This window comes from Macaca fascicularis, chromosome 19 (assembly GCF_037993035.2).
Source record: "Macaca fascicularis isolate 582-1 chromosome 19, T2T-MFA8v1.1".
Taxonomy (NCBI): Eukaryota; Metazoa; Chordata; class Mammalia; order Primates; family Cercopithecidae; genus Macaca; species Macaca fascicularis.
Window position 1 is genome coordinate 17,671,575 of NC_088393.1, and position 123,788 is coordinate 17,795,362.

A 123,788-nucleotide genomic window follows, 5' to 3' on the forward strand; every position below is an offset into this window, starting at 1 on the left:
CACCCAACTAGAGGAGACCCAGGCCTGATTTTATTTACAGGGTTCCTGGCAATATGTCATTATTTGTTCATTTCCTTGCTTGTTCAACCAAATCAACAAATTGGGGCTGGAGGGGCGGTGGCCAGAGTGGAAAGGGTCACACCATGAACTGAGTCCACGGATGTTACTATTGCCCCCATCAGGAAACCAAACCGATGCCCAGAGAAGAAAAGCAATAACGTGGATCTGCGGGTGAGGGGTGGGCTCCAAGTGGGGAGGGTCCTGAAGGCTCCCAGGAGGGGTGAGCTGGGCCTGTGTCTGGATAGGGCTGGAGATGCTCTTTGGACAGGATGCTGGGGCCCCGCCTGCCTTCCCCAGGGCCCTGGCACACAGCTGGCCTGAGGTCCTTGGCCACAATCCCTTTTTTCCAAGAAGGGTGAGGTGGTTTGTGGGAAGCAGCCATGGGGGTTATTTATAGAGGCTGCAGGAAATCCCCAAAGAGTCTGAGACTCGCCAGGCAGTTGGACCTCAGGGTCAGGAAGGGGGCCTGATCCGCCAATTGCTCGACCCCCACCCCTGTATTCAGCCGCCACCCGGTTCCTGAGGAACCACCAGCCTGGGACAGTCAGAGCTTTAAGGTCAGGGCTGGAAAGAGGTAGGGATAAGGCTGGAGGGGGGGTTTCCAAAAGGGGAAGCAAGGGCTATACCTGGGGCATCAAGAAAGGCTGCCTGGAGGAGTGGGTCTCTGGAGCTGGGCTTCTGAAGAAGAAGGGTTCATTAGACATGAAAACGGCTTTCTAATCCAAGGGCACAGCACGAATTAACGCATGTTGAGTCTTTTTCAGAGAATTAAAAAGTCCAGGATAACAGGAGGCAAAAGGGGAGTCACAGACGTGCTAAGGAGTTAGACTTTGTTCTAAGGGTAATAGGGAGCCGTGGAGTGTGAGCAGGAGAGGGACTTGGACAGAGTCTGTAATGGAAAGACTCCTCTGGACCAGCACAGGAGCCATACCAGTGGCAGCGGCTGAGGTGCAAGTGTGCAGGGGCTGGGCCAGAGCCAGGTCACTGGGTTCGGTTAGAGGGATGATGGCTCCTGGAATGCTCTGAAAGGCAAAACGGACAAAGGACCGGAGGCCTGTGCCCATGTGTCTGGAGACTTTAGAATTACTACTATTATTATTTTAGAGATAGGGTCTTGCCCTGTCGCCCCGGCTGGAGTATAGTGGCACAGTCCTAGCTCACTGCAGCCTCCAACTCCTGGACTTTAGTGATTCTCCTGCCTCAGCCCCCCAAGTAGCTGGGACTAAAGGTGCATACCACTATGCCCAGCTAATTTTTAAATTTTTGGTAGACATAGGGTCTTGCTAAATTTCCCAGGTTGATCTCAAACTCCTGGGCTCAAGCGATCCTATCTCAACCCCCCAGAGCACTGAGATAATAGGCATGAGCCACTGTACCCACCCCTAATACAACTTTATTTACAAAAACAATGCCTGGCCTTAGAATTATTATTACATCCAATGCTTGGATGAGAACGTGGAGGCTGGGACTGACTGAGCCAAGATTCAAATCCGGGGATGTTTGGCTCTAAAATCCTAAATCAGGTCTTCTGGAGTGGCTAGGACTGACTGGCATCAATGTCTCCCCGTAAGGACTCTGGGCTGTCTGGGCAGTAGGCTTAGGGGCAGGGACGTCCCCACTTCCTTGGGGCCTCCAGCTCAGCCTGTCTGGGCGGTCTGGCCAGGCTGACCCCCTTGCTCTGTCTTGGCAGAGCCCCAGCTGAGCGCTTCCTGCGGTGACCATCTCTCGCCCTTGTTTCCGTATCCCGGAAATATCGCTCCTTTGTCCCTCCAGACTAGCCTGCCCTAAGCGTGGCGCTGCCAGCTCCCAGGTCCTTGTGACTCATCCGTCCCAGTCCAGGACCCCAGGCTGGGAGGGAATTGAGTGATTGAGAGGATGGGAGGTGTGGGGGGAGGAGACAAGCTGAGATCCTAGCCAGTGGATTTTTTTTTTTTTTTTTTTTCGAGATGGAGTCTCGCTTTGTCGTCCAGGCTGGAGTGCAATGGCACAGTCTTGGTTCACTGCAACCTCCACCTCCTGGGTTCAAGTGATTCTCCTGCTTCAGCCTCCTGAGTAGCTGGGACTACAGGCATGCGCCACCACGCCTGGCTAATTTTTTTGTATTTTTAGTAGAGATGGGACTTCACCATGTTGGTCAGACTGGTCTCAAACTCCTGATCTCAAATGATCTGCCCACCTCGGCCTCCTGAAGTGCTGGGATTACAGGCATGAGCAACCGTGCCTGGCCCTAGACAGCGATTTTAAGCCTGTTTTTCCTGATAGCCATTGGCTTTGTGTCCTGAAGTTTTTACTTGTTAGAGATAAAGCCCCAGGGATGGGGTTGCTGAGTCAAAGGTTTGTGCATTTGTGCATTTGAGACAGGGTCTTGCTCTGTCACTCAGGTTGGTGCACAGTGGTGGAATCAGAGCCCACTGCAGCCTTCAACTCCTGGCTCAAGCAATTCTCCCACCTCAGCCTCCCAAGTAGCTGGCACTACAGGAGCGCACTATCACACGCCTGGTTTTCTTTCTTTTTCTTTCTTTCTTTCTTTTTTTTTTTTTATTGAGACGGAGTCTTGCTCTGTCACCCAGGCTGGAGTGCAGTGGCGTGATCTCGGCTCGCTGCAAGCTCTCCATCCTGGGTTCACGCCATTCTCCTGCCTCAGCCTCCTGAATAGCTGGGACTACAGGCACCCACCACCATGCCCGGCTAATTTTTTGTATTTTTAGTAGAGACGGAGTTTCACCGTGTTAGCCAGGATGGTCTCGATCTCCTGACTTCGTGATCCACCCGCCTATGGCCTTCCAAAGTGCTGGGATTACAGGCGTGAGCCACCGCGCCCGGCCCACACCTGGTTTTCTTTAAATTTTTCACAGAGACGAGGTCTCGCTATGTTGCCCAGGCTGACCTCGAATTCTGGAGCTCAAGCAATCCTCCTACTTAGGGCTCCCAAAGTTCTGAGATTACAGGCATGTGCCACCACACCCAGCCTGATTTTATTACGTTTCACTAAACTAGTTTCTGGAAGGGCCATTACAGGACTTGAATTTCTACTAGTCTTGTAGGAAAAGGCCCTTTTTTTCTACACCTTTAGTAGGTGTTACGTGTTATGGCCTTAAAAAGACATTTTCCCAGTCTGCTGGGTGCAATGTGATTTCCCTGTGTTCTTTTGATTTGCTTTTCCCTGACTGCTGGCTAATTTAGTGATATCAGTGAGCCAAAGTGTCTTTAAACTGGACACTGGTACCTTTTCTGGAGAATTCTTTGCAAACCTAGAACTTTCTTTCTCTTTTTTCTTTTTTTCTGAGACAGGGTCTTGCTCTGTTGCCCAGGCTGGAGTGCAGTGGCATGATCTCGGCTCCCTGCAACCTCTGACTCCCAGGGTTCAAGAGGTTCTCATGCCTCAGTCTCCCAAGTAGCTGGGATTACAGGCACGCACCACCACACCTCGCTTTGTGTTTTTTGTAGAGATGGGGTTTCTCATGTTGGTCAAGTTGGTCTCAAACTCCTGGCCTCAAGTGATCCTCCCTCCTTGGCCTCCCAAAGTGTTGGGATTACAGGCCTGAGCCACCTTGCCCAGAAACCATGTGGTACCTTTAAAAGCAGAAATCGCACTTCTGGAGTCTTTGAAGGATTCACTAATATTTATTAAGTGCCACCAACGGGCCACAGGCAGGGCTGGGAGTGGGCGGAGAAGGAATGGCTCCCCTCCCGACAGCAGGTGACCCTCACCCCCGGATCAGGGCCCCAAGCGGGGGCTGGAAGCACTCACACTCAAGAAGCGGAGGTGAATAGCTTCCTGTTCTCACCTCCGGGTACAGGCACTGGGGGTGAGGAAGTGGCTGGGAGGCAAGGAAGCTGGAGGAGGGGAGGTGCTGGGGCCCAGGGCTGTGCGGGTGGGGGTGGGATGCTGTGGATACCTTGGCCCGTGTGCCAGGGTCGGGGGGACGTGACACTAGGTGAGAATTGGGTAGAAAGAGTGTGTGAAAGGACATGCGGGCATGTGATGTTGGTGCCATATCTATAGGTGACGTTGTGACGGTGTGTGTTGTCACTGTGTCTGTGTATGACATCATCACCATCTGTGTGATGCCATCGCCGCCTCTATGTGACATTGACATGACGTGCGACGTCAACGTGGCCCGTGACGTCATTGCTGCATCTTATTGTGACGTCATGCCACGCCCCCCATGTCTGTGTGCGACCTGCGCATCTGCGCGACGCCATCGCTAAATCTCTTCATGACCTCTACATGGCCGCGTGACATCTACATGGCCACGTGACACCATCACCACGGTGATATGTGACGTCAGCGCCGGGTCTTGCGTGACGTCATCTCCGCGGCTGTGTGTTCTGGGCGAGGGATCTTGAGGCGCGGGTGCGAGTGTGAGAGAGTACTAGGGGTTTGCATGCAGGGAGTTGTCTGATGGTGGCCCTGGGTGGTTGGGGGCGGCGGGAGGGGGTAGTGTCCGGCGCTGTGAGCATCTCACTGCATCCTCCGCAAACCGCCGAGTCGGGCCATCCCTTGGTCCTCAGGCCTGGAACCTCCTCAGCCACTAGGGCAGGAAGGGGATGGTAACACAACAGAGTGTCAGACAGAGGGAAGGGCAAACCTCGCCGGGCCCTGGAGGCTCGTCCTCAGTGGGGGCACAACATCCTGGGGACCCCGGCCCTGCCTCCTCCCACCCTGGGCCCCTACTTGTTCCTCAGGACCCCAGTGCTCCTTCGGGTTTAGCCTCGCCATGAAAGTCGCATGTGTTGAACCTCCCCAGGATGGTGAGACTGCGGTGTGTTCCTCCCCATTATACAGATGAAGATACTTAGGTTCAGAGTGGCCACTTCCAAGCCCCAAGCCTCTGCTACAGCTTGTTTGACTCTCCCCAGTGCCTCCCAACATTCTGGGGATACTGAGAATTTACCCCAAAGCCTCCGCTCCCCCAGACACCTACGCTGGTTGCCAAGGCAAGGCTTCAGTCTCCCTCTTTTGCCTGCTCCTGCTCACATGTCCTCCGTGGCTCCCCAGTGCCCTCAGGACAAAGTCCAAGCCTTACAACACGGCATTCAGGGCTCCACCCCTCTGCCCCTCCCAGGCATCCCCATCAGGGACTCCTACTATGCCAAAGACCCAACAATTCCAAGGGCCATCACACTGCTTCCGCACCCCCAGTCCCGCTGCCTTTGCACGAGCGGAGTTGTCTTGCTATCCGGGATGCCCTCCCCCCTCCTGGGCCTGGCAGAGGTTCCTGTGAGGGGTCAGGGGTTGGCTTAGAGGCTGTTTCCTGCTGGGGGAGGAGGGGGCTGTGGCCAAGTCCCGCTTCCGCTGGTCCTCTCCCTTCCTTCCCCGGCTCTTCCCTGGGGCCCAAGCGGCCTCACGTTCCTTGGTTGGCTCTGGTCCCTGGCCCTGGCCCCAGACTCCATCCTCAACCACCATTTACCCAGCTCTGGTCCCTGCTGCCAGCCTGCAAGGCTCCATCTTTCAGAGACGGAGGCATCGAAGCCCCCATCATTGTTTGAACTAGTGCAACCGCCTCTGTCCTGGTCCCCAGCTCCTTGTCCCCCAGTCTGTTCCCCAACAGTGACCAGAGGAACCTGTGGATGCTTGAACTGGGTCATGCACATCCCCCGTCTGCTCAGGTCCTCACAGCAGCCACAGACAGGGCTTGATCAGCTCCCATCACTTCCTTGCCCTTACCTCCTCCTCCTGTTCCCCTCAATCACTCCGCTCCAGCCACACTGGCCTCCTCCCCTCAAACACACATGGCACGGTCCCACCTTGGGGCCTTTGCCCTGGCTGTGTCCTCTGTCTGGCGCACCCTTCCCGGAATCCCTCCATGGCTCCTCCCTCACCTCCTTTGGGTCTCTGCTTCAATATCACCTCCTCGGTGTAGCCTGCCCTGTCTCTGGTAGAAAGTTCCAACCTTCTGACGCTTCCTGCCCCTTCCTCTGTCTCCCCATCACCAAAGGTCCCTCGAGTGACCCATTCATCTGATTTGTCATCCATTTCTCCCACTAGACTGTGAGCCCCTTGAGGGCAGCGGTTTCTGTGCCTTGTTCCCAGCACCTAATACCATGCCCAGTTTCCCAGCAGCTGCTCAATAAATACGGCTCGAATGGACAAACAAATTATGAGAGTCGTAACAGGAACTTGAACAACATTAACCATGTGCCCGGCTCAGAGCCAGGCCTGGACTCCCATCTTAAGCCCATATGGCCAGGCGCAGTGGCTCACGCCTGTAATCCCAGCACTTTGGGAGGCCGAGGCGGACGGATCATTTGAAGCTAGGAATTCAAAACCAGCCTGGCCAATGTGGTGAAACTGCATCTCTACTAAAAATACAAAAGTTAGCCGGGCGTGGTGGTGCATGCCTATAATCCCAGCTACTTGGGAGGCTGAAGCATGAGAATCACTTGAACCTGGGAGGTGGAGGTTGCAGTGAGCTGAGATCACACCACCACACTGTGGCCTGGACAAGAGAGCAAGACTCTCTCAAAAAATAAAAAAGATAAAAAAAAAAAAAAAAAAAAAAAAAAAAAAAAAAAAAGGCCGGGCGCGGTGGTGGCTCATACCCGTAATCCTAGTACTTTGGGAAGCTGAGGCGGGCAGATCACCTGAGGTCAGGAATTTGAGACCAGCCTGGCCAACATGGAGAAACCCTGTCTTTACTAAAAATACAAAAATTAACCAGGTGTGGTGGCTTATGCCTGTAATCTCAGCTACTTGGGAGGCTGAAGTAGGAGAATCACTTGAACCTGGGAGGCAGAAGTTGCAGTGAGCCGAGATTGCACCATTGCACTCCAGCCTGGAACACAGAGCGAGACTCTGTCTCCAAAAAAAAAAAAAATTACATTAAAATAAAATAAAATAAAAATAAAATCTTGGCCAGGTGTGGTGGCCCACACCCATAATCCTAGCACTTTAGGAGGCTGAGGCGGGCAGATCACCTGAGATCAGGAGTTCAAGACCGGCCTAGTAAACGTGGGGAAACCCCATCTCTACTAAAAATACAAAAAAATTAGCCAGGCGTAGTGGCGGGCACCTATAATCCCAGCTACTCAAGAGACTAAGGCAGGAGAATCGCTTGAACCTGGGAGGTGGAGGTCATGGTGAGCTGAGATCACACCACTGTACTCCAGTCTGGGTGGCAGAGTGAGACTCCATCTCAAAATAATAATAATAATAAAATAAATAATACAATCTTTTTTTAAAAAAGCTCTTCCCATTGCAATTTTTGCCATATTCAGCCACATTGCTCCTGGACCAAGATTTACTTAATATTTGCCCTTTAAAAAACGTTTTAGAGGCCGGGCGCGGTGGCTCAAGCCTGTAATCCCAGCACTTTGGGAGGCCGAGACGGGCGAATCACGAGGTCAGGAGATCGAGACCATCCTGGCTAACACGGTGAAACCCCATCTCTACTAAAAAATACAAACAACTAGCCGGGCGAGGTGGCGGCGCCTGTAGTCCCAGCTACTCGGGAGGCTGAGGCAGGAGAATGGCGTGAACCCGGGAGGCGGAGCTTGCAGTGAGCTGAGATCCGGCCACTGCACTCCAGCCTGGGCGACAGAGCGAGACTCCGTCTCAAAAAAAAAAAAAAAAAAAAAAAAACGTTTTAGAGGCAGGGTCTTCCTCTGTCACCCAGGTTGGAGTGCAATGGCGTGATCATAGCTCACTGCAGCTTTGACCTCCTCGGCTAAAGCAATCCTCCTGCCTCAGCCTCCCAAGTAGCTGGGACTACAGGTGCATGCCATCAGTTCTGGGGAATTTTTTTTTTTGAGACGGAATCTCGCTCTGTAGCCCAGGCTGGAGTGCAGTGGTGTGATCTCAGCTCGCTGCAACCTCCACCTCCCAGGTCCTGGTTCAAGCAATTCTCCTGCCTCAGCCTCCCGAGTAGCTGGGATTACAGGCACGCTCCACCATGCCCAGCTAATTTTTTGTATTTTTAGTAGAGACAGGGTTTGACCGTATTGGCCATGCTGGTCTTGAAATCCTGACCTCGTGATCCACCTGCCTCAGCCTCCCAAAGTTCTGGGATTACAGGTGTGAGCCAACATACCCAGCCATTATTGTCTTTATATCGTGTTTAAAGAAACTTACATTGATTTCCAAAGACACTCAGTCTCTACTTCTTCTTTTTTGTTTTTTCTGTTTGTTTGTTTTTCCTCTGCCTCATGTGATCTTCAGGAAGGGACACTCAGTCTCATCAAGTAAAGGAAAGCTGGTGCACATACCACCAACAGAAAATGACTAAAATTTTCCATAGGCTGGGCACCATGGCTCATGCCTGTAATCCCAACACTTTGGGAGGCCAAGGCAGGTGGATTGCCTGAGGTCAGGAGTTCGAGACCAGCCTGGTTAACGTGGTGAAACCCTGTCTCTACTAAAAAATACAAAAAATAACCGGGCATGCTGGCATGTGCCTGTAATCCCAGCTACTCGGGAGGCTGAGGCACGAGAATCGCTTGAACCCGGGAGACACAGGTTGCAGTGATCAGAGATTGCGCCACTGCACTCTAGCTTGGTGACAAAGCGAGACTCCATCTCAAAAGAAAAATAAATATTTTTTTTCCATAAGAGCAAGACCTCGTGCTGAATCCCAGCTGAAGCGGGGTCCTGCGTCGGCCATCGATTTGGGAACATGGGAGACGCGCAAGTGTCTGGAAGCTGTTAGAGCAAGTAAATACCAGCTGAGGCTTTGTCTATTTTATTTTTTTAAACTAAACACTATACTATATTGATGAGGATTTTATTTTTTCTCTCTTAGAGACGAGGACTTGCTATGTTGCCCAGGCTGGCCTTGAACTCCTAGACTCAAGCGATTTGCCCTCCTCAGCCTCCCAAAGTGCTAGGATTACAGGCATGAGCCACTGCGTCCCGCTAAAATGAGATTTATCAAGGCTTAGAAGGAATAAGAGTGGGCCAGGTGTGGTGGCTCACGCCTATAATCCCAACACTTTGGGAGGCCAAGGTGGGCGGATCACCTGAGGTCAGGAGTTCGAGACCAACCTGACCAACATGGAGAAACCCTGTCTCTATTAAAAATACAAAATTAGCCAGGCATGGTGGCGCATGCCTGTAATCCCAGCTGCTTGAAAAGCTGAGGCAGGAGAATCGCTTGAACCTGGGAGGTGGAGGTTGCGGTGAGCCGAGATCGGGCCATTGCACTCCAGCCTGGGCAGCAAGAGCGAAACTCCGTCTCAAAAACAAAAAACAAAACAAAACAAGAAAGAATAAGAGTGGAGGCCAGAGGGGGTGGCTTATACCTGTAATCCCAGCACTTCGGGAGGCCGAGGAGGGCAGATTGCTTGAGGCCAGGAGTTTGAGACCAGCCTGGCCAACATGGTGAAACCCCACAATTTTTACAAATTTTGTAAAAAAAAGATACAAAAATTTGGTGTGATGTGTACACTCCTGTAATCCCAGCTACTCAGGAGGCTGAGGCAGGAGAATTGCTTGAACCTAGGAGACAGAGGTTGCAGTGAGCTGTGACTGCACCACTGCACTTCAGCCTAGGGGACAGAGTGAGACTCCATCTCAAAAAAAAAAAAAAAAAAAAAAAACACACACAAGGCCGGGCGTGGTGGCTCACACCTGTAATCCCAGCACTTTGGGAGACCGAGGCGGGCAGATCACAAGGTTGGGAGATCAAGACCATCCTGGCTAACACGGTGAAACCCCGTCTCTACTAAAAATACAAAAAATTAGCCGGGCGTGGTGGCGGGTGCCTGTAGTCCCAGCTACTCGGGAGGCTGAGGCAGGAGAATGGCGTGAACCCGGGAGGCGGAGCTTGTAGTGAGCCGAGATTGTGCCATCGTACTCCAGCCTGGGCAACAGAGCAAGACTCTGTCTCAAAAAAAAAAAAAAAAAAAAGGAGTGGAAAAGGAAAAATCAACTCTCCTGATGCATGAGGAGGGTGATTTAATGCTGAGTCTTGTCCCAGCACCTCATTAGGTGCATCTAAAATTCTAGTGACTCAGCTACTTGGGAGGCCGAGGCAGGAAGATCACTTGAGGCCAGGCATTCGAGTCCAGCCTGGGCAACATAGCAAAACCCCTGTCTCTACAAAAAAATAACAATTTAGCTGGGCAAGGTGGAGTGTACCTATAGGCTCAACCACTGTGGAGGCTGAGGCAGGAGGATTGTTTGAGCCCAGGAGTTCAAGGCTGCAGTGAGCTATGATCATGCCACTGCACTCCAGCCTGGGTGACAGAACAAGACTCTGTCTCAAAAAAAAGAAATAATGATTTAAAAAAATAAAATTGCCAGGCGCGGTGGCTCACGCCTGTAATCCCAGCACTTTGGGAGGCCAAGGCGGGCGGATCACAAGGTCAGGAGATCAAGACCACGGTGAAACCCTCTCTCTACTAAAAATACAAAAAATTAGCCGGGCGCGGTGGCGGGCGCCTGTAGTCCCAGCTACTCGGGAGGCTGAGGCAGGAGAATGGCATGAACCCCGGAGGCGGAGCTTGCAGTGAGCCGAGATTGTGCCATTGCACTCCAGCTTGGGGGACAGAGCGAGACTCCGTCTCAAAAAAAATATAAATAAATAAATAAATAAATAAATAAAATTCCAGTGACTCTCCCCAAGTTGCCCAGTGAACCCAGAGCAGACAACCCCAGCCCACTTGCCCCCAGCGTCTCTCAGGGGAGGGGGAGTCAAAGGCAGAAGCCAGCAGGCCAGAGGCCCTTCCTGCAACCGTGAGGAGAGGAGGTGGCGAGATTCAGGCTTAAGCACACATTGTTTTCTCAGCAGATGGACGTCATTTTGGGGTAAACAATGTCAAGAGCTTCCCCGGTTCTCAGCCGAGGCCCTGACAGTCCTGGGCTGGGAGCCCGGGCCTGGCCCTGATTCTCCACCGTGTGACCCCGGGCTGCTCACTTCCCTGGGGCCTCAGTTTCCTCCTCTGAGAAGTGGGGATAATAATAGAACCTCCTTCCTTGCCATGAGGGCTTTGGGCCAAGATGGAGAGAGGAAAATTGTGTTTGCTTGGAGTGGGGAATCTCCTCCTCACCTTTTTGTTTCCCTCCCTGTGGGCTGCTCAGGGCTGAGAACTGAGCCATCTAGAGCAAAGGGGCTGAGAGACAGCCTGGCAAGGGAGTGAGCTCCCTGTTGGAGAGGGTATGCAAGAAGGAAAAACAAAAAACAAAAAAAAGAAGAGGTGGAAATGGAGCTGGACATGCTGCATCCTGGGGAGTTGGCGGCAAAGCTTTCGGAAATCTACTTGGCCAGAAATCCCGTATTATCCCTCTGAGGCTGCAATAGACCCAGATTGACAATAGCCCCGTGGCAAAATGGTCATTGGCACAGTGTTTGGGGTCAAAGGGATCTGACTTAAAGTCCTGGTGCCTTCCTGAGCCTCGGGTCCTAAACTGCAAATGGCAGTGCCAGCCCTGACTCCGTCAGTGGTGCAGCAGGACCCCAGGGAGAGCACAGGCAGTTCTTGGGGCGGTGGCCTGAGTCACCATCCCTGTGACGCACAGGCCGCCCTCTGAGAAGTGACTGACTCTGGGAGGAGGCCGGGGGCACAGTCCTCAAGCCATGACGTGAGCATGTGCCAGGAGCCCTTGCTGCTTCCTACAGAGGCCCCTAGCCCCTTGCTCTGGCCATTTTTGGATGGCACCTTGCAATTAGCAAAGCATTTCCAGGCCCTTGACTCCAGACACTGTCTTTTTCTTTTTTTTTCCCAAGATAGGGTCTCACTCTGTCTCCCAGGCTGGAGTGCAGGGATGCGATCTTTGCTTTCTGCAGCCTCCACCTCCTGGGCTCAGGTGATCCTCCCACCTCAGCCTCCTGAGTAGCTCAGACTACAGGTGCCCACCACCACACCTGGCTAATTTTTGTATTTTTTTTCCTTTTTTTTTTTTTTTTTTTTTTTAGTAGAGACAGGGTTTCACCATGTTGGTCAAGCTAGTTTTGAACTCCTGAGCTCAGGTGATCCACCTGCTTTGGCCTCTCAAAGTGCTGGGATTACAGGCGTGAGCCACTGTAACTGGATTTTTTTTTTTTTTTTTTTTGAGATGGAATCTCACTCTGTTGCTGGGCTGGAGTGCAATGGCGTGATATTGGCTCACTGCAATCTCTGCCTCCCGGGTTCAAGTGATTCTCCTACCTCAGTCTCCAGAGTAGCTGGGACTACAAGCGCCCGCCACCATGCCCAGCTACTTTTTGTATTTTTAGTAGAGACGGGGTTTCACCGTGTTGGCCAGATGCTCTTGATCTCTTGACCTTGCGATCCGCCCGCCTCGGCCTGGGATTACAGGCGTGAGCCACTGCACCTGGCCTCTTTTTTTTTTTTTTTTTTTTTTTCTGAGACAGAGTCTCACTCTGTTGTCCAGGCTGGAGTGCAGTGGCATGATCTCGGCTCATTGCAACCTCCGCCTCCCAGGTTCAAGCGATTCTCATGCCTCTGCCTCCTGAGTAGCTGGGATTCCAGGCATGAGCCACCATGCCCAGCTGAGACTCATTTTCTAGAAATTAAAGGTCAGGAATCACTCCTGGATGCCACTCCCCCCTCTCTCCGTTTGCTCATTACCTTCCCTCACCCCTATCCAGCTTCCAGGCCTTTGACCTGGCTGTTCCTGCTGCCTGGAACACTGTTCCCCCTGCTTTCCCTAAGGCCAGCTCCGCATGCTCCAGCTCCTCCTCACCAAGGCTCTCTCTTGCCTGTTTGGGGTCCGATGGCCTGGGTTCGTGTCCCAGTTGTGCTGTGCTCCCTGGGGTACAATGCATGCCCTCTCTGTGCCTCACTCTCCTCATCTGCAAAGTGGGTAGAATAGTGGTTTGCCCTACTATTGTTGTTTAGTTGTGAAGATTACATGAATTAATCTTGCAAAGTACTTAGAACTGCGTGGGGCTCACAGTAGGTGCCTAATACTTGTAGGCTCCTTGGTAGTCCCATCATGACACTGTCTCACCCACTATTCAGGGAGTTTCATGAGGACAGAACTGGGTGTGTCTTGGATACTACTGTGTCCCTCACGCCCAACCATACATGTATACAGCAGGTGCTCAATTAAGGAAGAAGCAAGTATGAGATCAGCCTCCCTCCACCCTCAGTCCTGTCCTAGCTTTGCCCACAGCCCTAAGACTGAACAACTGCAGCCTGCCCAGTGCCTTACCTGGATGGGGCTACAGGGATGCCTGCAGGGGGCCTCTGGGACTCCAGGATCTTCCTCTTGAACTCCTCCAGGCTAGCTGGGTCTGTGGAGGGAGGGAGAGGTGAGGCTTGACCTACAGCTTCAGTAGCCCCTGCCCCTGGGCTAGGGATGGGCTGGCAGCCCAGGGGAGTGGGAGAGTGAGGCTGGGGTGGGGTTCGAGGTGGAAAGGGGCCCCTCCCCTACTTGGCTCTGTCTTTTGTCACTCACCGATGGTCTGGGGGTTGGGGACAGGGCCCATGGGCCGTGGCACTGGTATAATCGGCTGCGACTGTGAAAGAAAGATGGAGGGAGGTTGGTAGAAGCCAGGGCTTCCCAGACAGGCTTCTGCCTTTTTTTTTTTTGAGATGGAGTTTCGCTTTGTTGCACAGGCTGGAGTGCAGTGGCATGATCTTGGCTCACTGCAAACTCGGCCTCCCAGGTTCAAGTGATTCTCCTGCCTCAGCCTCCCGGGTAGCTGGGACTACAGGCACGCGCCACCATGCCTGGCTAATTTTTTGTATTTTTAATAGAGGTGGGGTTTCACTATGTTGGCCAGGCTGGTCTCGAACTCCTGACCTCAGGTGATCCGCCTGCCTCGGCCTCCCAAAGTGCTGGGATTACAGGCATGAACCACTGTGCCCGGCCGGGTTCTGCCCTTTCATGCCCTTCAAGACCAGTGTCTCTAAAGTCCTTCCAGGGCAGCGTAACAGACCCCATGTAGAAAGACACACATGGTCATGAACATAGAATCACCTGCACCCACCACAAGACTTCAGATGGCTTGGGGACTTGTGGGACTGCTCACCTCAGCAGTCCCGAGGCCCCATGCTGCACAGCTGGTCTACCCTTATCTCCATCAGAGCCTCAGGGTGAATCCAGGTCCAACCCATGACCCCATCGGAGTCTACTCACCCACCACAGCCCCCTTCAGGCTGAAGTCAGCCTACCCTGTAGACCAGCTGGACCCCGATCCTAAATGCCACCCCTGGAATATCCCTGAGCCAATCCCCCAAAACCTGAAATCCAAGGCCAATTCTGAACTCAATCACCTAAAATCTGATCCCAACATGAAAAGTCAATCTCAGAATCAAGCCCCAACCTAAACCCAGTCCTAATTATAAACTGGATCTGACCATATCTTCAGATCTCATTCTGACTCCAACCATTCTCTTGACCCAACCACTATGAAAATACCGATTTCCAGCAGGGCGTGCTGGCTCACGCCCGTCATCCCAGCACTTTGGGAAGCCGAGGAGGGCGGATCCCCTGAGGTCAGGAGTTCGAGACCAGCCCGGCCAACATGGCGAAACCCCGTCTCTACTAAAAATACAAAAAAAAAAAAATCAACCAGGCGTGGTGGCAGGCACCTGCAATCACAGCTACTCGGGGAGGCTGAGGCAGGAGAATTACTTGAACCTGGGAGGTGGAGGTGGCAGTGAGCTGAGATTGTACCACTGCACTCCAGCCTGGGCGACAGAGCGAAACTCTGTCTCAAAAAAAAGGAGAGAAAATATCCATTGCCCCAGCCCCAGCCCTGGCCTCCACCATGCCCTCCTACAATTACTTGTGCAATGTCATGCTCAGCACCCACTCAACCCCAGATCCCAGCCTCTACCTAGCTCCCATCCTAAATCCACACTCAGTTCCAATCCCAATCCAAACTTCACCCTAATCCTAAGGCCCTATCGAGCCCCTGATATTAACCGGAAACCGTCCTAAGCTGGTCAGTTACCCCAAATCCACCTCAACCCAGTTCCACGCCAAGATTGGCATCTACCCCAGATTTTACTCTCAACCCAGCCCTGATCGTCACTCAACCCCAATGTCTCCCCAGCCATAACCCAGGGTCACCCAATCCTTCAACTCAACTGCAAGCCCACTCAGCCTTCCACCAGTCACCCTAAACCAACCCGAGCTCAACTCCTAACCCATTGTCAATACCAATCCCTATGTCAATGCCAGTGAAATCTGAAATTCACCCTTGGCTGCAACCTCTAAGCATTTCTAGATGCACCAGTCACCTCCAACTACCAGAGCCTCAAATCCGACTTCAGTGCTTCAACTCAGTCCCAAAGCAAATGAGATCCTAGATCATTCTTCACCCAACCTCACCCCCTACAAGCATCCCTGACTCAATTTGCAAGCTTTTCTCACCATCCAAATTCCAAATTCAACCCCCTTCTAAAATCAACGAAATCCTAAGTGAAATCCTGACTTTAACTCAAGTCAACTCTAGACACAGCAGTGACCAAAAACTCATCTCAGCCCAACTTAAACACGAGTTCAACCTTCACATCAACTCTTCCTCTAGGCATCCTCACCCCAGTATCACTCCCAACGCTAAACCAACTCCCCTGGTTCCTCAACTCAACTCAAATACATGATTTTAACTCTGACCCTAACCCCAATCCCAATCCCAACAGTAGAATAACCCACCAGCTCCCTACACTCAAACCCAGCCTCAATTCTTTCACTTTTCTCTTTTAGGATTTGGAGCAGATTTTATTTTATTTTAGATTTAGTGGGGATGTGTGCAGGTTTGTTACACTGGGTATATTGCATGATGCAGAGGTTTGGGTTTCTTTTTTTTTGAGACGGAGTCTTGCTGTGTCACACAGGCTAGAGTGCAGTGGCGCGATCTGGACTCACTGCAACCTCTGCCTCCTGGGTTCAAGTGATTCTCATGCCTCAGCCTTCCAAGCAGCTGGGATTACAGGCGTCTGCCACCAAGCCTGGCTAAGTTTTTTTTTTTTTTTTTTTTTTTTTTTTTTTGAGACGGAGTCTCGCTCTGTCACCCCGGCTGGAGTGCAGTGGCCGAATCTCAGCTCACTGCAAGCTCCACCTCCCGCGTTCACGCCATTCTCTTGCCTCAGCCTCCCGAGTAGTTGGGACTACAGGCGCCCGCCACTGCGCCCGGCTAGTTTTTTGTATTTTTTAGTAGAGACGGGGTTTCACCGTGTTAGCCAGGATGGTCTCGATCTCCTGACCTCGTGATTCGCCCATCTCGGCCTCCCAAAGTGCTGGGATTACAGGCTTGAGCCACCACGCCCGGCCCTAAGTTTTGTATTATTAGTAGAGACAGGGTTTCACCATGTTGGCCAGGCTGGTCTCGAACTCCTGACCTCAGGTCATCCACCCACCTTGGCCTCCCAAAGTGCTGGGATTACAGGTGTGGGACACCGCACCCGATCATAGAAGTCTGAGTTTCCAATGGTCTCATTGAACAAGCAATGAACTCAGTCCCCAAAATGTAAGTTTTTAACCTTTTCCCCCCTCCCTCCCTCCCTTTCCCATTTTGGAACCCCAGTGTCTGTTGTTCCCATCCTTGTTTGTACCTAATATTTTGCTCCTACTTATTTTTTTTTTTTTTTTTTTGAGACGGAGTCTCGCTCTGTCGCCCAGGCTGGAGTGCAGTGGCCGGATCTCAGCTCACTGCAAGCTCCGCCTCCCGGGTTCGGGCCATTCTCCTGTCTCAGCCTCCTGAGTAGCTGGGACTACAGGCGCCCGCCACCTCGCCCGGCTAGTTTTTTGTATTTTTTTAGTAGAGACGGGGTTTCACCGTGTTAGCCAGGATGGTCTCGATCTCCTGACCTAGTGATCCGCCCGTCTCGGCCTCCCAAAGTGCTGGGATTACAGGCTTGAGCCACCGCGCCCGGCCTTGCTCCTACTTATAAGTGACAGCATATGGTATTTGATTTTCTGTTTCTGCATTAATTCTCTTAGGATAATGACCTCCAGCTGCATCCGTACTGCTGAAAAGGACATGATTTCCTTTTTTTTTTTTTTTTTAATGCCAGCCTCAATTCTTTCCTTTTCCTTTTTTTTTTTTTAAGATAAGGTCTTGGTCTTTCACTCAAGCTGTAGTGCAGTGGTGCAATTCCGGCTCACTGCAGCCTCAACCTCCTGGGCTCAAGCAATCCTCCCACTTCTCAGCCTCCCAAGTAGCCAGGATTACAGGTGTGTGCTGCCACACCTGGCTTCTTCTTTTTTTTTTTTTTTGAGACAGACTCTTGCTCTGTCGCCCAGGCTGAAGTGCAGTGGCATGATCTTGGCTGACGGGTTCACACCATTCTCCTGCCTCAGCCTCCTGAGTAGCTGGGACTACAGGCACCTGCCACCACACCTGGCTAATTTTTTTTGTATTTTTAGTAGAGATGGGATTTTACCACGTTAGCCAGGATGGCCTCAATCTCCTGACCTCGTGATCCACCCATTCCGGCCTCCCAAAGTGCTGGGATTACAGGCGTGAGCCACTGCATCTGGCCTAATTTTTGTATTTTTTTTTTTTTTTTTTTTGTAGGGATGGGGTTTTGTGTTTTGTTTGTTTGTTTGAGACGGAGTTTTGCTCTGTCACCCAGGCTGGAGTGCAATGGTGTGATCTTGACTCACTGCAACCTCTGCCTCCTGGGTTCAAGAGATTCTCCTATCTCAGCCTCCCGAGTAGCTGGAATTACAGACACACGCTGCCATGGCCAGCTAATTTTTTGTATTTTAGTAGAGGCGAGGTTTCACCGTGTTGCCCAGGCTGATCTCAAACTCTGAGCTCAGGCAATCCACCTACCTCGGCCTCCCAAAGTGCTAGGATTACAGGCGTGAGCCACCACACCCAGCCTGGGGTGGGGGTCTTGCTGTGTTGCCCAGGCTAGTCTGAACTCCTGAGTTTAAGCTATCCTCCCACCTCAGCCTCCCAAAGTGCTGGGATTACAAGTGTGAGCCACCACGCCCAGCCAGCCTCAATTCTTAATCCTTCCTCAATGTCATTCCTAATTCCAAACTCTACCCCAATCCTAATGCCAACAAACTTCTCCATCCACATGACTACAATCCTATAACCATCCGTAGAGTGGATAGCCACCAACAGGTCATCCCAGCATCCATCCTAAATCCGCCCTCCGTGCCTCAACTCAACCCAAACCCAAAGGCAACAGAAATTCTGGATCCACCCCCTCACCCAACCCTAGACCCGATATCCACCCTACCTCTAATTCCAGGTTTTGTTTTGTTTTGTTTTGTTTTGTTTGAGATAGAGTCCTGAGTAGCTGGGATTACAGGCACCTGCCACCACGCCCTGCTAATTTTTGTATTTTTAGTAAAGAAGGGGTTTCGCTGGCCGGGCGCGGTGGCTCAAGCCTGTAATCCCAGCACTTTGGGAGGCTGAGACGGGTGGATCAAGAGGTCAGGAGATCAAGACCATCCTGGCTAACACAGTGAAACCCCGTCTCTAGGCCGGGCGCGGTGGCTCAAGCCTGTAATCCCAGCACTTTGGGAGGCCGAGACGGGCGGATCACTAGGTCAGGAGATCGAGACCATCCTGGCTAACACGGTGAAACCCCGTCTCTACTAAAAAATACAAAAAAAAAACTAGCCGGGCGAGGTGGCGGGCGCCTGTAGTCCCGGCTACTCGGGAGGCTGAGGCAGGAGAATGGCGGGAACCCGGGAGGCAGAGCTTGCAGTGAGCTGAGATCCGGCCACAGCACTCCAGCCTGGGTGACAGAGCGAGACTCCGTCTCAAAAAAAAAAAAAAAAGAAACCCCGTCTCTACTAAAAAATACAAAAAACTAGCCGGGTGAGTTGGCGGGTGCCTGTAGTCCCAGCTACTCGGGAGGCTGAGGCAGGAGAATGGCGTAAACCCGGGAGGCGGAGCTTGTAGTGAGCTGAGATCCGGCCACTGCACTCCAGCCCGGGTGACAGAGCGAGACTCCGTCTCAAAAAAAAAAAAAAAAAAAAAAAAGAAGGGGTTTCGCCATGTTGGCCAGGCTGGTTTCGAACTCCTGACCTCAGGCGATCCACCCGCCTTGGCCTTCCAAAGTGTTGGGATTGCTGGCATGAGCCACTGCGCCCGGCACTCTAATTCCATTCTTAACCCTACACTCTTCGCAATGCCCATCCCCATTCCAAGCTCTATCCTGATCTTAATGCCTGATCCTAGAGAGTCGTAATTCACCCAACCTAGAACAGGAAGCCATCCTCAAAGCCAACTCCAAGTTCAACGTCACCACCACCCCCTTGGCATCTGGACCTAACTCCACTGCAGCCTCCCTCTGGGGCCCGCATGCCCACCTTGGCCTTGATGCAGGTGTCCAGGGCCGAATTTCTGATGGCCAGCTCCATCCTGAGCTGCTCCGCCTCCCTCTTCTTCTCTTCCAGCTCCTTGGCCAGGTTGTCTCGTTCCTTCCGCAGCACCGCCTTCTCCTCCAGCGCTAGCTGAGTCTGCCGGGAGCATTCGGCTTGGAGCTTGGCCTCCCGGGCCTGAGCCTCCTTCTCCACTTTCTGTTTCGCCTCCTGACTAGCCTGCAGGCCCTGCTGGGCTTCCAGCTTCTGGCGTTGGAGGTCCGAGTTCTCGCGGGCCACGCGTTCGATATCCATCCGCAGGCTCCGGGCCAGCTCCTCCACCTTGGAGGTCATGAGGCTGGGCATGTGGTCGCAGGCTCTGCGGATGGAGGCCAATTCCGAGCCCAGGGGATGGTAGAGGTTGTAACCCAGGTTGTCCAGGCTGCGTGGGATAATGGAGTCCCTCCACAGGTTACGAAGATCCATCTCAAACTTGTCCTTGTCGAGGGGCAGGCAGAGGGCTTGAACCTTTCGCAGTTGCTCCTCGGCCAGCTGGCGCTCTTGATGCTGCAGCGCCCGGGTTTTCACACATTCAGCCAGCTGTTCCTCCACCATGCGTTTGTTCAGCAGCACGCTTTCCTTATCCTTAGTGCAAACGGCCTTCTCCTTGATTATCTCCACCTCCAGCGTCTTCACTTTCTGATTCAGCATGAGGAGCAAGGCTAAGGAAACAGGACCAGGAGACCCAGGAAGATTAGGGGCTGCCGCGAGCACTGGGCGGGGTGTCCACCACCCCGGCTCCCTGCGGCCTTAGGACTCACCATCGCAGCTCTTGTTCATGTCTTTGAATTGTTCTCTGCATTGTTTCTCGCTCAAGATGATGGCAGCCATGTACCGCTGATTGTTCGTGTAGATGACCTGCCCGGAAGGGAGGGGAAGGGCGCAGGACAGAGCTTAGTGTCTTGCCCCCGGGACTGCCTGGGCCCAGATCGAGCACCCTAGTGGCCGGAGTGAGCTGAATTCACAAGGGCACGGTCCCTTTATTGAGGGGATGTTGGAAGCCAGGTGTGGCAGCTCACACCTGTCGTCCCGATTACTCAGGAGGCTGAGGTGGGAGGATCACTCGAGCCCAGAAGTTTGAGACCAGCCTGGGCAATATAGCGAGATCCCATCTCAATAAAACAAACAAACAAAAATAAATAAATAAAAATATAGTGGATGTTTGTCTGATTTTCAAAAGCTTTTACAGTTACTACTATCTAGAAATAAAAAGACACAAAGTATAAATATATGCTACAACATGGATGAACTTTAAAAATATTACATCCACATTTATGGTCAACTGAATTTTTTTTTTTTTTTTTTTTTTTTTTGAGACGGAGTTTCATTCTTGTTGCTGTTGCCCAGGCTGGAGTGCAGTGGTGCAATCTCGGCTCAACACAACCTCCGCCTCCCATGTTCAAGCAATTCTCCTTTCTCAGCCTCCCAAGCAGCTGGGATGACAGGGGCCTGCCACCATGACTTGCTAATTTTTTTGTGTGTTTTTGGTAGAGACAGGGTTTCATCATGTTGGCCTGGCTGGTCTTGAACTCCTGATCTCAGGTGATCTGCCCGCCTCAGCCTCCCAAAGTCCTGAGATTACAGGCTTGAGCCACCGTGCCCAGCTCGTTTTTGTTTTTGTTTTTGTTTTTAGACAAAGTCTCACTTTGTCACCCAGGCTGGAGTGCAGTGGCCCTATCTCAGCTCACTCTGCAACCTTGACCTCCCAGGCTCAAGCAATCCTCCTCCATCAGTCTCCCGAGGAGCTGAGACTACAAGTATGCGCCACCACTCCTGGCCAATTTTTTGTATTTTCCTTACAGATGGCGGTTTTACCATGTTGTCCAGGCTGGTATGGAACTCCTGAGCTCAAAGGATCCATCCGAGCCCTGAATGTTTTTTGTTTTTGTTTTTGTTTTTTTTTTTTTGAGACGGAGTCTGGCTCTGTCGCCCAGGCTGGAGTGCAGTGGCCAGATCTCAGCTCACTGCAAGCTCCGCCTCCCGGGTTCACGCCATTCTCCTGCCTCAGCCTCCCAAGTAGCTGGGACTACAGGCGCCTGCCACCTTGCCCGGCTAGTTTTTTGTATTTTTTTAAGTAGAGATGGGGTTTCACCGTGTTAGGCAGGATGGTCTCGATCTCCTGACCTCGTGATCCGCCCGTCTGGGCCTCCTAAAGTGCTGGGATTACAGGCTTGAGCCACCGCGCCTGGCCTTTTTTTTTTTTTTTTTTTTTAAAGAAACGGGGTCTCACTCTGTTGCCCAGGCTAGTATACAGTGGAGTGATCACAGCTCATTGCAGACTCCAACTCCTGGGTTCCAGTGATTCTCCTGCCTCAGCCTCTCCAGTAGCTGGGACTACAGGCCTGTGCCACCACACCTGGCTAATTTTGTATGTTTCAGTAGAGACAGGGTTTCTCCATGTTGGCCAGGCTGGTCTCAAACTCCCGTCCTCAGGTGATCCGCCCGCCTCAGCCTCCCAAAGTGCTAGGATTACAGGTGTGAGCCACTGCGCCTGGCCAAACTAAGTTTTGCATTTTTAGTAGAGACGGGGTTTCACCATGTTGGCCAGGCTGGTTTCAAACTCCTGACCTCAGGTGATCCGCCCCCCTCGGCCTCCCAAAGTGCTGGGATTATAGTCGTGAGCCACCTCTCCTGGCAGAAGTAGGGTCTTCAGAGAGGTAATTAAGTTAAGGTGAGGTTCTTAGGGTGGGCTCTAATCCAACATGGCTGATGTCCTTATAAAGAGAAGAGATTTGGACACAGAGACACGGACAGAAGGAAGACCAAGAGCAGACACAGGGAGAAGATGCCACCTGCAAGCCCAGTTAGAAAGACCTGGAACAGGCCAGCTGCGGTGGCTTACGCCTGTAATCCCAGCACTTTGGGAGGCTGAGGCGGGTGGATCAAAAGGTGGAGAGTTCAAGAGTAACCTGACCAAGATGGTGAAACTCCGTCTCTACTGAAAATACAAAAAAATTAGCTGTGGCTGGGCACGGTGGCTCAAGCCTGTAATCCTAGCACTTTGGGAGGCCGAGGCGGGTGGATCACGAGGTCAGGAGATCGACACTATCCTGGCTAACACGGTGAAACCCCGTCTCTACTAAAAAAATACAAAAAACTAGCCGGGTGTGGTGGCGGGCGCCTGTAGTCCCAGCTACTTGGGAGGCTGAGGCAGGAGAACGGCGTGAACCCGGGAGGCGGAGCTTGCAGTGAGCCGAGATCACGCCACTGCACTCCAGCCTGGGAGACACAGCGAGACTCCGTCTCAAAAAAAAAAAAAAAAAAAATTAGCTGAGCGTGTTGGTGGGTGCCTGTAATCTCAGCTACTCGGGGGGCTGAGGCAGAGAACTGATTGAACTCGGGGAGGTGGAGGCTGCAGTGAGCCGAGATCACGTCTCTGCACTCCAGTCCAGCCTGGGTGGTGATGGAGTAAGACTCAGTCTCAAAAAAAAAAAAAAAAAGACCAGGAACAGATCCTTCCCTCACAGCCTCAGAAGGAAGCAACACTGCTAACACTTTGATCTTGGTACCACCCAGTCTGTAATACCTTGTCATGGAAGCCCTAGCAAATTAATACAAATGCTAACACCATCTCATGAGGCAAATAAGAGTCTTTTAAAAAAAAATCTTCGGCCGGGCGCGGTGGCTCAAACCTGTAATCCCAGCACTTTGGGAGGCCGAGACGGGCGGATCACGAGGTCAGGAGATCGAGACCATCCTGGCTAACACAATGAAACCCCGTCTCCACTAAAAATACAAAAAAATTAGCCGGGCGTGGTGGCGGCGCCTGTAGTCCCAGCTACTCGGGAGGCTGAGGCAGGAGAATGGCGGGAACCCGGGAGGCGGAGCTTGCAGTGAGCCGAGATCGCGCCACTGCACTCCAGCCTGGGCGACGGAGCGAGACTCCGCCTCAAAAAAAAAAAAAAAAAAAAAAAATCTTCTTTTTTTTTTTTTATCGAGACAGGGTCTCGCTCCGTCACCCAGCCTGGAGTGCAGTGGCACGATCTTGGCACACTGTAACCTCCGCCTCCCAGGTTCAAGTGATTCCCCAGCCTCAGCCTCTTGAGTAGCTGGGATTACAGGTGTGCACCACTATATCTGGCTAATTTTTGTATTTTTAGTAGAGAGGGTTTCACCATGTTGGTCAGGCTGGTCTCGAACTCCTGACCTCAAGTGATCTGCCCACCACCAGCCTGGCCAATATGGCGAAACCCCATCTTTGCTAAAATTACAAAAATGAGCTGGGCATGGTGGCGCACGCCTGTAGTCCCAGCTATTCAGGAGGCTGAGCCAGAAGACTCGCTTGAATCCGGGAGGCAGAGGTTGCAGTGAGGAGAGATTGTGCCACTGCCCTCCAGCCTGGGGAACAGAGTGAGACTCTGTTTCAAAAAAAAAAAAAATTAAAATTAAAAATAAAGAAGATATGCAAATGACCAATAAGTATATCAAAAGATACTCAAAATCATTAGCCATTACGGAAATGCAAATCAAAACCACAGTGAGATGCCACTTCACACCCACGAGAGTGGCTATTTTAAAAACCCATAAAACCCCAAAATGAACAGTAACAGGTGTTGATGAGGATATGCGGAAATCAGAATTCTCAGACAGTACTAATGAGAATGTACAATGTTGCAACTGCTTTGGAAAGTCTGGCAGTTCCTCAAAATGTTAAACATAGTTACCACGTGACCCAGCAATTCTACTTCTCAGCATATACCCAGAGCAATGGAAACATATTCTCACATAAACTTGCCAGTAACGTCCACAGCAGCTCAATTCACAGTAGCCAAAAGGTGGAAAGAACCCAAATGCCTGTCAGCAGATGAATCGAGGCACAAAATGTGTCCTTCCATACATAGAACATGATTCAGCCATAAAAAGGAAAGAAGCACTGATCCATGTTGCAATGTGTGTGAACCCCCAAATCATGATGTGCAAGTGAGAGAAGCCAGACACAAAAGGCCACATTGTGCGACATTCCATTGACATGAAATGCCCAGAACAGGGCAAATTCATAGAGACAGGAAGCAGGTTGGTGGCTGCCAGGGGTTGGGGGAGGGGAATGGGGAGTGACTGCTGATGGGGACGTGGGTTTTCTTCTGGGAAGGTGAAAATGTTCTAAAATAATGTTCTAAAATGGATCATGGTGATGAATGTACAACTCTGTGAATGTACAAAAAATCATGAAATTGGCCGGGCGCAGTGGCTCATGCCTGTAATCCCAGCACTTTGGGAGGCTGAGGCAGGTGGATCACAAGGTCAGGAGATCAAGACCATCCTGGCCAATACGGTGAAACTCCATCTCTACTAAAAATACAAAAATTAGCCAGGCGTGGTGGCGGGCGCCTGTAGTCCCAGCTACTTGGGAGGCTGAGGCAGGAGAATGGCGTGAACCCGGGAGGTGAAGCTTGCAGTGAGCTGAGATCGTGCCACTGCACTCCAGCCTGGGCGACAGAGCAAGACTCCATCTAAAAAAAAAAAAAAAAATCAACAAATTGTACACTTATATATCAATAAAGATGTTTGTTTTTTTTTTTTTTTGAGACGGAGTCTCGCTCTGCCGCCCAGGCTGGAGTGCAGTGGCCGGATCTCAGCTCAATGCAAGCTCCGCCTCCCAGGTTCACGCCATTCTCCTGCCTCAGCCTCCCGAGTAGCTGGGATTACAGGCGCCCGCCACCTCGCCCGGCTAGTTTTTTGTATTTTTTAGTAGAGACGGGGTTTCACCATGTCAGCCAGGATGGTCTCGATCTCCTGACCTTGTGATCCGCCCGTCTCGGCCTCCCAAAGTGCTGGGATTACAGGCTTGAGCCACCGCGCCCGGCCTAATAAAGCTGTTTTTAAAAATTATTTATTATTATTATTGAGCTGGAGTCTCGCTCTGTTGCCCAGGCTAGAGTGCAATGGCGTGATGTCAGCTCACTGCAACCTCTGCTTCCCAGGTTCAAGCGACTCTGATGCCTCAGCCTCCCAAGTAGCTGGGAATACAGGGGTGCACCATCATGCCCAGCTAATTTTTGTATTTTAGTAGAGATGGGGTTTCATCATGTTGGCCAGATTGGTTTCGAACTCCTGACCTCAAGTGATCCACTGGCCTCAGCTACCTGCCTTGTCCTCCCAAAGTGCTGGGATTACAGGCGTGAGCCACCACGCCCAGCCAGCTGTTTTTATTTTAATTTAATTTTATATTTTTTGAGACATGGTCTCACTCTGCCACACAGGCTGGAGTGCAGTGGTGCCATGACAGCTCACTGCACCCTCAACCTCCCCAGGCTCAGGCAATCCTCCCACCTCAGCCTCTCAAGTAGCTGGTATTACAGGCGCATGCCATCACTCCTGGCTAATTTTTGTACTTTTTATAGAGATGGGATCTCACTATGTTGCCCAGACTGGTCTTAAACTGCTGAGCTCAAGCAATCCACCCACCCTGGCCTCCCAAAATGTTGGGATTACAGGTGTGAACCACCACGCCTGGCCAGCAAGGCTGTTTTTAAAGAAAGTGTTCACCTTTGGGAGGCCGAGGCGGGCGGATCACGAGGTCAGGAGATCGAGACCATCCTGGCTAACACGGTGAAACCCCGTCTCTACTAAAATACAAAAAATTAGCCGGGCGCGGTGGCGGGCGCCTGTAGTCCCAGCTACTCGGGAGGCTGAGGCAGGAGAATGGCGCGAACCCGGGAGGCGGAGCTTGCAGTGAGCCGAGATGGTGCCACTGCACTCCAGCCTGGGCGACAGAGTGAAGACTCCGCCTCAAAAAAAAAAAAAAAAAAAAAAAAAGGAAGTGTTCACAATTCAACAAACTAAAGCTGTGCCTTTCAAACTTTGGACGAGAACCCTCTGCAGAAATATCATAAGATATGAAGAATGAGGAGAGTTTGTCTTTCTGCAACTCTCTGTCCTTCGTCCTTTTGAAGCTGGCCCTGGATGAATGTCCTGGGGGGACATGGGGAATGCCTTCTGTTCTCAAAAGCCTTAGTCACTGGGAGGCGGAGGTGGGAACATTGCTTGAGGCTGCTTGAGCCTGGGCAACGTAATGCGACCATGTCTCTAAAAAAAAAAAAAAAAAAAAAAAAAAAAAAAAAAAATGGCCGGGTGCAGTGGCTCAAGCCTGTAGTCCCAGCACTTTGGGAGGCCGAGACAGGCGGATCACGAGGTCAGGAGATCGAGACCATCCTGGCTAACCCAGTGAAACCCCGTCTCTACTAAAAAATACAAAAAACTAGCCGGGCGAGGTGGCGGGCGTCTGTAGTCCCAGCTACTCGGGAGGCTGAGGCAGGAGAATGGCGTGAACCCGGGAGGCGGAGCTTGCAGTGAGCTGAGATCCGGCCACTGCACTCCAGCCTGGGCGACAGAGCGAGACTCCATCTCAAAAAAAAAAAAAAAAAAAAAAAAAATTAGCTGAGCATGGTGATATGTGCCTGTGGTCCCAGCTACCTGGGAGGCTGAGGTGAGAGGATCACTTCAGCCCAGGAGTTTGAGGCTGTGGTGAGCTATCATCGTGCCACCACACTCCTGCCTGGGTGACAGAGTGAGACTTTGTCTCTAAAAAAAAAAAAGGCTGTAATTTTTTAGTTTCTTATTTTTAATTTTTTTTTTTTTTTTTTATAGAGAAGTGTCTTGGGAGGCTGAGGCAGGTAGATCACCTGAGGTCAGGAGTTCCAGACCAGCCTGGCCAACATGATGAAGCCCTATCTCTACTAAAAATACAAAAAATTAGCTGGGTTTGGTGGCGGGTGCCTGTAATCCCAGCTACTCAGGAGGTTGAAATAGGAGAATCACTTGAACCCGGGAGGCAGAGGTTGTAGGGAGCTGAGATCGTGCCACTGCAATCCAGCCTGGGCGACAGAGTGAAACTCTGTGTCAATAATAATAATAATAATACTATAATTAAATAAATATTTTTTTTTTTTTTAAGACGGAGTCTCGCTCTGTCTCCCAGGCTGGAGTGCAGTGGCTCGATCTCCGCTCACTGCAAGCTCCGCCTCCCGGGTTCATGCCATTCTCCTGCCTCAGCCTCCCGAGTAGCTGGGACTACAGGCGTCCGCCACCACACCTGGCTAATTTTTAATATTTTTAGTAGAGACGGGGTTTCACCATGTCAGCCAGGATGGTCTCGACCTCCTGAACTCGTGATCCGCCCGCCTCGGCCTCCCAAAGTGCTGGGATTACAGGCGTGAGCCACCGCGCCCGGCCTAAATAAATAAATTTTTTTAAATGAAAAGACAGGTCGGGTGCGGTGGCTCACGCCTGTAATCCCAGCATTTTGGGAGGCCAAGGCGGGCGGCTCATGAAGTCAGGAGATTGAGACCATTCTGGCTGACATGGTGAAACCCTGTCTCTACTAAAAATACAAAAAAAAAAAAAAAAAAAATTATCAGGGCGCATTGGCAGGCGCCTGTAGTCCCAGCGACTCGGGAGGCTGAGGCAGGGGAATTGCTTGAACCCAGGAGGTGGAGGTTGCAGTGAGCGGAGACCGTGCCATTGCACTCCAGCCTGGCAACAGAGCTAGACTCCGTCTCAAAAAAAAAAAAAAAAAAAAAAAGGAAAAGAAAAAAGAAAAGACACCAGTTAGCCAGGTTCTGGTCTGAGAGGGGAGGCAGGGCTCTCCTCTGAGGATCTGAGGGGGCAGGCAGGACCCTATTATGAGAGTCTGAGGGAAGGGGCACAGTTGTGCCCTGGGGACTGAGGGGTGTTCCACCCCATCTTGGGGGGCTGAGGTGAGAACCACCATACTCTGGGCATCTGGGGAGACAGTGCTTTGCCCTGGGGTTTTGGGGATGGAGACAGGGCCCTACCTCCGGGGCTCTGAGCAAGGGGGTTGTGGTGCAAGTATGGCCCTGCCATTAGGGGTCTGAGGTGAGGAGACTGAGTTCTGCCTTGCGCAGGTCTGAGGGGCTGAGCTTACCTTCCTGCCCAGTGCGGAGGGCTGGGCGGTCTGAGGTCCTATGGGAGGCCTGTCTTTGCCACTGCCTTGGCCCTGGCCAGCCAGGTCACCTCCTTGGAAGACCTCGAAGCTGCCTCTTCAGCCTTTCCTCACCCCACCCTCCCATCTCTCACCCACCTCACCCTTAAGGAGAGAGCCCCGCACCTGCTCCCCACAATGTCTCAGGGCAGGCAGGACACCCCCGGGACGAAGTTGTGTCTGAGAACATGGGGATAATTGTCTAGTGTGTTTGACACAAGCTAGGGTGCGGGAGTGGCGCAAAGGTCTCCAGGAGACCCCAGATTTGCATCTGTGACTGTGCCCAGGGAGCCCGCCTGTTTCTGACGCTTCAAGAAAGTCAACTCCCCTCTCATGCCTTCACTTTCCTGCCTGCAAAGGGTTTAAAGCTTCTGCTGGCCGGGCACAATGGCTCACTCCTGTAATCTCAGCACTTTGGGAGGCCAAGGCAGGCAGATCGCTTCAAGTCAGGGGTTTGAGACCAGCCTGGCCAACATGGCAAAACCCTGTCTTTACTAAAAATACAAAAATTAGCCGGGCATGGTGGGGCACACCTGTAATCCCGGCTACTTGGGAGGCTGTGGCAAGAGAATCGCTTGAGCCTGGGAGGCAGCAGTTGCAGTGAGCCAAGACCTTCCGCTGTACTCTAGCCTTGGCAACAGAGGGAGACCCTGTCAAACAAAACAAAACAAAACAGCCGGGCGCGGTGGCTCACGCCTGTTATCCCAGCACTGTGGGAGGCTGAGGCGGGCGGATCACAAGGTCAGGAGATCGAGACCATCCTGGCTAACACCGTGAAACCCGGTGTCTACTAAAAATAGAAAAATTGGCCGGGCGCGAAAAATAAAAATAAAAATAAAAATAGAAAAATTAGCTGGGCTGGGCGCAGTGGCTCACGCCTGTAATCCCAGCACTTTGGGAGGTCAAGGCAGGGGGATCACGAGGTCAGGAGATTGAGACCATCCTGGCTAACAAAGTGAAACCCCATCTCTACTAAAAACACAAAAAATTAGCTGGGTGTGGTGGCGGGTGCCTGTAGTCCCAGCTACTCAGGAGGCTGAGGCAGGAGAATGGAGTGAACCCAGGAGGCCCAGCTTGCAGTGAGCCGAGATCGTGCCACTGCACTCCAGCCTGGGTGACAGAGCAAGACTCCATCTCAAAAAAACCAGACCAAAACAACGAAAGCTTCTCCCTACTTCCTGGGATTTGGCAATGAGTTAATATTTCTAAATTCAACACCCAGCATACGGCAAATATGGACTGTTTATACATGCTAGAATTGAATAGGAACAAAACACTGTGAACTTTTATTCAGTCCATCCTTTTTTTGTTTTTTTGTGTTTTTTTTTTCCATTCTGGATCTCACTCAGTCTCCCAGGCTGGAGTACAGTGGCACCATCTTGGCTCACTGAAGCCTTGACCTCCTGGGCTCAAGCGATCCTCCCACCTCAGCCTCCCAAGTAGCTGGGACTACTGGCACGTGCCACCATGCCTGGCTAATTTTTGTATGTACATATTTATTTATTTATTTATTTATCTATTTTTAAACAGAGTCTCCCTCTGTCGCCCAGGCTGGAGTGCAGTAGTGAGATCTTGTCTCACTGCAATCTCTGCCTCCCAGGTTCAAGCGATTCTCCTGCCTCAGCCTCCCGAGTAGCTGGGACTACAGGCACGTGCCACCATACCAGGCTAATAATTTTTATATTTTTAGTAGAGACAGGATTTTACTAGGTTGGCCAGGCTAGTCTCGAATTTCTGACCTCGAGTGATCCACCCACCTCGGCCTCTCACAGTGCTGGGATTACAGGTGTGAGCCACTACGCCTGACCTAGTTTTTGTACGTTTTGTAGAGACAGTGTTTCACCATGTTGCCCAGGTTGGTCTTGAATTCCTGGACTCAGGTGGTCCTCCTGCCTCGGTCTCCCAAAGTGCTGGGATTACAGGTGTGAACCACTGTAGCCAGTCTTCAGCCACTTCTTATTTGCAACTAGTGTGTGCTGCCACATTCTGGGAGCTTTATGCATAGTAAGTTACGGGCTCAGGACTGCCAATTAACACACAGGAAGAGAGCTAAACTTGGATTCCAAAAAGACAACGAATAATTTTTTCAAAATTATATCTCGGCCGGGCGCGGTGGCTCAAGCCTGTAATCCCAGCACTTTGGGAGGCCGAGACGGGCGGATCACGAGGTCAGGAGTTGGAGACCATCCTGGCTAACACGGTGAAACCCCGTCTCTACTAAAAAATACAAAAAACTAGCCGGGCGAGGTGGCGGGCGCCTGTAGTCCCGGCTACTCGGGAGGCTGAGGCAGGAGAATGGCGTAAAAACCCGGGAGGCAGAGCTTGCAGTGAGCTGAGATCCGGCCACTGCACTCCAGCCTGGGCGACACAGCGAGACTCCGTCTCAAAAAAAAAAAATTATATCTCAAATATTGTATGGAATATACTTACAGTAAAAAAAAGAAAAAAAAGTTGCTGGCTGGGAATGGTGGCTCATGCCTGTAATCTCAGCACTTTATGAGGCTGAGCCTAGGAGTTCAATACCAGCCTCGGCAGCATAGTGAGATTCTGTCTCTAAAAAAGAAGTTAGCCAGGGCGCAGGGCAGGACATGGTGGCTCATGCCTGTAATCCCAGCACTATGGGCAGCTGAGGGGGATGGATCACTTGAGGTCTGGAGTTTGAGACCAGCCTGGCAAACATGGTGAAACCCCGTCTCTACTAAACATACAAAAATTAGCTGGTATGGTTGTACGTGCCTGTAATCCCAGCTACTCAGGAGGCTAAGGCAGGAGAATCACTTGAAACTGGGAGGTGGAGGTTGCAGTGAGCCGAGATCGTGCCACTGCACTCCAGCCTGGGTGACAGAGCGAGACTCCATCTAAAAAAAAAAAAAAAAAATTGCCAGGTGTGGTGGTGCCCACCTGTAATCTCAGCACTTTGGGTGGTCCAGGAGGGAGGACTGCTTGAGCCCAGGAGTTCAAGACCAGCCTGATCAACATAGCGAGACCCCATGTCTACTAAAAATAAAAAATGACCAGGGCATAGTGGCACGTCCATAGTGCCAGCTACTCAAAAGGTTGAGGCAGGAGGATAGCTGGAGCCCAGGATGTCAAGGTTGCAGTGAGCTATGCTCACATCACTGTGCTCCAGCCTGGGTGACAGAGTGAGACCCTGTCTCCAAAAAAAAGAAAAGAAATAAAAAAAAAATTAGCTGGATGCAGTGCCTCACCCCTGTAATCCCAGCACTTTGGGAGGCTGAGGTGAGAGGATTACTTGAGCCCAGGAGTTCGAGACTAGCCTGGGCAACATAGTGAGACCTCATCTCTGCTAAAGATAAACATATTAGCTGGGTGTGGTGGCACATGCCTGTAGTCCTAGCTACTCAGGAGGCTGAGGCAAGAGGATCACTTGAGCCCAGGAGATTGAGGCTGCAGTGAGCTATGATAGCCATTGCACTCCATCCAGCCCAGGATACAGATGGAGACCCTGGCTCTTACAAAAAAAAAAAAAAAAAAAATCAAATCTGTCGGCTGGGCATGGTGGCTCACGCTTGTAATCCCAACACTTCGGGAGGCCAAGGTGGGTGGATCACTTGAGGTCAGGAGTTTGAGACCAGCCTGGCCAACATGGTGAAACCCCATCTCTACTAAAAATACAAAAATTAGCCGGTTATGGTGGCACGTGCCTGTAATCCCAGCTACTTGGGAGGCTGAGGCAGGAGAATCACTCGAACCCGGGAGGCGGAGGTTGCAGTGAGCCGAGATTGCACCACTGCACTCCAGCCTGGGAGACAGAGCGAGATGGTGTCTCATAAGAAAATAGAATATTTGTCCTGTGATTGTCCCCCTCTCTTGGATGAGGAAACTCAGGCTCAGAGAGGTGAGGGGGCTTGCCCAGGGTCCCCAGGACAAGTGTCCTGCCCACAGCCTTACCCGGTCACCCTGGCACTGGCGGAAGCTGGCATTGATGCGGTCCAGGTCGCGGCGGGCACTCAGCAACATCTGCATGATGGCATCCTTGGCGCGGGTGGTGAGGTTGAGCTCCTTGGTCAGGTTGGTCTGGGAGGCCGTGAGCCCCAGGACCTGGCTGTACAGGCCCTCGGCTCGGCGCTCAGTGGCCTGCAGGTTGGACTCCGTGCTCACGTGCACGTTGCCATAGACCATGAAGAGCACAAGCCCCAGGATGATGAGGAATTGGATGAGGGAGACGAAGAGGAAGAAGTAGCGCAGGTAATACCAGCAGCCCCGAGAGCTGCTCCCGGCCCGAGCGTAGGACCCTCCATGCTCCATGGCCAGACCCATTTGCTCACTCCTGCCGTCTAGTGCACCGTCCCTGCTTGCCACCCGGCCTGCTCTGGCCTCCGCCTCGCAGGGGGGAGTGCTTATATTACTCCTCTTAATACTTCCTCTGCCTGGCTCCTTCCTGGCCCGGAGGAAACGGGGGCTGCGGGTTATCACAACACTCCCACTCTGGCTGTGAGAGGGCGGGGGTGGGGCTGGGGGCGCAGAGCCAGGGCACCGGCTGGACCCCTCTGATTAATGCTGGGTGGGGCGCTGGCTGGCTGGTCAGGCATTCTCGGCCTCTTTGAGCCTCGTGTTCGCCTTTACTTGGTGGCCGGTGCTGTTCTCAGTCCCTGCTGTGATTAGATCACCGAATCATGCCAGGTGTGTTGCTGTCGCCCTTGGGTGGCAGAGGAAACTGAGGCACAGGGAGGCGAAGGGGCTGCCTTGGGGTCTCACGCGGTTAGTTCAGGGGGCTTGACTTACCTGGAGACAGGCTGGCTACAGACGTGCACCCACTTCACTGGGGCGGTGCTGATTAAATGCCACAAAACGTGGGAAATGTGCCGGGCGCGGTGGCTCACACCTATAATCCCAGCACTTTGGGAGGCCGAGGTGGACGGATCACCTGAGGTCAGGAGTTCGAGACCAACCTGGCCACTATGGTGAAACCCCTGTCTCTACCAAAAATACAAAAATTAGCTGGGTGTGGTGGCGCATGCCTGTAATTCCAGCTACCCAGGAGGCTGAGGCAGAATAGTTGCTTGAACCCAGGAGGTGGAGGTTGCAGTGAACAGAGATCGTGCCATTGCACTCCAGCCTGGAGTACAGAGCAAGACTGTGTTTCAAAAAAACAAAAAAAGGCCGGGCGCGGTGGCTCAAGCCTATAATCCCAGCACTTTGGGAGGCCGAGACGGGCGGATCACGAGGTCAGGAGATCGAGACCATCCTGGCTAACACGGTGAAACCCCGTCTCTACTAAAAATTACAAAAAACTAGCCGGGCGAGGTGGCGGGCGCCTGTAGTCCCAGCTACTCGGGAGGCTGAGGCAGGAGAATGGCGTGAACCCGGGAGGCGGAGCTTGCAGTGAGCTGAGATCCGGCCACTGCACCCCAGCCTGGGCGGCAGAGTGAGACTCCGTCTCAAAAAAAAAAAAAGTGTGAAACGCTTAGCTAGCCTAGGGATGGACAAGCAGTAGGTGATCAGTAATTGCACAGGAGGGCATCACGGAGGGCTGAGCCATGGATGGTGGTGGCGCTGGCTCCCTAAGCTCTGTCATTGCCCACAAAGCCCTGTTCACTTAGGTGCTCAATAAATGCTCCAGGAAACTGCAGCACAAGGAATAATGAACTTAGAGCTGGGAAGAGCTGGCTTTCCCCATGAGAGCTTGGGCGAGAGGCCTCACATGACTGTGCCTCACTTTTCCCCTTTGTGAGACAGGGTATACCGGTGCCTGGTCACTCTGTGGCTATTGTTATGATTAGGATCATTTCCTGCTGGAGGCACTGCTGGGGGCTCTGTGAGATGGTGAATGAGAAGTGGTGGATAGGTGGGACCGAGATTCCTCCCTGGACACTCAAAACCCTATGGCGGGGCTGGGCACAGTGGCTCACGCCTGCAATCCCAGCATTTTGGGAGGCCAAGGCAGGCAGATCACCTGAGGTCAGGAGTTCCAGACCAGCCTGGCCAATATGGTGAAACCCCATCTCTACTAAAAATACAAAAATTAGCCGGGTGTGGTGGCGGGCACCTGTAATCCCAGCTGCTTGGGACGCTGAGGCAGGAGAACCACTTGAACTCAGGAGGCGGAGGTTGCAGTGAGGCGAGATCAGGCCACTGCACTCCAGCCTGGGAGATAAGAGAGAAACTCTGTCTCAAAAACAAAAACAAACAAACCAAAAAACCATGGGAATTTTCTGGCGTCGCTGTGGGTCACCCCCACAGTTGGGCCCGGAGGGGTCTTGGGGACCAGGAAGCAAAGGATTCTGTGTGTCCTGCCTATCTCCCAGAATCAGGAGCTCCAGCAAAACGCTCCCTGGAGTCCCTTCTTTGTTTGCTCCACGCTGGGTAATGCCAGGCCCCTCCAAGACGCATCAGTCCCAAGCCCAGCCACAAGCAACTCCCAGTCTTGGGAGACAGACTGGGACAGGTACCCTCCCACCCCGTGGAGTCAGGGTGGGCTAGAGGGACAGGAGCAGGGAGCTGGAAAGGAGACTGGACTCCGGACAGGTCACAATCGTGCAATTGCTGTTCTCTGTAGGGGAGTGTGAAGGCTGGGGCGTGCAGACCCGTCCTCCCATTAGCCAGGGTAACAGAGTGGGGAGGGGTCGTTGACAGAGCAGAGGGGTATTCCAGGGTGGTGCTCAGTGAGGCAAGAGTAGAGTTGAGAAGAAGGAAGTTCCCAGGGGTGGGCAGGAAACCCATGTCTGACCTTTGACCTTTGCAGCTACCCGGTGGTTCCTGATTCTGATTCCGGACCCTTCCCAGCGGCGTCGTCGGCGGCTGCTAGTGGGGGAAGGAGGGCTGGGGGTTGCCATGGATGCCCAACCAGTCATTTCTCCAGGTTGGCCAACCCCACCCAGAGCCCCCCAGAGCTGGGCAGGAGGAGAACATCCTCCGTAATGGGGGCAACATAGTCTGAGTGAACCCAGCATTACAATTTAGAGTTTTGGAGTTGAGTTCTGACTGTGTCACCTACCAGCTTTTGTGGCCTTGGAGAAGTGACTTTCCCTCCCTGGGCCTCAGTTTTCTCCTGTCCGAAGTGGAGATAGCCAGGCGCAGTGGATCACACCTGTAATCCCAGCAATTAGGGAGCCAGAGGTGGGAGAATCAATCGCTGAGCCCACAAGTTTGAGAGCCTGTTCAAAAAAAACCCCCCCAAAAACAAACACAGAACAAAAATCAAGTGAAGACAACATAGCCAGTTTTCTTTTTTGAGACAGAATCTGGTACTGTCGCCCAGGCTGGAGTGCAGTGGCGCCATCTCGGCTCACCGCAACCTCCGCCTCCCGGGTTCAAGCGATTCTCCTGCCTCAGCCTCCTGAGTAGCCGGGACTATAGGAACACACCACCATGCCCGGCTAATTTTTTGTATTTTTAGTAGAGACAGGGTTCCACCATGTTGGTCTTGAACTCCTGACCTCATGATCCACCCACCTCGGCCTCCCAAAGTGCTGGGATTACAGGTGTGAGCCACTGCGCCAGGCCTGATTTTTTTTTTCCCCCCTAACAAAAAAGGTAGGCCGGGCGCAGGGGCTCACACCCGTAATCCCAGCACTTTGGGAGGTTGAGGCGGGTGGATCACTAGGTCAGGAGTTCGAGACCAGCCTGGCCAATGTGGTGAAACCCCATCTCTACTAAAAATACAAAAATTAGCTGGATGTGGTGGTGGGTGCCTGTACTCCCACCTACACAGGAGGCTGAGAACAGAAGAATCGCTTGAACCCGGGAGGCGGAGGTTGCAGTGAGCGGAGATCGTGCCATTGCACTCCAACCTGGGCGACAAAGCAAGACTCCATCTCAAAAAAAAAAAAGGTAAAGATAGACTTTCCTCTTTTTGCACAGTATTATGTCTTTGAGATTCACTGACTCCTTTGGCCGGCTGTTTAGGTTTTCACCAGATACATTACAATAAAATTACGCATGGTCACTGAGATTGTTGCTGAGTTTTTTGTTTCAGTAAATAAAAGAAGATTTAAAATCAAATTTCTTGGCTATGTGCAGTGGCTCACATCTGTAATGCAAAGCGCTTTGGGAAGCCAAGGCAGGCGGATCGCTTGAGTCCAAGAGTTCAAGACAAGCCTGGGCAACGTGTTGAAATCCCGTCTCTATAAAAAATACAAAAATTAGCCGGGCGTGGTGGTGGGCGCCTGTAATCCCAGCTACTTGGGAGACTGAGGCAGGAGAATTGCTTGAATCCAGGAGGCAGAGGTTGCAGTGAGCCGAGATCACACCACTGCACTCCAGCCTGGGTGACAGCGTGAGATGGTCTCAAAAAAAAAATGAAGAAAAAAAGAAAATCAAATTTCCAGAAATGAATGAAATTACTGGGTCTCAAAGCGGGCACATTTTTACATTTTGATAGTTGTCACCAATTTGTCCTTCAAAGAGGTTGTTTTCATTGACATACTTGCCTGCAAGGTCTGAAATCTCCAACATGGACTTTATGAAAATGTTCTGTTTGTGTCCTTGGCCAGAAAAATCTGGAGGGAGAACGTGAGCGCCTGATCGAGAATCTACATGAAGTCAAATGCATCGGCCCTGACGTGAGTGTTGGGTTTTTTCCTGAAAACAATTTGTCATGTTCACAGGAAATTTTGCAAATGAATCCCTTCAAATTCCCTTGGAGGGGCATCAGACAATCAGGCTTGCTTTTTAAACCCTTTTGTTTTTCTAAACAGAAAACAATTGATTTGGTTTCATTTGTTTGTTTGAGTGGAGAAGGAAAAACTGTCATGAGGAAGTCAGCTCCGAGTCACTCCCTGAAAACTGACACTGAAGTCCTCATAGAGACACGAGTTAAAAAAAAAAAAAATCACTCAGAACTTCAGGAAGGTCCTTGAGGAAGTGATATTTCTGGTGAAGAAAGATTTCGGTGAAGTTCAGAAAACCCTCCACTATTTTTTTTTTTTTTTTGGAGACAGATTCTTGCACTGTTGCCCAGGCTGGAGTGCAGTGGCACAATCTCGGTTCACTGCAACCTCCACCTCCCGGGTTCATGCCATTCTCCTGCCTCAGCCTCCTGAGTAGCTGGGGCTACAGGCGCCCGCCACCTCGCCTGTCTAGTTTTTTGTGCCTATAATAGAGATGGTGTTTCACCGTGTTAGCCAAGATGGTCTTGATCTCCTGACCTCATGATCCGCCTGCCTCAGCCTCCCAAAGTACTGGGATTACAGGCGTGAGCCACCGCGCCTGACTTTCTTTCTCTCTCTCTTTTTTTTTTTTTTTGGATACGGAGTCTCGCTCTTTCGCCCAGGCTAGAGTGCAGTGGCGCCATTTCGGCTCACTGCAACCTCTGTCTCTCAGGTTAGAGCAATTCTGGCTCAGCCTCCTGAGTAGCTGGGACTACAGGTACACACTACCACCCCCGGTTAATTTTTGTATTTTGTTTGTTTGTCTGTTTTGTTTTGTTTGTTTTTTGCTTTTTTTTTTGAGACGGAGTCTCGCTCTGTCGCCCAGGCTGGAGTGCAGTGGCGGGATCTCAGCTAACTGCAAGCTCCACCTCCCGGGTTCATGCCATTCTCCTGCCTCAGCCTCCCGAGTAGCTGGGACTACAGGTGCCCGTCACCTCGCCTGGCTAGTTTTTTGTATTTTTTTAGTAGAGACGGGGTTTCATGTGTTAGCCAGGATGGTCTCGATCTCCTGACCTCGTGATCCGCCCATCTCGGCCTCCCAAAGTGCTGGGATTACAGGCTTGAGCCACCGCGCCCGGCCAATTTTTGTATTTTTAATAGAGACTGGGTTTCACCGTATTGGCCAGGCTGGGCTTGAACTCCTGACCTCAAGTGATCCTCTCGCCTCGGCCTCCCAAAATGCTGGCTTTATAGGCATGAGCCACTGCACCCGGCCAACCCTCCACTTTTACGTGCACGTGTTTGGTTTTTGGTTAATGGAAGTGAAATTAAGTTTTGTGCTTTTGGAGGTGACAGAGGCAGCAAAGAGAGTCCTTCTGTGGGGTGGGGGAAACCTGTGATCTCTGGGACTCTGTGTTCCCTGTTGAAAAATAGGGACCTAGGCCGGGCACAGTGGCTCACGCCTGTAATCCCAGCACTTTGGGAGGCTGAGGTGGGTGGATCACCTGAGGCCAGGAGTTCGAGACCACCGTGACCAACATCTCTACTAAAAATACAAAGTTAGCCAGGTGTGGTGGCGCATGCATGTAATCCAAGATACTGGGGAGGAGGCAGGAGAATCGCTTGAACCCAGGAGATGGAGGTTGCAATTAGCTGAGATTGCACCATTGCACTCCAGCCAGGGCAATATGAGCAAAACTCCATCTCAAAAAATAAAAAATAAATAAAAAGGCCGGACGCGGTGGCTCAAGCCTGTAATCCCAGCACTTTGGGAGGCCGAGGCGGGCAGATCACAAAGTCAGGGGTTCAAGACCAGCCTGGCCCAACATGGTGAAATCCTGTCTCTACTAAAAATACAAAAATTGGCCGGGTGCGGTGACACACCTGTAATCCCAGCACTTTGGGAGACCGAGGCGGGCAGATCACAAAGTCAGGGGTTCAAGACCAGCCTGGCCAGCAAGGTGAAACCCCATCTCTACTAAAAAAAATACAAAAATTTGCCGGGTGTGGTTGTGCACACCTGTAATCCCAGTTACTCAGGAGGCTGAGGCAGGAGAATCACTTGAACTCGGGTGTGGAGGTCGCAGTGAGCCGAAATCGCGCCAATGCAGTCCAGCCTGGGCAAAAAGAGTGAAACTCTGTCTCAAAAAAAAAAAAAAAAAGAAAGAAAGAAAAGAGAGAGAGATAGAGAGAGAGAGAGAGAGAGAGAGAGATGACCAACAGAAACCAAGAGGGATCATTAGACAGGTGGAGACAGGGAGATAGAACAAGGACAGCTCAGTGGCTGGCTCTGTAGGGTGGGAGGCAGTTGTCACTGAGAAGTGCTGTTTGCCTCTCTGGGCATCTGGGGAGCCTCAATGCAGACCTAGTTCTCAGCCCGTCCTTCTCAAGTCACCTCGAATACTCACCGACTCTCTGTCTTATGACTTCCCTGGGGTTCAAAGCCTCCAGCCTCAAATTCCCCGCTTCCCAACATTCTTTGACACTAATTCTACTTGTGCCCCTCCTACTCACACATCTGCCACGGCTCCCTGTCACCCTCCATCCCCAGAACTGATTTTTTTTTTTGGAGACGGAGTCTTGCTCTGTCACCCAGGCTGGAGTACAGTGGCGCGATCTCGGCTCACTGAAACCTCTGTCTCCCGGGTTCGAGCAATTCTCCAGCCTCAGCCTCCTGAGTAGTTGGGATTACAGACGCCTACCACCACACCCAGCTAATTTTTTGTATTTTTAGTAGAGACGGGGTTTCACCATGTTGGCCGGGCTGGTCTCGAACTCCTGATCTCAAGTGATCAGCACGCCTTGGCCTCCCAAAGTGTTGGGATTACAGGAGTGAGCCACCACGGCTGGATCAGAACTCATGTTCAGGAGTCCCTCAGGTATGGCCAAGATGGAGCCAGCAGGGGAAATAAATAAATGCATAATGGTGACAATGACTTAGTTCCTGTGGACAGCCCTGTGCCCTGCCCTTTACATGGGCCAGTTCTTGGACCACACAGTCCTGTGGTGAGGGGGTCTTGAGTCCCTAGGGTCCTGGCTGGAGCGAGGCCAGTCTCCAGGCTTCCAGCTCTGGCTGACTCCAGAAGGAGGAACCATTTCCTGCCGGCTTCTGGATTGACGCCAGGGCCGGGGGAGGGGGTTTCAGACCCACCCTGTCCGACTCTCAAAACTCTGGGCCCTCAGGAGGCGGCAACCGGATCTGCTGGCTGGGGCGGCCCCTGGTGGCCATTAGCGGAACACAACAGCTAGATCTCCTCTTCCCGCAGCCTCAGTTTCCCCATAGGCAGAGCCTCCAGGTGAGCCCCCTCTCAGGTGAAGGTCCTGATCAGGCACCTACAAACCCCAGGTGTGTGGGAGGATCATGAGCAGGACTGGCTAAAGAGGGTGGAACTCTGACAGAGTTCCAAGAGCTTCCAATCCCCTCTCTACACCAGCCTCTTAGGAACGTTTTAAATTTATTTTTATTTACTTAGTTTTTGAGTCAGGGGTCTCACTCTGTTGCCCAGACTGGAGTGCAGTGGCTATGACCTCGGCTCACTGTAACCTCCACCTTCAGGGTTCTCTAAGCAATTCTCCTGGCACAACCTCCTGTGTAGCTGGAATTACAGGTGTGCACCACCACGCCCAACTAATTTTTATTTGTATTTACTTATTTTTTTGAAATGGAGTCTTGCTCTGTCACCCAGGCTGGAGTGCAGTGGCACAATCTGGGCTTACTACAACCTCTGCCTCCCAGGTTCAAGTGATTCTCTTGCCTCATCCTCCCGAGCAGCTGGGATTACAGGCGCTCACCACCTCACCCCACTAATTTTTGTGTTTTTAGTAGAGATGGGGTTTCACCATGTTGACCAGCTGGTCTCAAACTCTTGACCTCAGATGATCCACCTGCCTCGGCCTCCCAAGGTGCTGGGATTACAGGTGTGAGCCACCGTGCCCAGCCTATTTATTTAGTTTTCGAGACAGGGTCTCACTCTGTCGCCCAGGCTGGAGTGCAGTGGCGTGATCTTGGTTTACTGCAACCTCTATCTCCAGGGTTCAAGCGATTCTCCTGTCTCAGCCTCCCAAGTAGCTGGGACTACAGGTGCGCACCACTACACCTGGCTAATTTTAAAACTTTTCGTAAAGATAGTGGTCTCCCTACATTATTCAGACTTGTCTCTGGCTCCTTGGCTCAAGTGATCCTCCTGCTTCAGCCTCCCAGTGTGCTGGGATTATAGATACGAGCCACCACACTCAGCCCAGACACTTTTAAAAACTATTTTTAATTTTTAATAAGTAATACATGTTCATGGTTTTTAAAAATGCAATTTTTACAAAGGGTACATGGAGAAACATGAGAGTATGTCCCCCGCCAATTACCAGAGCCCTGGTTTGCTCCCCAGAGAGGGAGGCTGTGACCAGTGTCTCCTTCAGAGATATTTGGATAAAAGTCACCTCCCCAAGCCCTGCATTAAAAAAAAAAAAAAAAAAAAGCGAGGAGACCGGGCACTGTGGCTCACACCTGTAATCCTAGAACTTTGGGAGGCCAAGGAGGGTGGATCATGAGGTCAGGAATTTGAGACCAGCCTGGCCAACATGGTGAAACCCCGTCTTTACTAAAAAATACAAAAAACTACGCCCAGCTAATTTTTTTGTATTTTTAGTAGAGACGGGCTTCACCATCTTGGCCAGGCTGGTCTTGAACTCCTGACCTTGTGATCCACCTGCCTCGGCCTCCCAAAGTGCTGGGATTATAGGCGTGAGCCACCGTGCCCTGCCTCTTTTTTCTTTTTCCTTCCTTCCTTCCTTCCTTCCTTCTTTCTCTTTCCTTCTTTCTTTCTTTCTCTTCCTTCTTTCTCTTTCTTTCTTTCTTTTGCTTCCTTCCTTCCTCCCCTCCCTCCCTCCCTCCCTCCCTCTCTCTCTCTCTCTCTCTCTCTCTCTTTCTTTCTTTCTTTCTTTCTTTCTTTCTTTCTTTCTTTCTTTCTTTCTTTCTTTCCTTTCTTTTTGAGACAGGGTCTCAGTCACCTAGTCTGGAGTGCAGTGGCATGATCACGGCTCATTGCAGCTTCCACCTCCTGGGCTTAAGTGATCCTCCTGCTTCAGCCTCCCAAGTAGCTGGGACCACAGGTGCATGCCACCAAGCCTGGCTACTTTCTTCTCTCTTTCCCTCCCTCCCTCCCTCCCTTCCTTCCTTCTTTCTTTCTTTCCCTCTCTCTCTCTTTCTTTCTTTTCTTGAAGGTGTTTTGCTCCAGTCACCCAGGCTGGAGTGCAGTAGCATGATCTTGGCTCACTGCAGCCTCTGCCTCTCAGGCTCAAGTGATCTTCCCACCTCAGTCTCCTGAGTAGATGGGACCACAGGTGCATGTCACCATGCCCAGCTAATTTTTAGTGTTTTGGTAGAGAATGGGTTTCACCATGTTGCCCAGGCTGGTCTCAAACACCTGAGCTCAAGTGATCCACCCGCCTCAGCCTCCCAAAGAATTTTAAAACAATTATTTGTAGAGACAGGGTCTCCCTATGTTGCCTAAACTGGTCTTGAACTTCAGGGCTCAAGAGATCCTCCCGCCTTAGCCTCCCAAAGTGTTGGACTTACAGGCATGAACCACCGTGCCCAGCATGATTTTCTTAATAATTTTTTTCTAACTTTAATTTTTCTTTTTTTTTTTTTTTTTGAGACGGAGTCTTGCTCTGTCGCCCAGGCTGGAGTGCACTGGTGTGATCTCCACTCACTGCAAGCTCCGCTTCCCGGGTTCACACCATTCTCCTGCCTCAGCCTCCTGAATAGCTGGGACTACAGGCGCCCGCCACCTGGCCTGGCTAGAATTTTGTATTGTGTAGTAAAGACGGGGTTTCACCGTGTTAGCCAGGGTGGTCTCGATCTCCTGACCTCGTGATCTGCCCGTCTCGGCCTCCCAAAGTGCTGGGATTACAGGCATGAGCCACCGTGCCCGGCCTAATTTTTCATTTTTAATTTTTGAGACAGGGTCTTGCTCTGTCACTCAGACCACTGACGTGCAGTGGTGTGATCATGGCTCACTGCAAACTTGACATCCTGGGCTCATGTGATCCACCTGCCTCAGCCTCCCAAGTAGCTGGGGCTACAGATGCATGTCACCATGCTCAGCGAATTATTGATATTCTTTGTAGAGACAGGTTCTTGCTGTGGTGCCCAGGCTGGTCCCAAACTCCTGGGCTTAAGTGATTCTCTTGCCATGGCCTCCAAAATGTTGGGATTACAGGCATGAGCCACCACACCTGGCCAGCCTTGAGTCTGGAGGAGTCAAAGTTATGTGTGAATTTTCAACTGCATGGGGGACTGGCGTCCATAACCTTCGTGTTGTTCAGAAGTTGGAGAATAATCTACCAATTTTTCTGTAAGTCTGAAGTTATGCCAAACATAAAGGTTAAATTTAGATAACAAGCTAAAAATGTTTAAAGGTTAGAAAAACAAGAAAACCCACTAATACATTCATGTGAAATTGAGCAATATAAAATTGTCCATATTTCAATGTTTTTTACCCATATAAACAGCACTTTCTTGTGATTCAACCTATAGATTCTCTTCCTTTTAGTTGTAGCTTTTATTTTTCTTGTGTGATTGCATTGGCTAGTACTCCCAGAGGAAAAACTACTTGACAGTGGACGTCCTCACCTTGGCACTGATTTTGATGTGTTTTTTTCTCTACAATTTATAAATTTCCTCATTTGATCTATTAGTATAGCAATTAACAGACTTGGGAATATTGAACCATTGCTCCATCTCAGGCATAAGTCACCTTTGTTGCAGTGTAGGTTAAAAACATGGGCCGTGAGCAGTGGCTCATGCCTGTAATCCCAGCACTTTGGGAGGCTGAGGCAGGAGGATCACCTAAGCTCAGGAGTTCAAAACTAGCCTGGGCAACATGGTGTAACCCCCATCTCTACTAAAAATATAAAAATTAGTTGGGCGTAGTGGTGGGGGCCTGTAATCCCAGGTACCTGGGAGATTGATGCAGAAGAATTGCTTGAACCTGGGAGATGAAGGTTGTAGTGAGCCCAAATTGTGCCACTGCACTCCAGCCTGGGCAACAAGAGCAAAACTCCATCTCAAAACCAAACCAAAAACAAACAAACATGTTACTTGGTTCTTTTTGTTTAAATTCCATCTGGGAGTTTTGTACCCTTCTCACAGGGTGAGGGATTTGCGGTTTTCCCATTGTGCCACCTTTGTCAGCTTTTGTTTTCAAATCAACTCCCTATCAAGAGTCCAATCACCCATTTTACAGATAGGGTAAACTGAGACCCAGAGAGGGAAAGTGACCCTTTCCGGTTACTCCTGAGCCAGGGCTAGACCTCCAGTCTTCGTATCTGTGGGATGTCGGTAACATTGTTGTTAAAGGGGACTTCAAATCCCAGCTAAGCACTAGCTCACTGCATGATCACTTGGGCCTCAGTTTCCCTGTCTGTAGAATAAGCACTTTACATGGTCGGGGAGAGAGGGCTGAGGCTCCTTTCTGTGAAGTTTCCGTTCAGGGCGTCTCCACGGTCTAAAGGTGAGCGTCGCATCCAGCGTGGGGGCGCCTCTATACACGTCCCCGCAGACACCCCCCCCCACCATGTCTGTCCTCCTGGCCGAAGCCCCCTTCCGGCTGGGGGTCGACTCACCCTCGTGCGCGCCGCGCCGGCCGCCGGCAGCCCCCGGAGGGTCCGGAGCGAGAGCGCGAGCGAGGGCTGGGCCGGGGTCGGGACCCCGAACGGGGACGCGGCCGAGGCGATCTGCGCTGGGGGCTCATCTCGGCTGCCAGGGCGTTACTGCCGGGAAGGGGGAAGGGGGCTGTCAGCCTCTGGTCCCCTGTCCCCAGACATCGCCAGCCCTCATCCGCCCGAGCGTCCCTTTGCTGGGAACTCCATCCCCAGAGATCCCCATCTCCCAGGGTTCCCGCTCTCCAGGATCCGGCATCCGTTCGCCACCACCAGTCATTACCGGGACGCCTCCCTAGAGACTCCCAGCTACATCCCCAGAAGCTCTATCTCCAGACCACCAGCCTCTCCCTCGATACTTCCTTTTCTTTGCACCCTCCTCTTCCGTTCCCCGTCCCTCTCGGGGCTCCCACCGACGCTGGATCCTGGAGACCTAAGTTTCTAGAATGTTTGCCCCAGCCTGGAATCCCAAGAGAGACCGCTCTCCTCTCCATCTTTAGGTTCCAACTCCAGGAACCTCCTATTAAATAACAATGCCCCGCCCACAATGCCACGCCCAAATTAATGATTGGCCTAAAGAATGTAGCCCTGCGCAGCCATTGGTCGCGCCCTCCCCGTCCATCCGCCCCCGCCCTCGGGCCCGCCCCTCACTCACAAGCGTTCGCGCAGCACAGCCTCCCGGGCCGCACAGGCTTCGCCCTCAGCCTCCGCCACGCCTGCGCGCCGCAGAGCCTCGTCCAGCCGCCGCGCAGACTCCGTGGCCGCCGCCTCCCAGCGCGCCAGGGCCTCTGCGGGCGCAGGGGTCGGGGTCAGGCTGGAGAGCCGGCGCCCACCCGCCCCACGCACGCCGGAATCCAAGTTGATAGTCTGCATGCCGTTTGCACGCTTTCCTTTATTTGAATTAAATTTGTGCGTACCATTGCATGGCTTCCACGTGCCATTTGCATAGCTTTTCATAAGTTTGCATTGCTTTTGTGAGTCGTTTACAAGGCGTTTGCATGTTTTGTAATGTTTGCGTTGTTTTTGTGACATTTGCATGGCCTCTGCATGTTGTTTGCATTCGTTTCATAAGTTTTTGCGTTTATTTCTGTGTTATTTGCATTACGTTTGCAATTATGCTGGTTTGGATAACTGGGATTCACCTAGGCTCCTCCCACCTCTATCCCTGCCCACTCCCTTATACCACAACGCACCTGTCAGTGCCCCGTTCTCGGCCCCCATCTGGGTCTCCTGTGCCTTGGCTTCGTCCATCTCAATCTTCAGTGTCGTTAGTTGGGTCTGAAGCCGGCTCTGAAGAGTGGAGGGGAAGTGGGAGGGGGTGTAGGCGGAGGAGGGGAGGAGTGAATCGGCCTGGCCCTTTTGGGGAGAGTGAGAAGCCACCTGCAGCCCTGTGTCCTCAGCTGTGTGGAACGTCCTTTGGGGCCTTGTAGTTGTAAAACACAGAAGTGGCTTCTGAAGCCTGGGGCACCGAGTGGTGACAGCTGCCTGCCTGGGGGAGATCTCTACCCAGGTCCAGTGCCACCAACCCTAAGCCACTGGATAGTGGAGAGTGCTTAGCTCTGCTGTCAGATTCAAGTTCCACTTTCACCTCCATCTGGGACTCACTGACGGGATTTCAAACCAACACAGTGAGCCGGGCGTCGTGGCTCACACCTGTAATCTCAACACTTTGGGAGGCCGAGGCGGGCAGATCACTTGAGGCCAGGAGTTTGAGACTAGCCTGGCCAACATGGTGAAAAACCCACCTCTCCTAAAAAAAAAAAAAAAAAAAAAAAAAATAGCCGGGTGTGGTGGTGGGCGCCTGTAATCCCAGCTCCTTAGGAGACTGAGACAGGAGAATCGCTTGAACCTAGGAGGTGGAGGTTGTAGTGAGCTATCGCGCCACTGCACTCCAGCCTGGGCAACAGAGCATGACTCCGTCTCAAAACAAAACTAAACAACACAAAACCAAGCAACAACAAAAACCAACAGGGGGCAATTTGATGGTTGACAACGATTGAATTTCTGGGGTATGTGTAGGTTTCCTCTGGACATTCTGCAAAATGACTGGTCCGGCTTCCTCAGTGTATCTTACAGTAAGGGGGCAGAGCCAGAATTTGAACTCAGAGTAGGCTGCTCTTAACCTCGACTGCCCCAGTCCCTTCTCTTGGTGGGGGCAGAAAAGGGGTAGGGATTTATTTGGATTGATTTTATTTATTTATTTATTTATTTATTTTGAAATGGGGTCTTGCTCTGTCAGCCAGGCGGGAGTGCAGTGGTGGGATCTCAGCTCACTGCAACCTCTGCCTGGGATTACAAGCATGTGCCATCACACCTGGCTAATTTTTGTATTTTTTAGTAGAGATGGGTTTTCACCAGGTTGGCCAGGCTGGTCTGGAACACTTGACCTCAACTAATACACTCACCCTGGCTTCCGAAAGTGCTAGAATTACAGGCGTGAGCCACCGCGCCCGGCCGCATTTTGATTTTTAATATTCAGATGTTGCACTACCTCGGCTGGGCTGGGAGGTTGGGGTGGAATGGGGGGTGTGCCCAGAGGTAGACAGTAGTCACTCCATAAATGGAAATGGCTGGGATTTTGAGGACAGTTCTTTTGAAAGGCTCAGGGCTGGAAAGGGTTAAAAAAAAAAGTCTGAAGGGTTAGTCAGAGGAAAAGGAGAACCTAGCAGGTACCTCCCCCAAGAGGCCAACTTTAGCCTCCTAATTACAGGTAACATGTGTGTTCCTCTCTCAAAATAGGGCTGCTGGAAACTGGCTGGAGTGGCGCTGAGTGGGCACATGGCGGAGGGCCTCCAGTGGTCTGGGGTTTCTCCAGACACCATTTATCTGGCAAATAGCGAAGGACAATGAGACTTTTTTATTTTCTCAGATGGAGTCTTGCTCTGTCTCCCAGGCTGGAGTGCAGTGGCACAATCTCAGAACACTGCAACCTCCACTTCCCGGGTTCAAGCGATTCTCCTGCATCAGCCTCCTGAGTAGCTGGGATTACAGGCGTTCACTATCACGCCAGGCTAATTTTTGTATTTTTTAGTGGAGACAGGGTTTCGCCATGTTGGCCAGGCTTGTCTCAAACTTCTGACCTCAGGTGATCCACTTTTCTGATCAGAAGGTAGACTCCATGGTGAACTGACATCTAAGGGTTGGAAGGCATTAGGGTGCTATTCTCAATGCCTTCTCAAGTCTAGGAACTGGGGAAACCGAGGCACAGGGAGGGAATCCTGGGGATGTGTGGGCAGGCCCTCTCTTATCCCAACATTCTGGATTCCCGAGCTCCCCCTCCACCCGGCGCACCTACCTGGCGGCCTTCACAGGCCTTTAATGCTTTCTCCAACTCTCGCCGGATACTTTCTGCCTGGTCCAGCTGCCTGGCTAGGGCCTCCTCCCGCTCGGCAGCCTCTGCCAGCAGGCGCCGCAACTCGTCGACCTCAGGCGGCGGGTCCCCGGGCGGCGCCGTGGCATTGGCCCCCGGCTCCGGGCAGCGAGATCCCCGAGCAGCCGAGGCGGCCAGATTCCAGGCTACTAGGGCCCCGCCGGCCGCTGCTGCAGCCAGGAACACGGCCACCCCGCACAGAGCGAGCACCCGCCAGGCACGCCCGGGCTCCGGCCCTGGCTCGGCCATGCCGCGGTCCACAGCTCTGGCCCCAGACGGCCACGAATATTTAATTGGCACCTTGGGGCGCCAGGGACACCCACGGTTCCGCCCAGCCTGGCCGTGGCTTCCCGAGTCCGTTGGGAGGGGTTGGACCCCCTCCAGGGACTGGTCCAACCCGTCGAGCTCAAGAAAGGAGGAGGGATCCTGGGTTCCTGCATCCCACGTGCTGCCCTCTGTGCCTCAATTTCTCCCTCTGTGAAATGGGGAGAGTATTAACTCCTGCTCGGTAGGGCTTGGTAGGAATCAAGCTGGCACATCTGTGGGAAGCGCCAAAGACCGCATCTGCAAAGGAAGTGCTTGGCTATCATTTGGGGATATGTTGTTTCCATTATTTTTTAATCTTAAGTTTGTGTGTATGTGTTGCCCAAGCTGGAGCACAATGGCAGGATCTCGGCTCACTGCAACCTCCGCCTCTTTGGTTGAAGCGATTCTCCTGCCTCAGCCTCCTGAGTAGCTGGGATTACAGGCGCACGCCATCACGCCCAGCTAGTTTTTGTATTTTTAGTAGAGACGAGGTTTCACCATGTTGGCCAGGCTGGTCTCGAACTCCTGACCTCAGATGATCTGCCTACCTCGGCTTCCCAAAGTGCTGAGATTACAGGCGTGAGCCACTGCGCCTGACTCATTTTAAGTTTTTTGTTTGTTTTTTTGAGAGAGTCTCCCTATGTTGCCCAGGCTGGTCTTGAACTCCTGAGCTCAAGCAATCCTCCCACCTTGGCCTCCCAAGGTGCTGGGATTAAAGACGTGAGCCACCGCATGCAGCCTGTGGTTCCCATTCTGTTGATGGGGTAACCGAGTTGGGAGATGGGAGGACACGCCACTGACTTACGGTTGGCCAGGGTTAGGCTGCTACACTAGCTGTGAAGAGGACCAGAGGGTAGACACAAGAGTGGACGGGCCCCGTCTTCCCGCCTGCTCCCCACTGGGCCGCCAGGGGGCGATGTTACAACATGATTACAATGGGGCTCTGGCTCCCCTTCCCTCTTAGAATACAACCAGTTCTCCCCTCCCCTTCCTCCCTCCTACTCCCCCTTCTCTCCCTCCTCCCTCCTCTTCCTGTTTCTCCTTCTCTATCTCCCCCTCCCCCTTCTCTCCCTCCTTACACCTACAAAGGACTTGATTACACCTTTATGGTCATTTCCTCTTCACGCCTTCCTGTGGCCTCCCCAACGCTCTTCCAAGTGCATTCCCACCACAGGGCCTTTACACCTTCTCCTCCTTTGCCTGGCTAATTGCTGCTCTGCTGACAGGTCCCTTCCTACAGAAAGTCCCCCTCTCCAACACTACCCCCTTTTGATCAGCTCCTAGGGCCCTGACATTAAAAAGATAATTGTAGGCCGGGTGCTATGGGTCACGTCTGTAATCCCAGCACTTTGGGATGCTGAGGCAGGTGGATCACCTGAGGTCAGGAGTTTGAGACCAGCCTGGCCAACACGGTGAAAGCTCCTCCCTACTAAAAATACAATAATTAGTTGGGCTTGCTGGCGGGCGCCTGTAATCCCAGCTACTTGGGATTGCAGGCACCTGCCACCACTCCTAGCTAATTTTTTTTTTTTTTTTTTGAGATGGAGTCTTGCTCTGTTGCCAAGGCTGGAGTGCAATGTCACAGTCTCAGCCCACTGCAACCTCTGCCTTCCAGGTTCAAGAGATTCTCTTGCCTCAGCCTCCCAAGTAGCTGGGATTACAGGCACCTGCAACCACACCTAGCTAACTTCTGTATTTTTAGTAGAGATGGGGTTTCACTGTTGGCCAGGCTGGTCTCGAACTCCTGGCCTCAAGTGGTCTGCCCACCTCGGCCTCCCAAAGTGCTGGGATTACAGGGGTGAGCCACCGTACCCAGCCTTTTTTCTTTTCTTTCTTTTTTTTTTTTTGAGACCTGATCTCACTCTGTCACCCAGGCTGGAGTGCAGTGGCGCCATCACGGCTCACTGCAGCCTTGACCTCCTGGGCTCAAGCAATGCCCCACCTGGGCCTCCAGCGATGCCCCCATCTCAGCCTCCCTAAATGCTGGGATTACCACCACTGGGAGCCACGCAGCCACCCCATGCCCAGCCCCTGACCTTTCTTTGTGGGGAGATATTCCACATTAACTAGACTTCCTAGTCTTCATTCAAGCCTAGACTAAATGTTGTTGGAGATAGAGACTCTTGTGACTGTCACCTCTTTACAATAGAATGTTTAAGCAACCCCCTTAGGACATAGTCAATAGTAGCCAATCTAATCTCCTGTCTGTATGCTAGCCTTTGTATGGGAAATGTATTTCTGTTCAGCACCTCTGTTTGTGGCTTTATAACCCATCCAGGCCTCGAGGAGAGGTGGCTCACGCCTGTAATCCCAGCACTTTGGGAGGCCTAGGCGGGCGGATCATGAGGCCAGGATCACAAGGCCAGCCTGACCAACATGTCGAAACCCTGTCTCTACCAAAAATACAAAAATTAGCCAGGTGTGGTGGTGGGCGCCTGTAATCCCAGCTACTCAGGAGACTGAGACAGGAGAATCGTTTGAACCTGGGAGGCAGAGGTTGCAGTGAGTTGAGATCGTGCCATTGCACTCCAGCCTGGGTGACAAGAGCAAGACTCCTTCTCAAATAAAAAACAAGTGATCCACACTTTTCCCTGCATGGGAGTCACTCATCCTCATTCTTCGGTGTCCCTGTGGCCCTGGATAGACTCTGCCCTCACACTTTGACCTGGAAAAAAATCTTTTAACCAGGCTTGGCATGGTGGTTCATGACTGTAACCCAAGCATTTTGGGAGACTGAGGTGGGAGCATCACTTGAGCCCAGGAGTTTGAGAACAGCCTGGGCAACATGGTGAGACCCCATCTCTACAAAATATAAAAAAAATTAGGGCCAAGCACGGTGGCTCACGCCTGTAATCCCAGAACTTTGGGAGGCCGAGGCGGGTGGATCACCTGAGGTCAGGAGTTTGTGACCAGCCTGGCCAACATGGTGAAACCCCATCTCTACTAAAAATACAAACATTGGCCAGTGTGATGGCTCACGCCTGTAATTTCAGCACTTTGGGAGGCTGAGGCGGGCGGATCATCTGAGGTCAGGAGTTCGAGACCAGTCTGGCTAGCATGGTGAAACCCATTCGCTACTAAAAAATATAAAAATTAGTCGGGTGTGGTGATGTGTGCCTGTAATTCCAGCTACTTGGGAGGCTGAGGCAGGAGAAATCACTTGAACCTGGGAAGTGGAGGTTGCAATGAACCGAGATCACACCATTGCACTCCAGCCTGGGCAACAGAGCAAGACTCCATCTCAAACAAAACAAAACAAAACAAAAAACCCCAAACAAACCACAAAAAAAGACAAAAAAACCTGAAAAAGTCCACTAATTACCCTAGGCCTCACCGGGGCTGTTGGTGGGGATGAAATAGCTTAGTAGTTGCAAAGCGGCTTTAGCTTTTCTGCAAGCCAGGGCCACAGAAGTGAGGGCCCGCCCTGCTCCTGGGGACACTTAGCAACATCTAGAGACTTTTTTTTTTCCTTTTGAGTCAGAGTCTGGCTCTGCTGCCCAGGCTGGAATGTAGTTGTGTCATCTCGGCTCACTGCAGCCTTGACATACCAGGCTCAAGTGATCCTCCTGTCTCAGCCTCCCAAGTAGCTGTGACTACAGGCATGTGCCACCATGCCCAGCTAATTATTAAATTTTTGTAGAGCTGGAGGTTCCCCTATGTTGCCCAGGCTGGTCTTGACCTACTGGGCTGAAGCAATCCTCCCCCTTTGACCTCCCAAAGTGCCGGGATTACAGGTGTGAGCCACCATGCCCAGCCTGGAAACATTTTTAATTGTCACAACTTGGGAGGGTGTTACTTGCATCTATGGGTGGGGGCCAGGGATGCCCTTTAACATCCTACAATGCAGCTGGGCGCCATGGCTCACGCCTGTAATTCCAGCACTTTGGGAGGCTGAGGCGGGTGGATTTCTTCAGGTCAGGAGTTCAAGACCAGCCTGACCAACATGGTGAAACACCATCTCTACTAAAAATACAAAAATTAGCCGGACACGATGGCAGGTGCCTGTAATCCCAGCTACTCGGGAGGCTGAGGTAGGAGAATCGCTTGAACCCGGGGGTTCAAGTGAGCCAAGATCGTGCCACTGCACTCCAGCCTGGGAGACAGAGCGAGACTTCATCTCATAAAAAAAAAAAAAAAAAGGCCAGGCGCGGTGGCTCAAGCCTGTAATCCCAGCACTTTGGGAGGCTGAGACGGGCGGATCACGAGGTCAGGAAATCGAGACCATACTGGCTAACACGGTGAAACCCCGTCTCTACTTAAAATACAAAAAACTAGCCAGCGAGGTGGCGGGCGCTTGTAGTCCCAGCTACTCAGGAGGCTGAGGCAGGAGAATGGCGTGAACCCGGGAGGCGGAGCTTGCAGTGAGCTGAGATCCGGCCACTGCACTCCAGCCTGGGCGACAGAGCGAGACTCCGTCTCAAAACAAAACAAAACAAAACTCAACCAAAAACAAAAACAAAAATCCTACAATGCACAGGATGGTCCCCACCCAGAGAACCATTCAGCCCAAACTATCAACGCTGCTGAGGCTGAGAGCCTGCCCTAGACCTTGGGAGTGAGGAACGGGTGCTCCAGGAAGCAGGCAGAGCTTGGGCAAAGGCCTTGAGGCAAAGAGGAGCTTGGGATCAGGAAAGGTGGAGGTGGTGAGCAAGAGGAAGTGAGGGGGCAAGAGGGCCAGGGGGGTCTGTGGCAGGGGAGGTATTTGGGGACCCTTCCCTGGGAGAGCAGTAGGAACCATGGAGGTGGAAGCCTGGTTTTATTTTATTTTATTTTTTGAGACAGACTCTTGCTCTGTCGCCCAGGCTGGAGTGCGGTGGCGTGATCTCAGCTCACTGCAACCTCCACCTCCTGGGTTCAAGCGATTCTCCTGCCTCAGCCTCCTGTGTAACTGGGACGATAGACACCAGACACCACTCACAGTTAATTTTTTTTTTTTTGAGATGGAGTCTCGCTCTATCACCCAGGCAAGAGTGCAGTGGCGTGATCTCGGCTCACTGCAACATTCACCTCCTGGGTTCAAATGATTCTCGTGCCTCAGTCTCCCGAGTAACTGAGACTACAGGTGCGTGCCACCACTCCCAGCTAATTTTTTTTGTATTTTTAGTAGACACGGGGTTTCACCGTGTTAGCCAGCATGGTCTGGATCTCCTGACCTTGTGATCCACCGACCTCGGCCTCCCAAAATGCTGGGATTACAGGCATGAACCCCCACGCCTGGCCTTTTTTTTTTTTTTTTTTTTGTATTTTTAATAGAGATGGGGTTTCACCATGTTGACCACGCTGGTCTTGAACTGAGCTCAAGTGATCCACCCACCTCGGCCTCCCAAAGTGCTGAGATTACAGGCGTGAGCCACTGTGCCTGGCCAGAGAGTTTTTTTTTTTTAATCCCACTGACCATCTGGGCCGGGGACTGTGGGACCTTAGGACAGTACAGAAATCTGGGACAAGAGGCTCCTGGCCCCATTACCACAAACAGGAGTTGCAGTTGCAGAGACAATGGCCGGGATTCGGAGAGAACTTGGAGGAAGTAAGATAACAGATAAGGAAGGGACTAAGAGGTCTTCGAATATCCAAGAAGGTGGGTGAAGGGTCTGTCGGGATTGCAGCCCTCAACTGTGAAGAAGCACAGAGGCCCTCTGGGGGAGAGGTTCCCAGAGCTGGGTACTGCACAATAAATAAGAGTTTGGGGAATCGGGCCAGGCGTGATGGCTCATGCCTGTAATTCCAGCACTTTAGGAGCCCAAGGTGGGTAGATCCCTTGAGGTCAGGAGTTTGAGGCCAGCCTGGCCAACATAATGAAACCTCCATCTCCACTAAAAATACAATAATTAGCCAGGTGTGGTGGTGTAGTACTGTAATCCCAGCTACACGGGAGGCTGAGGCAAGAGAATCACTTGAACTCAGAAGGCGGAGTTGGCAGTGAGCCAAGATCGTGCCACTCTACTCCAGTCTGGGTGACAGAGCGAAACTCTGTCTCAAAAAAGAAAAAGAAAGAAAGAAAAGAAAAAAAGGGCTGTGGGTGGTGGTTCATGGCTGTAATCCCAGCACTTTGGGAGGCCGAGGCGGGCAGATCACCTGAGGTCTGGAGTTCGAGACTAGCCTGACCAACATGGAGAGACCCCATCTCTACTAAAAATACAAAATTAGCCGGGCGTGGTGGCCCGTGCCTGTAATCCCAGCTACTGGTGAAGCTGAGGCAGGAGAATCGCTTGAACCTGGGGGGTGGAGGTTGCAGTGAGCTGAGATTGCACCACTGCACTCCAACCTGGGCAACAAGAGTGACACTCTGTCTCAAAAAAAAAAAAGAGAGAGAGAAAGTTTGGGGGATGAAGGAGGGGGACACATTCTGACAATGCATGGCCTGTGTGTGTACAGATCCCAGTTTAAATCCCAGCCCAGCACTTTCTGCAGGCCGGAGGGGAAGCAAGGCGATGTTACTCTCAGTTACAGCTTCAGTTTCCTCACTGGATCCCCAGGAATCAGGAGAGGCTCTAGGGAGGAGATGAGAATAAAACACCTGGGAAACGGGGAGCCCTGATGAGGGTGTACAGTCCTTATGTTGATCCCAGCAGAGATGAGGGCTGGGAGGAACCGGGGTGGTGCCTCCCCGAACTCCGTGGGCTCCTGAAAATGTCCTGGAGCAGGGAAGGGAGGTGTTGTGATCAACGGGGAGTCCACTCTCACCGGCAGGGGCGGCCCCGACGCTTAGGGACTAACACAATGACACCTCAGGAACTCGAGAGTAAGGTGTGCTCCCCCTCAAAGGAAGTGTTTATTTTTTGGAGCTCAAAGACCCCAGAAAAAGCACACACACCCCCCGCAAAAAAATAAAACACCCGTAACAACAGGCAGCACGTGCCCCCCCCCCACCGCACCCCATGCCCAATCTCAGGGCGGGAAACAAGAGGGGCGACTCATTCCCTGCCTAGTTCTGGAGGGAGACAGCCCTGGGTCAACCCGACTGTGTCCCCACACCCAGGGTTGCCCCATGGCCCCTCAAGACCTGCTCCAGAGACCCTTCTCCGGCTACCCCGTGCCCTCCCCGCTAACCGTGCTGCCCCATGACCCGCTCAGAACTGATGAGATCAAGGGCATGTCCAGGCGAAAAGTCGAGCAGGAACCGGATCTTCCAAGATATGCCTAAAGGACCAGAAGAGGGACTCAGGGCAGACTGGAGGCAGCAGACACGGGCCCCGCCCCACCCATCCATAAGCCCCTCCCCTCCATCGATAGACCCGCCCTCATTCATAGCCCCGCCCCATACTGCTATAAGCCCCACCCCCCCTCCAGGGCGCCCTTCTCACTGGATTCTCCCTCCTTCCCCAAGGCCTCTCTCCTCTGCACCCAGTCCCTCCCCCTGCAGCCCCTCTCTCCAGACTTCGGAGTCCCTGCTTCCCCGACCCCCCTCCCCAGCTTTCTTCTCCCTCCCGGGGCCGCCCCCTCCTCACTGACCAGCTTCCTGGGATCTCACAGCAGCAGAGCGCTCAAGCCCAGCAGCAGAATCAGGAGCGGGGGCTCTGCCGCGCAGCTGGAGTCTTGGGAGCTGGCGGAGTCCGTGTCCGCGATTCTCGCGTTTAAGACGTGGTTTTCTCTTCTGCGGTGCAAATGGGGGCAAATCAGGCATCTGTTCGTCCTGGCTCCTGCCGCCCTCCCTGTAAGCCCATCGCCCCCGGGAGTTCCCCCCGCACCGCCCCAATCCAAGTCACTGGGGAGGGAATGGACTGGGGCCACCCATGGCTCTGTGACCCTAGGGGCTAAGTTGTCCTTTTGTGAGACTCAAACCTTACCCCTTGGGGCAATGGGGATTTTGGGAGCAAAGGAGAGATTCTGGGTCTCGAGGTAGGGACGTGGGGGTGAGAGGAGTGTGGCGGGTGGAGGGTAGCGGGGAAGGTTATATCTGACCTCAGTCGCTCCACCTCCGCAGACGCGTCCTGAAGCTTGTGGTTCAATGTAGTGATCTCCCCTGGTGGGGTGGGAGGACAGAATCAGGGGGCGGGGCAGCACGTGGCCATGCTGGGGCCCGGCCCCACTCTGGGACAGGACCTCCCCCTTCCCCCAACCTCCAGCCCTGGTCTCCCTGCCCCCACCCCGTCTTCCATAGCTGAGTCACCCCTCCCTAGCCCTCTCCCTTCTCTGTTTCTCACCCTCAAGCTCCTCCACTTTCTTTCGTCCTTGGGCCTTCTCTGCATCCAGGGAAGCCATTAGGGCCATCTAAGAAGAGTCAGAATCTGGGGTTCTGGCCTGGGGAGTTTGGCTGCTGTCCTTAAATGCAAACCCTTTCAGGTTTTCTTCCAACCCTCTCTGCACCATGTTCTCCAACCTTAAAGAACAGCCACAACCACATACTCTCCCAGGGCCACCCATAAGCATGTGGGTCCTCAAAATGGGAGTTTTGAGACCCCCCACATGGCAAGTTGGAGACTGTCGATAACCACACTTTAGTAGACGTTTCCAGATTGCCTGGTCTATGGCTCAAGAAAAGTTAGAGGGCCCTACCAAATCCAGAACGCAGTGGGATTTCCCAGCCCAAGTGACATGCTCAGCAAGAGTTTCAAGATCCCCCATATCAGGACCCAGGTGAATATTTCAGTTTCTTAGTGATGAAGTGAAAATTTCAAAAGCCCCCTTTTTCAGGGTCTGGTGAGGTCCCCCTTCAACCCTGAATAGGGGTTTCTACTCCCCCAGGACTGGTGCCCACTAGGAGCTTCAAGGCTCCCAACACCAGTGCCCTGGAAAGAATTTATCAACTCACCTAAGTCCCGGGGGGTATACTGAGGTCCCTGATTTGGGGGCTCTGGAGAGTTTTAACACCCTGCCCCTACACCAGTGTCCTGGACTGGGTTAGAGGCCCCCATACTCTGGTAGGGGAACCTAGGTCCCTTGATGTGGGGGCCCAGGAACAGTTTTGGGACCTCCCTTGCATCTCCCTGGAGACCCACCCTGTGTCAGATTTCTGGGGAGAGATTATTGTCCTCCCTACCCCCTAGTACTAGGCCATCCAAAGGAGTTGAGGTGCTTACCACAGTCTGGTTGCAGGTGACAGCCTGGGCCTCTGCATCCCGAAAGCCCCGCTGGGCCTCGGCCAGCTCTTGTTGCAGGAGATAGGTGACATTGCGACACTCCATCACTGCCCGGAGGCCATCCTGGCAGGCCTCGCTGTTGGCCTTGATGATGAAGAAAATCAGGAGCACCCCCAGAAGCACTATGACCAGGAGCCCCAGAATTCCTACCACCAGTTTACAGCGCTTGTCCCCGTCTTCCTTCCAAATGTCATCCATGGGCATTTTGCAATAGTCATACAAAATAGGTGCCATCCAGATCTCCCCTCTAGCTGAAGGGAGTCTGGCCTGAAGTTAGGGGAGGGTACTGGAATCTTCTATGGGCCACCCCCTATTAGCATAGGAGCCGTCCTGACCAATAGCAAGTTCCAGGAAGTGCTCTGACCGGCAGCTCTTGCATGAGGCACCTACAGGCAGAGGATTAATTAGAGCTTTCAGTTTCAGTTTCCCAGAAAGGAGGTGGGCTTTTTTTTCAACCCTGCTTTAAAAGGCCTCGGGCCCTTCCCAACTGGGTGCCAGCCAACTGTGGCTGCCTGGGAGACTCTATCTTAAGTCCCTGTGCTTCTGCTGTGTGTTACTGAGTGCCTAGGCCATGGTATTCATCTGTACCATGACCTGAAGAGGCAGAGGCCATCATTGTTGGTCCAGTCTCCACCTGGGGAAACTGAGATTGCACAGTTGAGTGAGGGCGGGGCCTGGGTCTGACCCTAGGGACTTGGTTTTGTGTTCAGGTGTCTCTGTGGTGACTAGCAGGGCTTCATCCAGTGCCCCTGTCCCCACCGAGGGGACTATGGGAGCCATGGAAGGTGTGTGAGCAGCAGGTGAGACTGGAGCCAGCTGAAAACTGGGGGACTGGATAGGCACACACAGCCCAGGTGAGAGGATACCCCAGTCAACAAACAGTGTTGGACTCTGTCCTGGCACCCGCAGGAAACAGGCTTCAACTTTCAGAAAAAGTGCTCCTGGGACTCCAGGATACCAAGTAAACTCTCTGAGCCTGTTTCTTCATCTGTAAAGGGGAATAACAGGGCCAGCCTCTCCAGGAGTGACCAGGGAGAAGATGCCAGTAAAGTAAGTGCTTTGGTATCCAGTAGGTGCTCAATGGATGCGCATGCCACCTGCCAGGCCTGTGGCTCAGGGCAGATGGATGGGAAGATAATGCTTGAACATGGACATATAGCGAGGCTCTTTCTTTTCTTTTCTTTCCTTTTTCTTTTCTTTTCTTTTTCTTTCTTTCTTTTTTTTTTTTTTTTTTTTTTTGAGACAGAGTCTTCCTCTGTCGCCCAGGCTGGAGTGCAGAGTGCAGTGGCGCGATCTCGGCTTACTGCAGCCTCTACCTCCCAGATTCAACTGATTTGCCCACCTCAGCCTTGCCAGTAGCTGGGACTACAGGTGTGGTCCGGCCCGGCTAATTTTTTTTTTTTTTTTTTTTTTTTGAGACTGAGTTTTGCTCTTGTTGGTCAGGCTAGAGTGCAGTGGCTCGATCTTGGCTCACCGCAACTTCTGCCTCCCGGGTTCAAGCGATTCTCCTGCTTCAGCCTTCCTGAATAGCTGGAATTACAGGCATGTGCCACCATGCCCAGCTAATTTTGTATTTTTAGTAGAGAGGTTTAGGTTTCTCCATGTTGGACAGGCTGGTCTCGAACTCCTGACCTCAGATGATCCACTCGCCTCGGCCTCCCAAAGTGCTGGGATTACAGGCATGAGCCACCACGCCTGGCCACACCTGGCTAGTTTTTTTGTGCTTTTAGTAGAGACGGGGTTTCATCATGTTAACCAGGCTAGTCTCGAACTCCTGAGCTCAAGTGATCTGCCTGCCTCTGCCTCCCAAAGTGCTGGGATTACAGGCGTGAGCCACCGTGCCTGGCCTAGTGGGGATTTTTCTTTGAGGAAAGATAGTTGGCTCCATTTGGGATGTGCTAAACCCCACGGTCCTGGGAGACATCCCTGGAAGACGCCTGGGATGGGGCGGGTGCTGGGGTTGTTGGACACCGGGGTTGGGGGAGCACTCAGGCTGCACCGACCTGCTGTCCATGTGGCCAAGAGAGCCAGGGCTTCCTACAGGAAATCAGCCCCGTTATCGGCGCCCAACTGCTGGGTATGACGGCTGAAAGGGGACTGAGTGTTTTTCTTGTGGCTTCTTCAGCCACATCCTGACCACAGCCCAGATTCTGTCAGGTCTGCCATTTCCTTGTTTTTCTGTTTTCAGCAGGACCAGACAGCAGGCGAGGTCAAGGCCAGAGCCCAGGCCTCCCAGAAGGCCTGGGGAACTCCCCCCAGGCCCTCACTCCAACATCCCTCAGAAGGACCCCATTAAAGCCACTTAGAGCCAGGCATCATGGTATGTGCGTGTGGTCCCAGCTACTCGGGAGGCTGAGGCAGGAGGATCACTTGAGCCCAGGAGTTTGAGGCTGCAGCAAGCTATGATTGTGCCACTGCACTCAAGCCTGGGTGATAAAGTGGGACCCCATCTCTTAAACAAACAAACAAAAAAACACTTAGAACCAAGAACCAATTAACAAGCTGTGGGAGATGATCTTGCTGAAAAGTCTGAGGGTGAACTCGTCCCAGGAGGAGGGACCTACCAGCCTGGCCAGGACTCCAGGTGAAAAGACACGACCTTTGCCTGACTTATTTGACTAAGCTGACTTATTTGAGCAGCAGTGTTCTGGCCTGCAAACTTTAGGGTCAGTTTGGGACCAGGTCAGAAATCACAATTGTATGAATTGCACATTGGAGACTGGGGTGGTGCGCCCCTGGGCAAATGAATTTCCTCTCTTAGCATTGATTTCCCCAGCTGTAAAATGTGGATAATGAAAGATTGATGTCCTCTCTAAATTTTGCAGCTGCAAACAGTCCTAGCTCTGCAAACTAAAAGTTTGTTGCTCTTCCCTTTAAAATTACAAATGATGGGACGGGTGCAGTGGCTCATGCCTGCAATCCTAGTACTTTCGGAGGCCAAGATGGGAGGATTGCTTGAGGTCAGGAGTTCGAGACCAGCCTGGTCAACATAGCAAGACCCTATCTCGACTTAAAAATACATATATATATTTAGTACATACATATTTATTTTATTTAATCTTGGCTCACCGTGACCTCCGCCTCTTGGGTTCAAGCAATTCTCCTGCCTCAGCCTCCTGAGTAGCTGGGATTACAGGCATGTGCCACCATGTCCAGCTAATTTTGTATTTTTAGTAGAGAGGTTTAGGTTTCTCCATGTTGGTCAGGCTGGTCTCAAACTCCTGACCTCAGGTGATCCGCCCGCCTCGGCCTCCCAAGTTGGTGGGATTACAGGATTGAGCCACCGTGCCCAGCCCCCTTTTTTTTTTTCCTCTTTGAGATGGAGTCTCACTCTGTCGCACAGGCTGGTGTGCATTGGCATGATCTCGTCTCACGGCAACCTCTGACCTCCGCCTCCTGGGGTCAAGCAATCCTGCTGCCTCAGTCTCCTGAGTAGCTGGGATTACAGGCACCCGCAACCACGCCCAGCTAATTTTTGTATTTTCTGTAGAGACGGAGTTTCACCGTGTTAGCTAGGCTGGTCTCGAACTCTTGACCTCGTGATCCGCCCACCTCAGCTTCCCAAAGTACTGGGATAATAGGCATGAGCCACCATGCCCGGCCTGCCATGACTTTTAATGGCTTTAATTACATTAATTATGTTAACTAAAAGTAATGGCAGAAACCACAATTACTTTTGCAATAAAATTAGAAATGGAAACTGTTATGCTATTTCCCTTTCCTTTCCTTTTCCCTTTCCCTTTCCCTTTCCCTCCCTTTCCCTCCCTTTCCCTCCCCTCCCCTCACCTTCCTTTCCTTTCAGATAGAATCTTGTCCTGTTGCCCAGGCTGGAGTGTAGTGCTGCAATCACAGCTTACTGCAGCCTTGACCTCCTGGGCTCAAGCAATCCTCTCACCGCAGCCTCCGGTGTAGCTGGGACTACAGGTGTGCACCACCACACCCAGCTAATTTTTTATTTTTTGTAGAGATGGGGGTCTCACTAAGTTTCCCAGGCTGGTCTCAAACTCCTGGGCTCCAAAGATCCTCCTGCCTCAGGCCCCCAAAGCATTGGAATTATAGGAGTAAGCCACTGCACCCGCCCCTGGCATTCTTTTGGTTTTAGCTTTTAAAAAAAAATTATTTTTTATTTTTATTTATTATTATGTTGTTATTATTATTATTATTTAGAGAAACATTTCAGTTGGGTGTGGTGGTTCATGCCAGTAATCCCAGCACTTTGGAGTCTGAGGCGAGTGGATCACCTGATGTCAGGAGTTCGAGACCAGCCTGGCCAACATGGTGAAACCTTGTTTCTACCAAAAATACAAAAACTAGCCAGGTGTGGTGGTGGGTGCCTGTAATCCCAGCTACTCGGGAGGCTGAGGCAGAAGAATCGCTTGAACCCAGAGGCAGAGGTTGCAGTCAGCTGAGTTTGTGCCACTATACTTTAGCCTGGGCGACACTATACTTTAGCCTGGGCGACAGAGTGAGACTCTCTCAAAAAAAAAAAAAAAAAAAAAAAAAAGAGGAAAGAAAAAAAAGAAACATTTTATTTTAATTAATTAATTAATTAATTTTTTGAGACAGAGTCTCACTGTGTCACCCAGGATGGAGTGCAATGTCATGCTCTCCGCTCACTGCAATCTCCAACTCCCTGGTTCAAGCGATTCTCCTGCTTCAGCCTCCCAAGTAGCTGGGATTACAGGCATGTGCCACCACGCCCAGCTAATTTTGGTATTTTAGCAGAGATGGGGTTTCACCATGTGGCCAGGATGGTCTTGATCTCCTGACCTCGTGATCTGCCCACCTCGGCCTCCCAAAGTGCTGCGATTAAAGGCATGAGCCACCATGCCCGGCCAACATTTTATTCTAGAATAGTTTTAGATTTGCAGGGGAAAAAAAAAAAAAAAAAACAGGGAGGATAATAGAAAGAATTTCCCACATTCCCTACACTCCATTTCCCCTCTTTTATTTATTTATTAAAGACAGGCTCTTGCTCTGTTGTCCAGGCTGGAGTGCAGTGGTGTGATCATAGCTCACTGCAGCCTTAACTTCCTGGGCTCGAGTGATCCTCCCACCTCAGCCTCCCAAGTAGCTGGGACCACAGATGTGCAGTCCTACACCTGGCTAATTTTTTATTTTTTGTGGAGATGGGGTTTCACTATGTTGACCAGGCTTGTCTCAAAGCGATCCTCCTGCCTCAGCCTCCTGAGTAGCTGGGACTACAGCCACTCACCACCATCACGCCCAGTTATATTGTTTGTAGAGACAGGATCTCCGTATGTTGCCCAGGCTGGTCTCAAACTCCTGGGCTCATGTGATCCTCCTTCCTCAGCCTCCCAAGGTGGTGGGATTATAGGTGTGAACCACTGCACCTGGCTAAGAAAAAAAAAAAATTAAGGAGCAAAGATCATCCACAATTGTCCCTTAGCTGTTTCATTTCTGTTTATTACACTACATGTATATTTCACTTACTTTGGGATACTGAGATGTGGCCCTGGGTGGGCATCTGAGGACAACTCCATGCCTGTGGGAAGTCGCTGGCCCTGGGGCGCTCACTGGGCGGGGGTGATTCTGTTCCAGGGGACATTTTTATTGTCACCGTGGGGGCTGGGAGTGCCCCTGCCATCTAGGGATGTAGGCCAGGGATGCTGCTCAACACACTACAGGGTACAGGATGGCTCCCCACAGTAAATGATCAAGCCCCAAGTGTCAGAGGTGCCACCAAACGTGACAAGCCCTGCCCTGGGGGAACCTGAGTGCAGGTTTGGAGTCAGACTTGGGCTCAAATTCCATCATGGTGGATCAACTCCTTTCCCTCAGGCCTCTGCTTTTCTCTCTCTCTCTCTCTCTCTCTCTCTTTTTTGAGATGGAGTCTCACTCTGTTGCCCAGGCTGGAGTGCAGTGGTGCAATCGTGGCTCACTGCAACCTCCGCCTCTCAGGTTCAAGTGATTGTCCTGCCTCAGCCTCCCGAGTAGGTGGGATCAAAGGTGTGCGCTACCATGCCCAGCTAATTTTTGTATTTTTAGTAGAGACGGAGTTTCACCATGTCAGCCAGGCTGGTCTCAAACTCCTGGCCTCAAGTGATCCACCCGCCTCGGCCTCCCAAAGTGCTGGGATTACAGGTGTGAGCCACTGCCCCTAGCCAACCTCTACTTTCTTAAAAGCAGGGGTGTGATAACAGCTGCTTCCCAGTCGACTGGAATGTCCACACAAATTAAAAACTGAAACAGTATCTCCATCAACTGAAAGAAAACAGTAAAAAGAAAGTAGGTGATGACATTTCTCATCAGTTACATTCTTCTGAATTTAATTAGTGCCAGGGAAACTGAAACTATGGTTATACCTAAGATAAGGCAAACATTTGAAGAAGGAGTAAAGGAAAGATTAATTTTGCAGCTGTCTCAGGGTCTGGTGGAGGGCTGATGGATGTCACCCTGTCTTTGTTTTGCACCGGGGAAAGTAAGCTTGTAATCAGTGCTGTCAGGATGAAATTCAACAGCCTGGACAAGGGGTCAGATAGAGCTTGCAAACCTAAGGTTACCTATCTTTGTTTATGGAGGCTGGACATCTTGGAAAGATTTAGGGGTAAGCAAATAATTTACATATGAACAATTTGTGAGGGCGATCATCTGGAGATGTGTGAGGGCTTTTTTTTTTTTTTTTCCTTTTTGTAGGCATCTGGGTAATGTACAATGCTTAACCACTTAAGACAATCAGGAAGCAACAGCCATGCATTTGGGAAATGAATTTCAGTACTGTGTGGCTCAGTCTCCAGACCTAACTTTCCCTTTGCTACAGACGCGGTGGCACTTGCCTGTAATCCCAACACTTTGGGAGGCCGAGGCAGGAGGATCACTCGAGCCCAGAAGTTTAAGACTAGCGTGAGCAACAAAGTGAGTTTCCCCCCACCCCCACCCCCCACCTCAACAAAACATTTAAACATTAGCTGGATATAGTGGCTGCGCCTGTTGTGGCTGCGCCTGTCGTGGCTGGAGCGCAGTGGTGTGATCTCGGCTCACTGCAGCCTCCGCATTCAAGCAATGCTCCTGCCTCAGCCTCCTGAGTAGCTGGGATTACAGGCACCTGACACCACGCCTAGCTAATTGTATTTTTAGTAGAGACCGGGTTTCACCATGTTGGCCAGGCTGGTCTCCAACTCCCGACCTCAGGTCATCTGCCACTCAGGAGGCTGAGTAGGAGGATCCCTTGAGCCCAAGGGGTAGGAGGGTCCCTTGAGCCCAAGAGGTCGAGGATGCAGTGAGCCATGTTTCCATGACTGCACACCAGCCTGGACAACAGAATGAGACCATGTCTCAAAAACAAACCAATACAAACAACAACAACAACAACTTTTCCTTTGGCAAATTGCCTTTGGAAGATCCTCATATTTTTATTTTCTTTGACAGGAAAAAGCAATATATAGAAAGTGCTTGGCTTAGCACTTTGTACATTACAGTTCCCGGTCTGAGTTTGCCCTTGTCATTTGGTAAGTTTCAGACTTGACTGCAGGCTTTCCTTAAACTGAACTCCCAGAAGCGGGGTTACTGGGTCCAAGGGGATGCCTATGTCCCAGGCTCTCCCTTCCCCTAAAGAATTCAGAATTTGGCCAGGAGTGGTGGCTCACACCTGTAATCCCAGCACTTTGGGAGGCCAAGGCGGGTGGATCATCGGAGGTGGGGGGTTCGAGACCAGCCTGGCCAAAATTGTGAAACCCTGTCTCTACTAAAAATAGAAACTAGATGGACTTTCTGGCGGGCACCTGTAATCCCAGCTACTTGGGAGGCTGAGGCAGCAGAATTGCTTGAACCCGGGAGGCGGAGGTTGCAGTGAGCTGAGATTGCGCCATTGCACTCCAGCCTGGACGACAGAGCCAAGACTTGTGATACCCTACTTTGTTTTAACCTGAGTGACTCTCTCCTAGCAGAGAGCCGGACAGACTCCATTTTAGTTTCTTCACTTGTAACCCTTTCACCTCCCTCCAGGCATAGTCAGTAAAACTGACTCAAAGCACGTCCAGTAATGCACCTGCTGATAAGATATTGAGGCGAGCTGCACAGCAGCTCCTGGGGACGTGCTCGGCGGATGGCACCCAAAGCCCCTACATTTATCTCTTTGTGATAGTTTAAGCCCCTGCACCTGGAACTGTTTATTTTTCATAACTGCATTTGTAACCAATTCATTTTTTAACTTTTTGCCAGTTCTGCTTCTGTAAAAATTGCTTCAGCTAAAATCCCCCTCCCCTATTTAGACCACAGTATAAAAACAAAACTAGCCCCTTCCTCAGGGCCGAGAGAATTTTGGGCGTTAGCTGCCTCTCGGTCGCAGGCTCATAAAGGACTCTTTAATTTGTCTCAAAGTGCGGTGTTTCTCTATAACTCGGTTGGTCACAACAGACTCTGTCTCAAAAAGAAAAAAAAAAAAAAAATTCAGAATTCACCTGTCCCCTATCGCTGCAGTGAACGGTGAGTGGCACTCCTCTCTCACACCTATCACAGGCATTCTTCTTTTCCTTTCAGATCCTTCCCTGGCGCCGGGTCCAGGAGGACCTGGTTCTTAGGCAGCATCTGTGTCTCTGTTTTGTAAGACACACAAGAGGGACCTTAACCCACTGCAGGTATTTCACCGGGTCCATGGTCAATCTAACACCACCTTTCGGTCTCCAGCCTCTTAACCAGCCCAGGGCTGAGTGTTGTTCATAGTATTAATATGTTTCTGGCTGGGCTCAGTGGCTCATGCCTGTAATCCTGGCACTATGGGAGGCCGAGGCAGGTGGATCACTTGAGGTCAGGAGTTCAAGACCAGCCTGGCCAACATAGTAAAACCCCGTCTCTACTCAAAATACAAAAATGAGCCGGGTGTGGTGGTGCGTGCCTATGATCCCAGCTACTCGGGAGGCTGAGGCAGGAGAATGGCTTGAACCTCAGAGGCAGAGGCTGCAATGAGCTGAGATCATGCCACTGCACTCCAGCCTGGGCAAGAGAGTGAGACTCCGTCTCAAAACAGAGAAACAAAGTATTAATATGTTCCCCTTGATCAGTGGGGTGGTTCACCCTTGTAATCCCAGCACTTTGGGAGGCAGAGGCTGGCAAATTGCTTGAGCCCAGGAGTTTGAGACTAGCCTGGGTGACCTAGCAAAACTCTGTCTGTATTAAAAATACAAAAATTAACTGGGCATGGTGGTGCGAGCCTGTAATCCCAGCGGAGGCTGAGACAGGAGAATCCTTTGACCATGGGAGGCAGAGGTTGCAGTGAGCTGAGATCACACCATTGCACTCCAGCCTGGGCAACAAGAGTGAAACTCCGTTTCAAAAAACAAAAACAAAACAAACAAACCCTCACAATCTTCCTGCACCCAACTGATGAAACCACCACTGCAAAAATTATATCAGTGAGAACATTAGAACAGTAAGCTAAGTTAACCCAAACCCCACCTTACTTTTCCCTTAATTATTCCTGGGCTATTGGGCCAAGCTAACTTTGTAAGACATTTAGGCTGTGGTTTAAATAATAGGCCTTGCCAAAACCTCAACCACTTTTTTTTTTTTTTGAGACAGAGTCTTGCTCTGTCGCCCAGGCTGGAGTGCAGTGGTGTGATCTGGGCTCAATGCAACCTCTGCCTCTGGGTTCAAGCAATTCTCCTGCCTCAACCTCCTGAGTATCTGGGATTACACGTGAATGCCACCACACCTGGCTAATTTTTGTATTTTTAGTGGAGACAGGGTTTCACCATGTTGATTAGGCTGGTCTCGAACTCCTGACCTCATGATCCATCCACCTTGGCCTCCCAAAGTGCTGGGATTACAGGCTTGAGCCACCGTGCCCAACCTACTTTTTTTTTTTCTTCCTTGAGACAGAGTCTCATTCTGTCACCCAGGCTGGAGCTTAGAGGCACCATTTCTGCTCACTGAAACCTCCACCTCTGAGGCCCAAGTGATTCTTCTGTCTCAGCCTCCGGAGTAGCTGGGATTACAGGTACCTGCCATCACGCCTGGCTAATTTTTTTTGTATTTTTAGTAGAGACGGGGTTTCACCATGTGGGCCAGGCTGGTCTCCAACTCCTGACCTCAAGTGATCCGTCCACCTCGGCCTCCCAAAGTGCTGGGGTAACAGGTGTGAGCCACTGTGCCTGGCCTCAACCACCTTTTTTTTTTTTGTTCTTTGTTTCTTTAGACAGAGTCTCGCTCTGTCACCCGGGCTGGAGTGCACTGGCGTGATCCCGGCTCACTGCAACCTCCGCCTCCTGGGTTCAAGTGATTCTCCTGCCTCAGTGTCTGGAGTAGCTGAGACGATGGGCGTGCACTCCCCCCACCCCCCCGCTACACTAATGTTTTGTATTTTTAGTAGAGATGGGGTTTCACCATGTTGGCCAGGCTGGTTGTGAACTCCTGATCTCCACTTGCCTTGGCCTCCCAAAGTGCTGGGATTACAGGAATGAGCCATCACTCCTGCCATAGAAACAGTTTTTATCATCCATTGTCCTCCTCCTCTTCTTTCTTCATCTTCCTCTTCCACTTTTTTCCGGGCAACTTTAGCAGGACCCTTTGCGCTGTCAAAGTTTCCTTTCAACTTATAGTCAGCAGCCTCCTTCTCATATTTCTTCTTCAGCTTTGCTGCGTTGGTGACGTCAGGCTGCTTTTCACTGTCACTTCAGCTATTCCACATCTCATTTTTTTTTTTTTTTTTTTTTTTTTGCCACATCTCCAATAGAGATGCCAGGGTTTGTGGATTTGATCTTGGGGTGGAATTCTGAACAGAACATGAAGAATCCAGATGGTGGGCTGGGTGTGATGGCTCATGTCTGTAATCCCAGCACTTTGGGAAGCCAAGGCAGGTGGGTCACCTGAGGTCAGGAGTTTGAGGCCGCACTTGGCCAACACGGTGAAACCCCATCTCTACTAAAAATAAAAAAATTAGCCAGACATGGTGGCACATGACTGTAATCCCAACTAATCCGGAGGCTGAGGCAGGAGAATCGCTTGAACCTGGGAGATGGAAGTTGCAGTGAGCTGAGATCGCACCACTGCACTCCAGCCTGGGCAACAAGAACAAAACTCCATCTCAAAAAAATAAAATAAAATAAAATAAAAGGCCAGACGGTGGCCTTTTGGGGACATTAGGCTCTTTCTTCTTGCCTCCTCTTTAGCTGGTCTATAATCCTTCATTTCCCGATCCTAGCGTACTTTATCCGCCTTTGCCATTTCATCAAATTTGGACTTCTCTTTCACCAACATTGTCTTCCAACTCTCAGAGTACTTCTTGGAAAATTCTTTATTTTTATTTTTATTTTTTTGAGATGACGTTTCACTCTTGTTGCCCAGGCTGGAGTGCAATGGTGCGATCTCGGCTCATTGCAACCTCCACCTCCCGGGTTCCAGTGATTCTCCTGCCTCAGCCTCCCAAGTAGCTGGGATTACAGGCATGTGCCACCATGCTGGGCTAATTTTTGTATTTTTAGTAGAGACAGGGTTTCTCCATGTTGGTCAGGCTGGTCTCAAGCTCCCGACCTCAGGTGATCCATCTGCCTCAGCCTCCCAAAGTGCTGAGATTACAGGCGTGAGCCACTGCGCCCGGCCACTTCTTGGAAAATTCTGCGAAATTGACGGGGACCTCTGGGTTTCTCCTTCTCCTCCTTCTCCTTCTTCTTCTTCTTCTTCTTTTTTTTTTTTTTGAGATGGAGTCTCACTCTGTCGCCCAGGCTGGAGTGCAGTGGCACAATCTCGGCCACTGCAACATCCTCCTCCCAGGTTCAAGCAATTCTCCTGCCTCAGCCTCCCGAGTAGCTGGGACTACAGGAGCATGCCACCACGCTCAGATAATTTTTGTATTTTTAGTAGAGACGGGGTTTCATCATGTTGGCCAGGATAGTCTTGATCTCTTGACATTGTGATCCGCTTGCCTTGGCCTCCCAAAGTGCTGGGATTACAGGCGTGAGTCACTGCACCCGGCCGGTTTTTCTTATATTCTTCTCTGCACATCTGCACAAAGAAACCATAAGCAAACATTTTGCCCTTTGGTTTCTTGGGGTCACCATTAGCCATCCTGACTATCGTTCACTAGTCTGGGCAGCACAGGGCACTTGTTCCCTATTTTTCTAAACTTTTCCCCCGATGGGTGTAAAAAAGCATATTATTATTACTATTATTATTTCTGAGACGAGTTTCGCTCTTGTTGCCCAAGCTGGAGGGCAGTGGCGCGATCTCGGCTCATTGCAACCTCCACCTCCTGGGTTCCAGTGATTCTCCTGCCTCAGCCTCCCAAGTAGCTGGGATTCCAGATGCGCGCTGCCACGCCCGGATAATTTTTTTATTTTTAGTAGAAACGGGGTTTTACCATGTTAGTCAGGCTGGTCTCAAACTTCTGACCTCAGATGATCCGCTCGCTTCGGCCTCCCAAAGTGCTGAGATTACAGGTGTGAGCCACTGCACCTGGCCTAAAAGCATATTATTATAGTAAATACTTTTTTTCCCTTTCTTTCATTTTAGAGACGGAGTCTCCTTGTGTTGTCCAGGCTAGATTCAAACTCCTGATCTCAAGCGATCCTCCCACCTCAGCCTCCCTGTTACCCTGTTACCAGGACAGCCCTGATTCTTATTGTTTTTCAGTCCAAAAAAAAAAAACCACACACACAGCTGCTTAAAGATGGCAGGCAGCCAGAGATGTCACCAGAGCTTCCTGACCCCTGACCAGATACCAGAGGAAGATAAGATCCCTAAATCGGCACAAACTGGAACAGACGACCTCTAGTTGACTTTAGATCATCAATATATATTCATCAATATATAATTATAATACTAAAATTCCTTCTCTTAAAAGAAAATCTCCCTTTTGTGTAGACCGGTTGTATGAAGATCTGGAGTCCCACCCTGCACACGCTAACATTCCTCTCCCTTCCTGTACCCAGGGGAAGAAACAATAAAACGTCATGTTTTTTACTGTTGAGGGAGAAGGGGCAGTTAGAGCGAGAGCCTCTCCTCCATTCCTGGCCAGTGAATAAAACCTGATTGCCTTTTCCGATCGGATGTTCCTTCTTTGCCACCTACACAAAGTGAGGAATTAACTCGGTTTGCTGGTGGCATCCCCAGTAGCTGGGACTATAGGCAATAAATGCTTTTATACTTCCCTTTTTTTAATATTTCCCTTTTTTTATACTTCCCCTTTTAAAGGTATTGTTCCTGTGAAACAACTCTTTAAGTTATATCCAAGATTTCATGGCTCATGATGGCTCATAGTGTTCGCTCTTTAAATCAACAGCTGCATATCTCACGATGATTTCCTTTGGGATGATTTCCCAGAACTGGAATTGTAGATTTTTCACAATGTATTTTTAGTAGAGACGGGGTTTCACCACGTTGTCCAAGGATGGCCTCGATCTCTTGACCTCATGATCCGCCCGCCTCCGCCTCCCAAAGTGCTGGGATTACAGACGTGTGCCACTCAGCGCGGCCACAAATCTCCCAACTTTTGCGTTAAGCGCTAAGCTTTTCTCTAGACTAGCTATTGCGGCCGCAAGGAATTCTGGGGAACGTAGTGCAGATTTGCAGAGAACCAGTCTCTTGGTCCTGTGCCGTAGCATTTCCGGCGGAAGTTGCTGGGCGAGGAAAGCCGACAAGACCTTTTTCCGCAATCGTCGCCCACGCGCGCAACCCGGGCGACGCGTGGGTCGTGGCCCCGCCTCCCCACGCCATTGGCCAGCAGCCCCTCGGACACGCGTATACTGCGCTTCCGGGCAATCTGCGCCCCGCATGGCCTTCTGGTAGTTGTAGTTCGACCGCGAGGGCTGCCGTCGGGAGGCTGCTCCGAGGTTCCAGGCTGTCCCCCACGACCCCGCCTTCGGCGCTCCGATCGCAGGATGGATCCTGTACCCGGGACAGACTCGGCGCCGCTGGCTGGCCTGGCTTGGTCGTCGGCCTCTGCACCCCCGCCGCGGGGGTTCAGCGCGGTGAGCGACGTCGAGGGGCGGGGGTCGAATGGGGGAGGCAGCCGCTGTGGGGTGGGAGTCCGGCGCTGACCCGCGTCCTCCCGGTAGATCTCCTGCACCGTCGAGGGGGCACCCGCCAGCTTTGGCAAGAGCTTCGCGCAGAAATCTGGCTACTTCCTGTGCCTTAGTTCTCTGGGCAGCCTAGAGGTAAGGGGTGCCCACCTTCGGGACCACCAGGGTCTGCCCACCTCCCCTGCCTGTTCACTGTGCCCTATGCCAGCTGCGCTGTCCCCGCTGCTAGGCGACCCTCGCTGTGTCCCCCTTCCACCCCTAGAACCCCCAGGAGAACGTGGTGGCCGATATCCAGATCGTGGTGGACAAGAGCCCCCTGCCGCTGGGCTTCTCCCCGGTCTGCGACCCCATGGATTCCAGTAAGGCCTGCGTCGGAGGCGAGAGTTGTCCGGGTCCCTTGCAGGGAGGAGCGGGGGAGGAGGGACGACGGGCGCGCGGTATCTGAGCCTCGGCTGCCCCCGGCACACGGGGTGATGACAGGGTTGGCTGCAGACTCAGAGCCCTGCCCTAGGGTGGACCGATATTCCTTGTCCTGATTCAAAATGTGTGATGTGATTGGCACAGCCTCCATCCTCGAGTTAAGAGTTCAGTCCACACCACCTGTTTCACTACTGTTGTGCTACTTGTGTCTTTTTACACCATAGCCAAGCAAAACCACTGCGCAGTTCTCTTTTTTCATTTCCAGGCTTTGCACACGCCGCTTTCTCTGCCTGGAACACTTTTTTTTCTCCTCTTTGTAGCTCATTCTGCCTCCTTCCTGAGATGTCACCTTCACCCTTCCCTACCCCTCCTTTTCTGAGGCCCACAACCCTAGTGTGGCCTTCCCAGCCCCACCTGAATTTCCCACCCTTTCTTGTCATTTTTATTTGACTCAGGCTATATTCATTCATACTAGAGTTGGCAAACTTTTTTTTTTTTTTTTTTTTTTTTTTGAGACAGAGTTTTGCTCTTGTTGCCCAGGCTGGAGTGCAATGGTGTGATGTCGACTCACGGCAACCTCCCACTACCGGGTTCAAGCGATTCTCCTGCCTCTTCCTCCCGAGTAGCTGGGATTACAGGCATGCGCCACTACGCCCGGCTAATTTTGTATCTTTAATAGAGACGGGCTTTCTCCATGTTGGTCAGGCTGGTCTTAAACTCCTGACCTCAGGTGATCCGCCCGCCTGGGCCTTCCAAAGTGCTGGGATTATAGGCGTGAGCCACCGTGCCCGGCCAAACATTTTTTTTCTTTATTTTTTTCTGAGAGTTGGCAAACTTTTATGTAAAGGGCCTGATAGTAAATATTTTAGGCTTTACAGGCCAGATGACGTGTGTTCATATTCATTTTTTTTACAATTCCTTGAAAAAGTAAAAATCATTCTTAACTCATGAGCTGTATGGAACCAGGCCTTAGGCTGGGTGTGGTGGCTAACACCTGTAATCCCAGCACTTTGGGAGGCTGAGGCCGGCAGATCACCTGAGGTCAGGAGTTCCAGACCAGCCTGGCCAACATGGTGAAACCCTGTCTCTACTAAAAATACAAAATTAGCTGGGCATAGTGGCGGGCGCCTGTAGTCCCAGCTACTCGGGAGGCTGAGGCAGGAGAATTGTTTGAACCCGGGAGGCGGAGATTGCAGTGAGCTGAGATCGCGTCATTGCACTCCAGGCTGAGTGATAGAGCGAAACTCCGTCTCAAAAAAAAAAAAAAAAAAAAAAAAAAAAGGAAAGAAAACAGGCCTTGAGGCCGGGCGCGGTGGCTCAAGCCTGTAATCCCAGCACTTTGGGAGGCCAAGACGGGCGGATCACGAGGTCAGGAGATCAAGACCATCCTGGCTAACACGGTGAAACCCCGTCTCTACTAAAAAATACAAAAAACTAGCCGGGCGAGGTGGCGGGCGCCTGTAGTCCCAGCTACACAGGAGGCTGAGGCAGGAGAATGGTGTGAACCCGGGAGGCAGGACTTGCAGTGAGCTGAGATCCGGCCACTGCACTCCTGCCCGGGCGACAGAGCGAGACTCCGTCTCAAAAAAAAAAAAAAAAGAAAAAAAAAGAAAACAGGCCTTGAGCCAGATTTGGCTCACAGGTGCTAGCTGGCCAACTTCTATAGGATTAGAGGACTCAGAGAAAGTAAGCTTTGAGGGCCAGGATGGGCACCCAGCTCTGTCTGATTCCACAGCTAGCCACCTCATGAATGCACCTTCCTATCACCAAAGATCAGCCTACTCCAGTGGCTCCTAAAGGCTGCCTGGAATCCCCTCCTTCATCTATACCATTCATGATTTAACCACTCCTCCCACCCCCCATCCCCAATGCTGTCCATGCGGCTGCCTTAAACAGCACCCTGGTGAGCCTCATCCTTGAGTCATCTTTGGGCCCTCCCACCCCTTCCTGGCTTCCTTCTCTTATTCCCCTGCCCCCCACTCCCAGAGGCCTCTGTGTCCAAGAAGAAACGCATGTGTGTGAAGCTGTTGCCCCTGGGAGCTGCAGACACAGCTGTGTTTGATGTCCGGCTGAGTGGAAAGACCAAGACAGTGCCTGGATACCTTCGAATAGGGTAGGGCCACCCCCCAGTGTCTAGCTACCTTCCCTGCCCTCCCAACTCATGATCTCGCGAATCTGACCCTCAGGGACAACCTTGAGGTCTCCTGTTCCTTCTGCCACCTTCTGACCCTCGGATTCTTCATGTTAAAACCGAGACATGTATGCCATCTTGTAGGACTCATGAGGAGTCAGTGACTTGGTGTCTCAAGTAGACAGAACAGGACTGAGCGTGGTGACTCACACCTGTAATCCCAGCACTTTGGGAGGCAGAGATGGGCGGATCACAAGATCAAGAGATCGAGACCATCCTGGCTAACATGTTGAAACTCCATCTCTACTGAAAATACAAAAAATTAGCCGGGCATGGTGGCACACGCCTGTAGTCCAGCTACTTAGGAGGCTGAGGCAGGAGAATCGCTTGAACCTGTGAGGTGGAGGTTGCAGTGAGCTGAGATCGTGCCACTGCACTCCAGTCTGGGCAACAAAGCGAGACTCTGTCTCAAAAATAAAATAAAATAAAAAATAAAATAAAATAAAATAAAATAGACAGAATGATGATTTGAACCCAGCAGTATTAGTTTGGTGTGGTGCTTAGGGTGCGGGTCAAGATGCTAAAACAAAAATCGCTTAAAAGGCTGGGTGCGGTGGCTCACACCTGTAATCCCAGCACTTTGGGAGGCCGAGGCAGGTGGATCACCTGAGGTCAGGAGTTCAAGACGAGCCTGGCCAACACAGTGAAACTCTGTTTCTACTAAAAAAAAAAAAAAAATTAGCTGGGCATGGTTGCCAGTAATCCGAGCTACTCCAGAGGCTGAGGCAGGAGAATTGCTTGAACCTGGGAGGTGGAGATTGCAGTGAGCCGAGATCACGCCATTGCACTCCAGCCTGGGCCACATGAGTGAAACTCCGTCTCAAAAAAAAAAAAAAAAAAAATCCCCCAAAAGACAGAGGTCACCTGGAGGCCCAGGTCCCCTGCCTTTCCCAGGGGCTATCCTCAACCCTGGCCCCACATGGGGCCAGCATCCCTCCTACCTTCCCTCCCGGTCCAGGGACATGGGCGGCTTTGCCATCTGGTGCAAGAAGGCCAAGGCCCCGAGGCCAGTGCCCAAGCCCCGAGGTCTCAGCCGGGACATGCAGGGCCTGTCTCTGGATGCAGCCAGCCAGCCGAGGTGAGCCCTCAGGCATCGGAGTGGGGGTGGCCGTGGGGGTAGGATGAAGCTTAACCTGGGTCATCCCACCTCCAGTAAGGGCGGCCTCCTGGAGCGGACACCGTCAAGGCTGGGCTCTCGGGCATCCACTCTGCGGAGGAATGACTCCATCTACGAGGCCTCTAGCCTCTATGGCATCTCAGGTGAGCACAGAGTGGGGAAACTGAGGTATGGAGGTGGAGGGTGTGATTGTCTTGAGATTACACGACCAGGAAGGATCTTCCTACCTCCCTCTTCCAACTCTAGATTCTGTAAAGACTGAAAGAGCCAGGCTGTGTGGGGTTGGCCTCTGCAGGTGGGGTGGACAGTTCCCTGCACCTCACCTCCTCCCCTCCCATATGTTTTTCAGCCATGGATGGGGTTCCCTTCACACTCCACCCACGATTTGAGGGCAAGAGCTGCAGCCCCCTGGTGAGTTGGGGTCTCGGGGAGCCTGGGTCTCCGCCTGCCATCACCATTCTGGGTGCCAGGACATCCCTGTATCCAGTGCCCCAGCACAGAGGGCCACGTCCAGGGTTGGGGCTGGAGTGTGTCACCTCCAGGTGGCAGCTGGGAGGTCTTCAGTCTCAGAATGGGGAGGGGTCCATCCAGAGAAAGCAGCTGGACACCAGTAGCTAGAGGCTGTGACAAGAAGGGGGAGGGATGCCGGGCGCAGTGGCTCACGCCTGTGATCCCAGCACTTTGGGAGACAAGGCAGGTGGATCATTTGAGGTCAGGAGATGGGAGACTAGCCTGGCCAACATGGTGAAACCCCGTCTCTATTAAAAATACAAAAATTAGCCAGGCGTGGCTTTAGAGACGTTGTCTCTAAAAACAAAACAAAACAAAAAAAAAGAAGGGGGAGGGATGACGAGGGAATATTTGGGGAGTGTGGGGGCGGGGGGGAGAGCAGGACTCCTTGAAGAGGAGGGAAAGGGGGTTTCAGGTTGGGATCGGGCCCAAGGCTGATCCACCTCTGCCCGCCAGGCCTTCTCTGCTTTTGGGGACCTGACCATCAAGTCTCTGGCGGACATTGAGGAGGAGGTGGGTGCAGGGCTAGGGAGGAGGTGCCTGAGGGGCTGGGACCCCAACCCCCCTCCGCCCTAGGCTGTTCCAGTCTTCCCCATCCCCACGTGCCCCCAGACGCACCCCATCTCTCCAGGACTGAAGACCACTCAAGTCCCTAAGTACCCCCTCTGCCATTCCTCAGTCACCCCCGCTTTGGTCCTCTCTTTACTGTGGCACCTGCTCACTCTCACTCTCCCCTTCCCCCAGTATAACTACGGCTTCGTGGTGGAGAAGACTGCGGCTGCCCGCCTGCCCCCCAGCGTCTCGTAGTCCCTCACCCGTCCGCGGGAAGAGCCCCCTTACGCCACCCCCACCCCCGGCCAGCCTGGGGCCACCCCGCCTCACTGCATCCTGGGAACCTCCGCCCTGCAAGGCTTTGCTATCTTCAGCCACTGGGCGGAGCTGCAGCTCTGGAGGAAGGGGCGGGTCGAGGCTGCGTGGTGATGGGGTCTCCACCCCCAGGCCCTGCGGGGCAGGGCTGGAGCTGGACAGAAGCCAGTGCCTTTAAGTCATTCGTGTCAAAACCCTCTGGGGTCCGGAGGCAGCGTGGGTGTCCTCCTGGCAATAAACACTACCTGGTTCACGCCCTCTGGAGTCCCGATCCTGCCGCCTCTCCACACTAGGCACGTGGAGCTGAGACTCGGCCACTCTTGCACTGGGCAAGTGGGTGAAATGGCGGGGAGGCGGTGCTGCTGGTCTCCGGTTTTTGTTTGTTTGTTTGTTTCTGAGACGGGGTCTCCCTCTGTGCCCCAGGCTGGGGTACAGTGGCAGGATCTTGGCTCACTGCAACCTCCACCTCTGGGGTTCAAACGATTCTCCTCGCTCAGCCTCCCGAGTGGTTGGGATTACAGGCGTCTGCCACCACGCCCGGCTAATTTTTTTGTATTTTCTATAGACAGGGTTTCACTGTGTTGGCCAGGCTGGTCTTGAACTCCTGACCTCAGGTGATCTGCCCACCTCGACCTCCCAAAGTGTTGGGATTACAGGCGTGAGCCATCGCGCCCGGCTTGGGTCTCCCATTCTACAGAGTGGGAAACTGAGGCTCAGGGAGTGAGTGAGTCTGGATGCTAGATCGTAGAGAAGAACTCGTCTCGGCCCTCCATCATTGGGCATAACAATAAAACAAATACTGTTTCTATTGCAGTGACCACATCCCCAACACGTGATACACCATTATTACCTCATTTAGTCTCCCTATAACGCACTGGGAAGCCCAGGTTTTGTTGCCGTTTTCCAGATAGAGAAACTGCGACAGGGATGCTAAGGCCACAACTGGGACTCAAACCCAGCAATTGCTGTTTCCTTTCCTTTCTCCCCTCCCCCCTCCCCTCCCCTCCCCCCTCCCCTCCCCTCCCCCCTCCCCTCCCCCCTTCCCTCCCCTCCCCCCTTCCCTCCCTTACCCCCTTCCCTCCCCTCCCCCCTCCCTTCCCCTCCCCTCCCCCCTTCCCTCCCCTCCCCCCTCCCTTCCCCTCCCTTCCCCTGTCCTGCCCTGCCCTTTCCTTTCCTTTCCTTTCCTTGAGGGAGTCTCGCTCTGTCGCCCAGGCTGGAGTGCGGTGGCGCGATCTCGGCTCACTGCAAGCTCCGCCTCCCAGGTTCACGCCATTCTCCTGCCTCAGCCTCCCGAGCAGCTGGGACTACAGGCGCCCGCCACCACGCCCGGCTAATTTTTTGTATTTTTAGTAGAGACGGGGTTTCACCATGCTAGCCAGGATGGTCTCAGTCTCCTGACGTCATGATCCACCGGCCTCGGCCTCCTGAAGTGCTGGGATTACAGGCTTGAGCCACGGCGCCCAGCCCTTTTTAAATTTTTTTTTTTTTTTGAGACAGCATCTCGCGCTGTCGCCCAGACTGGGTGCAGTGGCACGATCTCGGCTGACTGCAACCTCTGCCTCTCAGATTCAAGCGATTCTCCGGCCTCAGCCCCCGCCCCCGCTCCCCCCCTCCCCGCCCCCGCTCCCCCCCTCCCCGCCCCTTTGCTGCCCAGTAGCTGGAACTACAGGCTCAGGCCACCATATCCAGCTAATTTATTTTTTGTATTTTTAGTAGAGATGGCGTTTCACCTTGTTGGCCAGGCTGGTCTCAAACTCCTGACCTCAAGTGATCCCCCGCCTTGGCCTCCCAAGGTGCTGGGATTACAGGTGTGAGCCACTGCACCCGGCCCAGGCCACACCATTTTCATCCACCGATTCATACAACCTTGTTTTATGTATGTTTGTTTAAAGACATCTTATTTAATATCTATGGTGGATTCATTCACATTGAACTCACAGCCAGCGGCACTGAAACTCATGTCTGCATGAAGCTTCCCTATAAGGGATTTTCTCCATGAGGTGCATCACAGATTTTTTTTTTTAAGTATTTTATTTTTGGTGTGATCATAGCTCACTGCAGCCTTAACCTCCCATGCTCAGGTGATCCTCCAATCTCAGCCTCCTGAGTAGGGACTACAGGCTACACTGGACTAATTTTAAAAAAGTTTTTGTACCGCTAGGGGGTCTCACTATATTGCCCAAGCTGGTCTTGAACTCCTGGCCTTGGGCAGTCCTCCTGCCTCGGCTCCCAATGTGCTGGGATTACAGGCGTGAGCCACTGAGCCCAGCCATCACAGTCTTTTGGTACTTAGGAACCCTGGACAGCATTTCAGTGTCTGGGGGAATTTCAATAGCAAAATCACCAACAAAAACCACAAGAACGTGGCCAGGCACAGTGGCTCACACTTGTAATCCCAGCACTTTGGGAGGCCAAGGTGGGTGGATCACCTGAGGTAAGGAGTTCAAGACCAGACTGGCCAACATGGTGAAACCCCGTCTCTACCAAACATGCAACATGCAACATTAGCCAGGCGTAGTGGCAGGTGCCTGTAGTCCCAGCTACTTGGGATGCTGAGGCAGGAGAATTGCTTGAACCCAGGAGGTGGAGGTTGCAGTGAGCTGAGATTGCACCATTGCACTCCAGCCTAGGCAACAAGAGTAAAACTCCATTTCATTCATTCTTTTTTTTTTTTTTTTTTTTGAGACGGAGTCTTGCGCTGTCGCCCAGGCTGGAGTGCAGTGGCCGGATCTCAGCTCACTGCAAGCTCCGCCTCCCGGGTTCACGCCATTCTCCGGCCTCAGCCTCCCGAGTAGCTGGGACTACAGGCACTGCCACCTCGCCCAGCTAGTTTTTGTATTTCTTAGTAGAGACGGGGTTTCACCGTGTTAGCCAGGATGGTCTCGATCTCCTGACCTCGTGATCCGCCCATCTCGGCCTCCCAAAGTGCTGGGACTACAGGCTTGAGCCACCGCACCCGGCCGTAAAACTCCATTTCAAAAAAGAAAAAAATAATGATAAAATAAAAAAAGAAATTCACCACCCTAAACTCACACCATCCATCTCCCATGAGTGCATGACCATGGACGTGTGCAACGGCTGCTATGCGGCTGTTTCTCCTGTTTCTCCTCTGTGCTTTTGTAGCCTTGTGGTGGCCCACATTCTGCTGCAGTTGTAAACATTCACCAGATCTCTGTGGCTTAGAAAAGCTGGCCAGGCGTGGTGGCTCACACCTGTAGTCCCAGCATTTTGGGAGGCCGAGGCAGGCAGATCACCTGAGGTCAGGAGTTCGAGACCAGCCTGGCCAACGTAGTGAAACTCCATCTCTATTAAAAATATAAAAACTAGGTGTGTGTGGTGGTACACGCCTGTAATCCTAGCTTCTTGGGAGGTTTAGGCAGGAGAATCGCTGGAACCCGGAAGGTCAAATTTACAGTGAGCCAAGATAGCACCATTGCACTCCAGCTTTGGCAATAAGAGTGAAACTCTGTCTCGGAAAAAAAAGAAAAGAAAAGATAAACTAAGGCTGTCATACTTGGAGTCTCCTATCTGTAATCTCGGCACTTTTGGGGGCTGAGACACAAGGATGGCTCGAGGCCAGAAGATCGAGGCTGCAGTTTGCTATGATTGCGCCACTGTACTCCAGCCTGTGTGACACAGTGAGACCCTGTCTCTAAATAAATAAATAAGGCAGGGAGTGGTGTCTCACGCCTGTAATTCCAGCACTTTGGGAGGCCGAGGCAGACGGATCACCTGAGGTCAGGAGTTCAAGACCAACCTGACCAGCATGGAGAAACCCCCATCTCTACTAAAAATACAAAATTAGACCGGGCGCAGTGACTCACGCCTGTAATCCCAGCACTTTGGGAGGCCAAGGCGGGCGGATCACAAGGTCAGGTGATCGAGACCATCCTGGCTAACATGGTGAAACCCCATCTCTAATAAAATATTAAAAAATTAGCCGGGTGTGGTGGTGGGCGCCTGTAGTCCCAGCTATTTGGGAAGCTGAGGCAGGAGAATGGCGTGAACCTGGGAGGCGGAACTTGTAGTGAGCTGAGATGGCGCCACTGCACTCCAGCCTGGGCGACAGAGCGAGACTCCGTCTCAAAAAAAAAAAAAAAAAAAAAATTAGCCGGGTATGGTGGCGCATGCCTGTAATCCCAGCTACTCGGGAGGCTGAGGCAGGAGAATTGCTTGAACTCGGGAGGCAGAAGTTGTGGTGAGCCGAGATCGCGCCATTGCACTCCAGCCTTGGCAACAAGAGCGAAACTCTGTCTGAAAAAAAAGAAAAGTAAACAGCCTGGGTGCAGAGCAAAACCCTATCTCTAAGTAAATGAATAAATAAATAGCAAAGCTAAGGCTTATCTCTTAGCGGCAGTAGACTTTGGTAGTTGTAGTGGTGCAGAAACTGGCCTAATGGGAGGGTTGTTTTCTCACAGTGACGACGGTGTCGTCTAAAAAAACATCCAAGCTTTTACATAATTACAGTTGGCCAGCCATCGTGGCTCATGCCTGTAATGCCAGCACTATTGGAGGCTGAGGCGAGAGGATCACTTGAGCCCCCAGGAGTTTGAGACCAGCCTGGGCAACACGGCAAGGCCCTGTCTGTACAAATTAAAAATTAGCCGGGCATAGTGATACGTGCCTGTAGTCATGCTACTCGGGAGGCTGAGGTGGGAGGATCGCCTGAGTCTGGGAGGTGAAGGCTGCAGTGAGCCATGATTGCATTACTGCACTCCTGACTGGGTGACAGAGCAAGACCCTGTCTCAAAAAAAAAAAAAAAAAAAAAAAAAATGGGGCTGGGTACAGTGGTGGCTCACACCTGTAATCCCAGCACTTTGAGAGGCCAAGCTGGGAGGATCTATTGAGCTCAAGAGTTTAAGGGCAGCCTGGGCAGCAGTGAAACACCATCTCTATGAAAAAGGCACACATGATCGGGCATGGTGGCTCACGCCCATAATCCCAGCGCTTTGAGAGGCCAAGGTGGGCGGATCACGAGGTCAGGAGTTTGAGACTAGCCTGGCCAACATGGTGAAACCCCATCTCTACTAAATATATGAAAAAAAAAAAAATAGCCGGGCATGGTGGGCGCCTATAGTCCCAGCTACTTGGGAAGCTGAGGCAGGAGAATCGCTTGAACCTGAGAGGCAGAGGTTGCAGTGAGTCGAGATCGAGCCACTACATTTCAGTATTCCAGCCTGGGCGACAGAGTGAGACTCCCTCTTAAAAAAAATGAAGGCCGGGCGCGGTGGCTCAAGCCTGTAATCCCAGCACTTTGGGAGGCCGAGACGGGCGGATCACGAGGTCAGGAGATTGAGACTAGCCTGGCTAACACGGTGAAACCCCGTCTCTACTAAAAAAATACAAAAAACTAGCCGGGCAAGGTGGCGGGCACCTGTAGTCCCAGCTACTTGGGGAGGCTGAGGCAGGACAATGGCGTAGACCCGGGAGGCGGAGCTTGCAGTGAGCTGAGATCCGGCCACTGCACTCCAGCCTGGGCGACAGAGCGAGACTCCGTCTCAAAAAAAAAAAAAAAAAAAAGAAAAAGAAAAAAAAAAAATCCACACACATATATAATTCTGATGATTTTTTAAAGTAAACAAGGCTTTATTCAAGACTACTGCAGGCAAAATTGAGCTCAACTCCGAATCAACGAAGTTGTCGACAAGGGGGGATTTATAGCTGTGGAGCAGGGCAAGGGGGTGTCAGTGGAGAGAAAATTGTAAAGACTTGGGGAGTCACCTTAAACTCACTTAACAGGATCCTTGCTGAAGCCAGGCCAGGGCGATCAGCTGTCAAGAAACTGACTTAGCAGGATTCTTGCTAAAACTGGGCGAGACAGATCAAAGACAGCATGGGAGCCAAGGTCAAGGCCCAATGCAGAAGAGATTTCAGAGGACTCTGACTCAAGTTTGGCCAAGAAGAGAGTCTTTGTTGGGGCAGAGACCCGGCCTGGCCCTGGGAATCTGAGACGGGGGACAGTGAGTTCTCCTGGAAGGGGAGGTGAGCGGGGATGATGCAAAATGTACGCCCTTCCCCCAAACTCTTCAGCTGCCTTGGAAAAACTAGGTCTCTAGCGCTAAGGTACCTGCCTGCATCTCCTGGCTCCCGGTGCACAGACCATCTGCCAGGTCTCGCCCAGGCTCCTCTGGCGCCGGCCACAGAATCTGATCCAGCCAGAAAGCCAATGCCATTTGTCCTCTCTGCCGTCCTTCTCGACTGCCCCAAAAGCAGCCCCAGATCTCATTTCGGGGAGTCTGTGTGTGACCAGGGGCCTGAGGATGACCCATCCTGGCCTTGGGTCCGACTAGACCAATTGTCACTGATGACAGGCCACTCACCCCGAAAAATCCCAGCCCTCTGAGCCCAGGCAGGCCTGGGGACTGCATCACGAAAGGTTTGGAGGGGCCCGATGGAGCCCACCCCATGCTTCTGACTTGGGTATCATTGATCCTAACATTTCTAGGCTGAGCTTACATCATCTTGGGTTACAGAGGAAGGAGCTGAGGGCCCTGGGAACCACAGCACTCAGTCCAGGATCCGTGCCTATCCTTCTCTCCTTTTATTATTATAATTTTTGAGACTGGGTCTCACTCTATGGCCCAGGCTGGAGTACAATGGTGTGATCTTGGCCCACTGCAACCTCCACCTCCTGGGTTCAAGTGATTCTCCTGCCTCAGCCTCCTGAGTAGCTGGGATTACAAGCATGCACCACTACACCCAGCTAATTTTTGTAGTTTTTGGGTTTTGTTTTTTTTTTTTTTGAGACGGAGTCTGGCTCTGTCGCCAGGCTGGAGTGCAGTGGAGCCATGTCAGCTCACTGCAACCTCCATCTCCCAGGTTCAAGAAATCCTCGTGACTCAGCCTCCTGAGTAGCTGGGACTACAGGTGCCTGGCACAACACCCAGCTAAATTTTTTTTTTTTTTTTTTTGGAGACGGAGTTTCATTCTTGTTGCCCGGGTTGGAGTGCAATGGTACGATCTCAGCTCACTGCAACCTCTGCCTCCTGGGTTCAAGCGATTCTCCTGCCTCAGCCCCCCTAGTAGCTGGGATTACAGGCACCCACCACCACACTCGGCTAATTTTTGTATTTTTAGTAGAGATGGGGTTTCACCATGTTGGCCAGGCTCGTCTCGAACTCCTGACCTCAGGTGATCCGCCCACCTCGGCAGTGTTGGGATTACAGGCATGAGTCACCATGCCCGGTCCTTATTTCTGTATTTTTAGAGAGACAGGGTTTCACCATGCTGGCCAGGCTGATCTTGAACTCCTGGCTTCAAGTGATCCACCCGCCTCAGTCTCCCAAAGTGCTGGGATTATAGGCATGAGCCAACGTGTCTGGCCTAATTTTTATATTTTTAGTAGAGATGAGGTTTTACTATGTTGGTCAGGCTGGTCTGGAACTGCTGACCTCAAGCAATCTGCTCACATTGACCTCCCAAAGTGCTGGGATTACAGGTGTGACCCACCGTGCCTGGCCATTTCTGTTTTATTGAGGCAACCTCTCATTCTGCTACCTAAGCTAGAGTGCAGTGGTGCAATCATGGCTCACTGCAGCCTTGACCTCCTGGGGACAAGCTATCCTCCCACCTCAGCCTCCCTAGTAGCTGGAACTATAGGTGTGTGCCACCACACCCAGCTACGTTTTTACTTTTGTAGAGATGGGGTCTTGCTATGTTGCCCAGGTGGGTTTCTCTCCTATTGCTTACTCCCAGGCACCACAGGGACATGGGTACTGAGAGTGGCATTTTTGGAGAGACATGATCCCAGCTCCTCTACTCAATAGCTGCTGACCCTGAGCTGTGGCTTAATCTTCTCTGTGCCTCAGTTTTTCCATCTTTACAATGGGAACCTCTTTGATCCTCTCGTTGCATGGGATACATGTACAGGAGAATGCACAGGAGCTGTGTCTCTCAGCTGCCTTTTATCAAGATGGAGAATCGCTCTGTGACCCAGGCTGGAGTGCAGTGGCGTGATCTGCGGTATCCAGGTTCACGCCATTCTCCTGTCTCAGCCTCCCAAGTAGCTGGCATTACAGGCACCCGCCACCACACCTGGCTAACTTTTTGTATTTTTAGTAGAGATGGGGTTTCACTGTGTTAGCCAGTATGGTCTCAATCTCCTGACCTCGTGATCCGCCTGCCTTGGCCTCCCAAAGTGCTGGGATTACAGGCGTGAGCCACCGCGCCCGGCCTCCCTGATGACTCTTGAATAAACATCTCTTGACTCTGCCAGGCCTTTGAAGCTGGAAGGTTCCTGCAGCCTGACATCCAGGCAGAATGGATGATGTGACTCCCCGTGAGTGGCCTCTGCTAGTGGCAAACCCTATACTTCCTGTATTCAAAGGTTGCAGAGGGGCTGGGCTCTGTGGCTCAGCCCTGTAATCCCATCACCTTGGGAAGCTGAGGTGGGAGGATCACTTGAGTCCAGGAGTTTGAGGCCAGCCTGGGCAACATAGGGAGACCCCAGTCTCTATAGAATTTTTTTTTTTTTTTTTTTCCCCAAGACAGAGTCTCACTCTGTCACCCAGGCTGGAGCACATTGGTGTGATCGCGGCTCACTGCAACCTCTGTCTCTGGGGTTCAAGTGATTCTCCTGCCTCAGCCTCCTGAGTAGCTGGGACTGCAGGCACCCACCACCAAGCCCGGCTAATTTCTTTTCCTTTTTTTTTTTTTTGAGATGGAGTCTCGCTCTGTCGCCCAGGCTGGAGTGCAGTGGCGCAATCTTGGCTCACTGCAAGCCCCACCTCCCGGGTTCACGCCATTCTCCTGCTTCAGCCTCGCGAGTAGCTGGGACTACAGGTGCTTGCAACCACATCAGGCTTTTTTTTTTTTTTTTGTATTTTTAGTAAAGACAAGGTTTCACTGTGTTAGCCGGGATGGTCTCAATCTCCTGACCTTGTGATCCGCCCGTGATCCTCGGCCTCCCAAAGTGTTGGGATTACAGGCGTGAGCCACCGTGCCCAGCCTAATTTCTTTCTTCCTTCCTCTCCTTCCTCTCCTTTCTTTCTTTCTTTTTTTCTTTCTTTTTTTAGACAGAGTCTCGCTCTGTCAACCAGGCTGGAGTGCAGTAGCGTGATCTCTGCTCACTGCAAGCTCCGCCTCCCGGGTTCACGCCATCCTCCTGCCTCAGCTTCCCGAGAAGCTGGGACTACAGGCGCCCGCCACCACACCCAGCTAATTTTTTGTATTTTTAGTAGAGATGGGGTTTCAGGATGTAGATCTGACCTCGTGATCTACCCGCCTTGGCCTCCCAAAGTGCTGGGATTACAGGTGTGAGCCACTGCGCCTGGCCTCTGTCTTGTCTTGTCTTTTTGCATTTTTAGTAGAGACGATGGTTCACCTTGTTGGCCAGGCTGGTCTTGAACTCCTGACTTCAAGTGATCTGCCCACCTCAGCCTCCCAAAATGTTGGGATTACAGATGTGAGCCACGGCACCCGGCCATGCCTAGCTAATTGTTATATTTTTAGTAGAGATGGGGTTTTGCCATGTTGGCCAGGCTGGTCTTGAACTCTTGGCCTCAAGCAGTCCAACTGCCTTGGCCTCCCAAAGTGCTGGGATTACAGGAGTGAGCCACTGTGCCTTGCCTACTTTTCTTTTAAACAGATGGGGTCTTGCTCTGTTGCCCAGGCTGGATCGTAGTGATTCTATCATTGCTGATCTTCCTGCCTCAGCCTCCCAAGTAGCTGGGACCACAGGTGTGCACCACCATGCCTGGCTAATTTTTGATTTTTTTTGTAGAGATGGGGTCTCCCTCTGTTGCCCAGGCTGGTCTTGAACTCCTGGCCTCAGGTGATCGTCTTGCAAGACAACATCTTTGACAGACACTGTCCACACCCTAGAACATACCAGAATGCTGACAGAGCTTGTGTTTGCGAGGCCTGTGGAATTTTTTTTTTGTTTGTTTGTTTTTGAGACAGCGTCTGGCTCTGTAGCCCAGGCTGGACTGCAATGGCGTGATCTTGGCTCACTCAACCTCCGCCTCCTGGGTTCAAGTGATTCTCCTCCTCAACCTCCCGAGTAACTGGGATTAATGGAATTACAGGCAAGGGCCACCACACCTGGCTAATTTTGTATTTTTAGTAGAGACGGGGTTTCACCATGTTGGACAGGCTGGTCTCGAACTCCTGACCTCAAGTGATCCACCTGCCTCGGCCTCCCAAAGTACTGGGATACAGGCATGAGCTGCCACACCTGGCTATGCAGGGCTAATTTTTTTTTTTTTTTTTTTTTTTTTTGCAACGGAGTCTCATTTGGTCGCCCAGGCTGGAGTGCAGGGGTATGATCTCGGCTCACTGCAACCTCCACCTGCGGGGTTCAAGCAATTCTCCTGCCTCAGCCTCCCAAGTGGCTGGGATTGCAGGTCCCTTCCACCATGCCCAGCTAATTTTTGTATTTTTAGTAGAGACAGGATTTCACCATGTTGGCCAGGCTGGTCTTGAACTCCTGACCTCGTGATCCACCGGCTTTGGCCTCTCAAAGTGCTGGGGTTACAGGTGTGAGCCACCGTGGCCAGCCTAATTTTTGTATTTTTAGTAGAGATGGGGTTTTGCCATGTTGGCCAGGCTGGTCTTGAACTCCTGGCCTCAAGCAGTTTGACTGCCTTGGCCTACCAAAGTGCTGGGATTAGAGGAGTGAGCCACTGCACCCTGCCAGCTTTTCTTTTGAACAGATGGGGTCTTGCTCTGTTGCCCAGGCTGGATTGCAGTTGGTTCAGTCATTGCTGATCCTCCCGCCTCAGCCTCCTAAGTAGCTGAGACTGCAGGTGTGTATCACCACGCCTGGCTCATTTTTAAATTTTTTCTAGAGATGGGGTCTACCTATATTGCCCAGGCTGGTCTTGAACTCCTGGCCTCAGGTGATCCTCTCACAAGACAACATCTTTGACAGCTACTGTTCATACCCTAGCACATACCAGGATGCTGACAGCTTGTGTTTGTGAGGCCCGTGGAATTAATGGAGGCATTTCTACCCTTTCGACTGGGGCCTTATGCCTATGACTTGGTGGGTAGGGGAGATCACCTCTGTTTATAAAAAAGGAAACTGAGTTTGCATGACTGTTCCTTCAGGCAGGTCTGCCCAGCTCCCGGAACACTCTGAAAGCCGCACGCCAAACCGGTATCGGGTGCCTGGAGTCTGGAGGTTTTGGCTGCAGCCCCAGGACCAGCCTTGCCCTGCGCCTCACCTGATTCTAGCTGAGATAGGAAGATGCTCGGTGACTCAGCTCTCCTTCCAGGCAGTGCAGAGGAGGGGGACGGTTTTCAGCTGGGCCTCCCAAGTTGGAACCTTATAGTTTCCAAGGTTCAAGTTTGAGGTATCAGGAGGAAGAGCAGGGACCAGCCTAGGGTGAGGTTGTTGAGGTGCCCAGGGTGCAACTTTTTATTTATTTTTATTATATTATTATTATTATTGAGACGGAGTCTCTCTCTGTCGCCCAGGCTGGAGTGCAGTAGCGCAATCTCGGCTCACTGCAAGCTCCACTTCTCGGGTTCACGCTGTTCTCCTGCCTCAGCCTCCCGAGTAGCTGGGACTACAGGTGCCCGCCACCATGCTCAGCTAATTTTTTGTATTTTTAGTAGAGACGGGGTTTCACTGTGGTCTTGATCTCCTGACCTCGTGATCCGCCCGCCTCGGCCTCCCAAAGTGCTGGGATTACAGGCGTGAGCCACCGCATCCGGCCTATTATATTATTTTTTGAGACAGAGTCTCGCTTTGTGCCTAGGCTGGAGAGCAGTGGCGCGATCTTGGCTCACTGCAACCTCTGCCTCCCGGGCTTAAGCGATTCTCCTGCCTCAGTCTCCTGAGTAGCTGGGATTACAGGCACCCACCACCACGCCCAGCTAATTTTTTTTTGGGGGGGTGGGGACGGAGTCTTGCTCTGTAGCCCAGACTGGAGGGCAGTGGCATGATCTCAGCTCACTGCAGCCTCCACCTCTTGGGTCCCGGTTCAAGCAATTCTCCTGCCTCAGCCTCCTGAGTAGCTGGAATTACTGGCGTGCGTCACCATGCCGAGCTAATTTTTGTATTTTTAGTAGAGATAGGGTTTCACCAAGTTGGCCAGGCTGGTCTTGAACTCCTGACCTTGTGATCCGCCCACTGCGGTCTCCCAAAGTGCTGGGATTACAGGCATGAGCCACTGCCCCGGCCTTGCTTTATTTTTGTGTGTGCGTAAGGGAGCATGGTGGCATGCCCCTGTAATCCTAGCTACTAGGTGGCTGAGGTAGAATTGTTTGCGCCCGGGAGTTCGAGATCAGCCTGGGCAACATAGCAAAACACCATCTCTACAAAAATTAAAAATACAAAAATTAACCTGATGTAGTGGTGCATGCCTGTAGTCCCAGCTACTCTGGATACTGAGTCAGGAGGATCACTTGAGCCCAGGAGTTTGAGGCTGCAATGACCTATGATCACAACACTGTATTCCAGCCCAGGTGACAGAGCAAACCCCTCTCTTAAAAATAAATAAATAGGCCGGGCGCGGTGGCTCAAGCCTGTAATCCCAGCACTTTGGGAGGCCGAGACGGGCGGATCACGAGGTCAGGAGATCGAAACCATCCTGGCTAACACGGTGAAACCCCGTCTCTATTAAGAAATACAAAAAACTAGCTGGGCGAGGTGGCGGGCGCCTGTAGTCCCAGCTACTCGGGAGGCTGAGGCCGGAGAATGGCGTGAACCCGGGAGGCGGAGCTTGCAGTGAGCTGAGATCCGGCCACTGCACTCCAGCATGGGCGACAGAGCGAGACTCCGTCTCAAAAAAAAAAAAAAAATAATAAAAATAAATAAATAAATAAAAAGATGTTGAGGTGAAAATCACATCAACATAGAATCAACCATTTAAAAGTATACAATTCAGGTCAGGCGCGGTGGCTCACGCCTGTAGCATTTTGAGGGGCCAAGGTGGGTGGATCACTTGAGGTCAGGAGTTCGAGACTAGCTGGCTAACATGGTTAAACCTCATCTCTACTAAAAATGTAAAAACTAGCCAGGCATGATGGCCCTTGCCTGTAGTCCCAGCTACTTGGGAGGTGGAGGCAGGAGAATCGCTTGAAACCGTGAGGTGGAGGTTGCAGTGAGCCGAGATCGCCCCACTGCACTCCAGCCTAGGTGACAGAGTGAGACTCTGTCTAGAAAACAAACAAACAAACACAAAATGTAAAAACTATCCGGGCATCGTGGCCCTTGCCTGTAGTCCCAGCTATTTGGGAGGCTGAGGCAGGAGAATCGCTTGAACCCGGGAGACGGAGGTTGCAATGAGCCGAGATTGGGCCATTGCACTGCAGCCTGGGCCACAAGAGCAAAACTCCATCTCAAAAAAATTGTTTAAAGGCCAGGAGCAGTGGCTCACACCTGTAATCCCAGCACTTTGGGAGGCCGAGGCAGGGGGATCACCTGAGGTCAGGAGTTCGAGATCAGCCTGGCCAACATGGTGAAACCTGTGTCTACTAAAAATACAAAAATTAGCCAGGCATGGTGGCGGGTGCCTGTAATCCCAGCTACTCGGGAGGCTGAGGCAGGAGAATCACTTGAACCTGGGAGACGGAGGTTGCAGTGAGCCTAGATCATGCCACTGCACTCCCACCTGGGAGACAGAGCAAGATTCCGTCTCAAAGCAAAACCAAACATAAACAACTGGTGGAGCACACGTCCCAGACTGGGGACTACAAGGGGCATGGCCTGGCGCTCACTCTTGCCCTTCCCTTCCCCGATCCAAGTCCCACCCATGGGCCTGGGCTTGGCCAGGTGGCACAATTGAATATTGAGTAACACACAGATGTGAACATCGGAGTTTATTTGTGGGTTGTGCAAGACAGGAGACCTTTGGAGACCCCTCTGTTATTTCCTTGAGCCCCAGGAACTACCCATGTCTACACCCCAAGCAGCAGCAGCATGAGAACGATTAACACGCATCGAGGACCTATTGTGTGGGGGTCCCCAGAATGCCTTACATGAAGTCATGTGTCTCGTCTGAGCCCTTGGAGACAGGGCCACTTCTTGTCCCCATATTACAGATGAGGAAACTGAGGCACAAAGCGGCTAAGCCCTCAGCCATGAGTCCACAGCCAGGAACCTGGGTCCAGCCCTCCAGCCGTGCCTCTGGCCCTGGGCTGCTCCAAGCTTGGCACACATGGGTTTGAAATGTTCACAGCCCAAGGGGGCGCAGCGGATTTTGCAGAGTCTGAGATTTGCACATCAGCAGCCTGGAGATTACGGGGTTCAGGTGAGGATCCTGGCTCTGGTGCTCAGTCCTGGCCGTGGGCCCCCTGGTGAGTCACTGCCTCTCTTGGGGCCTCGGTTTCCTCATCTGTAAAATGGATGGAGACACTTAGAGAATCACTGCCTAAGCCCCCTGCTCCCCTTCTACCAATAACAGAATCTCATCCATCTGGATAGCCACATTTCCCAGCCTCCCCTGCAGCAAGGTGTGGCCATTTCACTCTGTTCTGGCCAGTGGGATATAAAATGAAGGGTTTCAAGGCTTCCTGGGCAGACTTCCAGGAGACACCCAGCCAGCGCTGGCCTCTGACTTTCCCTCAGAATGAGGAGGTGAAGGCTGGAGCTCTGGCAACTATTTTGTGCCATGAGGCAACCTTGAGGACAAAAGCTAAGTATGCAATAAAATGAGAGAAAAATCAAGTCCTACTGCTACTGCAGCTGAACCTGAACCTATCTGTATGGTATCCTTTTCTTACACCAGGTCTCTATTCCTTATCCCTGGGCTCACACCAGTGTAGAGTCCTTCCCCGTGCTCCCTGGTCTATGGCCTAGCATTCGACGCATCTCATGGGTAACCCCGTCCCAGTGCCCCAGGCCGGACAGTGTCCGGTGCATTCGGGTTGCAGGCAGGCTGCTCTCCCAGCCTCCCCCCAGGGCTGCAGGTGCTGTGGCAGTGGCCATGGACACAAAGGGGTCCCCAGGCTCTGGACAGGTTGAATAGGGGGTCCGACGATGGATACCCTGCTGAGGCTGAGCTCTGGGGCTGGCCTTGGAGACTTCAGCAGGGCGGGTGAGGTCATCTTCAAAGGATGGCGGGGACAACTCATGGAGCCCACGGCGGGTGGCCCGAGCAGCCCGGAGGAGAGTGTGGGTCAGCACAGCCACCAGAACCAGGGCGCCCGAGCCGAGGATGGAAGCGGCTGCTGCACCTGTCTCGATCTCGAAAAGTAGCAAGGCATAGATGGACAGTGCTGCGGAAGGAAACGACTCTCATTTATTTAGTCAACAAACATTTGCCCTCCAAGCCCTCAGGGAGTTCTTGCGCACAGGGAGAAATCATGAAAAACCCTGCCACGGGACTGGAACATAGACTAGGCATCTAATTCTCCCACATCCCACACGTGCATCATCATCACATCCATTTTACAGAGAAGAAAGCTGGGGCCTAGAGAGGTTAGGAGACTCTTCAAAGCCATACAGTCAGGAAGTGACAGAGGTGGGATTTTAACCCAGGCTGGTGGGCTCCAGAGTCTGTGCTCTGAAGCACAGTTCTGCCTCCAAAGAAGACAACAGAAAGAGACTCATTTCAGCAGCTGTGGGCAGGGGCTTTCCTGAGGAGGAGCTATTTGAGCTGAGACCCTGGGGGAAGAAGTAGCAGCTTCTGGGAGAGCTGAGGAGGATAACGGCTGCAGGGGACACAGCAAGTGCAGAGGTCCTGAGGTGGAAACGCCCGAGTGTCTGAGGCTCAGAAGAAAGCAAAACGGGTTCTGGCCGGGCTCAGTGGCTCACGCCTGTAATCCTAACATTTTGGGAGGCTGAGGCGGGTGGATCACTTGAGGTCAGGAGTTTGAGACCAGCCTGGGCAACATGGTGAAACCCTGTCTCTACAAAAAAATACAAAACTTAGCTGGGCATCGTGGCGGGTGCCTGTAATCCCAGCTCCTCGGGAGGCTGAAGCAGAATTGCTTGAGCCTGGGAGATGGAGGCTGCAGTGAGCCGAGATCGCACCACTGCACTCCAGTCTGGGCGACAGAGTGAGATTCAGTCTCAACAACAACAACAACAACAAAAGATAAATAGGTTGTGGTGTAACTGGAGAAGAGAGGTGGGGGAGAGATGGAGGAGTTAAGGAAGGAGTGGATGTTGGGGACCAGATGGGGGTGGAGGCCTCTTCTTCCTCTTCTTCCTCTTCTTCCCTTCCTCCTCTTCCTCCTCCTCCTCCTCCATCTTCTTCTTCCTCTTCCTCCTCCTCCTCCTTCTTCTCCTTCTTGTCCTTCTTCCTTCTTCTTCTTCCTTCTTCTTCCTTCTTGTTCTTGTTCTTCTTGTTCTTCTTCCTTCTTCTTTTTTTTTTTTTTTGTATTTTTTAGTAGAGACGGGGTTTCACCATGTTAGCCAGGATGGTCTCGATCTCCTGACCTCAAGTGATCCACCCGCCTCGGCCTCCCAAAGTGCTGGGATTACAGGCGTAAGCCACTGCTCCCAGCCCTCTTCCTTCTTCTCCTTCTTTTTTTTTTCTTGAGACAGGGTCTCGCTCTGTCACCCCAGGTTGGAAGGCAGTGGCTTGGCTACGGCTCACTGCCACCTCAACCTCCCCAGGCTCAGGTGAGTCTCCCACCTCAGCCTCCTGAGTAGGTGGGACTACAGGTGCACGCCACCATGCCTGGCTAATTTTTGTTTTATTTATTATTATTTTTTTTTTGAGACAGAATCTTGCTCTGTCACCCAGGCTAGAGTGCAGGGGTGTGACCTCTGCTCACTGCAACCTCTGCTTCCTGGGTTCAAGTGATTCTCATGCCTCAGCCTCCCAAGTAGCTGGGATTACAGGCACCCGCCACCACGCTCGGCTAATTGTTGTATTTTTAGTAGAGACAGTGTTTCACCATGTTGGCTAGGCTGGTCTCGAACCCCTGATCTCAGGTGATCTGCCTGCCTCAGCCTTCCAAAGTGCTGGGATTACAGGCATGAGTCATGGTGCCCAGCCTAATTTTTGTATTTTTAGTAGAGACGGGGTTTCGCTTTGTTGCCCAGGCTGGTCTCCAATTCCTGAGCTCAAGTGATCCGCTCGCCTTGGCCTCCCAAGAGGGCTGGGATTACAGGAGTGAGCCACTGTGCCCCACCGTGTTTTCTTCTAAGAGCAATGATTAGGGGGATTTTGGAGCTGGAGAAGAATGGGACCTGCTCGCTCTCTTTTTTTTTTTTTTGAGACGGAATTCCGCTCTTGTTGCCCAGGCTGCAGTGCAGTGGCGCAATCTCAGCTCACTGCAACCTCTGTCTCTCGGGTTCAAGCAATTCTCCTGCCTCAGCCTCTCGAGTAACTGGGATTACAGGCATGCACCACCATGCCTGGCTAATTTTTTTTTTTTTTTTGAGACGGAGTCTTGCTCTGTCACCCAGGCTGGAGTGCTGTGGCCGGATCTCAGCTCACTGCAAGCTCCGCCTCCCGGGTTTACGCCATTCTCCTGCCTCAGCCTCCCAAGTAGCTGGGACTACAGGCGCCCGCCACCTCGCCCGGCTAGTTTTTTGTATTTTTTAGTAGAGACGGGGTTTCACCGTGTGAGCCAGGATGGTCTCGATCTCCTGACCTCGTGATCCACCCTTCTCAGCCTCCCAAAGTGCTGGGATTACAGGCTTGAGCCACTGCGCCCGGCCCTAATTTTGTATTTTTAGTAGAGATGGGGGTTTCACCATGTTGGTCAGGCTGGTCTCAAACTCCTGACCTCAGGTGATCCACCTGCCTCGGCCTCCCAAAGTGATGGGATTACAGGTGTGAGTCACTGTGCCCAGCCACCTGCTCTATCTCTTAAGAAGCCTCCCTAGCCAGGCACGGTGGCTCACGCCTGTAATCCCAGCACTTTGGGAGGCCAAGGTGGGCGGATCACGAGGTCAGGAGATTGAGACCATCCTGGCTAACACGGTGAAACCCTATCTCTACTAAAAATACAAAAAAATTAGCCGGGCGTGATGGGGCGTGCCTGTAGTCCCAGCTACTCGGGAGGCTGAGGCAGGAGAATGGTGTGAACCCGGGAGGCGGAGCTTGCAGTGAGCCGAGATCATGACACTGCACTCCAGCCTGGGTAACAGAGCAAGACCCTGCCTCAAAAAATAGAAATAAAATACACTGGTTAAAATGCTAATTTTTTTTTTTTTGAGACAGAGTCTTGCTCTGTTGCCCAGGCTGGAGTGCAGTGGCATGATCTTGGCTCATTGCAAGCTCCGCCTCCCAGGTTCATGCCATTCTCCTACCTCAGACTCCCAAGTAACTGGGACTATAGGTGCCCGCCATCACGTCCGGCTAATTTTTGTATTTTTAGTAGAGACGGAGTTTCACTTTGTTAGCCAGATTGGTCTCAATCTCCTGACCTCATGATCCGCCTGCCTCGGCTTCCCAAAGTGCTGGGATTACAAGTGGCAGCCACCGCGCCTGACCTAAAGTGGTAATGTTTTTGTTATGTGTACTTTGCCACAATGAAACTGCAACTTAACTGGGTATGGTGGTGCACACCTGTAGTTCCAGCTTCTTGGATTGGGAGACTGAGGCAGGAGGATTGCTTGAGCCAGGAGTTCAAGTCCAGCCTGGGCTACACGGCAAGACCCTGTCTCTAAACAAACAAAACCAGAAACACCTCCAGCAACTCAGCTCTCAGGGTCCTGTATCTCTGTCTGTCTCTGCCTGGGGTGGGGGTGAGGGTCAGGGTGGGGGAGCCAGCCTCTGCTGCCTACTGTCCGGTGCCCACAGGTTTGCCACGCCCCAGGCTTGGGGGACATTGAGAGATTCACAGCCTCTCTCTGGCCTCAGTTAGCCAATGTGAATAAGAAGGGACCTTGAGGGACCAGGTGTGGTGGCTCATGCCAGTAACCCCAGCACTTTGGGAGGCTGAGGTGGGCGGATCACTTGAGGCCAGGAGTTTGAGACCAGCCTGGCCAACATGGTAAAACCCTGTCTCTGCTAAAGATACAAAAATTAGCTGGGCGTGATGGTGGACTCCTGTAATCCTGGGTACTTGGGAGGCTGAGGTAGGAGAATGGCTTGAACCTGGGAGGTGGTGGTTGCAGTGAGCTGGGATCACTCCACTGGGTTCCAGCCTGGGCAACACAGCAAGACTCCCTGTCAGAGAAAAAAAAAACAAAAACAAAAACAAATAAAGGAAGGGACTTTGAGGACCTGCGCTAGCTAGCCCTCCATCAGCCTCTCCAGCATACAGTTGGCACCATTCTTAGTGGTGGTGCATCATAGGTCGTTTAGCAGCTTTACCCACTAGATGTCAGTAGCATCCCACCCTCAACTCTGTGGCGACCACCAAAAATGTCTCTAGGTAGTGATAAAAGTCCTCTGAGGCCAGAATCAGTCTCAGTGGGGAATCCCTGGTCTGGTCCCTATCTCTACACTGCGGAGTGGATTTGGGATCACTGACCCACTTTGGCATCAGTGAGGTCCTCATTGGGCCAAGCTCAGCCAATCAGAGCATTAATTGCTGCCCATGATGTTAGTGATTGGTGTAGGAATATTACATGGCCCAAGCTCAGCCTATCAGAGTCAGCCCTGAGACTTTAGCTTGGGCTATTGGGACAGATACATTTTCCTGCAGTGTCTCGGGTATTGGTAGGAAAGCGGCCCAGAACACAAGGGGGACTTTTTTTTTTTGGCACTTTCCAGGCTGTTTATACACATTCTCTGGCTCTGTACTGTTGCTTTGGAAGATATCACACTGCATGATGTCCGACATATGAAAGCAAGGCCAAGGACTTTTTTCTTTTGCTGGAAACATTTTGAAAGGGATTTTGTAATTATTCTTTTAGTTCTAGCTAGCAATGAATGGATGATTGGTTGGATGTGCTTAGGAATTCTTGCTGAATGAGGTCACCTAGCCTCAAAAACAATCTAAATGGGAGGTGAATGAATTCTCAATTTTACGCTTAGTGAGGCTGACATAATGTTACCTTTTTTTTTTCTTTTGTAATTGTTCTTGTATTTTAGAATGTGGAGATCTTATTCCCTAGGTCTTTAATATTTCTGTCGGCCTGTGCAAAGACTCATGGCTCCAGGCATCGTGTCAAAAGTACTTACAGATAGAGTCAACTTTCTCAGAGAGATGCCCACTCAGGGAACAGCAGATGAAGAGGTGAAGTGACAAGCATTTCTGTTTCTTTTTTCTTTTATTATCATTTTTGAGACGGAGTCTCGCTCTGTCACCCAGGCTGTGCAGTGGCACGATCTCAGCTCACTGCAACCTCCACCTCGTGGGTTCAAGCGATTCTCCTGCCTTCAGCCTCCTGAGTAGCTGGGACTACAGGCACGAGCCACCATGCCTGGCTAATTTCTTTCTTTTCTTTTCTTTTTTTTTTTTTTTGAGACGGAGTCTCGCTCTATTGCCTAGGCAGGAGTGCAGTGGCGTGATCTTGACTCACTGCAACATCCACCTCCCAGATTCAAACAATTCTCCTGCCCCAGCCTCTGGAGTAGCTGGGATTACAGGGGTGTGCCACGATGGTTGGCTACTTTTTGTATTTTTAGTAGAGATGGGGTTTCACTATGTTGGCCAGGCTGGTCTCAAACTCCTGACCTTAAGTGATCCACCCGCCTCGGCCTCCCAAAGTGCTGGAATTACAGGTGCAAGCCACCACACCCGGCTGAGAGGCATTTCTGATAACCTAATTTGAGTACCTGGATCCAGCCGCACCTGAGGCCAACTTCCCTGATAATTTCAGAGGCACAAGTCATCCATCCCTTCTCCTTTTTTAAAAAAAAACTACCTCTGGAGCATTTCATTAAGTCAAACAACAAAAGTTATGCAGCGTTCCGTGCACTTCGTATATATAAATTCCCACAGTGAACCTTAGGCTCACATCTCATTAAAAATATTTTAAATATGTCTTTTTATTTATTTATTTTTTGAGATGAAGTTTCACTCTGTCGCCCAGGCTGGAGGGCAGTTGCGTGATCTCAGCCACCTCTCAGGTTCAAGCGATTCTTCCACCTCAGCCTCCCGAGTAGCTGGGATTACAGGCACCTGCCACCAGGTCTAGCTAATTTTTTTGAATTTTTAATAGAGGGGGGATTTCAGCATGTTGGCCAGGATGGTCTTAAACTCCTACCCTCAAGTGATTCACCCACTTCAGCCTCCCAAAGTGCTGGGATTACAGGCGTGAGTCACCACACCCAGGCTAAATATCTTTTTAAACTTCTATTTTTCTATGGTGGGACTATAAAAAAAACAGTAATAGCAAATCCTGTTTCTCATTCAGTGGGATATTTTTTCTTCCTGTAAATCAGATTGTTTACAGGGCTGGCAGGGACTTATATATGATTCAGCGTTGAGTCCCCAGCATCATCAACACATTTGTTTCAAGATTAAAACAAATATAAGGCATTAGGAGTCTCTTGAAAGACACTTAATGATTTGGTTCCTTTACCAGCCCGGATGGATGAAGAAAGTTGATTGAAGAAAAGTTATTATAAATCAGGAAGGAAGGACAGTGTGGAACATTCTGGCATCTGGGGTATCCTTTTTTTTTTTTTTTTTTTAATTTTCTCAAGCCATTTTTGAGCTGGAGATTGATATTTGTAACCAAAACAGCTTTCACTCATTCCAACCTGTAAAATGCTTTTTTTTTTTTTTTTTTTTGAGACAGAGTTTTGCCCTTGTTGCCCAGGCTGGAGTGCAGTGGCGTGATCTTGGCTCACTGCAACCTCTGCCTCCAGGGTTCAAGTGATTCCTCTGCCTCAGCCTCCTGAGTAGCTGAGAATACAGGCGCCTGCCACCATGCCTGGCTAATTTTTTTGTATTTTTAGTAGAGACGGGGTTTCACCATGTTGGCCAGGCTGGTCTCGAACTCCTGACCTCAGGTGATCCACTGGCCTCAGGCCTTCAGAGTGCTGGGATTATAGGCGTGAGCCACTGCGCCTGGCCAAAATGCTATCTTTAGACACCACCCAGGCCATGAAAATTTTTGTTCAAACAAATGTATAAAACTGATGAATCAGAAGTGTTCTGATGACAACTAGCATTTGTGGAGTCCCTACTGGAGTCAGATGCCATCCACGGGCTTTTTTTTTTTTTTTTTTTTAATGAGACAGGGTCTCGCTGTATCACCCAGGCTGGAGTGCGATGCAGTGGTGCAATCATGGCTCACTGCAGCCTCAACCTTCTGGGCTTAGGTGATCCTCCCACCTTAGCCTCCTGAGTAGCTGGGACTACAGGTGTGTACCACCACACCAAGCCTAAGTCTCCCAAATTGCTGGGATATAGACGTGAGCCACTATCCCTGGTCCTATGGGCTTTCATGAGGATTAAATCTCAGAATCTCCTCAAGTGGTTCTGTGAGGTAAAGACAGTTATTCCCATTGTACTGATGAGGAAATCAAGGCACAGAGAGAATTTGCCCAAGGCACCAAAGCAAGGAAGTGTCAGAGCCTGGAGCTGAACTCAAGGAGACTGTCTGCGGAGTTGATCCCAGTTAGGGGACCATTGCTGCTCTCTACCCAACCCCGGATCCTATGCCCCACGTTCTATTTCAGCACACACCTGCTAAGTAGACAGAGATCCCACAGCAGAAAAGGCCAAGGGCCACGTGTCTGAGGAGGCGGCAGTCATAGAGAAACCAGTCCGACCTGGAATGAAGGGAAGCAGGAAGATAAAGGGTTCAGGAAGTGGAGCTGGTGGTGGGAGGTCAGTGAGGACAGGGAGGGAGAGCAGCTTAAATGAGACAAGGACCCAGCTTTCAGGGACCCAAAATCTATGAGTACCTAACCATCATCCATCTACTCACCCACCCATTTATATCCATTTACTTATCCACTCTCCATCTATCCATCCATTCATCCATCAACTCATCCATCCATCAGCCCATCCATCCATCTATCCACCCATTTATCCATTCATCCATTTATCCACCCATTCATCCATCTGTCCACTCATCTATTCATCCACCCATCCATACATCCGCCCATTCACCCATCCATCCATTTATCCACCCATCCATCCATCCATCCATCCACCCATCCATCCATCCATCCATCCTTCCGTTCACCCATCCATCCACTTATCCATCCATCCATCCATCCATCCATCCATCCACCCACCCACTTATCCATCCATCCATCCATCCATCCATCCATCCATCCATCCATCCATCCATCCACTTATCCATCCATCAACCCAGTCATCCATCCACTCATTCATTCATCCATCCACTTATCAATTCATTCATCCATCCACTTATCTATCTATCCATCAGCCCCATCCATTCATCCATCCATACAATCATTTAGATATCCACCATCCACCTATCTGATATCTATCCATTTATCTATGCTCCATCCATCCACCCATCCATTTTTCCAAGTCAGTGTTCACCATCCATTTACCATCCATATTCACTGATTATTCGACCAGCACTCATATACAGCCTTCCATTCATTTAACCATGTGCTATTAACCCATCCATGCATTCATTTAAACACCCTCCGCTATCCTATCTATCCCTCACCCACCCATCCACTGGTCATCCATCTCCCATTCACTATCCATCCACCCCTCATCCATCCATCCATCCATCCATCCCTCCTTCCTTCCATCCATCCACCATCTATTCTCTTTCCCCTATAATCCATCTATATACATGAGTCCACTCAAACACCCAACACTCAGGAAGCAGCTACTATGTGCAGATACTTGCTACACACCTGGCTTCCATTATTTTACAGACCACAAGCTTCTTTGAGAGATGAGGAAACTGAGTTTCACGTGCTGTTATTGATGGTACAAACAGCGACCCCAAGAGGTGAGACTGATTGAGGAGGAAATGGAGGCTCTGAGAGCTTCCATCCTCACTCAGCTCCCACCAGTATAATGAAAGTGGACGCCTTCCCTTCCTGCCGCCTTCCCTCCTGTCCCCTTTTCAGCACAGTGGCTAGAGGTGGTCATTAAAAACCTAAATCAGATCACCTTCCTCCTCACTCACAACCCTCCTACGCCAGAGAAATCCCAAAGTCCTATCCCCTCTCTATCCCATCTCTCTTCTTTCCTTCTCAGCACTCATTATCATCTGCTATTATTATTATTAGAGATGGGGTCTCACTATGTTGCCCAAACTAGAGCGCAGTGGTTATTCATAAGCATGATCATGGCTCACTGCAGCCTTGACCTCCTGGGCTCAAGAGATCCTCTTGCCTCAGCCTCTCAAGTATATGGAACTACAGGCATGCACCACCACACCTAGCTAATTATTATTTTTTTCTTTTTGTACAGGGAAGGTCTTGCTATATTACCCAGGCTGGTCTCAAATTCCTGGCCTCCCAGCACTTTGGGAGGCCAAGGTGGGTGGATCATTTGAGGTTAGGAGTTCGAGACCAGCCTGGCCAACATGGTGAAACCCCGCCTCTACTAAAAATACAAAAATTAGCTGGCTGTGGTGGTGCGCACCTGTAATTCCAGCTACTCGGGAAGCTGAGGTGGGAGAATCGCTTGAACCCGAGAGGTGGAGGCTGCAGTGAACCAAGATAGCGCCACTGCACTCCAGCCTGGGTGACAGAGCAAGACTCTGTCTCAAAAAAAAAAAAAAAATTCCTGGCCTCAAATGAATCCTCCTGCCTCTGCCTCCCAACGTGCTGGGATTGCAGGTGTGAACGATCACGCCTGGCTCTTGTTATGTTTCCTTATTTTCTGTGACTCCACGAGAGCAGGTCTGGGTCCACTTGGTCCCTGCTGTGTCTCTGATGCCCCGAGCCAGACCCACCCCCCTGCAGGCAGGCACCCAACACATGTTTGCTGACCCATGGGACCCATGCATTTCATTGTCCCTTGGGTGGAAGGTGTGTGGTCTGAATAGGATCTACCCCAGTAGTGGAAGTTCTCATCTGCTCAATTTCTACAGAATTCTGGTTTAGAATTTGGGCTCCTCTCCCCCGACATTCTGGAGGGAAACACTACCATGTGGGACAGCGGGGTCCTCAGCTCAAGGAGGGTTCCTCCTTCTGCAACCACTGCCCCTGATAGAGGTCCCTCAATGAGCACATCCCTGAGTTCAGGTCCCTGAGGAAGGAACTCAATTTCAGGCCGGGACACAGGCTCTGGCTGGCTCTACCCAGAACCAAGTTCAAGTACAGCACTCTCCCGCCCCCTACCCACTTTCAAGCCAGACAGCCTTAGAGTTCAGCCTCCCCTGTTTGAGATCCAGGCAAGCTGATCCTGGACCCTCTTTGGGCCTCAGTTTCCTCATCTGCAAAACGGGAGACACAGCAGTGGTTGCGCCTGCCGCAAAATTTAACAAATATAGAATGGAGGGAGAGAGGGAGGAAGAGAGGAAAGGAGGGAGGCAGAGATGCACGGAGTGGTGGGGAGAGGGAAGTGGGGAGGGAAGCTGTTCCCCCAGCCTGAGGCCAAAAGAGGGAAAGAGGCTCATCCAGGTTCACCCAGCCCCCAGCCGGGCCTCCGGGGCGGTGAGGCCGGTCCTCCTACCTCCTGGGGCCAGGCCCCCGCGCCAGCTCGGCGCCCAGGTGGCCACAGAGCGCAGCGAGCAGCAGGCAGGTGAACCCCAGCACCAGTACGAGCGCGGCCAGCGCGGCGGCCAGCGGCAGTAGCGCCCCGGCCGCGTCTTCGGGCAGCCCGGGGCCGGCGCCCAGCTCCTGGTCCAGCCCGTCCGCGCGCAGTCCCCGCAGCTCGGCGCGGCCCGCCTGCAGCTGGAACAGCAGCTGCGCGCCCAGCGCCGTCAGCACGGCCGCCGCGATGCCCAACAGGGTCATTGCGGCCAGCACCCGGCCGCCGTAAGAGCGAGACATGGCGAGGGGAACAGTTGAGGAATCGAAGTGGTTTTAGGGGGCAGGGGAGTTGGGGGGAGTCCGAGGGTCCCCAGTGGGTCCCTGAGGGGGCGGGGCCGCAGGGAGTGTCTGAAAGTTCGGGGGCTGGGCTGGGGGTCGCCAGATGGACAGGGGCTCCGGGGTGCTGGTCGCAGCGGGGACGCCGAATCTCCGCGAAAACTTGGGACAAAGTCTTTTCTCCTCCCTCCTGGGGCCCCGCGGGCGCCCCCTCTTGGTCCGCGGGGCCTGGCTGGGCGGGGCCTGGCACGGGACACAGGGCGGGGCGGGGAGGCCCCACGAGGGACTGGATCGCGGGAACCCCACAGCTCTCTAAGTTCAGAAAAGGGCACCACCTCGCCCCCTGCCGCCCTAAGCATCGATTTTATTGTTGTTTAAAACAAGAAAAAGGAGGCCTGGCGCGGTGGTTCTCGCCTGTAATCCCAGCACTTTGGGAGGCCAAGGCGGGCGGATCACAAGGTCAAGAGTTCCAGACCAGCCTGGCCAATATGGTGAAACCCCGTCTCTACTAAAAACACAAAAATTAGCCGGGTGTGGTGGCCGGAGCCTGTAATCCCAGCTACTTGGGAGACTGAGGCAGGAGAATTGCTTGAACCCAGGAGGCGGAGGTTGCAATGAGCTGAGATCATGCCATAAATAAATAAATAAATAAATAAATATTTTTTAAAAAATAAATAAATAAAAAACAGAAAGGAGGCCGGGCGCGGTGGCTCTCGCCTGTAATCCCAGCACTTTAGGAGTCCCAGGCGGGTGGATCACTTGAGGTCAGGAGTTCAAGACCAGCCTGGCCAACATGGTGAAAAAAAGAAAAATTAGCTGGGCATGGTGGTACATCCCTGTAATCCTAGCTACTTGGGAGCCTCAGGTGGGAGGAATGTTTGAATCAGGGAGGTAGAGGTTGCAATGAGCCGAGATTGCACCGCTGCACACTCTAGCCTGGCTGACAGAGTGAGACTCTGTCTTAAAAAAAAAAAAAGAGAGAGAGAGAGAGAGAGAGAGAGAGAGAAAGGGCTGGGTGAGGTGGTTCACGCCTGTAATCCCAGCACTTTGGGAGGCTGAGGCAGGAGGATGGCTTGAGCCCAGGAGTTTGAGACCAGCCTGGACAACAGAGCCAGACCTCATCCCTACAAAAAATAAGGAAGTTAGCCTGGTGTGGTGGTGCAGGCCTGTGGACCCAGCTACTTTAGGGACTGAGACAGGAGGATCGCTTGAGCCCAGGAGGTCAAGGCTGCAGTGAGCTGAGATCACGTCACTGCACTCCAGCCTGAGCGACAGAGCGAGGTTGTGTCTCAAAAAAGAAATAACAAAATTTAAAAATTCACTTTTCATTTTATCTCAACCCAGGGACTCTGTCATTGGCTGTGATTTCCCCTCTACTTACCTCCTTCAAGGCTTTGGGTAAATGTTGTTTCCTCCAGGAGGCTAGGGAGAATCCTGGATCCCTTCCCCAACTAGTCCCCCTGTTATTCCCACAGCACTTTAAAAAAATCGAAATGAAACTTACATAACATAAAATTAACCATTTTATTCAGTGGCATTTAGTGTTGTCCAACCATTACCTCTGTCTAGCTCCAGAAGATTTTCATCCCCCCAAAAGGAGACCCTGTCCCTATTAGAAGTCACTCCCCATTCCCCCTCCTCAAGAAGCTGACAACCATTAATCTACTTCCTGTTTCTGTGGATTTGCCTATTCTGGACATTTCATATCAATGGAGTCACACAAGAGATGGCATTCTGGCTTCTCTCACTCTGCATCATATACTCAAGGTTCATCCAGGTTGTAGCATGGATCAGTGCCTCATTCCTTTTTATGGCTGTGTAATATTCCATAGCGTGTCTGGAACACATTGTGTTCATCCATTCATCCATTGATGGGTATTTGTGTTGTTGCTTCCTTTTGGTGGAGGTGACTAATGCTGCTATAAACGTGTATGCACAGGTATCTTCTTGACTCACTGCTGTCAACTCTTGTGGGGTGTGGACTCCTAGGAGTGGAGTTGCTGAGTCACATAGTTACTCGATTTTAACTCTTTGTGGAACCCTCAAGCTTTTCCATAGCAGCTGCACCACTTTCCATTTCCACCAGCAATGTCTGAGGTTTTTAAAAATAATTTTCTGCACATCCTCCCCAACACGTGTTTCCTTCTGCCTTCCTCCTCTTCCTCCTCCTCCTCCTCCTCCTCTCCTCCTCCTCCTCTCCTCCTCCTCCTTCTCCTTCTTCTTCTACTGTTTTTTTTTTTTTCATCAAGGCCTTGCTCTGTCACCCAGGCTGGATTGCAGTGGTGTGATCATAGTTCATTATAGCCTTGACCTCCTGGGCTCAAGTGATTGTCCTGCCTCAGCCTCCCCAGGTAGCTGGGACCACAGGCAAGCACAGCATGCCTGAATAATTTTTAAGCATTTTTTTTTTTTTTTTTTTTTTTTTTTTTTTTTTTTTTTTTTTTTGAGACGGAGTCTTGCTCTGTAGCCCGGGCTGGAGTGCAGTGGCCGGATCTCAGCTCACTGCAAGCTCCGCCTCCCGGGTTTACGCCATTCTCCTGCCTCAGCCTCCGGAGTAGCTGGGAGTACAGGCGCCCGCCACCTCGCCCGGCTAGTTTTTTGTATTTTTAGTAGAGACGGGGTTTCACGGTGTTAGCCAGGATGGTCTCGATCTCCTGACCTCGTGATCCACCCGTCTCGGCCTCCCAAAGTGCTGGGATTACAGGCTTGAGCCACCGCGCCCGGCCTAATTTTTAAGCATTTTTTAATTTTTTTTTTTTTTTAAGATATGGGGTCTTGCTATGTTGGTCTGGTCTCAAACTCTTTATACCCAAGTGATTCTCTCACCTCAGTCTCCCAAAGTGCTGGGATTACAGGAGTGAACCACCACACCCAGCCTCCTCCTCCCTCATCATAACCATTCTTCCTCTTCTTCTTCTTCTTCTTCTTTTTTTTTTTTTTTTTTTTTTGAGATGAACTCACTCTTTTGCCCAGGCTGGAGTGCAGTGACGAGATCTCAGCTCACTGCAACCTCCACCTCCCGGGTTCAAGAGATTCTTGCACCTCAGCCTTCCAAGTAGCTGGGATTACAGGTGGCTGCCACAACACTCAGCTAATTTTTGTATTTTTAGTAGAGATGGGGTTTCACCATGTTGGCCAGGCTGGTCTCAAACTCCTGACCTCAAGTGATCTTCCTGCCTCGGCCTCCCAAAGTGTTGGAATTACAGCTGTGAGCCACCATACCCAACCAGTTTTTTAAATGTTTTTGTAGAGTTGGGGTCTTGCTATGTTGGTCTGGTCTCAAACTTCGTATGCCCAAGCTAACCTCTCACCTCAGCCTCCCAAAGTTCTGGGGGATTACAGGGGTGAGCCACCACACCCAGCCTCCTCCTCCCTGAAAATAGTCGTTCTGATGCTTATGAAGTAATATCTCATTGTGGTTTTTATTTGCATTTCGCTAATAACTAATGATGTTAAGCATCTTTTCATGGGCTTTTTGACTGTTCATATATCTTCTTTGGAGAAATGTCTATTCAAGTCCTTTCTCCATTTTAATTTAATTAATTTTTTGTAGAGATGGGGTCTTACTATGTTGTCCAGGCTCATCTGGAACTCTTAAGCTCAACTGATCCGCCCACTGGGCCTCTCAAAGTGCTGGGATTACGGGCTTGAGCCACTGCACCTCGCCTGGAATCAATTTTTTTTTTCAGGTTTGAAAATTCTGGGGTCCCTTGAAAAGAGTTTGTGGGCCCTGTGCCCTCAGCCTTGTAGGTAAAATGGCCCCAAGGAAGAGTATGGGGTGAGGGTGACCCTTCCTTTCCAGGTGGCCTCCTTCTTTGCTGTGTGACTTTGGGCACATCCCTTAACCTCTCTGGGCCTCCTCATCTGTAGCAGGAACCTGTTCCTTCTTTCAATTAATTAATTAATTCATTCATCAGGCCTCAGACTAACACTCACTCGTTCATCATCACCAGTGTTAGGGTGAATTTTCCATGTTTTCCAGGTAAGGAAACGTCTCAAATTGAGGGGCACAGCAATTCATTTGGATCAGGGCTACAGTTTTGTTGTGGGTGGTGGGAATACAGAGATATAAGATACTTTCCTGTATTCATTCGAGGAACATCAGTGGAGAGCCCGTCTATGTGCTGGGCTTTGAGAACCCAGGGGTGACCAAGACAGGCCCTGCTCTCCCTTCCAGTGCTCACAGCCTGCCTGGTGGGGGAGGTGGAAACATACATGAAATCCCACAATAAGGGGACACTTACCTAAGGTGGCCAAAATTCATTACAGTGCTGTCTTAAGTTTTGCCGTTATTTGTTGGGGGTTGCGGGAACACAGATACCAAGGTCTGGTCCTGCTGTTTGTATGTGGGATGATTCTCTAGTTTGGGGGTGTCTGGCTTCAACTTGGAATGTTAACCCTGCTAACAGGCCCCACTCTGCTCATGGTAGATGGTGACTCATCTACCTTGGCCTTTTGCTAAGCTGCCCTTCTCATTCCAGCTCAGACAGGTGGGGAGTGGGTAGGTGGGGATGGGGGGGGTGAGACTTGGAGAGTTCCACTATATAGTTCAAGTCACATGGCCTGACAGGGACAGAGGGTGGACTTCCTCAACCTCACTGCCCAGACAGGGACGGCTGGTCACTGCATGTTGGCTGGAACAATAGTAACAATGCTGACAGGTTGCATAGCCTGTGATTTGTTGGGAAAAGGTAATCTGGTATGAGGTACAGATAATTTAAGTGATTTTTATTTTATTTTTCGGGGGGACAGAGTCTCCCTCTGTTGCCCAGGCTGGAGTGCAGGGGCGCAATCTTGGCTCACTGCAACTTCCGCCTCCCAGGTTCAAATGATTCTCGTGCCTCAGCCTCCTGAGTAGCTGGGACTACAGACGCGTGCCACCACGCCGGCCGATGTTTTTTAAGTGGAGACGGGCTTTCGTCACATTGGCCAGGCTGGTCTTGAACTCCTGACCTCAGGTGATCCACTTGCCTCGGCCTCCCAAAATGTTGGGATTACAGGCATGAGCCACCACACCCAGCCTCAATGCACCCATTTCACAGATGTGCCTCCTGGAGTCCAGAGAGGGCTGCTGGAACATGAAGCATCAGGCAGCACCAGGATCCTGAGCTGGGTCAATTTTCCAACCTGGAGGTTGGAAGTGGAGGTGAGCATGAAATGAGGTGGTCATCCAGTATTCAGGACCCTCTGGCCTCCCAGGCCCCCAACCACCTTCCTCCTGTCAGCCAGACTCCCGCGCACCGTAGTCACGCTTGCTAGTTTCCACGGACACACGTGGCCTCCCAGGAAACCCTTTCCGCAGACCGGACACGAGAGGAGTGGTTTGCATCTCATTTGAATGTTAGGCCCCGCCCCGACGGTGTATCAACTCATCTTGCCGCTAGGGGGCGCCAGAGGCCAAACCAAACAGTTGGTGAGCCGAGCAACTGCTCCTCCTCCTGCACCGACGTGCCTGGGAGAATCTGCCTTAAATCTAATTTTTCAGAGGAAGGGATTAGGGTTTAGAGAAGGTAGATAGTCTCACAGTCTCAAAGCCAGGAGATGGTTCTAGATCGGAGTTTTTGATGTCTATATTCTGCTGTCTTCCCTGGTAATGCCCCGGTCCACGAGGGACTGAGTGAAACCTGGGAGACTCTTGGCTCCTGCGGGCAGCCGCGAACCCCCAGCCCACGTGGTACGAAATATTGAAATACATCCCATGTAACATATAAATCCGTTGTTAAAGGATTGTTGTGATTTTGTGTATGAAATATGTGGGCAACTCGGCCGGGCGTGGTAGCTCACGCCTGTAATCCCAGCACTTTAGGAGGCTGAGGCAGGTGGAGCACCTGGGCTTGGGAGTTCGAGACCAGCCTGACCAATATGAAGAAACCCCATCTCTACTAAAAATACAAAAATTAGTCTGGTGGTGTGCCCGTAATGCCAGCTACTTGGGAGGCTGAGGCAGGAGAATCGCTTCAACCCGGGAGGCAGAGGTTGCGGTGAGCCAAGATCATGCCATTGCACTCCAGCCTGGTCAACAAGAGTCAAACTCCGTCAAAGGAAAAAAAAAAAAAGTGGGCAACTCATTTAATGTAGGATGGGCTCGGCCTTTTCGGCACGTTTGTTCTATTTTAGTTTGGATTTTCTCATCTTTTGATCCATTGATTACTCCTCCTCAGCCAGGTCTCAGAAATATTTATAGAGATCCTTGAAAAGCTCTCCCTGCTTTATCGCCCTGACCCGGGAGACTCAGATGCGCACCTGGAAGACCAGAACAGACCCCTGGGTGTGAGGGGATATCTCAGAACAGAGAACCCCCTGCCACTCGCTCCATCCTAGCTCCCACCCTCCCCTGCATGGGGATCAGAACAGACTCCCCAGGTCCTGTCCTGCGTCTCCCTGTGCATCTTTTTTTTTTTTTTTTTTTTTTGAGACGGAGTCTGGCTCTGTCACCCAGGCTGGAGTGCAGTGGCGCGATCTCGACTCACTGCAAGCTCCGCCTCCCGGGTTCACGCCATTCTCCTGCCTCAGCCTCCCAAGTAGCTGGGACTACAGGCGCCCGCCACCTCGCCCGGCTAGTTTTTTGTATTTTTTTTAGTAAAGACGGGGTTTCACCGTGTTAGCCAGGATGGTCTCGATCTCCTGACCTCGTGATCCGCCCGTCTCGGCCTCCCAAAGTGCTGGGATTATCCCTGTGCATCTTATCACAGTCCCTCTGCTCTGACCCCTCCTCCTGGGGATGGGCTCAGAACAGACATCACCCCTCCCCCTCCCCACTTCGCCTCCACCCCTCTTCATCAGGGAGCTCAGAACAGCCCCCCAGGCCCGCCTGCCCCCGGAGGAGTGCTTGGAACCCAGACAGTCCCCTACTCCGTGCTCCCACACTGAGCTCCGTCCCGCCCTACTCCTGCGGAGATTTCGGACAATCCCCTCCCCCTCCCCTCTCCTCGGCTCCCAACAGGCTCATTACAGATTCTCCACCCGCGGCCTGCCCACCTGGGGCAGAGGAGGACTCAGAACAGCCTCCCGACTTCCATCCAGCCCTCTCTCCCCGCAGTCGGGGGGCGGGCTTTTCATAGACCCGCCACTCCTCCACCAGTCCTCCCCAACTATGGGGTCAGAAGAGCCCTGCACGGTCCCGCCCTCCGCCCTGGCCCTCCCACCCCAAATCTCCACCCCGACTCCCTCCCAGCTCTCCACCTCCGGAGTGGAGGGGTTCATCACCAAACCCCAACTCCTCCATCCTAGGCGGGTCATAACAGCCGCCCGTGGCCCTGCTCTCCGCCGTGGCCCCACCCACCCCCACTCCCACCCTCACCCCCATCCCGCTCTCTTACGGGGGGGGGGCGGGGGAGGAGGGTTTCCTTTTGTTTCTTTGGGAACAGGGTCTCCCTTTGTCGCTCAGGTTGGAGTGCCGTGTGCAAGTGGAGCGATCACGGTTCACTGCAGCCTTGACCTCCCGGACTCAATCCATCCTCCCACCTCAGCCTCCGGGCTAGCTAAGCCACAGGTGCGCGCCACCACACCGGGTTAATTTTTAATTTTCGTAAAGTCAGGGTCTCACTCTGTTGCCCAGGCTGATCTCGAACTCCTGGGCTCAAGCGATCTTCCCGCCTCGGCCTCCCCAAGTGCTGGGATTACAGGCGTGCGGGGTGGAGGTTCATCACCAAACCCCACGCCTCTCCTCCACCCTAGGGGGTCAGAACAGCCCCCCGGCCCCGCCCTCCTCCCCACCCCCTCCCCCGGGGTCGCGACCGCCTCGCGCCGCCTTTTCCACGCGGTACTTGCGGCGGCGCAGGCACTCGGTAAGGCTCCGTGGCTCCTGGTCCTCCAGGTCCTCTGGCAGCTGGAAGTTGCGGTCCAGCACCTCGGCTGCCTCCTGCCAGTTGGCAAAGCAGGCGGTGCCCAGGCGCTGAATCTCGTCGGCGCCGTCGCGAGTGAGCACGTCCCCGTCCGGCTTGAGCACCACAACCGCCGGCAGGCGCTCCACGGAGAACTGGCGCCCGAGGTCCCTGCGGAGCGGGCAGGTCAGTCTGGACGGATACACATCCCTGATGCTGACCCAGAGAGCCCCGCATCCCTCCTCCCAGTACTTAGGCAGCGCCTTCTGTGTGCGCTGTCTCTTGCCAGGCACTGGGTAGGTGCACACCAGGATCGGAACAGGGCCAGACACTTTGGTCCTCGCGCTATGTCTCCAGCACCCCAGGCACGCTCCAACCTCGGGGCATTTGCGCTGGCTGTGCCATGCGCTTGGAGCGCTCTCCTCAGACATTTGCAGGCTAAGACCCTGTAGTGTGGAGACCTCACATTGCAAGACACAAGGACAACATAGTAAGACCCTGTCTCTACCAATAAATAAATAAATAAGTAAATAAATAAATACATAAAGCAGGGCGTGGTAGTGCGCTCCTGTAGTCCCAGGTACTCAGGAGGACGAGGTAGAAGTAATAGAATGAGACCACTACTTCTCCTGTTGTCCTTCCCAGCTTTTCCCCGTCTCCCCTGTTCCTTAGTTTATAAGACAGGAGAAGGGGGAGAAAGCAAAAAGTTGGAAAGAAACAGAAGTAAGATAAATAGCTAGACGACCTTGGCACCACCACCTGGCCCTGGTGGTTAAAATAATAATAATAATAATATTAACCCCGACCAAAACTACTAGTGTTATCTGTAAATTCCAGGCATTGTATGAGAAAGCACTGTAAAACTTTTTGTTAGCTGATGCATGTAGCCCCCCGTCATGTTTTCCACACTTGCTTGATTTATCATGACCCTTTTACATGGATCCCTTAAAGTTGTAAGCCTTTAAAAAGGCCACGTATTTCTTCTTCAGGGAGCTTGGCTCTTAAGACACGAGTCTGCCGGCGGAATGAAAAACCTCTTCCTTCTTTAATCCGGTGTCTGAGGAGTTTTGTCTGTGGCTCATCCTGCTACAGAAGGATCGCTTGAGCCTAGGATTTCAAGGCTGCAGTGAGCTATGATTGCATCACTGCACTCCAGCCTGGGTGACAGAGCCAGATCCTGTCTCAAAAATAGAATAAATAACATCCCAAGGCAGTGTTTTTCTCCCAAGTGCCTTTCAGCATCCAACATCATGTATGGTTTTAAAAATTTCTCCTGCTAGGCCGGCGTGGTGGCTCATGCCTGTAATCTCAGCACTTTGGGAGGCTGAGATGGGTGGGTCACCAGAGGTCATGAGTTAGAGACCAGCCTGGCCAACATGGTAAAACCTCATCTCTGCTAGAAATACAAAAAAATCACGGCCGGGCGCGGTGGCTCACGCCTGTAATCCTAGCACTTTGGGAGGCCGAGACGGGCGGATCACGAGGTCAGGAGATCGAGACCATCCTGGCTAACACGGTGAAACCCTGTCTCTACTAAAAAGTGCAAAAAACTAGCCGGGCGCGGTGGTGGGCGCCTGTAGTCCCAGCTACTCCCGGAGGCTGAGGCAGGAGAATGGCGTGAACCTGGGAGGTGGAGCTTGCAGTGAGCTGAGATCCGGCCACTGCACTCCAGCCTGGGGGACAGAGCGAGACTCCGTCTCCAAAAAAAAAAAAAAAAAAAATCGGCTGGGTGTGATGGCGAGTGCCTGTAATCCCAGCTACTCAGGAGGCTGAGGCAGAAAAATTGCTTGAACCTGGGAGGCCAAGGTTGCAGCGAGCTGAGATTGTGCCACTGCACTCCAGCCTGGGCAGCAGAGCGAGACTGTCAAAAACAAAAACAAAAACAAAAAACATCATAGAGAGATATGAAGCAGGGTAAGGGGTTGCTGGTTAGAGGGCATCTCTCCAAGGAGAGACGAGCTGCAATCTCTGAGCTGAGATCTGTGGGATGAAGGGGGCTGGAGAACTGGGGGAAAGGTGACCCAGGCAGTAGGCACAGTACATGCAAAGGCCCTGAGGGTGGGATGGTCATTGGGGTACAAACCTGATCACACAGGCCATGTAGGGTCATAGTAAGGAGTATCAATTTTGTTCTTTTTTTCTTTTTCTTTGAGACAGCGTCTTGTTCTGTCACCCAGGCTGGAGAGCACTGGTACAATCACAGCTCACTGCAGCCTCAACCTCCCAGGCTGAAGCAATCCTCTGGCCTCAGCCTTCCAAGCAGCTGGACTACAGGCTCGTAACACCATGCCTGGCTAATTTTTAAATTGTTTTGTAGAGACAGGGTCTCACTATGTTGCCTGAGCTGGTCCCAAACTCCTGAGCTCATGCAATCCTCCTGCCTCAGCCTTCCAAAGTGCTGGGATTACAGGCATGAGCCACTATGCCCAGCCTCAGCTTTGTTCTAAGTCTTAAGGGAAGTCAATGGGAAGCTCTCCACACCCCTAGGAGACCCTGGACCAAACCCCTCATCTAGGCCCAAATCCTGCACCCTCCACCCTCTCATCCTGGAGTAGAGGCAGCTGCCAAACTGGGCCCAATGCCCAGAGTTCTGTGTTTTTGTTTTTTTTTTCTGGCCTTGAACTCCTGGGCTCAAGAGATCCTCCCGTCTCAGCCTCCCAAGTAGCTGGGACTACAGGCACCAGGCTCAACCCACAGTCCTTTATTTTTATTTTATAATTAATTATATGTATTTTTCATTTTTTCAAAATTTTATTTATTTATTTATTTATTTATTTATTTATTTATTTATTTTTTGAGACGGAGTCTCGCTCTGTCGCCCGGGCTGGAGTGCAGTGGCCGGATCTCAGGTCACTGCAAGCTCCACCGCCCGGGTTTACGCCATTCTCCTGCCTCAGCCTCCCGAGTAGCTGGGGCTACAGGCGCCCGCCACCAAGCCCAGCTAGTTTTTTATATTTTTTAGTAGAGACGGGGTTTCACCATGTTAGCCAGGATGGTCTTGATCTCCTGACCTCGTGATCCGCCCGTCTCTGCCTCCCAAAGTGCTGGGATTACAGGCTTGAGCCACCGCGCCCAGCCTATTTATTTATTTTTTTGAGACAGAGTCTCACTCTGCCGCCCAGGCTGGAGTGCAATGGCATAATCTCGGCTCACTGCAACCTCTGCCTCCCCGGTCCAAGTGATTCTTCTGCCTCAGCATCCCAAGTATCTGGGATTACAGGCATCTGCTACCACACCAGGCTAATTTTTGTATTTTTAGTAGAGATGGGGTTTCACCATGTTGGCCAACCTGGTCTTGAACTCTTTTTTTTTTTTTTTTTTTTTTGAGACTGAGTCTGGCTCTGTCACCCAGGCTGGAGTGCAGTGGCCGGATCTCAGCTCACTGCAAGCTCCGCCTCCCGGGTTTACGCCATTCTCCTGCCTCAGCCTCCAGAGTAGCTGGGACCACAGGCGCCCGCCACCTCGCCGGGCTAGTTTTTTTTTTTGTATTTTTTAGTAGAGACGGGGTTTCACCGTGTTAGCCAGGATGGTCTCGATCTCCTGACCTTGTGATCCGCCCGTCTCAGCCTCCCAAAGTGCTGGGATTACAGGCTTGAGCCACCGTGCCCGGCTGGTCTTGAACTCTTGACCTCAGGTGATCCACCTGGCTTGGCCTCCTAAAGTGCTGAAATTACAGGCATGAGCCACCACGCGCAGCCTATTTTTTAATTTTTATTTTTTGAGATGGAGTTTCGGTCTTGTTGCCCAGGCTGGCGTGCAATGGCGCGATCTCACTGCAACCTCTGCCTCCTGGGTTGAAGCAACTCTCCTGCCTCAGGCTCTCAAGTAGCTGGGAATACAGGTGAGTGCCAACACAAAGCGGCCTCCCTGGGATTACAGGCATGAGCCACCACGCCCGGCTTTTTTTGTTTGTTTGTTTAAGACAGAGTCTTAACTAGCTGGGTGTGGTGGCGGCGCCTGTAGTCCCAGCTACTCCGGAGGCTGAGGCAGGAGAATGGCGTGAACCCGGGAGGCGGAGCTTGCAGTGAGCTGAGATCCCGTCACTGCACTCCAGCCTGGGCAGCAGAGCGAGACTCCGTCTCAAAAAAAAAAAATAAAATAAAATAAAAAATAAAAAAGACAGAGTCTTGCTGTGTTGCTGAGGCTGGAATGCAGGGCATGATCTTGGCTCACTGTAACCTCTGCCTCCTGCGTTCAAGCGATTCTCCTGCTTCAGCCTCCTGAGTAGCTGGGACTACAGGAGTGTGCCACCACAATCAGTTAATTTGTGTGTGTGTGTGGTTTTTTTTCTCTTTTTTTTTTTGAGACGGAGTCTTGCTCAGTCTCCCAGGCTGGAGTGCGGTGGCGCGATCTCGGCTCACTGCAAGCTCCGCCTCCCGAGTTCACGCCATTCTCCTGCCTCAGCCTCCCAAAGAGCTGGGACTACAGGCGCCTGCCACTACGCCCGGCTGATTTTTTTGTATTTTTAGTAGAGATGGGGTTTCACCGTGTTAGCCAGGACGGTCTCGATCTCCTGACCTCGTGATCCACCTACCTCGGCCTCCCGAAGTGCTGGCATTACAGGCGTGAGCCACCGTGCCCGGCCAATTTTTGTGTTTTTAGTAGAGATGAGGTTTCACCATGTTGTCCAGACTGGTCTCGAACTCCTCACCTCCAGTGATCCGCCTGCCTTGGTCTCCCAAAATGCTGGGATTACAGGCATAAGCCACTGCGCCCGGCCATAGCTAACGGTTCTTAATTTCAGCCTGCTGCATCCTTCCGTGGCCCTTTTCCAGACTGCCACAAAGAGAACCCATGATACTTACAAAATCCCCTGAGTAGATTGCCAGGTTTAGCAATTAAAAATATAGGACACTCCCTCTCTTAAAAAAATAAAAATAAAAAGTTGAGGCTAGGTACAGTGGCTCACCCCTGTAATCCCAGCACTTTGGGAGGCCGAGGTGGGAGGACTGCTTGAGCCCAAGGGTTTGAGACCAGCTTGGGGAACATAACGAGACCCCATCTCTCTCTATTATACATATACATACACACACTAGTTAAATTTGAATTTCGAATAAATAATGAATAATCTTTTAGTATAAGTATATCCAAATGTATGGGACATACTTATACTAAAAGAAAGATGATTTATTGTTTATCTCATTTTTTTTCTTTTTTTTTTTTTTTTAGAGAGAGCGCCTCCATCTGTCACCCAGGCTAGAGTGCAATGGTGGGATCATAGATTGTGCTAACTTCAAACTCCTGGGCTCAGGTGATCCTGTAGCCTCAGCCTCCTGAGTAGCTGGGACTACAGGCTCGAACCACCACACCTGACTAATTTTTTAAAAAAGTTTTTGTAAAGATATGGTCTTGCTATGTTGCTTAGGCTAGTTTTGAACTCCTGGCCTCAAGTGATCCTTCCACCTCTGCCTCCCGAAGCACTGGGATTATAGGCATGAGCCACCGCACCCAGCCTGAAATTTCATTTAACTGGACGTCCCATCTATGGGGGCTGTGGAATGGGAAATGCCCAGATAACATACTAGTCTGGGTGAATGTTTTGTTGAGAGGACCCTGTCTCAGGCAAGATGAGCATTTGTCTGCAGCTGGTGTCTCTGCCTCAGGGAAGGAAATGTTGCTAGCGTCGTGGAGGAATCTCCTTAGCTGCCGAGGGCAGTGGGCAGGATTCAGTATCCAAACTCTGATGATGTCCAAACTCTGATGACCAGAAACTTCCAACTTGTTGAGTAACAAAAGGCATGACATTGGGAAAATGTCATGAAGTCTGCAAGTCACTTTCAAATCGTTTAGCACAAACTATACACATGTGTGTGGACAAAGTGAATATGGCAAAATGTTAATAATTGTGGTGGGTTTCATTGTACACTTCTTTCAACTTTTTGCTATGTGTGAACATTTCTTCATAATAAAAAGTCAAACTATAATACTGTTTACTGGGCAGCTCCTTTTGTAATTTTTTTTAAGAGGATCTTTTTAAATTTTTTCTGTTTTTTGAGACAGTCTCGCTCTATTGCTCAGGCTGGAGTGCAGTGGCACGATCTTGGCTCACTGCACCCTCTGCCTCCCGGGTTCAAGCGATTCTCGTGCTTCAGCCTCCTACATAGCTGGTACTTCAGATACCCACCACCGCGTCCGGCTAATTTTTGTGTCTTTAGTAGAGATGGGGTTTTGCCATGTTGGCCAGGTTGGTCTTGTACTCCTGACCTCAGGTGTTCCACCCACCTCGGTCTCCCAAAGTGCTGGGATTACAGGCATAAGCCACTGCGCCAGGCCACCTTTCATAATTTTTCTTTTTATAATTTTAGAGATGGGGGTGGTGGTGTCTTGCCGTGTTGCCCAGGCTGGTCTTCAACTCCCAGCCTCAAGCAATCCTCCTGCCTCAGCCTCCAAAAGTGCTGGGATTGCAGGTGTCAGCCACCATGCCTGGCTGGACATCTCCTTACAAAGCTTGAATCCAACTACCTCTCCCTCAGTTCTAATGTCCACCATGGCTCCCTGCTACCCTGAGGATCATGTCTATACGCGTTAAGGTGGCTCTGCACCACAGACCTGTCACACCTTAAGAAGATTATGACAAATGCGTAGGCGGTAACAATAACATCGTAAATTCAATCCTCTCCGGAATTACAGTCTCCCTGAACTGGTCATTCTTTCTCTGACAGCCTCCAAGCCTTTCTGCTGTGCCCTCTGCCTGGAACCCCTCCATTTCCTCACTCTCCATCCTTCTATCTTTCTTCTCCTTGGAGTCTCCCTGTATTTTATTTATTTATTACATTTTTCATTTTTTATTTTTAGTTTTGAGATACGGTCTCACTCTGTTGCCCAGGCCGGAGTGCAGTGGCACCATCTCGGATCACTGCAACTTCCGCCTCCTGGATTCAAGCGATTCTCCTGCCTCAGCCTCCTGAGTAGCTGGGACCACAGGTGTGTGCCACCAGGCCTGGCTAATTTTTGTATTTTTAGTAGAGACGGGGTTTTGCCGTATTGGTCAGGCTGGTCTCGAACTCCTGACCTCAGGTGATCTGCTCACCTCGGCGTCCCAAAGTGTTAGGTTTACAGGCGTGAGCCACCGTGCCTGGCCTTACTTTTTTAAGAGACAGGGTCTAGCTGTATTGCCCTGGCTGGAGTGCAGTGGTGCGATCAAAGCTCACTGCAGCCTCAAACTCCAGGCTCCAGTTATCTTCTTACCACAGCCTCCCAAGTGGCTGGGACTATAGGCACGAGCCACCACGCCCAGCTAGGGGTCTCTCTTTAAAGTCACTTCCTCAGGGAAGCATCCTCTGACCCCGGAACCTCACCAAGGTTTCCCTCACTGTATTTCCACTTTGTGGCCTAGCTTTGTCCTCTGAGCACTACTGCAGTTCGCTGTTATGTATTTGTTTTTTGTTTTTTTTAGACAGAGTCTCCCTCTGTCGCCCAGGCTGGAGGGCAGTGGCGTGATCTCGGCTCCCTGCAGCATCTGCCTCCCAGTTCAAACGATTCTCCTTTCTCAGCCTCCCAAGCAGCTGGGATTACAGGTGCCCACGACCATGCCTGGCTAATTTTTGTATTTTCAGTAAAGACAGGGTTTCACCATGTTGATCAGGCTGGTCTCGAACTCCCGATCTCAGGTAATCTGCCCGCCTCGGCCTGCCAAAGTCCTGGGATTACAGGGGTAAGCCACCACGCTTGGCCTTGCTATTACATAGTTGAGTGTCTCTTTTGCATCTGTTCCTCTCACTGGGCTCTAAGCTCCCTGGGGTGGCATGGAAGTTGGCATGTGGAATTGGGCACCCCTCTCTGTACCCCTAGTTCCCAGTATATGGACTGGCACACAGGGGCTGCTCATTCACTCTAGTTAGAATGGATGCTTCACTTTCAGCAAACATGCCCCCTCCTCCAGGAAGCCCTCCCTGCCCCTCCTCACCTCCTCAGTTCATCCTCAAAGGGCAGGAAAAGCCACTTCTTTGGCATGTCCTTGAGGAACAGGTCTTGCTGCTCCTCCGTGGAGTCCTGGGACACGTACACCAGGGCCAGCTGCGCTGCCCGCAGCACATAGAACTCATCTGTGAGCCGCACGAAGAAGTCCTTGAGGATGGGCACGAAGGCCTGGCACTGAGGACAAGCCCCGGCGCCAAAGAACAGCAGCACCAGCCGGTTCTCCAACCTGCGGCTGACCTCGGCCTCCGTGTCCAGCTCGTCCTGGTCGTTGTTGTTGCAGATCAGGATGCGGCCAGAAAACAGGGAGGCCATGGTAACCTGGGCTGGGTGCTGGGAACAGCGCGGCGTGTGGTCCCCGCTCTGCAGACTGGCTCCTCTCCCAGAAATAGAAATCTTCAGGAAGCCAGCTTAGGACTTCACTAATCTGCCTAAACCTTGACCTGAGGGGCCTCTAAGGGCAGGGGGCAGGGCTCTCTGTGTGGCCCTTCTCAGGAGAGAGCTGCAAACGAACGCATTAAGAAAACACGGAACAGACGGGTGCGGTGGCTCATGCCTGTGATCCCAGCACTTTGAGAGGCAGAGGTGGGAGGATCATCTGAAGTCAGGAGTTCGAGACCAGCCAGGCCAACATGGTGAAACCCTGTATCTACTAAAATTACAAAATTTAGCCAGACGTGGTGGTGGGCACCTGTAATCCCAGCTACTCGAGAGGCTGAGGCAGGAGAATCGCTTGAAGTTAGGAGGCGGATGTTAGAGTGAGCTGATTGCACTCCAGCCTAGGTGACAGAGTGAGACTCCATCTCAAAAAAAAAAAAAAAAGAAAGAAAGAAAAACAAAAAAAAAACCACATGTAGCAGACAGTGACTCACGCCTGCAATCTCAGCACTTTGGGAGGCTGAGGCAGGAGGATCACCTGAGACCAGTAGTTTGAGACCAGCCTGGGCAACAGTGTGAGACCCCATCTCTACAAAAAATTAAAAACTTAGCTGGGCATGGTGTTGTCATGAGCCTGTAGTCCCAGCTACTTAGTTGAGATCACTTGAGCCTGGGAGGTTGAGGCTGCAATGACTGCACCACTGCACTCCATCCTGGGTGACAGAGCCTAGTGTCTAAAAATACAAAATAGGCCGGGCACGGCAGCTCACGCCTATAATCCCAAAACTTTGGGAGGTCAAGGCAGGTGGGTCACCTGAGGTCAGGGGTTTGAGACCAGTCTGGCCAACATGGCAAAACCCCATCTCTACTAAAAATGCAAAAATTAGGCCTGGCACGGTGGCTCATGCCTGTAATCCCAGTGCTTTGGGAGGCTGAGGCGGGCGGATCACCTGAGGTCAGGAGTTTGAGACCATCATGGCCAACATGGTGAAACCCCATCTCTATTAAAAATACAAAAATTAGCCAGGCGTGGTGGCGGGCACCTGTAATCCCAGCTACTCGGGAGGCTGAGGCAGGAGAATTGCTTAAGCCTGGGAGGCGGAGGTTGCAGTGAGTCGAGGTTGTACCACTGTGCTCCATCCAACCTGGGCAACAGAGCAAGACTACATCTCAAATTAAAAAAAAAAAAAAAAAAAAAGCAAAAATTAGCCGGGCATGGTGATGCATGCCTGTAATCCCAGCTACTTGGAAGCCTAAGGGAGGAGAACCGCTTGAACCCAGGAGGCAGAGGCTGCAGTGAGACGAGATCGTTCCACTGCACTCCAATCTGGGAGATAGAGCGAAACTCTGTCTCCAAAATAAATAAATAAAAATAAAAATTTAAATATCTGACTTTTTTGTATGTATATTTTTTGAGACCGGGTCTCACACTGTCAAGGCACCCAGGCTGGAGTGCAGTGGTGTGGTTATGGCTCACTGCAGCCTTGATCTCCAAGGCTCGAGTGATCCTTCTATTTCAGCGTTCCTGTTAGTGGCACTAGAGTTGCGTGCCACCACGTCTGGCTAAGTTTTTGTATTTTTAGTAGAGATGGGGTTTTGCCATATTGCCCAGGCTGGCCTCCAAATCCTGGGCTCAAGCAATCCTCCAGCCTCGGCCTCCCAAAGTGCTGGGATAACAGGCATGAGCATGCGACTGGCCACACCTTTTCATAAATATATTAAGTCACATTGATTCACATGGACTCCACTAATTACTTCAAGGTCTAAGTTAGGGTGAGCATCTGTGATATTTTAGGGTGTCTCCTATAATCAGGATGTGATATGAAGTTATCTTTGATTTCCACAGGTGACAAAGTTCCGGGGCTAGCCAGCGTCTGCATTCACAGTGAGAGGACCTGATGAATTCCAGTTACAGGCTAATGAAATGGGCTGGGCACAGTGGCTCAAGCCTGTAATTCCAGCACTTTGGGAGGCCGAGGCAGGAGGATCATCTGAAGTCAGGAGTTCAAGACCTGCCTGGCCAACGTATAGTGAAACCCCATCTCCGCTAAAAAATACAAAAATTAGCCTGGTGTGGTAGCGCACGCCTGTAATCCCAGGTACTCAGGAGGCTGAGGCAGGAGAATCGCTTAAACCTGGGAGGCAGAGGTTGCAGTGAGCTGAGATCACGCCATTGCACTCCAGCCTGGGCGATAGAGCCAGACTCTGTCTCTAAAAAACCAAACCAAACCAAACCAAACCAAACCAAACCAAACCAAACCAAACCAAACCAAACCAAACCAAAAAAGGCGGGACAGGCGCGGTGGCTCACGCCTGTAATCCCAGCACTTTGGGAAGCTGAGGTGGGTGGATCACGAGGTCAGGAGATCGAGACCATCTTAGCTAACATGGTGAAACCCCGTCTCTACTAAAAATACAAAAAAAATTAGCCAGGCATGGTGGTGGGCGCCTGTAGTCCCAGCTACTTGGGAGGCTGAGGCAGGAGAATGGCGTGAGCCTGAGAGGCGGAGCTTGCAGTGAGCCGAGATCACGCCTCTGCACTCCAGGCTGGGTGAGAGAGTGAGACTTCATCTCAAAAAAAACAAAAAAGAAAAAAAAAAAAAAAGCAGCAGCAGCAGCTACTGAAAATGACCTTGTATTTTTTTTTTTTTTCTCCATCCTCCTGAATTCTGTCTGGATCACCGACACCTTAAGATTGTAGATGTGTAGGTGTAGAAGGTTGAAAGTCATGGCCATTATATTATGCATCTCCAACTCCAACCCTGTCAAAGGGTAGAGATTAGTTCTGCTCCCCTCGAATCCAGGTAGGTTTCATGACTTGCTGTGACGTATCAAATGTGGTGGAATGGGCTGGGTGCGGTGGCTCAGCCTGTAATCCCAGCACTTTTGGAGGCCGAGGAGGGTGGATCACTTGAGGTCAGGAGTTCGAGGCCAGCCTAGACAACAATGGTGAAACCCTGTCTCTACTAAAAATACAAAAATTATCTGGGCGTGATGGTGCACACCTGTAATCCCAGCTACTCAGGAGGCTGAAGCAGGAGAATCACTTGAACTCGGGAGGCAGAGACTGCAGTGAGCTGTGATCGGCCATTGCACTCCAGCCTGGGAGACAGAGCATGACTCCGTCTCAAAAATAAATAAATAAAATAGAATGTGATGGAATGTGTGAGTTCCAAAGATATCTTCATTTGATTTTATTTTTCAGAGACAGGGTCTCACTCTATCACTCAGGCTGAAGTGCAGTAGTGCAATCATAGCTCACTGTAGTCTTGACCTCCTGGACTCATGGGATCCTCCCGCCTCAGCCTCCTGAGTAGATGGGACTACGGTGCATGCCAGCATGCCCATCTAGTTTTAAAATGTTTTGTAGAGGTCGGGTCTCACTCTTTTGCCCATGCTGGTCTGGAACTTCTGGTCTTAAGCGATCCTCCCACCTTAGCCTCCCAAAGCGCTGGGATTACAAGTGCAATGTGCCTGGCCTGGAGAGTATCTTTAGTTTCCTTCTGCCTCTCATTTTACTCTTGCAACTCTGTGTTGGGACCCCATGTAAGAAAACCGATCTAGGTGGAGTGACTTTGCTCACGCCTGTAATCCCAGCACTTTGGGAAGCTGAGGCGGACGGATCTCTTGAGCTCAGGAGTTCGAGAGTAGCCTGGGCTACATAGCAAAACCCTGTCTCTACAAAAAAAAAAAAAAAATACAAAAATTATCTGGGCATTGTGGTGCACCTGTAGCTCCAGCTACTCGAGGGTGCTGAGGCTGGAGGATCACTTGAGCCTGAGAGGTCAAGGATGTGGGGAGCTGAGAGCATGCCACTGCACTCCAACCGCCAGGCAGTAGAGTGAGACCCTGTCTAAATAAATAAATAAATAAATAAATAAATAAATAAATAAAAGCAGATCTAGGTATGGCACAGTGGCTCATGCTCATGCCTGTAATCGCAGCAATTTGGCAGGCCGAGGCAGGAAGATTGCTTGACCCCAGGAGTTCGAGACCAGCCTAGGCAATGTGGCAAAACCCTGTCTCTACAAAAATTAGCCAGGTATGGTGGCACGCGCCTATGGTCCCAGCTGTTTGGGAGGCTGGGATGGGAGGCTCTCCCTCCCGAGCCCAGGAGGTCAAGGCTGCAGTGAGCTGGGATCGCACCGCTGTACTCCAGCCTTGGCCACGGAGTGAGACCCTGTCTCAATTATAAAAAGAAAGAAGGGGCCGGGCGCGGCGGCTCACGCCTGTAATCCCAACACTTTGGGAGGCCAAGGCAGGTGGATCACGAGGTCAAGAGATCGAGACCATCCTGGCCAACATGGTGAAACCCTGTCTCTACTAAAAATACAAAAATTAGCTAGGCATGGTGGCGCATGCCTGTAGTCCCAGCTACTTGGGAGGTTGAGGCAGGAGAATCGCTTGAACCCGGGAGGAGGAGGTTGCAATGAGCCGAGATCACACCATTGCACTCCAGCCTGGTGACAGAGTGAGACTCTGTCTCAAAAAAAAAAAAAAAAAAAAAAAAAGGGAAAGGAAAGAAAGAAAGAGAAAAAAAGAAAGAAAGAAAAGAAGGAAAGAGAAAGAAAGGGCGGGCAGGAAGGAAGGAAGGAAGAGAAAGAGAGAGAGAAAGAAAGAAAGAAAGCTCTAGCCCGGGGCTCTGCGCCTCTTGTCTATAGAGGACTAGGAGGTAAACACTTTCATCTTTGCAGTCCTTATGGCTTCTGTTGAGAACTATAGCTCTCATCTTTCCTCCTGCTATAGTGGGTTGAACTACAGCAGGCTCTCCCCAAAAAGGTAAATCCATGCCCTCACCCCCGGAATCTGTTAATGGGACCTTGTTTGGAAGAAGGAGTCTTTGCAGGTGTTACTTAGTTAAGGATCTTGAGATGACATCATCCTGGATTTTCTGAGTGGGCCCTAAATCCAATGACTGATGTTGTTATAAGAAGAGAGGGGCCGGCGTGGTGGTGCATGCCTGTAATCTCAGCATTTTGGGAAGCGAGACGTAGCTAGACTTTGGAACACTATGGCCTTGGGAGCATTACAATCATTCCATACAATTGAATTCACTAGGAAAGGTCCCTTTGTAGGTTCCTTTGAGCAATCTGACAGTCCTTTTGTTTTATTGCTTTTAGTAGTGGCAGGAACCCTCCATTCCTCATGCGGATTAAGTTTAACAGTCATAAGTTGAAAAGAATTGCTTCTGAACACATTATGTAGTTGATAAGAATCATTACTAGAGGATGGTACGGTCCACATCCAATTCTGATAAGAATAAACTAAGCAGCCAGGCAACATTCCAATGCACAGTGGTGGATATTTGTAGCCAACTGACAAATTAAAGTGCATACCTTCTTCTGGTAAGCTGGAAACGTGTCATCATTAGGGACTGGCATGAATGCACTATTATCAGTGTAAACTTCCACCGAGCAGTCCATCCAGGAGACGGACCGAATTAAAGGGGGAAAAGGAACATATGCCCAGTAGGTACAATTTTCAGTTGCCCCCACCGCTGGTATACTCACCACTGCACTGACCACCCCAAAGGCAGCCAGAATTATATTACCCGTCGTTTTCAGAATTCCTTATGGTAGGCCACACGGCAAGATTTTGTTGTAATGTTGAGGTCATGCAATTTATGTGTCAGGAGGCAAACCTTGCCCTTCGATTTCTGACGGCTCTTTGC

The 123,788-nt window shown here is 51.6% G+C and overlaps 6 protein-coding genes and 1 long non-coding RNA gene across 21 annotated transcripts; 2 read left to right on the forward strand and 5 right to left on the reverse strand.

Annotated features, from left to right (window-relative positions):
* Positions 1-3,664: 3,664 nt before the first annotated feature.
* Positions 3,665-32,561, reverse strand: PLVAP (plasmalemma vesicle associated protein). 2 transcript variants are annotated; one of them, XM_005588380.4, is made up of 6 exons: positions 32,139-32,561; positions 20,047-20,143; positions 19,235-19,947; positions 13,403-13,463; positions 13,157-13,238; positions 3,665-4,595 (listed from the first exon to the last, which is right to left on the reverse strand). In XM_005588380.4, the coding sequence occupies exons 1-6, from the start codon at positions 32,505-32,507 to the stop codon at positions 4,589-4,591; spliced, it is 1,329 nt and encodes a 442-aa protein (XP_005588437.1). In that variant the 5' UTR covers positions 32,508-32,561; the 3' UTR covers positions 3,665-4,588. The 2 variants fall into 2 exon arrangements, with proteins under 2 accessions (XP_005588437.1, XP_045236692.1); XM_045380757.2 differs by lacking the exon at positions 13,403-13,463.
* Positions 32,562-32,625: 64 nt separating this feature from the next.
* On the reverse strand, positions 32,626-48,094 carry CCDC194 (coiled-coil domain containing 194). 7 transcript variants are annotated; one of them, XM_045380759.3, is made up of 7 exons: positions 47,733-48,094; positions 45,631-45,727; positions 45,093-45,225; positions 44,402-44,548; positions 35,185-35,277; positions 34,918-34,988; positions 32,626-32,842 (listed from the first exon to the last, which is right to left on the reverse strand). In XM_045380759.3, exons 1-7 carry the CDS (start codon positions 48,054-48,056, stop codon positions 32,772-32,774), a joined length of 936 nt encoding a protein of 311 aa, XP_045236694.2. In that variant the 5' UTR covers positions 48,057-48,094; the 3' UTR covers positions 32,626-32,771. The 7 variants fall into 7 exon arrangements, 5 of the variants coding, with proteins under 5 accessions (XP_045236694.2, XP_045236693.2, XP_065391246.1 ...); XM_045380758.3 differs by having other exon boundaries at positions 34,918-34,991; XM_065535174.2 differs by lacking the exon at positions 32,626-32,842 and adding an exon at positions 34,144-34,334 and having other exon boundaries at positions 34,918-34,991.
* A 6,762-nt stretch (positions 48,095-54,856) lies between these two features.
* BST2 (bone marrow stromal cell antigen 2) lies at positions 54,857-57,462 on the reverse strand. The gene is made up of 5 exons (XM_005588381.5): positions 57,134-57,462; positions 56,258-56,324; positions 56,016-56,076; positions 55,566-55,707; positions 54,857-55,253 (listed from the first exon to the last, which is right to left on the reverse strand). Exons 1-4 carry the CDS (start codon positions 57,425-57,427, stop codon positions 55,581-55,583), a joined length of 549 nt encoding a protein of 182 aa, XP_005588438.3. The 5' UTR covers positions 57,428-57,462; the 3' UTR covers positions 54,857-55,253; positions 55,566-55,580.
* Positions 57,463-57,561: 99 nt separating this feature from the next.
* On the forward strand, positions 57,562-69,797 carry LOC135968434 (uncharacterized). 2 transcript variants are annotated; one of them, XR_012428543.1, is made up of 5 exons: positions 58,101-58,243; positions 63,975-64,069; positions 64,583-64,662; positions 65,693-65,790; positions 69,659-69,797. It is a non-coding gene; the product is annotated as an uncharacterized lncRNA (long non-coding RNA). The 2 variants fall into 2 exon arrangements; XR_010583236.2 differs by lacking the exons at positions 65,693-65,790; positions 69,659-69,797 and adding an exon at positions 64,909-65,444 and having other exon boundaries at positions 57,562-58,243.
* A 1,138-nt stretch (positions 69,798-70,935) lies between these two features.
* MVB12A (multivesicular body subunit 12A) lies at positions 70,936-76,529 on the forward strand. Of its 5 annotated transcripts, XM_045380760.2 has the most exons (9): positions 70,936-71,115; positions 71,203-71,301; positions 71,429-71,525; positions 73,573-73,699; positions 74,736-74,855; positions 74,931-75,037; positions 75,244-75,305; positions 75,861-75,917; positions 76,149-76,529. In XM_045380760.2, exons 1-9 carry the CDS (start codon positions 71,026-71,028, stop codon positions 76,209-76,211), a joined length of 822 nt encoding a protein of 273 aa, XP_045236695.2. In that variant the 5' UTR covers positions 70,936-71,025; the 3' UTR covers positions 76,212-76,529. The 5 variants fall into 5 exon arrangements, with proteins under 5 accessions (XP_045236695.2, XP_045236696.2, XP_045236697.1 ...); XM_045380761.2 differs by lacking the exon at positions 75,861-75,917; XM_045380762.2 differs by lacking the exon at positions 74,736-74,855.
* A 13,496-nt stretch (positions 76,530-90,025) lies between these two features.
* TMEM221 (transmembrane protein 221) lies at positions 90,026-102,154 on the reverse strand. Of its 2 annotated transcripts, XM_045380765.3 has the most exons (4): positions 101,644-102,154; positions 98,710-98,795; positions 91,207-91,437; positions 90,026-90,554 (listed from the first exon to the last, which is right to left on the reverse strand). In XM_045380765.3, exons 1-4 carry the CDS (start codon positions 101,961-101,963, stop codon positions 90,493-90,495), a joined length of 699 nt encoding a protein of 232 aa, XP_045236700.2. In that variant the 5' UTR covers positions 101,964-102,154; the 3' UTR covers positions 90,026-90,492. The 2 variants fall into 2 exon arrangements, with proteins under 2 accessions (XP_045236700.2, XP_045236699.2); XM_045380764.3 differs by having other exon boundaries at positions 90,026-91,437.
* Positions 102,155-103,504: 1,350 nt separating this feature from the next.
* NXNL1 (nucleoredoxin like 1) lies at positions 103,505-118,123 on the reverse strand. Of its 2 annotated transcripts, XM_065535177.1 has the most exons (3): positions 117,729-118,123; positions 109,766-109,993; positions 103,505-108,242 (listed from the first exon to the last, which is right to left on the reverse strand). In XM_065535177.1, exons 1-3 carry the CDS (start codon positions 118,052-118,054, stop codon positions 108,209-108,211), a joined length of 588 nt encoding a protein of 195 aa, XP_065391249.1. In that variant the 5' UTR covers positions 118,055-118,123; the 3' UTR covers positions 103,505-108,208. The 2 variants fall into 2 exon arrangements, with proteins under 2 accessions (XP_065391249.1, XP_005588440.1); XM_005588383.4 differs by having other exon boundaries at positions 103,505-109,993.
* Between the last annotated feature and the right edge of the window lie 5,665 nt (positions 118,124-123,788).

What these genes read in the sequence shown, in the direction of transcription:
- NXNL1 (XM_005588383.4), bottom strand. Translation starts at nt 118,054, where the DNA reads ATGGCCTCCCTGTTTTCTGGCCGCATCCTGATCTGCAACAACAACGAC. An exon ending in TTTGAGGATGAACTGAGGAG is followed by an intron (nt 109,994 to 117,728) that starts GTGAGGAGGGGC and finishes CCCGCTCCGCAG; the next exon opens with GGACCTCGGGCGCCAGTTCT.
- TMEM221 (XM_045380764.3), bottom strand. Translation starts at nt 101,963, where the DNA reads ATGTCTCGCTCTTACGGCGGCCGGGTGCTGGCCGCAATGACCCTGTTG. An exon ending in CGGGGGCCTGGCCCCAGGAG is followed by an intron (nt 98,796 to 101,643) that starts GTAGGAGGACCG and finishes CCTTCATTCCAG; the next exon opens with GTCGGACTGGTTTCTCTATG. An exon ending in GATCTCTGTCTACTTAGCAG is followed by an intron (nt 91,438 to 98,709) that starts GTGTGTGCTGAA and finishes TTCCTTCCGCAG; the next exon opens with CACTGTCCATCTATGCCTTG.
- BST2 (XM_005588381.5), bottom strand. Translation starts at nt 57,427, where the DNA reads ATGGCACCTATTTTGTATGACTATTGCAAAATGCCCATGGATGACATT. An exon ending in TCACCTGCAACCAGACTGTG is followed by an intron (nt 56,325 to 57,133) that starts GTAAGCACCTCA and finishes GACTCTTCTTAG; the next exon opens with ATGGCCCTAATGGCTTCCCT. An exon ending in GCGGAGGTGGAGCGACTGAG is followed by an intron (nt 55,708 to 56,015) that starts GTCAGATATAAC and finishes TTTGCACCGCAG; the next exon opens with AAGAGAAAACCACGTCTTAA.
- MVB12A (XM_045380760.2), top strand. Translation starts at nt 71,026, where the DNA reads ATGGATCCTGTACCCGGGACAGACTCGGCGCCGCTGGCTGGCCTGGCT. An exon ending in TAGCCTCTATGGCATCTCAG is followed by an intron (nt 75,038 to 75,243) that starts GTGAGCACAGAG and finishes TATGTTTTTCAG; the next exon opens with CCATGGATGGGGTTCCCTTC. An exon ending in GCAAGAGCTGCAGCCCCCTG is followed by an intron (nt 75,306 to 75,860) that starts GTGAGTTGGGGT and finishes TCTGCCCGCCAG; the next exon opens with GCCTTCTCTGCTTTTGGGGA.
- CCDC194 (XM_045380758.3), bottom strand. Translation starts at nt 48,056, where the DNA reads ATGGCCGAGCCAGGGCCGGAGCCCGGGCGTGCCTGGCGGGTGCTCGCT. An exon ending in CCGGCGCGGCGCGCACGAGG is followed by an intron (nt 35,278 to 44,401) that starts GTGAGTCGACCC and finishes CTGGGATTACAG; the next exon opens with GTGTGATCCACTGCGCCTGG. An exon ending in GGTAGCTGCAAAGGTCAAAG is followed by an intron (nt 32,843 to 34,917) that starts GTCAGACATGGG and finishes ATCTAATCACAG; the next exon opens with CAGGGACTGAGAACAGCACC.
- PLVAP (XM_005588380.4), bottom strand. Translation starts at nt 32,507, where the DNA reads ATGGGTCTGGCCATGGAGCATGGAGGGTCCTACGCTCGGGCCGGGAGC. An exon ending in CATGAACAAGAGCTGCGATG is followed by an intron (nt 19,948 to 20,046) that starts GTGAGTCCTAAG and finishes CTGTTTCCTTAG; the next exon opens with CCTTGCTCCTCATGCTGAAT. An exon ending in ACACCTGCATCAAGGCCAAG is followed by an intron (nt 13,464 to 19,234) that starts GTGGGCATGCGG and finishes TTTCTTTCACAG; the next exon opens with TCGCAGCCGATTATACCAGT.